General features: G+C 39.8%; 1 non-coding gene and 1 pseudogene across 1 annotated transcript; one reads left to right on the forward strand and one right to left on the reverse strand.

The window, feature by feature from the left end:
• Window positions 1-18,673: 18,673 nt before the first annotated feature.
• LOC113000950 (small nucleolar RNA R71) lies at window positions 18,674-18,780 on the forward strand. The gene has a single exon (XR_003266254.1). It is a non-coding gene; the product is annotated as a small nucleolar RNA R71 (small nucleolar RNA).
• Window positions 18,781-22,973: 4,193 nt separating this feature from the next.
• Window positions 22,974-97,226, reverse strand: LOC121174257 (uncharacterized; annotated as a pseudogene).
• Between the last annotated feature and the right edge of the window lie 46,953 nt (window positions 97,227-144,179).

Here is a 144,179-nt window from a genome sequence, read left to right on the forward strand (position 1 = left end):
TTCCTAAAGCTAACACCTTTTCCACCTATGGAAGAAACAAAATTTGTGTATTCCAAATAATATGAGTACCATTTAATAAATATTAATATAATTATTAATGATTATACTTTTAATTAGGGAAATGATTCTTGAACACCCGAAGGGTCTATACACATTGAGAGAAACAAGAAGATAAGAGAGATAAATGATTGGTAAGATTGGTGATAAATGATTAATAAGATTAGTGTTCAAATATCACCAGTCTTTCAATTATGTACTCATGTAAGAATTAAATCAAAACAATGTATGTAATCATTAAATAATGGCAAGGAAATAATAATAATTATTAAAGTATTACACTGATAAATTAATAAAACATTAATTATATTTTTAATTTGTACATTATCTTCTTAAATAGACAGATAAAGAATAAAACAAATATTAATTTTATTATCAACATGAAATTCTCATTTCCTTTATCTCCCTCATATGGAAAGCCAATTAAAAAGTATTTTATTGTAACACAATTAAATTACCAATTTTATGCTAATACAACTCAGATAAGACAAGAAGTTCTATACACCAAATGTCTCTAACAATACTTTCCTTGAATTCAACCTAGTTTCATCTTAAAAAGAAGTTATGTATACAAAACAACATCAAGAAGGAGAAAATCACATCAAAGTAACATTTAAATATTTTATTGAAAAATCCCTCTAATTATTTATTATACATGAATTTAATTACCATTTTTATGCTAATACACCTCATATGACTAAATGTCTCTAGCAATACTTTTCCTAAACTAAGTATGGTTACATATTAAAAAGAATTATACAAACAGCACAACATCAAATGTGAGAAATACACATCAAAGTAGCATTTCAAAAATTCCTTCTTGCTCCTTTCTTAATTGTTCTTTTCTAGTCACTATCATGGTTAGAAAGAAGATTCACCTTACATACATAAACAATTCCCTGAAGAGGAAGGAAACATTCAAGAAAAGGAAAATTGGTTCTTTCTCTTCCAATTCATTTTAACTAAATACTTTATTAGCTATCTTTGTAGCATGCATATTTTTCATTTCGTAAAATTTCAATTCCTAACCATTTCTACTTTCGATCATTTATCCTTACGGATTGCTATGCTTCTCAACAAGTTTTCTCAAAAAAGTTGATGAGATCACTACCCTTTGTGACATTCAAGCATGTGCTGTCATTTATACTTTAGATGAACCCGAGCCTGAGGTTTGCCCGTCTAAGTAGGGAATGGAAAGTGTGGTTTCCATGTTTAGGAGAGTTTCTGAATTGGCACGAAGCAAGAGAGTGTTGTGTCAAGACATAATGACTAACCAACAAATTCAATAACAAGGAACTAAAATGAGAAGAACCTAAATTTTCTATTATGACTACAGAAAAATGAACCATTATCACCGCCATAGTAGACTGCAAAAGAGAGATCAATTCATATGAACCACCAACATGATTGTTTGGAACACAGAAGCAAGACCATTATTAGATTTAACAATTGTTAATTACCAACGCTTTCACAGTCAATATTATTTATTTCTTAGTGATTGAGCTCGTACCCGAATCAAATAAACATTAAAAATGCAGTATCTAGGAAGTGATCCTAGGTCGTCTCCCAACGAGCAATGATTAACCAAACGTTCATAACAGATAGTAATAAAATAGTACTGAATTAGGGGGGGTTGTTTGTTTTTGTAATTTAAACAGCAAGAAAAATCGAATTAAAGAAATCATAGAATTAAAACATGTTGTTTCCCCTTGATTCACAAGCAAGTCTCTTATCCTAGGTTACAAGGATTTATCCCTAATCAGTTCAACCACTTAATCCAACCCTAAATTGAATTACTAAGCAAAAATTAACATATGGTTGTCATTATGTGATTAAGAAACACATACACCAATTAATCATGAACAAAACTGATCATTAAGCATGAACGTAAATTAAGAGCAGAGACAATTAATCAAGCATTAAGCATGCATGGATTAATAGCAACAAATACAGATCAATTGGTGAAGAGGAAAAAACTGATCAGAATTCAATAGTAATAACAAAACCTCAAAGAGAGTTGTGCTTGATCCTTAAGAGAAAACAACGCTGGAGACTTAGCCTTCCATTAATCAGCAGAAACGAATTTGAATTCAAAGGCAAAAGCATAAAACAAAATTGCAATTGGAAGCAGAAAATGAAATTTTATTCAATGTGAATAGTGCACATGAACAGTAAAAACTAGAATTGCAAAACCGTAGAATTATCTCCTCTCCAAAAACTTTCTCTGCCTCACTAAAACCCTAGTTCTGTTATATATATGTCCTCAGCCCCAAAGCTTACAAATCTGCTTTAAAGTCCAAGCCCAAAAGCAAAATAAAATAATACTGGCCCAAATAAAATAAAATTGGATAAAATAAAATTGTCTGCTCTCTTCAAGTCCAAGCCGGTTCAGCCCAATTCCAGATCCAAGCCCAATTGCTTATAATTCTCCTGAAATTAAATTAAAAACACAAAATTAGTCAAGTAGGTCCAAATGATAAAACTGCATAATTAATTTGACAATTAAGGCTAATCAGTAATTAAAATGGTGACAAAAAGGGTTAAGAAATAGAAGAAAATAATGACACATCAAATCCCCCCACACTTAGCCTTTTGCACTCCTGGGCAAAATCAAAAAGCAAAGCAAGGAACAAATCTAGAGACATTAAAGAGAAACAAAAAAACACAAAAACATTTACATATTTCTCAATGAATCCCAAGGAATGAAAGGAATGGGCAACATCCAACACGTAAAGAGTTAAAGAATCAAGACAGTCATGAAAATCATCCAAGCACCTCAAACATGGCAAGGTAGTCAATCAGCTCAAGAATTGAATAATAAGTGATAAAGACTCACAAGATATCTCTATCTCTCAAGTGTCTAGGCTATTGTTTACTCTCAGGGCACCCATGAAAACAAATACCACATAGACTTGGCAAGACTCTAAAATTGGCAACCACACCACAAACACATGCACATGAGGATCAAAAGGTCTTTTAAGGTTGTAATGGGGCCAAGGACAAGGTAGAGGAAAGTATGGGATAAGTAGCTAAAACCCAAAGGAATAGGGGAGCAATGGGGAATAAGTGGGAACTAAGAAAAAGTTGTAAACCCCAAAACCAAAATTAAAAATTAAGAATAAAAAGTAAACCCAAAACAAAATCAACCAAGTCCTCAAACCAATCCAAGTCTTCAAACCAAGACCTCATTTATTCACTTCATTCTTTTTTCTGTTTTTTTTTTAAATGTGAACAATAGCAATTGAAAGCATTTGAAAAATAAAGCAACAATTAGGCAATATATGTATATACACCAAGCATGGCCAAAATACATCATCAAGCATGGCCAAGAAAAACATATCATCTAATGAAACATACCCCCCCACACTTATTCCCAAAACAATTCCAAAGCTCCAAAATTCCTTAAGGGTAGGGTGAGATCATGGTTTTTCACTTAAGGCTTGTAATGAGCTTCAAAACAAAGAAAGGGGAACATAGGCTCAAAGGGGCTATCAAAGGAATTAATTCAAGGTAGGCTCATTTGGCTAGAGGCTTATAAGAACAAAATGCCTAAATCATCTCCCAACATGCATGTGAAGCATGAAGTATCAACAAGAGTCAAGCCAAGCCTATTGTGCAAGCAATCAATAGGGCAAAACACACCGAATAAAATAGATGATGATGGCTCAAATTCTCACCAAGGGTAAATATATAACTTTCAATTCAAACTTTCAAAACTAACTTGACATGTAGAGAAAAACAAGGATTTCAATTCACAAAATGCCAAGAAACTCCTATTTCAAAAACAATTACCCATTACGTGTACATAACCCAAAATTCAAAGAGAAACATGCAATGTTGTACACAAAACATAAAACCAAAATAACAAATTTAACCTAGAAAACCAAAATAACAAAATTAAACTAGAAAACCCAACAAAATTAAAGAACAATCTCCCCCGCCCCACACTTAAACAACACATTGTCCTCAATGTAGCACAATCACAAGATCAAGAGCAATCAAAATAATCAATAATTTTGGACAAGTGCAATAAAAATAAAGAAAGAGACAGAAAAAGAAAACTCCTTAACTCATGGCGGAAGAGAAGTAGGGTGAAGTAAGGAGGTCTCCTCCACCACAACATCCACTAAGGAGGGATTTGTGAGCAATGGTTTCAGCCGGAGTCCGTTGACCTTGAAGCTCTTATATGTGGATTCACTTTTGATCTCAACTGTACCATAAGAAAAAACATTAGTCACCACAAAAGGACCGATCCACTTTGACCTCAACTTACCACTCATGAGCCCGAGCCTAGAGTTATACAATAAAACTTTCTGTCCAACCACAAAGTCCTTCTTAGCTATCAAGTTGTCATGGAACTTCTTGGTCTTCTCCTTGTAGAATTTGGAATTCTCATAGGCTTCTAAACGGATCTCATCAAACTCACTTAGTTGCAACTTCCTTTCCTCTCCAGCCTGATCAATAGAGAAGTTGCAGCTCTTTACAGCCTAGTAGGCTTTGTGCTCTATCTCTATAGGAAGATGACATGTCTTGCCAAAGAAACCTCGATAAGGAGACATTCCTATGGGTGCTTTGTAGGCAGTCCTATGCGCCCAAAGAGCATCATCCAGCCTGGTGCTCCAATCCTTTCTGTTCGGCTGCAGAATCTTCTCCAAGATCCTTTTTATCTCCCTGTTTGAAATCTCAGCCTGCCCATTAGTTTGGGGGTGGTAAGGTGTGGAAATTCTGTGCACGACCCCATACTTTTTGAGCAAGGCATACATGGATCTATTACAAAAATGGGTGCCTTGATCACTAACAATGGCTCTAGAGACTCCAAACTTGCAAAACAGATTAGATCTAACAAAATCCACAACAACCTTAGTATCGTTAGTTCTGGTGGGTTTGGCTTCCACTCATTTTGAAACATAATCAACAGCAAGGAGAATATAAACAAAACAAAAAGAGACAAGGAAAGGCCCTAAAAATCTATACCCCAAACATCAAACACCTCATAGAACAACATGGGTTGTTGAGGCATTTGTTGTCTCCATGAAAGTGAGCCACCTGCTCTCTGACAAGGCTCACAAGTGCTACAGATTCTCCACGCATCTTTGAAGATGGTGGGCTAATAGAAATCGCAGTCAAGCACCTTGCGAGCTGTCCTCTGTATGCCAAGATGGCCACCTAGTACAGAAGAATGACAAAATTGCAGGACTGAGTCGATCTCATGGTCTGGAATGCATCTCCTAATAACCTGGTCACTGCACAGCTTCCACAAATAGGGGTCATCCCAAATATAATGCTTAGCATCACTCTTAATTTTATCATTTTGAGCTTTAGATGGTAAGGGAGGAAAAACAGAAGCAACCAAATAATTCACAATATTAGCAAACCAAGGAATGGGGAAGGAATCAAAAATACTATACAGAATGTACAAATGGTCATTCGGAAAATCATCCCAAAATGGGTGAGTCCTCAGACGCACGCTCAATCCTACTCAGGTGGTCAGCCACGAGGTTCTGTGCACCACTCTGATCACGGATCTCCAAATCAAACTCTTGGAGCCAAAGCATCCACCTGATCAATCTAGGCTTTGATTCAGCCTTCTTCAACAAGTACTTCAGAGCTGCATGGTCAGTATAAACAATATCACGAGTACCAAGTAAATATGAACAAAATTTCTCAAGAGCAAAAACTATCTCTAACAGCTCTTTCTTTGTGGTAGTGTAATTTTCCTGAGCAGCATCCAATGTTCTGGAAGAGTAGTAGATCACCCAAGACAGCTTATCAATCTTTTGAGCAAGGACAGCTACCAATGCATAATTGGATGCATTGCACATTAGCTCAAATGGGGCTGTCCAATTAGGTGTCTGAATGATAGGGGTGGTAGTCACCGCACGCTTGAGGCAATCAAAAGCCTCTTTGCACCGGTCATCAAAATCAAACTCCACCTCCTTTTGCAGCAGATTGGATAGTGGAAGGGCCACTTTGCTAAAATCCTTGATAAAGCGCCTATAAAACCCTGCATCACCAAGAAAAGAACGAACCTCTCGCACGCAAGAGGGGTAAGGATATTGTGAAATAACAACTATTTTTGCAGGGTCTACCTCTATGCCCATACTTGAAATGATATGCCCTAAAACTATACCTTGTTCTACCATGAAGTGACATTTTTCAAAATTCAGCATAAGGTTAGTTTCAATGCATCTATTAAGAACTCTATCCAGACTATCCAAACATGTATCAAAAGAGGATCCATAAACAGTAAAATCATCCATAAACACCTCTAAGCATACACCGCTGGAAGGTACCAGGGGCGTTGCATAGGCCAAAGGGCATCCTTCTATAGGCAAAAGTGCCAAAGAACAAGTGAATATGGTCTTTTATTGATCCTCGAGAGCAATATGAATTTGTAAATAACCAGAAAAACCATTAAGAAATTAGTAATGAGACTTACCTGCCAAGCGCTCAAGCATTTGATCAATGAATGGCAGGGGAAAATGATCTTTTCTGGTTACCTAGTTCAGCCTCCTATAATCAATGCAGACTCGCCAGCTATTCTGCACTCTTGTGGGGATAAGCTCATCCCTCTCATTCTTAATCACTGTGAGGACTGTCTTCTTAGGAACCACTTGGACTAGGCTCACCCACTGGCTGTCAGAAATGGGGTAGATGATTCCAGCTTCTAAGAGCTTGGTCACTTCCTTTTTCACCACATCTAGAATGACGGGGTTGAGTCGCCGTTGTGGCTGCCTCACTGGCTTAGCTCCATCCTCTAAAAGTATCATATGCATGCAGGTAGATGGGCTAATACCAGGAATGTATGCTAAAGTCCATCCAATGGCTTTCTTGTGCTTCTTGAGCACTAGCAACAACTTCTCCCCTTGCTCAGCATCAAGGGAGGCAGAGATGATCACTAGAAATTTTTCCTTGTCCTCCAAGTAACCATACTTGAGGGTTGCTGGTAAGGGCTTCAACTCTGTTGTGGGTGGTGGCTGAACAGTGGGAGGAACCACAGTAGGAGAAGAGGAAGGTTCCTCAACCTGTACCTCATAAAGCAAGTCAGAAGTATATGTACTTCTTGCAACATGGTTAGTGCATTCTGACTCTAAAAAATCAACATCAAGAGGTACAACACCCAGAAAATCAGAACCAGACTCAAATTCAAATTCACTCTCAGCATAAAAATCTGATACATGATCAAATTCAAACTCAGATTCAAATTCAATGCATAAAGAGTGACAAGTATGCAAATCAAATAAAAATGGATGTTTACCACCATGAAGAGAATCAAAATCAAACATATAATCATCAATGATTTGATCAATTATCTCAGCATGAAAAACAGAATGATCCTTAGATGGATGTTTCATGGCATCAAGAATGTTAAAATGAACAACAATATCACCAAATTCCATAGACAATGTGGCAGCATAAACATCTATCTTGGTTCGGGCTATTTTCATAAATGGCCTGCCTAAAATAATTGGAACTGAACCATGGGAAAATCCCTCTTCCATATTAAGAACATAAAAATCAACAGGAAAAATAAGTTCACCAACCCGAACCAACACATCCTCTATTAAACCTGTGGGGTAAACAACACTTCTATTTGCCAAATAAATCACAACATTTGTAGATTACAAAGGTCCAAGAGATAAAGAATTGAAAATGGACAGAGGCGTGACACTAACTGATGCTCCTAAATCTAGCATGACATTCTCAAATTTACTGTTCCCAATAATGCAAGGTATACAGAAAGTACCTGGGTCCTTACATTTCTCAAGAATGTGAGGAACAAATTTACCTATCAATGCTGACACATTTCTGCCCATGCTAATCCTTTCATTGCCTTTGAGCTTCCTTTTGTGGGTGCACAACTCCTTTAGAAACTTGGCATATCTTGGAATCTGCTTGATGGCATCTAGCAGAGGTATGTTCACCTCTACTTTCCTGAGGGTCTCCAAGATCTCTTTTTCCACTTCTTCCATTTTTTTGTTTGGAATTGCTCTAGGTGGAAATGGAAGAGGGATGGGAGGCTGCTGCAAGTCAGAATTAGTAGAAGAAGGTCCGCCTGCATGAGAAATTTTGTTAGGAAGCTTTCTCTTTTGTGCAACTATCTCATCCTCTTTTTCAGGTGCATAATCAAGCTTGACAGGTTCAGGTGCAGGTGCTGCTACTGGTGGAGGCACTTCAATTTTGTTGCCAGACCTCAAGGTGATGGCACTCACATTTTTCGGATTCTGCATAGTCTGTGAAGGCAATTTGTCAGAATTTTGGGACTGAGCTTGGTTCAACTGAGTAGCCATCTGCCCCATCTGATTTGTCAGACTCTGAATGGAGGCTCTTGTTTCTTGCTGAAATTGCATATTCTGGATGGTCATTTGCCTCACTAACTCTTCTAAGGAAGGTTGAGGAGAAGCCTCAGTTGCTTGTTGTCTTTGATGTTGTTGTTGTTGCTGGTGCATTGGAGGAGGAACATATGGCCTGCTTGGACCAACAACATTCTGGAAAGGAGGGACAGGCTGTTAATGTTGTGGAGGACTTGTCCATCTCAGATTTGGATGATTCCTCCAACTTGGATTCTATCTATTGCTTGAAATATCATCATTATTTTGTTGTTGTTGGTTTTGCTACTAAGGGGGTCTACTATAAATGTTTGAAGCATAAGCTTCAGGTTGCTCATTGACTCCAAATTGCTGCAAAGAAGGACAAAGATATGTATGGTGATCTTCAGAAGAACATACACCATAGACTCTTGCAATAGGTGTAGATGTAGATTTTTGATTCATGGCAAGTGATGCAAGCTCCATTGGAGCTTGTAGGCCTAGGATCTTCTTCATCAATGGATTCCTTTGCTTCTTGGAAGATGAATGGCAGCGGAATGGAGAAAGGAAGAGAGAGAGGAGACGCCACTTCAAGGAGAAGATGAGTCTAGAAGAAGCTCACCACCATAGGAGGCCATGGATAAGAGCTTGGAGGAAGAAGGAGATGAATGAAGGGAGAGGGAGAGAAGAGCACAAAATTTTATGCTCTAGATGAGCTTTGAAATCTGAAGTTTAATATTCAAATGATCAAAGTTAAAAAAAATGCACACACATGACCTCTATTTATAGCCTAAGTGTCACACAAAGTTGGAGGGAAATTTGAATTTCAATTCAAATTTCACTTGAATTTGAAATTGAATTTGTGGAGCCAAACTTTGGAGCCAAAATTTCACTAATTATGATTAGTGAATTTTAGTTATGGTTCAGTCCACTAATCCAAGATCAATTCCTAGATCTCTTGGAGGAGACACTTACCTCCTTACACTCCTCCTTAACCATTAAAGGTTGTCCTTCTTCTTGGGGGTAGATCTCTTCACTAGATTCTTCCCCTTTTGCTTCTTCACTTTTACTAGAGGAAGGTGAAGTAGTAGCCTCATCTGGGCTACTATAAATGTCTTGGCCCCTCATAATCATGGTTTTCTTGGTGGGGCATTGAGAAGTAATGTGTCCTCTTCCAAGACATTTAAAGCACTTCATGGAGCTAGTCTTCTCTTGCATACTAGCCTTAAGGGGTTGCTTTTCTATTGTCTTCCCCTTATCATCTTTGGGCTTAGAAGGTCTCACCCCTTAGATTCCTTGACCTTGGTCTTTCTTTGGATAAGAGTGAGAGCCATAAGATTTTGAAGTAGACTTCCTTTTAAGTTGTTGCTCTACCCTTATTTCCCAATCTAAATTAGCCTCTACATTGTCCTTCCCATGGAAGTATGGGAGTTTAATGTTAACCTCTTGAGGCTTTCTTTCATTTTCTCTCTTATGGGAGTGAGGTCTAAGATGTGACCTATGTCTTCCTTCATAATAGTCACGAAGTTCTTCACTTAGGCTCTTGCAAGAGTTATGACTACTATAGGAGACATGTTTTTCTCTTTTCATTTCTTTCCTTATTTTTCTTCTTTCTTCCTCTCTTATTTTCTCTCTTTCATCTTGACTTATTTCTTCCACTCTTTTTTTACCTTTTTCTTTTCTCTCTTGTTTTTCTTTCCACAACTTAAGGGATCTCAACTCATCTAATATCTTATACAAGGGGTCCTTAGGAGTAGAACCCTCACCATTAACACTAGATGAAGAATGAAGACTCATGTTGGTTCCTAAGTTATGGTTCTTTCTTGTTGGGGGTTTGAAAAAAAGGTAAAAGAAACTATGGTTGAAACTAGAAAAAATAAACACTAAAAGAGGTGTGAAAGATAAGGTAAAATCTAATTGGTAAAAGGCAAGCTATCTAGGCGGTTTGACAATGGAGGGTAAAGGAAATAAGCTATGAAAGTAAGAAAGAAATTAAAGTGCAAGAAATGCAAACTAGGCGGATCCTAAGAGTGTTTGGATGACCTCATTTAAGGTTCCCAACAAAACACTCACTATCCTAAGGGAAAATTGCCTAAAATTATTACACACAAATGGAAATAGGGTGACCTATTGGAGGCTCCCAACTTACTTCCAATGAAAGGCCTTTTTGTTACAAAATTTGAAAGCAAAACAAATTGCCAATTACAAAATTACAAAAAAAAAGTCCTCAATTGTGGTGGCTATTCTCTCTTTAGTATTTCACTCAATTTGGAGTGCTTCTTAGTCCAATAGCTCTTAAGGTGGTTGGCCCCTTTCTTCTTGACTCAAATTCTTCAAGATATGGCACCAATCCTCCTTTCCAATTCCTTATATGGCAACTCACAAACAAAGAAACAAAGAGACAAACAATAACCAAAGACAAAAAAAAATGAAATGAAAGCTAAACCAATAGATTTTTAACAAGACAAATTTTCAAGGATTATTCAACAATTAAAGCAATGAAAAGCACAAAAAAGCAAGCTAGGACTCAAAGAGAAACCTAGAATGGCTCTAGTGTAGAGTAGAAAAACTAAAAAAAAAGACTCAAGAAACCTCTAGTTTTGGCACTTGTTTTCACAATAATTTTCAATTTAAATTTCAGAACTAGGATTGGTATAAAATAGGCACCAATTATAGAACAAATTTTTGAGCCAAAACAACAAGCACACTTCCCTTTCACTTTTTTTTTCCTGGACACTGATTTTTCTGCCAAATTGTGTGATTTTTATTATTTTTTCCTTTAATCCAAATCGCTTGGTTCGTTTTTTATAATTTTTGTCCAGATGTCTAGAAAATTCAGTAAAAATTTCAGCTCAAAACTCGTAGTGAACAATTCCCAGTAATTTATACAATTTTGTATGTTCAAGCTGCCAGCACCAGAGATTTCAACCTAGAAATCAAGAGTAGTGTTTATGTTGCTTAAGGCTTGGATAGTTACAATTTGTGTTTGCTTATGCTCAATTATCTTGAAACACAATTCAAGAGAGCTTAAGACTTATTTGATTCACAAATCCAGCCACAACTCAGTACCACAACTCAACTTCATCATAGGCATCATGTAAAAATCTTAGAAAACAAAAAAGAGTTCAACAAGACTACTTCTAGGAATTGATTTAGAACATGTTATGAACTAAATAACATGCATGAATTAGACTCAAAATTAAAAAGATAGGCTAAGAATGACAAGAATACATGAACAAATGTATCTATAATTCAATAAAAAAAAATAAAAATTTAACACAAACTTAGAGCATAATGTGACAATTACTATGACTAAACATGACTCTAAGACAACATGGATTAAGTGATTTACACTTAGATTTTTGTGTTTTTTTTTTCTAATCAATATTTTGGAACAAAATTTAGATCTAAAGGTTCAGTACAAGAATATTATGAATGAAAATTGATAGAACCTAAAATCAACACAAAAACAAGATTCTAGAGTAGATCTACAAAATTTGAACCATAGAAATGCAAGAACAAGTGTAGATCAAAGATTTAATCGTTTTTTTTTTTTAATCTACTCTAAACATCACCAAACCACAAGACAATGGAGGATATACATGGAGAATAAGATGAAGAACAAGGAATTAAAGAGAATTCACCGAACAAAAAGATAGAGGAAGCAAAAGAACATCACCTAGATGAAGATGCTCTGATACCACATGATGCAAGCTCCATTGGAGCTTGTAGGCCTAGGATCTTCTTCATCAATGGATTCCTTTGCTTCTTGGAAGATGAATGGCAGCGGAATGGAGAAAGGAAGAGAGAGAGGAGACGCCACTTCAAGGAGAAGATGAGTCTAGAAGAAGCTCACCACCATAGGAGGCCATGGATAAGAGCTTGGAGGAAGAAGGAGATGAATGAAGGGAGAGGGAGAGAAGAGCACGAAATTTTGTGCTTTAAATGAGCTTTGAAATCTGAAGTTTAATATTCAAATGATCAAAGTTAAAAAAAATGCACACACATGACCTCTATTTATAGCCTAAGTGTCACACAAAATTGGAGGGAAATTTGAATTTCACTTGAATTTGAAATTGAATTTGTGGAGCCAAACTTTGGAGCCAAAATTTCACTAATTATGATTAGTGAATTTTAGTTATGGTTCAGCCCACTAATCCAAGATCAATTCCTAGATTCTCCACTAAGTGTGCTTAGGTGTCATGAGGCATGAAAAGCATGAAGGACATGCACAAAGTGTGACTATATGATGTGGCAATGGGGTGTAGTAAGCAAATGCTCACCTCCCCCTCTAAAATTTAATTGGATTGGGCTTCTACCAATTCAATTAAATTTATTTCCAACCACACACATCAAATATCCACTCAGTGCATGTGAAATTACAAAACTACCCCTAATACAAAAACTAGTCTAGGTGCCCTAAAATACAATGGCTGAAAAATCCTATATTTGTAGGGTACCCTACCTACATTATGGAGCCCTAAATACAAGGCCCAAAAATAATGAAACCTTAATCTAATATTTACAAAGATAAGTGGGCTCGTACTTAGCCCATGGGCCCGAAAACTACCCTAAGGCTCATAAGAACCCTAGGGCCTTCTCTTGCATCTCTGGCCCAATCTACTTGGAGTTTTCTATCCAATGCCCTTGCGGGGTAGGATTGCATCATTCCCTCCCCCTTGAAAAGGATTTGAAAAGGATTTGACCTCAAATCCCGAGGTTCTTGAAACTCTGGGCTTTTTTCCTCAACACCTGTAAAAAGAACAAAAACATATGTATTAGTGGTGTTTAGTATGTTGAAGTAAGGTAAGGTCTGAAAACTCATTTCCTGGGCATCTTCCCATGAAGGAACATGGTTCCTCACCAACTCAATGAGTGGTGCTACAAGTATAGAAAAATATGGGGCAAACCTTTTGTAAAAGTTTGTTAAGTCTTGGAAGCCCCAAATTTTTCTTACACTTGGTGGAGCGGGCCACTCAGGAATGACCTTTATTCTCTTAGGGTTCATGGGAACCCCTTGATCACAATTTAAAAAATTAAGAAAAGTAAAGCAATAGAACATACCTTTTTTTGTATTTTCATGTTGATTATTCCTACCAAAAAGTATGACAAACCTAAGGTGTCCCATATGAGTGCCTAAGTTTGTATTGAAACTAAAAATAAGAACAAACCTACCTAATGAGTCCCTATGTACACAAATCATGAAGATGTTGGGTGCACGAGTGATTTTACAAAAGAGTGTTGCACCACCCAAAGCATTCATCACACCACCTATTTTAGGGATTTGGTGCCTAATAATACCTATTTTGGGCACCAACAAAGCACAAGGATTTAATCTCTTGCGAACTAAACCCTCATCCAACAACTCCTTTACTTTAGGAATAAACTCAAGCCTAAGAGATGTGGCAATGCTAACAAGTGTCTTTTTACAAAGGAGAAAATGTGGAGGTTGTCTAAGAAGGGAAATTTCTTTAATATTTGTCTTTATTTCAAAATGTCTTTCCTTCTTAGCTAACCTCTTGGAGGAGACACTTACCTCCTTACACTCCTCCTTAACCATTAAAGGTTGTGCTTCTTCTTGGGGGTAGATCTCTTCACTAGATTCTTCCCCTTTTGCTTCTTCACTTTTACTAGAGGAAGGTGAAGTAGTAGCCTCATCTGGGCTACTATAAATGTCTTGGCCCCTCATAATCATGGTTTTCATGGTGGGGCATTGAGAAGTAATGTGTCCTCTTCCAAGACATTTAAAGCACTTCATGGAGCTAGTCTTCTCTTGCATACTAGCCTTAAGGGGTTGCTTTCCTATTGTCTTCCCCTTATCATCTTTGGGCTTAGAAGGTCTCACCCCTAAGATTCCTTGACCTTGGTCTTTCTTTGGATAAGAGTGAGAGCCATAAGATTTTGAAGTAGACTTCCTTTTAAGTTGTTACTTGGAGTGATACCACATGATGCAAGCTCCATTGGAGCTTGTAGGCCTAGGATCTTCTTCATCAATGGATTCCTTTGCTTCTTGGAAGATGAATGGCAGCGGAATGGAGAAAGGAAGAGAGAGAGGAGATGCCACTTCAAGGAGAAGATGAGTCTAGAAGAAGCTCACCACCATAGGAGGCCATGGATAAGAGCTTGGAGGAAGAAGGAGATGAATGAAGGGAGAGGGAGAGAAGAGCACGAAATTTTGTGCTCTAGATGAGCTTTGAAATCTAAAGTTTAATATTAAAATGGTCAAAGTTAAAAAAAAATGCACACACATGACCTCTATTTATAGCCTAAGTGTCACACAAAGTTGGAGGGAAATTTGAATTTCAATTCAAATTTCACTTGAATTTGAAATTGAATTTGTGGAGCCAAACTTTGGAGCCAAAATTTCACTAATTATGATTAGTGAATTTTAGTTATGGTTCAGCCCACTAATCCAAGATCAATTCCTAGATTCTCCACTAAGTGTGCTTAGGTGTCATGAGGCATGTAAAGCATGAAGGACATGCACAAAGTGTGACTATATGATGTGGGAATGGGGTGTAGTAAGCAAATGCTCACCTCCCCCTCTAAAATTTAATTGCATTGGGTTTCTACCAATTCAATTAAATTTATTTCCAACCACACACATCAAATATCCACTTTGTGCATGTTAAATTACAAATCTACCCCTAATACAAAAGCTAGTCTAGGTGCCTTAAAATACCAGGGCTGAAAAATCCTATATTTGTAGGGTACTCTACCTACATTATGGAGCCCTAAATACAAGGCCCAAAAATAATGAAACCTTAATCTAATATTTACAAAGATAAGTGGGCTCGTACTTAGCCCATGGGCCCGAAAACTACCCTAAGGCTCATAAGAACCCTAGGGCCTTCTCTTGCATCTCTGGCCCAATCTACTTGGAGTTTTCTATCCAATGCCCTTGCGGGGTAGGATTGCATCAGCAAGCTGAGAGTTACTAGGTTGACCAAGGCATCAAGTTTTCCCTCCGGCTTTTTATTCGCAGCAGATGAAGATGAATCTGTGGGTACCTCATGGACTCCTCTAAGGACAATGGCATCATTTCTTGCATTGAATTGTTGGGAGTTGGAAGCCATCTTCTCAATCAAATTCCTAGCCTCAACAAGAGTCATATCACCAAGGGCTCCACCACTAGCAACATCAATCATACTTTTCTCCATGTTGCTAAGCCCCTCATAGAAATATTGAAGACGGAGTTGCTCAGAAATCTGGTGGTAAGGACAACTTGCACACAATTTCTTGAATCTTTCCCAATACTCATACAAGCTCTCTCCACTAAGTTGCCTGATGCCTAAAATGTCTTTTTTGATGGCAGTGGTGCTAGATGCAGGGAAGAATTTCTCCAAGAACACCCTCTTAAGGTCATCCCAGCTGAAAATGGATCTGGGAGCAAGGTAGTAGAGCCAATATTTTGCCACTCCCTCTAGAGAATGAGGAAAAGCCTTTAAAAAGATATGATCTTCTTGGACATTAGGGGGCTTCATGGTGGAACAAACAATACGGAACTCCTTAAGATGCTTATGAGGATCTTCACCTGGAAGACCATGAAACTTGGGCAGCAAATGTATTAGTCCAGTCTTGAGAACATATGGAACACCCTCATCAGGATATTGAATGCACAAGCTTTCATAAGTGAAATCAGGTGCAACCATCTCCCTGAGAGTCCTCTCACGAGGTGGAGTTTGAGCCATGTTCTCAGTATGAAAATTAACAGTCGAATGCTCAAAATCAGAATATTCAGAATCACGAGCAACAAAATGCACAGAATGATCATGATGCTCAAAATGCACAGAATGACCAGTATGCACACTATGCCTAACTAATCTATGAAAGGTTCTATCTATATCAGGATCAAAGGGTTGTAAGTCACCTGGATTTCCCCTAGTCATGCACTATATGCAGCAAATCATGTGTTTCTCAAACAAGCACCAGGGGAGGGTTAAAACTACAACTTTAGTCAAACGATATCCAAATGAGCTGAAATTTTGTGAGCAACACCCAAAAATCATGAAAAGATTGCCCAAAAGATTTCAAACAAAAATTAAAAGTATAACTATGAAAAATACCTAAGAAAAGTTTAGAAAAATAGGACAATAATACTTGAAAAATAAAAAAACTTAGTAAACAACTGATTTTTTTGAGTTTGGGAGACCCTAACCAGCTAAAGTGAGTTGTCAAAATATGGGAAATTTTTTTCTACCCCAAATGCATATATAATAATAGTCATTCTGATACCCAAAGCAAAAGTTATGGCCGTTTTATGTTTTGCTAAAAGCAAGTTCCCAAAATTTTTGTCTCTCTCAAATACTACCACACCAAGTGGTCTTGGTATTTTTCACACAAAATATGGATCAAAAGAAACTACCACACAATAAATCAACCAAAAATAACAACTCTAACTATCAAAACAAAAATCGCCAATTAAATTGCAAAATCAATCGCTAGTTCTCAGTCGCTAATCACTGTTCACAGCAAAACACAAAGCTGACACAGTCGCTAAAAATAGTCGCTAAACAGGGAGCACAACTGAAATGCAAAACAGAACGCTACACAAAACAAAATAACACACACTCACAACTTAAACGACTGAGCTACACACAAAAAACTAAACACTATTATGAACCTTTGGCCCACTGCTCCCTGACAACGACACCAAATTTGATCGAGGCCGTACCCGAATCAAATAAACATTAAAAATGCAGTATCTAGGAAGTGATCCTAGGTAATCTCCCAATGAGCAATGGTCAACCAAACGTTCATAACAAATAGTAAGAAAATAGTAACGAATTGGGGGGGTTGTTTGTTTTAGTAAATTAAACAGCAAACAAATTTGAATTAGAAAATAACATAATTAAAACATGTTGTTCCCCCTTGATTTACGAGCAAGTCTCTTATCCTAGGTTACGAGAATTTATCCTTAATCAGTTCAACCACTTAATCGAACCCTAAATTAAATTACTAAGCGAAAATTAACATAAGGTTGTGATTATGTGATTAAGCAACACATACATCAATTGATCATGAACAAAACTGATCATTAAGCATGAACGTAAATTAAGCACAAAGACAATCAATCAAGCACTAAGCATGCATGGATTAATAGCAACAAATACAGAGCAATTGGTGAAGAGGAAAAACTAATTAGAATTCAATAGTAATAACATAACCTCAAAGAGAGCTGTGCTTGATCCTCAAGAGAACACAACACTGGGGACTTAGCCTTCCATTAATCAGTAGAAAACGAAATTGTAGATTGAACAGAAACAAAATTACAGAAAATGAATTTTATTCTACGTGAACAGTGCGCATGAACAGTAAAAACTAGAATTCTAAAATCCTTGAATTATTCTCCTCTTCCAAAAAACTCTCAAAGAACCCTCTAAAACTAAAACCTTGGTACTGTTATATAAGCTTTCAGCCCCAAAGCTTACAAATCTGTTTCAAGTCCAAGCCCATAAACAAAATAAAATAAAATCTGGACAAGATAAGATAAGATTGGATGAAATAAAATCTGGACGAAATAAAATCTAGATGAAATAAAATCTGGATAAGATAAGATTTGATAAAATAAAATTATCTATTCTCTTCAAGTCCAAGCCCAATTCCGAATTCAAGCCCAATTGCTTATAATTCTCCTAAAATTAAATTAAAAACACAAAATTAGTCAAGTAGGCCCAAATGATAAAACTGCATAATTAATTTGACAAGTAAGGCTAATCAGTAATTAAAATGGTGACAAAAAGGGTTAAGAAATAGGAGAAAATAATGACACATCACTTGCCCATCTCAGATTTGGATGTTTCCTCCAACTTGTATTGAATCTGTTGCTTGAAAGATCATAATTATTCTGTTGTTGTTGGTTTTGCTGCTGATGGGGTCTATTATAAATGTTTGCAGCATAAGCTTTAGGTTGCTCATTAACTCCTGATTGCTGCAAAGAAGGACAAAGATCTGTATGGTGATTTGCAGAAGAACATAGACCACAGACTCTTGCAACAGGTGCAGATGCATATTTCTAATTCATGGCAAGCTGAGTTACTAGGTTGACCAAGGCATCAAGTTTTCCCTCAAGCTTTTTATTTTCAGCAAATGAAGATGAATCCGTGGCCACCTCATGGACTCCTCTAAGGACAATAACATAATTTCTTGCACTGAATTGTTGGGAGTTGGAAGCCATCTTCTCAATCAAATTCCTAGCCTCAACAAGAGTCATATCACCAAGGGCTCCACCACTAGCAGCATCAATCATACTCATCTCCATGTTGCTAAGTCACTCATAGAAATATTGCAGAAGGAGTTGCTCAGAAATCTGGTGGTGAAGACATCTTGCACATAATTTCTTGAATCTTTCCCAGTACTCGTACAAGCTCTCTCCACTAAGTTGAATGATGCCTGAAATTTCTTTTCTGATGGCAATGGTCCTAGATGCAGGGAAGAATTTCTCCAAGAACACCCTCTTAAGGTCATCCCATCTGGAGATGGATCTGGGAGCAAGGTAGTACAACCAATCTTTTGCCACTCCCTCCTGAAAATGAGGAAAAACCTTTAGAAAGATATGATCTTCCTAGACATCAGGGGGCCTCATGGTGAAACAAAAAATATGGAACTCCTTAATATGCTTATGAGGATCTTCATCTGCAAGACCATGAAACTTGGGCAACAAATGTATTAGTCCAGTCTTGAGAACATATGGAACACCCTCATCAGGATATTGAATGCACAAGCTTTCATAAGTGAAATCAGGTGCAACCATCTCCCTAAGAGTCCTCTCACGAGGTGGAGGTAGAGCCATGTTCTCAATATGTAAATTAGTAGTCGAATGCTCAAAATCAGAATATTCAGAATCACCAGCAACAGAATGCTCAAAATGCACAGAATGATCGGGATGCACAATATGCCTAAATAATCTATGAAAGGTTCTATCTATTTCAGTATCAAAGGGTTGTAAATCACCTGGATTGCCCCTAGTCATGCACTATATGCAACAAATCATCTGTTTCTCAAACAAGCCCTAGGGGAGGGTTAAAACTACAACTATAGTCAAATGATATCCAAATAAGCTAAAATTTTGTGAGCAAAACCCTAAAATCATTAAAAGATAGCACAAAAAATTTCAAACAAAAATACAAAGTCTAACTATATAAACTACCTAAGCAAAGTATAGAAAAATATGACAATAATACTTGAAAAAAAAAACTTAGTAAACGACTGATTTTTTGAGTTTGGCAAACCCTAAGTTGGTTGTCACAATGTGGGAATTTTTTTCTACCCCTAATGCATATATAATAATATTCATTCTGATACCCGGAGCAAAAGTTGTGGTCGTTTTAAGTTTTGCTAAAAACAAGTTCCCAAATTTTTTATCTCAAATACAGCCACACCAGGTACTCCTGGTATTTTTCACACAAAATATGGATCAAAAGAAACTACCACACAAAAAATCAGCCAAAAATAACAACTCTAACTATCAAAACAAAATTCGCCAATTAAATTGCAAAATCAGTCGCTAGTTCCCAATCGCTAATCACTGTTCACAGCAAAACACAAAGCTGAAACAGTCGCTAAACAGGGGACGCGACTGAAATGCAAAACAGAACGTTGCACAAAACAAAACAACTAAACATTATTATGAACCTTTGGGCCACTGCTCCCCGACAACGGTGCCAAATTTGATCAAGGCCGTACTCGAATCAAATAAACATTAAAAATGCAGTATCTAAGAAGTGATCTTAGGTCGTCTCCCAATAGGCAATGGTCAACCAAACATTCATAACAGATAGTAATAAAACAATAACGAATTGGGGGGTTGTTTGTTTTTGTAAATTAAACAGCAAGCAAAATCGAATTAAAGAAATAATTGAATTAAAACATGTTGTTCCCCCTTGATTCACAAGCAAGTCTCTTATCCTAGGTTACAAGGATTTATCCCTAATATGTTCAACCACTTAATCCAACCCTAAATTAAATTACTAAGAAAAAATTAACATAGGGCTATCATTATGTGATTAAGCAACAGATACACCAATTAATCATGAACGAAATTGATCATTAAGCATGAACGTAAATTAAGCGCAGAGACAATTAATCAAGCATTAAGCATGCATGGATTAATAGGAACAAATACAAATCAATTGGTGAAGAGGAAAAACTTATCAGAATTCAATAGTAATAACAAAACCTCAAAGAGAGCTATGCTTGATCCTCAAGAGAAAACAACGCTGGAGACTTAGCCTTCTATTAATCAGCAAAAACGAATTCGAATTCAAAGGCAGAAGCAGAAAAAGAAATTGCAATTGGAAGAAGAAAATGAAATTTTATTCAATGTGAACAGTGCGCATGAACAGTAAAAACTGGAATTGCAAAACCCTAGAATTATCACCTCTCCAAAAACTCTCTCCGCCTTACTAAAACCCAGGTGTTGTTATATATATGTCCTCAGCCCCAAAGCTTACAAATCTGCTTTAAAGTCCAAGCCCAAAAACGAAATAAAATAATACTAGCCCAAATAAAATAAAATTGGATAAAATAAAATTGTCTACTCTCTTCAAGTCCAAGCCGGTTCAGCCCAATTCTGGATCCAAGCCTAATTGCTTATAATTATCCTGAAATTAAATTAAAAACACAAAATTAGTCAAGTAGGCCCAAATGATAAATCTGCATAATTAATTTGACAATTAAGGCTAATCAGTAATTAAAATGGTGACAAAAAGGGTTAGGAAATAGGACAAAATAATGACACATCAAATCCCCCCACACTTAGCCTTTTGCACTCCTGGGCAAAATCAAAAAGCAAAGCAATGAACAAATCTAGAAACATTAAAGAGAAACAAACAAACACAAAAACATTTACATATTTCTCAATGAATCCTAAGGAATGGGAAACATCCAACACGTAAAGAGTTAAAGAATCAAGACAGTCATGAAAATCATCCAAGCACCTCAAACATGGCAAGGTAGTCAATCAGCTCAAGAATTGAATAATAAGTGATAAAGACTCACAAGATATGCACTCTATCGATCAAGTGTCTAGGCTACTGTTTACTCTCAGGGCACCCATGAAAACAAATACCACATAGACTTGGCAAGACTCTAAAATTGACAACCACACCACAAACACATGCACATGAGGATCAAAAGGTCTTTTAAGGTTGTAATGGGGTCAAGGACAAGGTAGAGGAAAGTATGGGATAAGTAGCTAAAACCCAAAGGAATAGGGGAGCAATGGGGAATAAGTGGGAACTAAGAAAAAGTTGTAAACCCCAAAACCAAAATTAAAAATTAAGCATAAAAAGTAAACCCAAAACAAACTCAACCAAGTCCTCAAACCAAGACCTCATTTATTCACTTCATTATTTTTTTCTGTTTTTTTTTTAAAAAATGTGAACATTAGCAATTGAAAGCATTTGAAAAATAAAGCAACAATTAGGCAATATATGTATATACATCAAGCATGGCCAAAATATATCATCAAGCATGGCCAAGAAAAACATATCATCCAATGAAACATACCCCCCACAGTTATTCCCAAAACAATTCCAAAGCTCCAAAATTCCTTAAGGGTAGGGTGAGATCATGTTTTTTCACTTAAGGCTTGTAATGAACTTCAAAACAAAGAAAGGGGAACATAGGCTCAAAGGGGCTATCAAAGGAATTAATTTAAGCTAGGCTCATTTGGCTAGAGGCTTATAAGAACAAAATTCCTAAATCATCTCCTAACATGCATGTGAAGCAAGAAGTATCAACAAGAGTCAAGCCAAGGCTATTGTGCAAGTAATCAATAGGGCATAACACACCGAATAAAATAGATGATGATGGCTCAAAAATTAAAATACCTCGTTTATTTTATATTTGAAATGAGTTTTGAGAAATTAAAATAAATGAAAGACTAAAAATGTTGATTAAAAATTAATAGAAGACTTAAAATCACTACTAAAAAACATTTTTCATGTCGGTTCTATAGCACATTCCACGATGGTTCAAAAATCGTCTTTGAAGTTATCATTGTGGAACGTGTTGATTTTTTATGACGGTTTTTAAACCGTCTTAGAATCTCAATTTCTATGTCGGTTCTCTTTGAAATTGTCTTAGAATGTGGATTTTTTTTGTTTTAAAAATGTTAAAAAAAATGTGACATTGTTAAGACGGTTCTATCAACAAACTGTCTTAGAAAGTGATCTTACTAAGAAGGTTTTCTAAAAAATCATTTTAGAAAGTCTATTTTCTAAGATGGTTTTATGAAAGAACTGTCTTAGAAAGTAGACTTTCTAAGAAGGTATTTTGAGGAACCCGCTTAGAAATTCTACTTTCTATGATGGTTTTCTGAAAGAACTGTATTAGAAAGTCTACTTTTTAAGTCAATTTTTTAAAGAACCATTTTGAAAAGTGTTATTTAAAGACTAGCAATTAGCATGCTGATTTATGCATTTATCACTAGAAATATTCTAGTTTTTAGGCCAGAATTACTGCACAAGCATTTCCAAAATTATTATGATGGATAGCCAAAAAAATCAAATAACCAGCAAGCATTTTATTTCAGTCAAATTTATCATATATTTAAATTTCATTGTCATCAATTTCCATGTATTATTGAGCAACCCACAGAATTAAAACATAAAGGCAACAAATAGAAATAAAAAGGCAATTATAGAACTTGGGAAACACTTCCTTAGATGACATGGGGTACATGTGCATCATGCCAATGCATACAACAAAATGGTAATGCTTTGGTATTTAATTTTGGACTACTCATAAATAATCCAAGAAAGTCCTAAAAAAATAAAGGCAGGACTAGGTGAAATTTTATTCCTCAAACTATATTTCACTCAATTAAGTAAAAGTTTCACCAAAAAACAAAATGAAAAAAAAAACTAAAAGAGGGAGAGGGATTTCAGTAAAACATAGAAACTCAACATATGAACAAAATAGATATCCACTATAACTAGACAATAACTTGATAGATGATGTATGTGGCTCAAAACCTTAGCACCAAACATTGCGTATTGCTTTTTGATCTCAATCATTGGCTTCTCACCCAATGCAACAAACTGGTCTTCATATTTCTCATACAACAATGGCAATGTGAATAGTGACACAGATTGTATCATCAAAAATGGATTCAGTGTTAGGAAAATACCATTAAAATAGCCTTTTAATCATAGAACATAAAGACACGTAACAATGGAAAGAATAGGAGTAATGATGCATGAAGTCTTACATAGGTAAAACAAGGTCATGAAGTTGAACTGACTCCCAATAACCAAGTTAACCCATAATACAACAATAACCTGGTAATAGGACTAAAACCACCTTAGCCCTACTTCAGTTGCTATTGTCTTCACAAAGTCTATGTGAAGGAAAACATAACCACTAGACTAGACTATGTAAAGCATTGTGCAAAATTGAATATCATATGAATATACATGAATTTCAGTTGAACCTCCATTTCTCACAAAATCAAAAGAAATCTGTTGGAATTTGATTGATTTCATCATAAAATTAGAGGTTCACAGAGATAAAGGAAGGAATTAATCAATTTATGCCAAGAAACTTCTTTAAATCCTTCCCGGTTTCGATTTCCTGCACAACAACGAAGGCTCGATTAATTTCAATTGTTAAAGCAGAAACGACCTGATGAACGCATTCCTCGAGAAGTGCTACATGCAGGATAGGCAGTGGAGACCTAGTTTAGAAAATGTCAAGACCAAATGAAGGTGCACATATTAAGATATACAAGATATAGCATTTTACTATTAGGAGTGAAAAATTAATGCATGAACTTTACAAGTAAATTTTTTTTCCATCCATATTTTGAAGAATGACACCAAATTAACTCAACGAAAAATATTATAAAATTTCAAATGGCTTACTTGTGGATAAAGACAGATGCATTGGACCACAAGAAAAGTGCAGACACAATAAATAAGTGACAAATAAAAGTTTTGAGGTGCACACAACATATAATAATTCAGATCCATAGCTACCCAAATAACTGCCTACATAGCAAACCAAATTCAGAGTTACTACACAATTGCTACAAGTAAAATACTTGCAAAATTGACCAACCTAAAGCTTAGTTTTAAAATATTTATAAAATCACATGGGACTAAGTTAGGTGTTTGGCCTAGTCTATGTACCCAACATCTGAATAAATTCCAAGCTTAAGACCCTTGTTGTGAACATAATATGCAAGAGCTTTGATTCCAAAAGGAACCATTGATTTTTTTGCCACTACATTACCCTATAACAATACAAAAATAATAGCCTATAAAAATGTTTGAAGAAAAAAAATAATTGAATGTGATAACTTTCAGGGAGGCACTAAGCAAATTAAAATACAATGAAGCATGTAAAAACTACAAGTACTAACTTTCAAGGAGGCAATAAGCAAATTCAAATTCAAATGCACCATGAGCAATTGCAGCCACAACTGAATTAGCAACATAATGACCATCATAGTTGCTTAAGATCTATTCGATGGCCTTTTTCACTTCAGTAGCCTGCACTAAATGTGCCTACAATCACTAAAAGGAAAAAAAAATCTTATTACATCACTCTAAAAACAACTAAGTTGCAAAACAACATATAATGAATTTTAGTAACCTATATATGCCACTATTATGCTTCTAAAGCACAATATTGATAACTATGCCCATGCATAGCATAGCTAGATTGATTTCCACCTTTTTGATCTTTGCTCAGTTTATTCATATTTCATTCAAATTTCTATTTGTTATTTGGTTCTTTCTTCACCCTTTGGTTGGGAAATCCACACAATTATTTGGGATTGATAACTATGCTTGCACTAAGTTTGATACATAATTTCACATCCAAGCCCAAATAGTACAATTGGACCACAAGACTTAAGTGGCTAGTAGAAATAGTACAATTGAAGCCCAAATTTCCAATGAGAATTTTGAAAGCATGATTAAACATAGAAATATATTACATTGCAATATATACAATTCAAGTTATATTAGAACTTCAATGGCAGTAAATGTCAAATGATAAAGAAACACTCAATTACCTATGTAGAACAAGGTCAAGAAGTTGGCCCAACTACCCAGAATAAAGAGAACCCATAATTCAACAATCACCTAAAATAATACAAAATAGAAACCACATTAATAACCACAAAGAAGTTGGAAATCAGCAAAAACAATCTACTACATTGTAGGACACATAAATTAGAAATTGGTAGGTTATTATTATTCATTGTTCATAAAGCCAATAGATTCTTAGTGGGACAGAGCAAAATATGACAAAAGGAAAGCAACATACTAATAAGAACTGCTTGAGATCCCTTCCAGATGCAATATCCCTTAACACTACAAAAGCCCAATTGATCTCAATTCTAAGATAAGAGTGAAATTTTAAAGCAGGTTCCTCTGGAATGTGCACTTATGGGATCTTTAGTGGACTCCTAATCAAAATAAAAAACGCAATTTAATCAACAAACAAAATAGACCAAATATCTGAGAACCAAAACAAATTACATTATTAACACTTTACTTGTTGATGAAAGTGCATGCATTGGAGCACAAGAACAACGCCACCAAAACATGGATCAAGAAGTGGCAAACAAAAATGATGGTTGAGAAGGAAATGGACCCGAATTAAAAGACTCAAAAAATGGTCGAGTTTGGAGGAGAAAGAGGAATTAGGGTTTGAATTAAAGAGTGTGAAAAGGAAGAGTTTCATTCTAGCAGGTTTTAGGTTAGGGCGATAAAGTTTGTCATATTTGTCCACCATGTGTTCGAGGTTGTTGTCATTGGTGACAAAGATGAGGGCGTCGAGGTCTTCGTCGGAGAGCTGGTACTTGAAGGTGAGGTCCTGTGATAGGGAGTTGTAGAGGGCGGTGAGCTTAGAGAGGAAGTCAGGGAACTTAATAGAGTGGTCGACAATGAGGATCTTGGTCTCAACAACGTAGGAGAGCTGATTGTCATGTTTTGCTTCTGCTTAATAAAGCGGGTTCTCGAAGTCGATCTCGCATGAGCTTGGTGAGGACTCGCTTGAGTCAAGGTACCATGAGAGCAAGAGAGGTTTAAGAATTTAGGGATTTTGGCACATGATCAAGCACAAGTTTCAGAAATGTTAGAGCTGGGGGAGTGCTTCACTCAATGTTTTAAATCTTCACATGCATAACAATGACAGTTTTAGGTAAAACCATCTTTAAAGTTGTTCCAACTAAGACGATTTTCACCAAAAACCATCTTAAATATAAGTTTCTTTATGAAGGTTTTACCTAAAACCATCATTAACACGTCTACTTATTTATGAAAATACCACCGGTAATTTTTTAAAGATGGTTTTGATAAAATCGTTGGTGTTCTAGCATCGTAAAAGGCTATTTTTGTAGTAGTGAATTGTAAAAAAAATTAAGTGACAAAAAATTAGATTCTAAAAAGGTTGAGAGACTAAAAACTTAATTTACTCTTTCTTTTTAAGGAAAAAAACTTAATTAACTCTTGATTTTTTACTGTTTAGATACATCTTAAAATTGACAAGGAGTGGAAATTTATGATGCACTGAATAATTTACTTACTTTCATATTCTTTAGTAAAAAAGACAAGATGGAATAGATATTCAGTTTGAGTCCTTGGAATTTTGACAAGAAACTAATTGTGTGGGTAGAACTTGATGCAAAGCTAATCCATTGAAAAAATTAATTTAGAATGTTGATGAGATATAATTTTGATCCTTACCAGCTTTGCCAACTTATTGGCATAATGTTCAGTTCTATAATGTTATTGGTGTTTTTCTTCCTACAAAATTAAATTTTGAAATTTTGGTGTTTTTGGTCTATTAAAATTAGGTCACTTTTTGCTTTTGGTCCTTCAAATTTCAATTTAATTTTCTTAGTGTCTTTGATTTTGAAAAAGTTTTTTTAGTCCTTCTTGACTGATTTTGGTGGTTTGGATGCATAATTTGTGGTGGTATTTTATCGTAAGATGGATTAAGAAAGCACATCTCTCAAAATTTAGGACTAAAAACATAATTTTTAACTTGAGGGACTAAAAATAACATACCCAAATTTAAGGGACTAAAAACATATGTAAGGATTTTGATTTTTGTCTCAAACTTTTAAAACTAATAATTTTTCATCTATGTACTTTTGAAAGAAAAAAGTAGTTCCTTAACTAACACCTTTTCTAACTAGGGAAGAAACAAAATTTATGGTTACTATTTCATAAATATTAACACAATTTTTAATTATTAAACTTTCAATTATGAAAATGGTTCTTGAAAACATACCCAAAGTATGTATATACTTTGAGAGAAATAGGAACAGACTAGAGATACATGATTGATAAGATTGGTGATATGATTTGACAATAAGAGAGGCATACAAAGAAATGAGAGATGATGGTAGTGTTTGTAATGGGTGTTCAAATGTCACCACACTTTCAATTATGTACTTATGTAATAATTAATTCAAAATAACAATGATATTTGAATACCCCATATTTTTAAATACCCTATATGCATCTCTCATTTCTATCTATCTATCTATCTTTCTATCTTTTTTCCTATCACCTATAATACCTATCATCATTTTCTCTTTTTTCACTCTCTTACTAAGTGTTGATTGGCATGTTGGGTGTTCAAATATATTTTTCCAATTCAAAAGAATGTAATAATTATCTGACATTAATGAGAAAGATATACCAGTAATAGTTAATTAATATATTACATGGATAGATAAAATAATAAAATCAATATTAATTATATTTTTAATTTTTTGTTATATAATTTTAATATCAACATGGAAATCTCATTTCCTGATTGTAATACAAATACCTTTTAAACAATATGTTATGGTAAAGCCATTTAATTACCAATTTTGGTGCTAATACAACCTAGTTGGCAATAGGGTTTAGGATTCCAAAAGTTAACACCTTTTCCACCTTTGGAAGGAACAAAAAATTGAGTGTTCCGAAAAAGTAAGGGTATTATTTCATTATTATTAGTTGTCATACTTTCAATTAGGAAAATGATTCTTAAACATCCAAAGGGTGTATATACTTTGAGAGAAATGAGAAGACAAGAGATATAAGTGATTGAAAAATTGGTGATATAATATGACAGGAAGAGGAGAATAGAGAGAAATGAGAGGTATTGATAGAGTGTTTGTTAATAATATGTCCAAATATCACCACTCTTTCAATTATCGCTTGTTATCATTCTTGTTGCATGGAAATGAATGTGTTTTACTACAAAATTTACTTTCACATCGTTAGAATAGCCTCGATTCTATAGAAAACTGATGTAAACCAAAACACGGTAGCATAATCATAAATTACATGATTTTGTCAACATCGATTCTCCGAAAAATTGATGTTAACCAACTCACATTAACATCGGTTTTTTTTTCGGTTTTTGGAAAAAATTGATGTTGTATTGTCCTATTTATAATTCTTTTTGCGCTTCTGGTAGTTCACTCGTCTTTCCCTCACGACTCGTCTCTTTCACGATCCCTCCACTCATGGTGTCACTCTCACTCTCAATCTCACTGCACTAAAATCACCCTTCGCTCAAGATGAAACTACTGTCGTGTTTCTCATGGTGTCGTCACTATCGCTCTCACTCTTGCTCATGGTTTCATTCTTACTCATGGTGTAGGTGTCACTATCACTCTTGCTCTTACAGTATGTTCTTCTCTTGAAGTTTTTTTGGATAGTTAAATCATGGTTCTGGTTATTTTGGTTGTTATGGTTGTTTTGGTTGTTTTTTATAGTGTTTGGGATGGATTCGATAGTGTTTTCTACATTGTGTTGGTTGTTCATGGTTCTAGTTGTTTACGATAGTGTTTTGGTTGGATTCAACAGTTTTCAATATTGTGTTGGTTGTTCATGGTTCTGGTTGTTTTGGACAATGTGGGTTTTTTTTACAGTGAAATCAGTGAAATTTTACTTAGGTTAGGTTCTGTTTTGGTTGTGTCATACCCTAATTTCGTCTGGGGACTGTCATTCATTGATCTTTTGATCTTTGCTAGTCGACTTATGGTGTTGAATGCCAGTTACAGTGTGAAACAGATGATCATTCAATGTTTTGATCAAGAATGCGAAAAATATCAAAAAAAAGGGGCAAAAGGGTCTTTTTGTTGAGTTCCCTGGACCCTAGCTCACCTAGGTTGGCCTCTAGCTCTCTTGGGCCCCCAAATTACTTTAGCCTGAAGGAATCAGCATGAAGGGGAGCTGAGGAAGGCATGAAGTGGAGGGAATTGAGAGAACTAAGAAAGAAGAAGAAGAAAGAAGAGGAAACGAAGCTGAGGCGTTGCCGAATCGTGACTGTGATCAATCTCTATGTTGAATGTGATCTATGCACCCTTACGGGTCCCCCTTGTTGTTTTCTGCATATTCATTTACTCCATCTATCATCGGTGATCTCATTTTCTTTGTAAAGTTCAATCTTAACCAATCACTAGTATTGTAAAGTCGCCTTTAAACAGGTTGAAAGTTAATAAACAAAACCAAGATAAAACCTGTTGGATCAAGTGGCCTCAGAATAATTAAGAAGGGGGGCTTGAATTAATTATTCCTAAACCTTTACTAATTAAAATTTACTCTTCTAAGGCTTTTACTATGTTGTTAAGTAAATGAAGAATAGAAAAGAAACTTAACCAAAAGTAAAAGCGGGAATTAAAATTCACAGCGGAAATTAAAAGAGTAGGGAAGAAGGAGACAAACACACAAGTGTTTTTATACTGGTTTGGCAACAACCCGTGCCTACATCCAGTCCCCAAGCGACCTGCGATCCTTGAGATTTCTTTTCAACCTTGTAAAAATCCCTTTACAAGCAAAGATCCACAAGGGATGTACCTTCCCTTGTTCTGTTTGAACAACCTAGTGGATGTACCCTCCACTAGAACTGATCCACAAGAGATGTACCCTCTCTTGTTCTCAGTCAACAACCCAAGTAGATGTACCCTCTACTTGTACCACAAATGATGTACCCTCCAATGTGTTAAGACAAAGTTCTCAGGTGGTTAAACCTTTGAAACTTTGTGAATGGGGATACAAAAGAATTCTCAGGCGGTTAGTCCTTTGAAATCTTTTGTATATGGGAAAGGGAAGAATCAAAAGAATTCTCAAATTGTGTCATTTTGAATTCTTTGACAAGGGAGAAGGGAGACACAAAAGAATTCAGGCGGTTAGTCCTTCGTTCTTTTGGAAAAGGGAGAAGAGAGACACAAAAAGAATTCAGGCGGTTAGTCCTTTGCGAATTTCTTTTGGCAAAGAGAGAAGGGGATGAAAAAGATGAATAGCACAAGTTTTGTTTTCAAGGTTTGGAAAACCAGAAAACTTTAGAAAGCTTTTAGCAAAGGAAGAAGAAGGAGTTCAAAGAGATTCAGAAATCAATTGGCAAAAGTTTGTTGTCTAAAGAATGAATTAAATAAGATGCAAATCAAAGCCTTGCTTTTATAGACTCTTCAAGTCTAGTCAAGAGACCTTTAAAAGAGTTATAACCTTTTGAAAAACTTGAAAACTATTGGAAGAGTTACATCTTTTGATTTTGTTCAAAAACTATCACTGGTAATCGATTACCAAATCAGTGTAATCGATTACACAAAGCTTTTTTGTGAAAGGATGTGACTCTTCACAATTAAATTTGAATTCCAACGTTCAAACATACTGGTAATCGATTACCAAATCATTGTAATCGATTACAACAATTTGAAATCAATTGGAACGTTGTAAATTCAGTTGAAAGCTTTTTGAAAAACATTTTGCTACTGGTAATTGATTATAATAATCTGGTAATCGATTAACAGAGAGTAAAAACTCTTTGGTAAAAGGTTTTTGAGAAAAATTCATGTGCTACTCAGTTTTTGAAAAAACTTTTTAATACTTATCTTGATTGAGTCTTCTCTTGATTCTTGAATCTTTAGAATCTTGATCTTGATTCTTGGAACTTGAATCTTGAAACTTGATTCTTGATTCTTGAAATCAAATTTCCTCTTGAACCTTGAAGTGTTCTTGATTCAATCTTGAACTCATTCTTTGATTCTTGAGATCATCATCTTTGTTATCATGAAGTGTTCTTGACTTTTGAGCTTTGCTTTTTGTCATAATCTTTGTTATCATCAAAACTCTTTGAATCAATCTTGATTTATCATGAAGCTTTCTTCTACAATCTCCCCCTTTTTGATGATGACAACTTCTAAAATCAAGAAACACACACATAATTTTTCCTAGTCGATCACTCACATAAATTTACATTCTCCCCCTTTGTTTTTGAATTTATGCTTCACTTAAAATTAAGTTAATTACTCATGTGAGTTCTTGATTTAATCCCTATTTCTCTCCCCCTTTGGCATCAACAAAAAGCCAAAGTACGTAACAAGTATGAAACATACAAGTACTACTAATCATTCACAAGACATACATTGAAGAATATAAACCAATCATGAAGCAAGAAACATGAATAGATCAAATATATATATAAAAAAAACATAGTAATATAACATAATTCATAATTGTTCAAACACACCATGCAAATAAAGAATTACTAAATTGTTCAAATGTGACAATAATATAGATTATTTGGATAAGTCACTGACATCTATCAGTCCTAATTCTCTTATAATGTTGTAGAAGGTATCTTTACTTAGTGGTTTTGTAAAAATATCTGCAAGTTGATTTTTAGTATCTACAAATTCTAAAACAACATCATCTTTTAGAACATGATCTCTAATAAAATGATGCCTAATTTCTATATGCTTGGTTCTAGAGTGAAGAACTTGATTTTTAGATATGTTTATGGCACTTGTGTTATCACATTTTATGGGAATGTGATCTAATACTATTCCATAATCAGATAGTTGTTGCTTCATCCACAGAATCTGTGCACAACAACTACCAGCAGAAATATATTCTACTTCTGCTATGGATAATGCTACACTATTTTGTTTCTTGCTATTCCAAGAAACAAGAGCAGACCCTATGAATTGACATGTGCCACTAGTACTTTTCCTATCTGTCATACCCTAATTTCGTCTGGGGATTATTACTTGATGACATGCAACCTTTGGTTAAGCTGCTTTGAGATACTTGGCGTCCTTTGTTGCACAATAAATGAAGTCCCGAGACGTCTCAGAAATCTAAAGGAAGCAGGCTTGCGCGATCCGTGAAATTCCATAATTTGGCAGAAGTCGAAAAGAGGTGTTTTTGCGCAATCCGTAAGTTTCCGTAACTTCTTCGAAAGCTAAAAAAGAGTAAATACATAATCCGTAAGGATTCATAACCTTGCAGAAGGAAAATAAGTATCGTTACGAAATTCGTAAAGTTTCGTAACGTTACGGAAAAAGAATCACCAAAAAAAGGCAGGGGTGTATTTAGTAAAAATGGGGGTGCAAATAGCAACCAGGCCCACTTGGGCCCTCCAGAAGATTCCTCCAGAAGGCTGTTGCTTCTGGAGGAAGCAACCTTGCTCGCCTGGGCGAGCTGGACGGCAAGCTTCTCCCCTATTTTGCTATAAATAGGGGGAGAAGTGAAGAAGAAAAGAGTTCAGCCCCTTAGGCACTTCTCTCTCTCTCGAAATTTCTGAGGAAAATTAGTTCCGTGAAGAAAATCCAAGCCGAGGCACTTCCGTAACGTTTCCGTGAGTAATTACGCGAAGATTCTCGACCATTCTTCAAGATTCATCGTTCGTTCTTCATTTTCTTCAGTCTTCAACGGGTAAGTACCTCAAACCAAGCTTTTCAATTCATTCTATGTACTCGTGGTGGTCCACATTTTGTTTCATGTATTTTTATTCTCGTTTTCATTTGCTTTTTATACCCCCTTTTGACGTGCTTAAGCCATTTATTTAAGTCACTTCTCGCGTAATCTAAAAATAAAATAAATTTCCACCGATCGTTTGAATTGCATCATCCGTTAATTTTGGTTAAAATGAATTCCGACCGTTCGGTCGTGCCGTAACCACGTTGGAAATAAAAAAAGAGGTAAAATAATAATATAATAATCAAAAAATACCTTTTAGTAAAATAAAAGCGAAAGATCAATCGGACGTTTTCTCTTTGGGATTTCTCATTCTTAATTGAATTGACTAATAACTAAAGTGAAACTAAGGCTAAAATCAACTCGCCTAGTCAAGCTCGTCCACAAAAATAAGGTTTTGAAAGTTTATCATTTCAGTTTCTTACCAAGTAAAATGGATCATTTTTAAGGTCCAACGCCTTAAAATGATCACCTTTCAAGTAAAAAAGAATCGCTTGATTTATGCTTAAGAAAGAACTACGTAGGTCTGATTTCCTTTCCAAAGGAGGGTACGTAGGAGCAAAAAGCCTCGCTTTTGTCGACCTCAAAAAATAAAAAGAGATAAAAGTTAAGGTAACACAATTTCCACAATTCTAAAAAATAGGCTGTTCTCCTTTGAGATAAATGTGAGAGGTGCTAATACCTTCCTCAAGCGTAAATACAACTCCCGAACTTAGAATTTTCATTTTGACCGGTTTCCTTCGGTTTTCCCGACGTTTTCCACAAATAAACGTTGGTGGCGACTCCGCGCATCTTTCCTCCTTTGGAAAGCGCACCTGTGAGCCTCGCCCTCGCTCGCCCGCGAAGGGCACGTTGCGATAGTTGGCGACTCCACTGGGGACTTTTGTGAGTTAGGCCTATCTTAGGAATTGTGGAATTGTGAAACTTTATGTGTGCTTTCATTGAACTGTGTAAAATGTAAATAAACTGTTGTCTATTTTGCATTCTTTACACTGCATTCTAAGCACCCACGGGTTTTGAGTAAAAAAGAGGCCCTACACCCGGGTTCATGGGAATTTAAGGAGTGGAGGTGAATCTATCATCATGCTAGGTCTCTGACTTGCTTGATAATAGTGAAACCTCGTCTAGAGCTATCTCTCTTTATAATATGTTGTCACTGGTATTCCATACCGCCACAATATTATTATCTTGAGTGATGATACCTCTAGAAAACAGCCGTGGGAGTTATGAATTGTTGGGGAGTAGTTATTAGAGACCCCTAGATATTGACCTATAGGTTTCCAAATAGGGGCAAAGAGCAAACATGCTCCGTGCCATTTGTTCTCATGCATCTTTTGATAAATAGCATTAGTTTATAGTTTTTGCTAGTGGTGTTTGGTTTCTTTAGAGTAATACATAACCTTTTTAATGCAACGTTGAGGCGCCATCATGCCCAAACGTAGCATTAAAATTAGATCTCTGCGGTCTCGTGTGTGTGAATTCCCCCTTTGTGTTGTTTTCCTCCTCTTTCATGCATACGCATTGCATCATTCATGTCGGAGTCTTGATCCACCCCTTTTTTAGGTAAATGATGGGGACAAATCAAAACGGCAAAAGGTTTTATCAAGTCAAGGTTAAAAGTCTAGATGTCACTAGCCTCAAGGAATTAGAACGATTGATGGGACCTCTCCTAAGGCAAGCCTTCCGCAAAGTGTACGGAAAGATTCTAGATTTGGCCACAACGGAGGTATTTACGGAAGCTGTCGTATCCCTCGCCCAATACTATGACCAGCCGTTGAGGTGTTTCACGTTTGGGGACTTCCAAATGGTCTCAACTATTGAAGAGTTTGAGGAAATATTAGGATGCCCTCTAGGGGGGAGGAAACCGTATCTCTTCTCCGGTTTTCTTCCTTCCTTGAGCAAGATTGCGGCTGTGGTTGGGGATTCAGCAAAGGAGTTGGATCGCACGAAGCAAACTCGGAACGGCGTAGTGGGCTTGCCTCGGAAGTACTTGGAAGGAAAGGCAAGGGATATGGCGAGCCAAGAGAAGTGGGGCCCGTTTGCAGATATTTTAGCCTTGCTGATTTTTGGGGTTGTCCTCTTCCCAAACGTCGACGGTTTGGTAGACTTAGCCGCCATTGATGCTTTCCTCGCATATCACCATAGCAAGGAAAGTCCAGTGGTGGCTATCTTGGCAGATTTGTTTGACACCTTTGACCGGAGGTGTGAGAAAAACAGCGCGCGGATTGTCTGTTGTTTACCCGCTCTCTGTGTATGGTTGATTTCACACCTATTCCAACAAGACACGAGACACCCGTGTCTGCTTCAAAGCTATCGCTCATGCGCCGAAAAAGGAAGAGTCGATTGGGACCAACATTTGGCTGGGATAGGGGGCAGCGCGATCAATTGGTTTCCTCGTTGGAAGGAAGGCAAGGAAGGAGTTCTTTTCTCGTGTGGGGACTACCCTAATGTTCCACTGATAGGGACTAGGGGTTGTATTAATTATAATCCCAAACTCGCCATAAGACAGCTAGGGTACCCCATGAGGGGAGCACCGACCGAAGAAAGTCTCTCACCTTGCCTTGTGAGGGATCTAGGCGCGCAAGGTCTCAAGGTTATACAAAGAATCCACAGGGCGTGGAGGAATCCATTGAAGAAAGACAAGGAGCTTAGAGGTATCCGAAATGGCGTCATTGGAGGTTATCATGGATGGCTAAGAATTCATGCGCGAGGGTTAGATTGGCTCTCCAAATTGAAAGTTATCGATGAGAAGAATTTCGAAGCTCCGGAGGAAGATGAAGAAGTCCGAGCTCTAAAGTTAGAGTTAGGGAAGGCAAGACTCGCCAAGGAGAAGTTCAAATCAGCTGCTACACACATCCGGGAGGAGTGCACCGAGTTACAAGAGGAAAATGCGGCCACTGCAAAAGCCCTTGAACAAGAAACCAAAAGGGCCCGCAAGGAGGAATATGGCCGAGAGAAATTCCGAGGAGCATTGCGGGGTAGTAACAATGAGCTCAAGCTCCGAAGAGAGGAGAGAGATCGGTCACGGGTGCATGGCATGATATTAAAAGAAGAGTTAGTTGCTTGCGCGAGGTCCAAAAGGAGTTTGGCTCAACACTTGGAAGCCACGGAGCAAAGCATGCTAGCTATCATAGGGCAATACAAGGAAGAATTGAACCAGTCCATGGCCCATGAACAAAAGCTAGTGGAGGATTTTGCACAAGTGTATGCCGAAAAAGAAGCAAGAGGGAGGGTGATTGATGCGTTGCATCAAGAAGCGACTATGTGGATGGATAGGTTCGCCTTGACCTTAAATGGAAGTCAATACCTCCCGCGTCTGTTAGCCAAAGCAAAAGCCATGGCCGAAGTGTGTACTGCCCCCGAGGAGATCCATGGGCTAATCAATTACTGTCAGCACATGATAGATTTGATGGCCCATATAATTAGGAATCGTTAGGTTCTTTTGTAACACCTTTGTATAATCTTGGCTAGATGAAAGCTTTGTTCTTTTTATAAAATGAGAAGTTCTGGACTCATGTTAAAACTTCAGATAACCATAGAGGATAAAGCCACCGCAACCGCTTCCAGTACAGTTAGGGAAGCGGAGCCGGTGCTGCAGCCCGCCTTGAATCCGGGCCTAGATAGAAACACGGCCGTGTTCGGTCGAAGGTATAGTCTGCAAGCTTATCCTTATGGCCTACCTCCGAACTTCACCCCCCGTGCCACCCCGGAAGAGTTAAGCCAAGCCCCTACTTTTGAGGGGCAACTCCCACCTTATGAAGACTATCCCGGGCAAGACGATGGGGAAGGAGATACCCATCTTGGCCCCCTGCTCCACCTCAAAGATCCGTCCCCGCATGAACTACCCCAACCGAACATAGTCCGTCATACCCCGGCCTCACCCACACCCGTAAAAGAATCTGTTCCCTATGCAGACGATAAGGGAAAGATTGAGGCGCTTGAAGAGAGGTTGAGAGCAGTCGAGGGCCTCGGCAATTACCCATTCTCGGATTTAGTGGATTTATGTCTCGTGCCCAACATCGTCATCCCTCCCAAGTTCAAAGTACTGGACTTTGATAAGTACAAAGGTACAACATGTCCGAAGGGGCATCTTCGGATGTATTGCCGAAAGATGGGGGCGTATTCTGCGGACAAGAAGTTGTTGGTTCATTTCTTTCAAGACAGCTTGGCCGGAGCAGCTGTAGCATGGTATACCAATCTGGAAGCTTCCCAAATCCGATCATGGAAGGACTTGGCAACTGCCTTCATTAGGCAGTACCAGTACAATACGGACATGGCTCCCGATCGGAACCAGCTTCAGGGTATGACTAAACGAGAGCATGAGTCCATTAAGGAATATGCCCAGAGATGGAGAGATATCGCAGCCCAAGTCATACCGCCCATGACGGGGAGAGAGATGATCACAATTATGGTAGATACGTTACCCACGTTCTACTATGAAAAGCTGATAGGCTACATGCCAGCTAACTTTGCGGATCTCGTCTTCGTCGGAGAAAGGATTGAATCCGGGCTACGAAAAGGCAAGTTTGAATATGCTGCCAATACGGCCCCCAACAACAACAGAAGAGCCCCAGTAGTGGGCGCGAGGAAAAAGGAAGGAGATGCCCACGCAGTCACCACCGCCCCGACATGGATGAAAGCACCCCAAAATATCCAAAGCTTATACCAGCCCAATCCCCCAAATTTTTTTATCCGAGCCGGGAACTCCCTCTCGACTCAAGTAAAAGGACCACCCGCAGCAGAAAGAGTGCCGGCCCAACGCACAGCCCCACCCGCACCCCGGCCAGTTAATAATATAGCCCCTGGCGCGACCTATAAATATGCACAGCACCCAAAAGACAACTTCCCTCCTATTCCGATGGCATACTCCGAGCTATGGCCTTCATTATTGGAGAATCATTTGGTGGTGGCCATACCTGGGAAGGTTCTCCAGCCACCCTACCCCAAGTGCTATGACTCGGGTGCCAAGTGTGTGTACCATAGTGGAGTTCCCGGACACAATATTGACTCCTACATCCCGTTCAAGTATAAGGTGCAGCACCTGATTAGTGCCGGCTGGCTATCGTTTCAGGAGGAAGGCCCAAATGTTAAAACCAACCCGCTAGCTAGTCATGGAGGGGCTAGCGTGAACGTCGTCGAAGAGGACGGGCCATCACGGACAAGGAGGTTAGGAGACGTGGCTACTTCTAGACGCTTCATCTATCAATCACTGCAAGCGGCATGCATGGTCTCCCGTGGTGGAGGCAAAAGGGACGAATGTTTATTTCACCTCGGGGAGTCGCACGACATGGAAACATGTCCCGCGGTAGAAGAATTGCTTCAGCGGCTCATGGATTGCAGGCAGCTTGAAGTGTCCATAGGAGGGAGGGAAGAACCACAAATTTGCATGCAGTCGGAAGAGAAGAAGGTTCCTCTAACCCCCAAGGCCCTAGTGATATGTTTTACTAGAAAAGGGACCGGCTCCACACCCATATACCCTCGAGCGGCGCCCAAGCCAACGCCATTTGCATATCAAAGTAATAAGGCCGTTCTGTGGAAGTATACCCCTCCCGCGTCCAGCGAAAGAGTGGCAACCGAAGGTGACTCCCTATCAGCTAAGGTAACCAACATCACCGGCCTCAATGGCGTAACCCGCAGTGGTCGGGTGTTCGCTTCCCCTCACCTGGCGGAATTGCCCTCTAAAGGGAAAGCGCCCATGGTCCAAGAGCCCACAGACATAGCCACCCCCTCGAAAGAAGTAGATCCTCCAGTGGGAAGAGGGGCCGAAAAGAAAGAAGGCCTTCAAGGAAAAACAGTGACTTTGGAAGAGGCCCATGAGTTCCTCCGCCTCATCCAACAAAGCGAGTTTAAGGTAGTCGAGCAACTAAATAAAACTCCGGCAAGGATCTCCTTGCTTGAACTACTCATAAACTCCGAGCCTCATCGTGCGCTGTTGATGAAGGTCCTTAACGATGCCCATGTAGCACATGATATCTCAGTGGAGGGCTTCGAAGGCATCGTTAATCATATAACCACCAACAAATACATCGCGTTTGCGGAAGAGGAGATTCCCATTGAGGGGAGAGGACACAACAAGGCTCTACATGTGTCAGTGAGATGTATGGACCACGTTGTCGTAAAGGTACTTATCGACAATGGATCGAGTTTAAATGTAATGCCAAAGACCACTTTGGAAAAGCTTCCTTTTAGTGCGTCACGTTTAAAACCGAGCTCGATGGTGGTGCGAGCCTTTGATGGTACTCGGCGGGAAGTAATAGGGAAAATCGACATTCCCATTCAGATAGGCCCCCACACTTGCAATGTGGTGTTTCAAGTAATGGATATAAACCCCGCCTATAGCTGCCTCTTGGGAAGACCATGGATTCATGCCCTGGGAGTGGTCCCTTCAACGCTTCACCAGAAATTGAAGTTCGCAGTGGGTGGACTTTTAGTAATAGTGTCGGGTGAAGAGGACATGTTAGTGAGCTGTCCCTCCTCCGCACCATACGTAGAAGCGGCGGAAGAATCATTGGAAACGGCTTTCCAATCCTTTGAGGTGGTGAGCTGCTGTCATACCCTAATTTCGTCCGGGGACCTTTGCTTGATGACATGTGACCATTCTTTGGTCCTTGTGAGGTGCTTGGCACCCATCATTAGGCGATTTGTGAAATTCCAGGACATGCCGAAAAACCAAAAAAATATTGATGCACAATCCGTAAGTTTCCGTGACACACCGGAAATCAAAAGGAAGCATCGTTGCATAATTAAGTGAGGTTCCGTAACATTCCGTAAGTCAAAAAGGGGATGATTATGTAATCCGCAAGGTTCCGTAACATTACGGAAAGAAAACAAGCATCGTTACGAAATTCGTAAGTTTCCGTAACTTTACGAAAAAAGAATCACCAAAAAACAGCAGAGGGGGGTGTACTTAGTAAAAATGGGGGTGCAAATAGCACCCAGGCCCATTTGGGCCCTCCAGAAGATTCCTCCAGAAGGCGGTTGCTTCTGGAGGAAGCAACCCTGCTCGCCTGGGCGAGCTGAGCTCGCCTGGGCGAGCTGGGCGGCAAGCATCTCCCCTATTTTGCTATAAATAGGGGAGGAAGTGAAGTGGAAAAGGATCCCAGCCCCTTAGGCACTTCTCTCTCTTTCGAATTTGCTTGGAAAAATCGTTTCCGTGAAGAAAATCTAAGCCGAAGCGCTTCCGAAACGTTTCCGTAACGTTTTCCGTGAGGAATCTCGCAAAGGTTTGAACCGTTCTTCGACGTTCTTCATTCGTTCTTCATCGTTCTTCGATCTTCAACGGGTAAGTACCTCGAACCAAGCTTTTCGATTCATTCTATGTACCCGTAGTGGTCCACATTGTGTTTCGTGCATTTTTATTCTCGTTCTGTTTACTTTTTATACCCCCTGTTGACATGCTTAAGCCATTTTGCTTAAGTCATTTCTCGCTTAACTTAAAAATAAAATCAATTTCCACCGAACGTTTGAATTGTATTATCCGTTAGCTTCGGTTAAAATGAATTCCGACCGTTCGGTCGTACCGTAACCACGTTGGAAATCAAAAAGAGGTAAAAAAATAATATAATAATCAAAAGACATCTTTTAGTAAAATAAAGCGGAAAATCAATCGGACGTTTTCTCTTTGGGATTTCTCATTCTTAACCGAATTGATTAATAACTAAAGTGAAACTAAGGCTAAAATCAACTCGCCCAGTCAAGCTCGTCCACAAAAATAGGCTTTTGAAGTTTGTCATTTCAATTTCTCACTAAGTAAAATGGATCATTTTTAAGGTCCAACGCCTTAAAATGATCACCACTTAAGTAAAAAAGAATCATTTGATAAGAAAGAACTACGTAGGTCTGATTTTCTCATCCCAAATTGAGGAATACGTAGGAGCAAAGGGAAACACCCTTGTCGACCACAAAAAGGAAAAAAAATATAAAAAGGGTATAAAGGATATAAGAACATAAAAGGGAACAAAAAAATCAAAGTCATGTTTGCACATTCGATTAAAGGCTGCCGTCCCTTGGGACGGACGTGTGGGGTGCTAATACCTTCCCCGTGCGTAAATACGACTCCCGAACCTTTCACTAAAAAGTTCGTAGATCGCGTCTTTTCCGGTTTTTCCGACGTTTTCCTCAAATAAACGTTGGTGGCGACTCCGCGCGTATTCCTTTCGTGGAACACGCATCCCGCGAGTCACGCGTCGCCCTCCCGCCGAAGGGCAGGTTGCGACAGTTGGCGACTCCGCTGGGGACTGTTTTTTAGAGAGTTAGGCCATTTAATCTTGTGCAATGTTTTATCATGACTTTCTCCTTTGTTGGTTTCCCTTTTATTTGTCTTATGTTCTTGTGTATATAAACTATTTGTTGCTTTTAGTGTGTTTTAGAATGTATGCATGAGGTAAATATTTATTCATTTGATGCACACAAACACTAACACTATTTGCACACACTGTAAGTGAAAAAGGGCCCTATACCCGGGTTCATGGGAACATAAGGAGTGGAGGTGAATCTGTGATCACGCTAGGTCTCCGACTTGCTTGATTACAGTGAACCCTCATCTAGAGCTTTTCTCTTTGAAAACTTATTGTTGCTAGTAGTCCCTACTGCTGCAATATGTTCTTCGAAGGGGATGATACCTCTAGAAACCATCAAGAGAGATATGACTACCTTGGGGATTATTGCTAAAAGCCTAGTTAGTTCTCTCCCTTATAGGTCCCTTAAATAGGGGCACGGAGCAAACACGCTGCGTGCCATTTTTCACACTACCATGCATAAGTATCATATACCCTTTTGCTTATGTTCAGTAAATATCGTCATACTGTGTACATTCCCGCATTGTGTCTTTTACATAGGCATTGCATATGGGTTCTGTCTTGATCCCTACTGTAAACAAACCAACGGAGGGTCCGTATCGCCTTCTTAAAAACGTGCGTTGGGGCATTTCGCTACCCCTAGACGTCGTATCTAAGAAGGGGACAAATTCCCCGGACCCCCGCATTCCTAGATTGCATCTGTGTCATATGCATTCCATCATGCATTCATCCATCCCACCCATGAGATATCGGAGTTTTGATTTGCACCAGCTTTTGTCTCACTTTAGTAAGCATGGGAACAAATCAAACCGGCAAGAGGTTCTACCAAGTCAAGGTCAAAAGCCCAGATACCACCAGCATCAAGGAATTAGGGCGGTTGATGGAACCCCTCCAAATGCAAGCCTTCCGCAAGACTTACGGAAAGATCTTAGAGTTGACCATAGCAGAGGTGTCCATAGAAGCCATTGCATCACTTACCCAATACTACGACCAGCCTTTGAGATGCTTCACATTCGGGGACTTCCAATTAGTACCAACCATTGAAGAATTTGAGGAGATTTTAGGATGTCCTCTCGGGGGAAGAAAACCATATCTTTCCTCCGGGTGTCTCCCCTCTTTAAGCAGAATTGCAACTATGGTCAAGGATTCCGCAAGAGGTTTGGACCGCATAAAACAGACTCGGAACGGCATAGCGGGCCTACCACAGAAGTACCTAGAAGACAAAGCGAGGGGTATGGCCAATAGAGGAGAATGGGTCCCGTTTATGGATGTGTTAGCTTTGCTAATTTTTGGGGTCGTCCTCTTTCCAAACGTGGATGGTTTGGTAGGCCTAGCAGCAATCGACGCTTTCCTTGCCTACCACCATAGCAAGGAAAGTCCGGTGGTAGCTGTCTTGGCAGATCTATTTGACACATTTGACCGAAGGTGCGAGAAGAGTAGCGCACGGATCATCTGTTGCTTACCCGCCCTCTGTGTTTGGTTGGTTTCACACTTGTTCCAACAAGACACAAGACATCCATGTCCGCTCCTGAGCCATCGCTCGTGTACTGAAAAGAGGAGAATGGATTGGGACCAGCTCTTGGCCGGGATAGGAGGTAGAACAATCAGTTGGTTCCCCCGATGGAAGGAAGGAAAAGAAGGAGTCCTTTTCTCATGTGGGAGATACCCAAACATTCCGCTGGTAGGAACGAGGGGTTGTATTAATTACAATCCCACGCTCGCTATAAGACAACTAGGGTACCCCATGAGGGGAGCATCGACGGAAGAAAGCATGTCTCCTTTCCTTGTGAGGGATCTCGGCGCACAAAATTCCAAGACTATACAAAGAATCCATAAGGCATGGGAAACCCCGTTAAGGAAAGACCAAGAGCTTAGAGGCATTCGTAATGGTACCATTGGTGGGTACCACGAATGGCTGAAAGTTCGCATACGAGGTTTAGATTGGCTCGCCAAGTTAAAAGTCGTCAACGAAGAGAATTTTGAAGCACCGGAAGAGGACGAAGAAGTCCAAGCTCTCAAAAGCGAGTTAGGAAAGGCAAAACTCGCCAAGGAGAAGTTCAAGTTGGCTGCTACACACGTTCGGAAGGAGTGCGCCGGGTTACGGGAAGAGAATGCAATTACCGCAAGAGCCCTTGAACAAGAGACCAAGAGGGCTCGCAAGGAAGAGTATGGCCGGAACAAATTTCGCGGAGCTCTATGGGGTAGCAATAGTGAACTCAAGTTGCGAAAGGAAGAAAGGGACCAGTCGCGAGCACATAGCATGGTTTTGAAAGAGGAGTTAGTTGCCTGTTCAAGGTCCAAAAGAAGCTTGTCTCAGTGTTTATGCGAGACGGAGACCAACATGTTAGCTATCATCGCCAAGTACCAAGAAGAGTTAGGTCTAGCCACGGCCCACGAGCATAGAATCGCGGATGAGTATGCCCAAGTATATGCGGAAAAAGAGGCTAGAGGAAGGGTGATCGACTCTTTACACCAAGAGGCAACCATGTGGATGGATCGGTTTGCTCTTACCTTGAACGGGAGTCAAGAACTTCCCCGATTGTTAGCCAAGGCCAAGGCGATGGCAGACACCTACTCCGCCCCCGAAGAGATTCATGGGCTTCTCGGCTATTGTCAGCATATGATAGACTTAATGGCCCACATAATTAGAAATCGTTAGGAAACTTGTATGGTCTCTCAGACTTTGACTAGATACGACTTCCTTTTTGAAATAAAATGAGTTGGTCCCATGTTTCTACTCCAAAAAGCTTGTGCAAATCAAATCACTCCTACATTTTATCTCTAGCATGCATTGTATGTTGGTCTCGTCCTTTGTCACGGGAAGCCGGAAGGTCCATATCACCTTCTTAATTGTACACATGGGGCACTGCGCCCCCCAAATGCGCAAGTAAGAAGAGATAATTTTCCGGGCTCTCGTGTCCGTAAAATGCATTCATAAGCATCTCTTCATAACATCATAATGGACATATCCTGCATTTGTCCGTTATCATATTCCAGCCTCACATTTTGCATGAGTCATGGCATCATCATGCATATGCGTTCAACAAACTTTTTGGTCTGCAAAATTGCATACCATTTGTTTTCATGTTTGCTCATCCTTGCGTTTTCCTCTACAAAACAAAAACAAAAAAAGGGGGAAGCGTGAAACTTCACACTACATTCTTAGTTTCATGTGTTAGGCACCATGAGCCAACCATGTTGGGATCATAAACCCATTTCTAAAAAAAAATGCACACAACAACAAAACAAAATAATTGAACATGGTACCTAATGCATGGTTAACTAGGAAATGGTGTTTCTTCGGGCATCTCAATTTCATAATTACATTTTCCGTGCATAAGCTTAAAGTATGCCCGAATCATTCATCCCTATGAGATGTTGTTGAAGTATTGGCGATCAGAATTGCCATTCCTTGGATTATAGGGTTGAACCGAGCTCATGCTTTTACAAAAAGGTTCATCAAGTCAAGTTGAAATATGGAAGTAACCGTCTTGCAAAATTGGGGCAAAAGATGAATCGAGTCACATCACTGCTTCGTCTACTGCCAAACATATTTAGGATTGTTGATGTCCTTGTTACTTCCAGTTTCACCTTGACAAAGATGTCATGGATCATGTTGAAAATCTAAATTGATTCAACCCCATATCCTGCGTAAAAATTCGCAATACTTCAACTGTACATCATTCGCATACATCCATGCTTTTCATTGGTTGCATTGCTCATTGCATTCTTTCCTTGAAAAATAAAATAAAATAAAATAAAATGAACTTAATCATTGTTATAAAAAAGAAAAGGACACGCTTTACGACGCCCTTACCGAACTCGTGCTAGAGCTAGAGTAATGGATGAAGCAGAGGAGGTGCAAGAGAAGATGAAGGCCGACATGGAGGCCATGAAAGAGCAAATGGCCACAATGATGAAGGCCATGATGAGCATGAAGAAGATAATGGAAGCCAATGCGGTTATAGTTGCCGCTATTAGCGTTGTTGCTAAGGTGAACCCGACGTCCCCATCTGGCCTCAAGCAAATGAATCATCCAACCTCAAATATGGTAGGCAAAGATTTGGGAAGTACGGATGACCCCATGATATGCAAATTCAAAACGAGCACGCCTTCCCATCATATGGCTTGCCTCCCAACTATACACCACCCAATGTGGCATACACTCTCAATGAAAATCTCAATAACTCCACTCCGATGCTCATTGAGAACAAATAACCTCATCAGGCACATATCTCTCAAACCATGGAGGAGACACATGAAATTCCCCACCACAATCTAGCTGACTTCGAGCCTTGGCTCGGATATGCCACTGAAGGGCAAGCAGTTGGTGGTATACCCTTTGAAAACACTTTGGAGGGCCCTCAGTTTCGCCCACAACTACAATCATTGCATTTTGCGGTGGGAAGAGCCCCTCCTGCTATGGCCGAAAAGGGAAAGTTGGATCATTTAGAGGAAAGGCTCAGGGCCATTGAAGGAGGTGAAGATTATGCCTTTGCTAACCTAGAAAAGTTGTTCCTAATACCCAAACATGGTCATTCCCAAGTTCAAGGTGCTGGACTTTGACAAGTACAAGGGGACTACTTGTCTCAAGAACCATCTAAAGATGTATTGTCAGAAGATGGGGGAATACGCAAAAGATGAGGAATTGCTGATACATTCCTTCCAAGAAAGTCTTACTGGGGTAGCTGTTACCTGGTACACTAACTTGGAACCTTCCCGAGTCCATTCTTGGAAGGACCTAATGGTTGCCTGTGTTAGGCAGTATCAGTACAATTTTGATATGGTTCTGAATAGGATGCAACTACAGAACATGGGCAAAAAGGAGGACGGATCTTTCAAAGAACACGCCCAAAAGGTGGAGGGATCTGGCGGCCCAGGTGGTACCCCCAATAATGGAAAGGGAGACGATAATCGTGATGGTAGACACATTATCGGTACTCCACTATGAAAAGATGGTGGGCTGCGCACCCTCAAAAGCTTTGCAGATTTGGTCTTCGCCAGTGAAAGGATCGATGTGAGTCTGAAAAAAGGGCAAATTTGATCATCCCACTAGGACGACTGAGAAAACTGGGGCAAATGAAGAGGGTGAGAAAGAGGGAGAAACCCATGCTGTGACTGCCATTCCTATACGGCCAAGTTTCCCACCAACCCAACAATGTCATTACTCAGCCAATAACAAAACTCCTCCTTACCCACCACCCAGTTATCCACAAAGGCCATCCCTAAATCAACCACAAAGCCTGTCTACCGCACTTCCAATGACGAAGACCACCTATAGCACAAACCAAAAAAAAAAAAAAAAAACACACACCAACAAAAAGGAATTTTGCAGCAAAAAGCTTGTAGGGTTCACCCCAAATTCCGTTGTCATATGCTAAACTTGATCCCATATCTACTTGATAATTCAATGGTAGCCATAACCCTAGCCAAGGTTCATCAACCTCCATTTCTCCGAGAATACGACTCGAACGCAACGTGTGCTTGTCACGGAGAAGCCCCGGGGCGTTCCATTGAGCATTGTAGGGCTCTGAAGTGTAGGGTGCGAGGTCTAATTGATGCTGGCTGAAATTTGAGGAGAATTTCGTGTAAATCCTGACATTGACAAGAGATGCCACACATGGGGCAATTTTGAAAGCTGTTGTTAGGTGTCCCTAATGACTCATCAGGGTTTCCAAGTTTATGCCATTATTGTAAACCACAGCTACAATGTTAAATGAAATGGATAAAGTTGATATCTTTGTCCCTCATCCTCTCACAAACGCATGTTTGCTTATTCAACCTTCACCGAAATGTGGGTGTAAGCCATTGGTCTGTTTGCTCAAGCAACCTGCGCTCCTGAGTGTTGACTTCCAAGACCGTTCAATCAGAGATTACTCATCTTGCACGTTGGTGGGGGTGCCGTAAAACAACGAGCAAAGTTCAAAACAAATAAGTTTCAAGATAAAAAATAAGTTTCAAAATAAAAAAAATAGAAAGGCATTTGATTGACTGTGTTTTCAAGTAAAAATATAGACGTTCATGTGACCTCATTTTGTCTTTTTAGAGAGAAGTGAGTTATCAAGAATAGGATGTTGGACAAATGGCCTCAGTTACCTTAAGAAAAAGGGGGGGTTGAAAGACTATTCCCCAATTGAACTATCACTCTCTCTTTTCGGATTAACAATGCACACAGGGATAACCCTTCCCTTGTGTTCAGGAATCCTCTACAACAAGAGACCCACGGTCTCTTAATCCCTTTTCAGAAATAAGAAGAAGAGAAGAAGAGGTCTCTCGTAAAAGAGGTAGATTGTAAAATGAAGATCAATCAAAAATTCCTTATTGAATAAGCAAGTGGTTGACCAAGGAATCTTTTTGAGAGGATAAGACATTTCAGTTCAGAAAAAACTCTTGATCTTTCGAGAGGATAAAACTGTTTGGGCAATGAAAACTCTCTTTAAAACATTTGAATGGCCGTTCATAAAACATTTGAATAGATATGTCTCTTGGAAATTATTTTCTGAAAATCCCCTCTGGTAATCAATTACAAGACTTATGTAATCAATTACAGGTTTTAAAAATTTGAATTAAAACATTTTCAAACTGCTGGTAATCGATTACCAGAGAGCAAATCTCAATTTGAAAGGATAGAATTCCTTGGTCAAACCTTTTGCTTCTTCAATTTGGAAACTTCTTCCTAAGATTCTAGAGATCAACTTGATCATATATCTTGATAAAACTTAGAAGCACTTGATCCTTTAGCATCATCAAGACATCAAAACATCTTGCTTCTACATAGGAGTCATTTGACTTAATCCATCAACTGAAAAATCCTTCAACTATTTCTCGTCCTTGGAAAATTCTTTTTGCAAGAATCAATTGCGTCTTTCATTCTTCCTCACTACGAGGTTGTGAAAACAAGACAACAATTGGTACCTCTAAGCCCTACACTGGGGCAATGAAAGGCCCCATGCATAAACCTCAAACGAACCTAGGGGCAGATTAGAAGTTCTCACTCAATAGGTTCCCAGCTACAAGGTCATGACGAAAGACAACGATTGGTACCTCAAAGCCTTACACTGGGGCAATGAGGGGCACCGTGCATGAGCCTCAAGTGAACATAGGGGCCGATCAAAGGTTCTCACCCATCGATGTTTTTTTTAAAAAAAAAAAAAAAAAAAAAAAAGGGGACAAACCCTAGGATTTCAATGGATTTATTAAACATCAAACGACTCCATTGTCGTCACTCAAAAATGGTCAAGTGACTAAATCAAACAGAACACACACTCTGAGGGAGTTCCCGGAGAGATTTGCAAAAAAGATAGGATGAGGTTGCATGAATTATCACCTCTTTCAAAAAGGACAGTCAATCTATGTTTTCCAAAAAAATCAAATCAAAATCAAAATCACAAAATAGGGAAAGAATGTCATGAACATCGTACAACTTTCCATTACATTGCATTGTTTCATATGAAGTCCGCATTTACCAAATTTCACGACAAAGGTTGCATGCATCTGCATCCCTAAAAATCATGTTAACTGCATAGATTTCCTACACCTAATATCCAGTCGTGTGGATTTGGGATGACCGGCCCTCTCGATGAGTCGATCTCTTGCTTTCTCATAAGGGTGGACCCTTGGGTACTTGTACCTATCACCTTTAGAGGACTACACGTCCTCGCCTTGAGAGGACTACATGTCCTCGCCATCAGAGGACTACATGTCCTCGCCATCAGAGGACTACACGTCCTCACCACCAGAGGGCTGCACGCCCTCACCTCCAGAGGACTATAAGTCCTCGCCTTGAGAGGGCTACACGCCCTCACCTTGGGTACTAGTTACCCTCACCGTTGGGAGGACTACACGTCCTCGCCTTGAAAGGACTACACGTCCTCAGCACCAGAGGGCTGCACGCCCTCACCTCCAGAGGGCTATAAGTCCTCGCCTTAAGAGGGCTACACGCCCTCACCTTGGGTACTAGTTACCCTCACCGTTGAGAGGACTACACGTCCTCAGCACCAGAGGGCTGCACGTCCTCACCTCCAGAGGGCTATAAGTCCTCGCCTTAAGAGGGCTACACGCCCTCACCTTGGGTACTAGTTACCCTCACCGTTGAGAGGACTACACGTCCTCGCCTTGAGAGGACTACACGTCCTCACCATCAGAGGGCTGCACGCCCTCACCTCCAGAGGACTACACGTCCTCGCCTTGAGAGGACTACACGTCCTCACCATCAGAGGGCTGCACGCCCTTACCTCCAGAGGACTACATGTCCTCGTCTTGAGAGGGCTACACGCCCTCACCTTGGGTACTAGTTACCCTCACCGTTGAGAGGACTACACGTCCTCGCCTTGAGAGGACTACACGTCCTCACCATCAGAGGGCTGCACGCCCTCACCTCCAGAGGACTACACGTCCTCGCCTTGAGAGGGCTACACGCCCTCACCTCGGGTACTAGTTACCCTCACTGTTGAGAGGACTACACGTCCTCGCCTTGAGAGGGCTACACGCCCTCACCTTGGGTACTAGTTACCCTCACCGTCAGAGGACTACACGTCCTCGCCTCGAGAGGACTACACGTCCTCACCATCAGAGGGCTGCACGCCCTCACCTCCAGAGGACTACATGTCCTCGCCTTGAGAGGGCTACACGCCCTCACCTTGGGTACTAGTTACCTTCACCTTCAGAGGACTACACGTCCTCGCCTTCAAAGGGTCATGTACCTTCAACTTCAGAGGACTACATGTCCTCGCCGTCAAAGGGTCATGTGCCTTCACCTTTGTAGGGCATGCCCTCACCTTCAGAGGATTGCACGTCCTTGCCATCATAGGACTACACTCCCTCGCCTTCGAAAAGGCGACACGTCCTGAACTTCAGAGGGCTACACGCCCTCGCCTTTAGAGGACTACGCGTCCTCACCTTCAGTGGGCTCCATATCCACACCTTAAGATAATTTAAGGTCCTCTGTCCTTAAATGCTTAACCGAGACTTGCACTCCCGGTTAAGGGACCAGTAGTTTCCTTTTAAACGGTTCCTGGGCCACCCCCTGATATTGGAGGAGGGCCAACTGTGCGAGCACAACTAGAAAGGGAGGCTATCACACTGCTACTATGCATACTGGGGCAAGATTTCACCCGTGCCGCTGCAAAGAGATGAGTGCGGATCATGCGCACCAACATGACCACTCTTACATAGATGACATTGCTACTTAGCAACATTCTGCCCAGCGACCACAATGCCAATCTCCCCCTGCAAAAGTATCAGTTGGTCTGTGTCGTCCCGACATGGGTAAGTATGCATATGGTTCAACTGATTTCTGATACCTTCTATTGTTTGCAGGGATCGCACCCACAAAGACACCCAGTGGACCCGAAAAAGTCAAACAGGGCCCTGGGGTTTTCAGCTCTGGTTACGGGCCTCTATCAGTCCTACAGGGTGCCCGTACCCTCCTGGCAAGGTCACGTCATCATAGGTAAGTATGCACCTCCCCCAACTGATTTCTGATGTCATCTATTGTTTGCAGGGATCGCGCCTGCAAGACACCCAGTGGACCCGAAGAAGTCCAACAGGGTCTTGGAGTTGTCAAGCTCTAATTACGGGTCTCTGTCAGTTCTACGGAGTACCTGTCACCTCCAGCAAGGGCATCAGGTCCCCCCTACCAATCGAGCTTTCATCAAGAAGTTCTGCGTCTCCAGGCAGGCGCAGGGCGAAACACCACAGCAGCCTGGCGATGGCCGGCAGCGGGCAATAGACACACCGCCACCACCTCTAGAGTTCACCTCAGCTTATCCGCAAAAAGGTTAGAGCGTTGCCTACGACACATGGCCGACCAGCAGGCTACCAAGTCCAAAGCCAAAGGTAAGCAAAGTACTAGGTCAGTGACTGACAAGTCATAACGCGTCCAGCTAAAGACGTTAAAGAAGCGCTACTAGGAGGCAACCTAGTACCTTTTGAATCTATGCTTGTTATTTGATCACTTTTTATAGTAGGACGCACCTAGTTGCTCATGATCCTGGGAATTTAAATAAAACAAGCGCAAGCTCGGAAGGTAGTCATACCTCACAAAATATATATATGTATGTTTAGGTAGAAAGATACCTTAGATATGCATGTATGTAACAAAAAAATACTTCACAAAATATATATATGTATGTTTAGGTAGAAAGATACCTTAGATATGCATGTATGTAAACAAAAACACACTTCACAAAATATATATATGTATGTTTAGGTAGCAAGATACCTTAGATATGCATGTACGTAGCAAAAAGATACCTCACAAAATATATATATGTATGTTTAGGTAGAAAGATACCTTGGATATGCATGTATATAGCAAAAATACCTCACAAAAATATACACATGTTTAGGTAGCAAAATACCTCATGAAAAAAAAAAGGAAAAAAAAAAACAAAAACAAACAAGAAAAAGAAATAACAAATAAAAAAAGGAAAAAGAGAGAAAAAAGAAAAATAAGTTGTCTAGCTGAAAAACCAACATGCTTTTGAAAAGAGACGATTTCCAACTTTTCTTTGAAAAAATTCATTGATCATAATCAATTTTTGGAAAATGTGTCTACACCTGAAGGGTGAATGCTGTGAAATTTCCCCGGACGCCCGAAATGGACTCGGATGAATGCACAAATTGATAAAAGAACATATTTTGGAAACATTGGGTTGATTTAAAATAGAGGAAATGAATCCTGAGCCCTAGCATCACATGACCATAAAAATTTGACATTTGAGTGTCCGCATAGGTGCATGCATGACCAGTTTTGCATAAAATTTCCAAATCATCATTTTTGCATTTGTGTCATGGAAATAATGTGGGGCATCCCTTTTATCCTTGAACCAAACCAAACCCTGACATGTATCATGTCTAGCCATTCTACAAACCTTGAGCCAAAATCCTGACTCACCATAAACCTTGACCTAGGGTGAGAATGGCAATCCTTACCCTCGGAAGCAAAAAAGAAAAGAAGGAAAATTTCCAATCAAAGAGAAAGTAAAAAGGAAAGAAAGGAAATTCCCAATCAAAGAGTGGGAGAAAGCAAAAAGAAAAGAAAGAAAATTCCCAACCAAAGAATGGGAGAAAGTAAAAAAGGAAGCAAAGAAAGTTCTTGATCAAAGAAACTAGAAGAAATGTGCAGAAAGGTCTTTTGACCGGACAATATCTGAACAATACAGAATTGTCACCAAATGAAACAAAAAAGAAAGGAAACCACGACCTAAAATGGTCTTCTCCCTTTAATTACCAACCAAAATCCCGTGCGCTAGCGACCTTTTTCTCGCCCCGCACTAAACAAAAACAGAAAAAGAAAAAGGCCAGAAAAATCAAAAGCCAAAAACACATAAAAGCCGAAAAACTCCCCAAAAGAACCCATTCCCAAGGGAAGTCCTAGTTGATCCATGATCACGCATGTAATTTTTGATTTGATAGGAAATAATTTGCAAAGTCAAGTCATGACATATCTATGGTTCGGAATTAGGATGAAACACTTACCTGTGCAAGATTGATACACTTTGAGTGGATTTCTTCTATTTTTGTCGAACCCAGTGTTTCCTCTAAATGATCATTTAGAAACGAAATGCTAACATCCAAAATCTCATTTATGGTTATGGGAGATTTCATCAGCAGACTCTCCTTCCCCGGTAGACGCATTGTTTTTCACTCAAAAAAGCATATGCTGCTCTAAATCAGTTGGAATATTTGTCTCCTTGCTGAAGCATGTTTGCATTTTAGTGGAGAAAACACCGAGACTTTTTCAAGTCTCACAAGTTATCCAGAACTACGTAGGTCTGAGTTCCTCATTGGAGGATACGTAGGAGCAAGAGCCTCGCTTTTGTCGACCACACCGCCTTTTGTTGCCATAACTCAAGAGCCGGTAGCCCGCGGAGACACCTTACGGTTATCCGCACCCCTTTGCTATTTAGACACAGTTGTGTCCGATGGCACGCAGAGACCAAGTTTGGTCATTCTGCACCCATGATACGCGGAGATACCTTACGGTTATCTGCACCCCTTTGCTAGGCAGACACAGTTGTGTCCGATGGCACGCAGAGACCAAGTTTGGTCATTCTGCACACATGATACGCGGAGATACCTTACGGTTATCCGCACCCCTTTGCTATTTAGACACAGTTGTGTCCGATGGCACGCAGAGACCAAGTTTGGTCATTCTGCACACATGATACGCGGAGATACCTTACGGTTATCCGCACCCCTTTGCTATTTAGACACAGTTGTGTCCGATGGCACGCAGAGACCAAGTTTGGTCATTCTGCACCCATGATACGCGGAGATACCTTACGGTTATCTGCACCCCTTTGCTAGGCAGACACAGTTGTGTCCGATGGCACGCAAAGACCAAGTTTGGTCATTCTGCACACATGATACGCGGAGATACCTTACGGTTATCCGCACCCCTTTGCTATTTAGACACAGTTGTGTCCGATGGCACGCAGAGACCAAGTTTGGTCATTCTGCACACATGATACGCGGAGATACCTTACGGTTATCCGCACCCCTTTGCTATTTAGACACAGTTGTGTCCGATGGCACGCAGAGACCAAGTTTGGTCATTCTGCACCCATGATACGCGGAGATACCTTACGGTTATCTGCACCCCTTTGCTAGGCAGACACAGTTGTGTCCGATGGCACGCAGAGACCAAGTTTGGTCATTCTGCACACATGATACGCGGAGATACCTTACGGTTATCTGCACCCCTTTGCTAGGCAGACACAGTTGTGTCCGATGGCACGCAGAGACCAAGTTTGGTCATTCTGCACCCATGATACGCGGAGATACCTTACGGTTATCTGCACCCCTTTGCTAGGCAGACACAGTTGTGTCCGATGGCACGCAGAGACCAAGTTTGGTCATTCTGCACCCATGATACGCGGAGATACCTTACGGTTATCTGCACCCCTTTGCTAGGCAGACACAGTTGTGTCCGATGGCACGCAGAGACCAAGTTTGGTCATTCTGCACCCATGATACGCGGAGATACCTTACGGTTATCTGCACCCCTTTGCTAGGCAGACACAGTTGTGTCCGATGGCACGCAGAGACCAAGTTTGGTCATTCTGCACCCATGATACGCGGAGATACCTTACGGTTATCTGCACCCCTTTGCTAGGCAGACACAGTTGTGTCCGATGGCCCGCAGAGACCAAGTTTGGTCATTCTGCACCCATGATACGCGGAGATACCTTATGGTTATTCGCACCCATTCTTTTGCTATCTGTAAGACAGAACGCTTGATAGCATGCAGAGGCTGACACAGTCTTCTGCACCTTTTGTTCCTCCGGGAACAACAAAGTCATTTACATGCGGAAGTTTTATGGTCACCCGCGACTCTCGTCAAATCGAGAGGGACGAAATTAGTGTCTTATCTTTACTTTTCTTTTATCTCCAATAAAAGACAAGTAAAGAGGGGCAACTGTCATACCCTAATTTCGTCCGGGGACCTTTGCTTGATGACATGTGACCATTCTTTGGTCCTTGTGAGGTGCTTGGCACCCATCATTAGGCGATTTGTGAAATTCCAGGACATGCCGAAAAACCAAAAAAATATTGATGCACAATCCGTAAGTTTCCGTGACACACCGGAAATCAAAAGGAAGCATCGTTGCATAATTAAGTGAGGTTCCGTAACATTCCGTAAGTCAAAAAGGGGATGATTATGTAATCCGCAAGGTTCCGTAACATTACGGAAAGAAAACAAGTATCGTTACGAGATTCGTAAGTTTCCGTAACTTTACGAAAAAAGAATCACCAAAAAACAGCAGAGGGGGGTGTACTTAGTAAAAATGGGGGTGCAAATAGCACCCAGGCCCATTTGGGCCCTCCAGAAGATTCCTCCAGAAGGCGGTTGCTTCTGGAAGAAGCAACCCTGCTCGCCTGGGCGAGCTGAGCTCGCCTGGGCGAGCTGGGCGGCAAGCATCTCCCCTATTTTGCTATAAATAGGGGAGGAAGTGAAGTGGAAAAGGATCCCAGCCCCTTAGGCACTTCTCTCTCTTTCGAATTTGCTTGGAAAAATCGTTTCCGTGAAGAAAATCTAAGCCGAAGCGCTTCCGAAACGTTTCCGTAACGTTTTCCGTGAGGAATCTCGCAAAGGTTTGAACCGTTCTTCGACGTTCTTCATTCGTTCTTCATCGTTCTTCGATCTTCAACGGGTAAGTACCTCGAACCAAGCTTTTCGATTCATTCTATGTACCCGTAGTGGTCCACATTGTGTTTCGTGCATTTTTATTCTCGTTCTGTTTACTTTTTATACCCCCTGTTGACATGCTTAAGCCATTTTGCTTAAGTCATTTCTCGCTTAACTTAAAAATAAAATCAATTTCCACCGAACGTTTGAATTGTATTATCCGTTAGCTTCGGTTAAAATGAATTCCGACCGTTCGGTCGTACCGTAACCACGTTGGAAATCAAAAAGAGGTAAAAAAATAATATAATAATCAAAAGACATCTTTTAGTAAAATAAAGCGGAAAATCAATCGGACGTTTTCTCTTTGGGATTTCTCATTCTTAACCGAATTGATTAATAACTAAAGTGAAACTAAGGCTAAAATCAACTCGCCCAGTCAAGCTCGTCCACAAAAATAGGCTTTTGAAGTTTGTCATTTCAATTTCTCACTAAGTAAAATGGATCATTTTTAAGGTCCAACGCCTTAAAATGATCACCACTTAAGTAAAAAAGAATCATTTGATAAGAAAGAACTACGTAGGTCTGATTTTCTCATCCCAAATTGAGGAATACGTAGGAGCAAAGGGAAACACCCTTGTCGACCACAAAAAGGAAAAAAAATATAAAAAGGGTATAAAGGATATAAGAACATAAAAGGGAACAAAAAAATCAAAGTCATGTTTGCACATTCGATTAAAGGTTGCCGTCCCTTGGGACGGACGTGTGGGGTGCTAATACCTTCCCCGTGCGTAAATACGACTCCCGAACCTTTCACTAAAAAGTTCGTAGATCGCGTCTTTTCCGGTTTTTCCGACGTTTTCCTCAAATAAACGTTGGTGGCGACTCCGCGCGTATTCCTTTCGTGGAACACGCATCCCGCGAGTCACGCGTCGCCCTCCCGCCGAAGGGCAGGTTGCGACAGCTGCGCATCTGTGGAACCAAGTTCGTCGCTACCTTCTCTCTCCAAAGCGGCCATAATGGTGGCGCGTGTTATGCTCAGGAACGGATTTGAGCCTGGAATGGGTCTAGGCAAGGACTGCCTCGGGAATGTCGACGTGGTCGATATCAAGGGAAATCCATACAAGTTTGGATTAGGGTACGAACCCGGGATGCCGGGGAGGAGGAACGTGCCGTCAAGGTTCCGGGCGGATAGGGTATGGCCCGGCCGTATTAGCCAGTGTTTCACCAGCGCTGGAATGGTGTCCGAGGAGGAGGTGGCTGCAATAGAAGAGGAGTTCCCTCAAGACCCACCAAGTTTTGTGCAACCATGCCACCCCGATTCCCAAGTGGGGAACTGGCGCGTAATAAGCCAGTCAGAAGTCTATACTGCTGATTCAATGTAATTAGAGCCTATAGTTTTCCTTTCTCTTTTGTTTTGTGAAACCTACCTTATTAAATAAACAAAGAGATCTTGTTTCATCTGTTCCTGCAGTTCCACCTTTTCTCATATCATTTTGCATGTTTTTGTTTCTTTTGTCTCGTTTGGTATAGATGTGAGGGTCGATTCTTTGAGGATCCTAACAACGAGGGTTTGACAATCGATTTCGATCGAGATATAAGCCAAACGGTAAACGAGGAAGAGGAAGAGGACGTCCTGTCACCAGAGTTGGAGAGGTTGGTCGCTCAGGAAGAACGTGAAATGAAGCCTCACCAAGAAGAAACCGAATTGGTAAACTTGGGGACCCCGGAGGAAAAGAAAGAGGTAAAGGTAGGAACCGGTATGACCGCGCCTATCTGCCAAGGCTTGATAACCCTTCTTAAAGAGTATCAAGATGTCTTTGCGTGGTCATATCAAGACATGCCCGGTCTGGATTCCGACATTGGGCAGCATAAGTTGCCTTTGAATCTTGGGTCTTCTCCGGTCAAGCAAAAGTTACGAAGAATGAGACCCGAGATGTCTTTAAAAATTAAAGAAGTAAGGAAGCAGTTTGATGCAGGTTTCTTAGCTGTGGCGCGGTACCCGGAGTGGGTGGCCAACATTGTCCCGGTCCCGAAAAAGGACGGCAAGGTTCGAATGTGTGTAGACTACCAGGACTTGAACCGAGCCAGTCCTAAAGACAACTTTCCCCTGCCACACATTGACATATTGGTAGATAATACAGCCAAATTCGCCCTTTTCTCATTTATGGATGGTTTCTCGGGGTATAATCAAATAAAGATGGCACCCGAAGATGTAGAGAAGACCACTTTCGTCACCCTATGGGGAACATTCTGCTATAAGGTGATGGCCTTCGGACTGAAAAATGTTGGGGAAACCTATCAGCGTGCCATGGTGGCGTTGTTCCACGACATGATGCATAAGGAAATAGAGGTCTACGTAGATGACATGATTGCCAAGTCTCGGACTGAGGACGAACACCTTGTCAATCTGCGTAAGCTGTTTGGAAGGTTGCGGAAATACCAATTAAAACTAAACCCAACCAAATGCACCTTTGGGGTGAAGTCGGGGAAGCTGCTAGGATTTATCGTGAGTCAGAAAGGGATAGAGATAGATCCCGAGAAAGTGAAGGCCATCCTTGAAATGCCGGAACCCCGCACGGAGAAGCAGGTTCGGGGGTTTTTGGGCAGGTTGAATTATATCGCGAGATTTATCTCACAACTCACCCCTACCTGTGAGCCCATTTTTAAGCTATTATGTAAGAACCAGGCGGTCCTGTGGAACAGTGACTGCCAAGAGGCTTTCGAGAAGATCAAGCAGAGTCTCGCGAATCCCCCGGTGCTCATGCCACCTGTAACAGGAAGACCTTTTTTCCTGTACATGACCGTGTTGGACGAGTCTATGGGGTGCGTGTTGGGTCAGCATGATGATTCTAGAAAAAAGGAGCAAGCCATCTACTATCTAAGCAAGAAGTTTACCGCATGTGAGATGAATTACTCAGTGTTGGAAAGGACGTGTTGTGCTCTGGTATGGGCATCACATCGGCTTAGGCAGTACATGCTCAGCCATACCACGTGGCTTATTTCCAAAATGGATCCCGTGAAATACATCTTTGAAAAACCAGCCCTCACGGGACGAATAGCTAGGTGGTAGGTACTATTGTCTGAATTCGATATCGTTTACGTCACCCAAAAGGCGGTAAAGGGAAGTGCCTTAGCAGATTATTTGGCCCAGCAACCCCTCCAGGATTATAGGTCGATGCACCCCGAGTTCCCAGATGAAGATATCATGGCCCTGTTTGAAGAGAAGCGAACGCACGAGGACATAGACAAATGGATTGTTTGTTTCGATGGGGCATCTAATGCTTTGGGCCACGGAGTAGGGGCAGTCCTTGTATCCCCAGATGATCAGTGTATTCCTTTCACGGCTAGGCTAGGTTTTGATTGTACCAACAATATGGCCGAGTACGAAGCGTGCGCCCTCGGGGTTCTGGCGGCCATGGATTTTGATGTAAAACTACTCAAGGTATATGGAGACTCAGCTTTGGTCATACGCCAGTTGAAAGGAGAATGGGAAACTAGGGATTCGAAGTTGATACCCTATAAAACTCACATCTTGAGGTTAGCCAAGTACTTTGACGACATTTCCTTCCACCACATACCTCGGGAAGAGAATCAAATGGCTGATGCATTAGCCACCCTGGCATCCATGTTTCAACTCGCCCCACATGGGGATCTGCCGTACATCGAATTCAAATCTCAAGGCAGGCCGACATATTGTTATGCAATAGAGGAAGAGCGGGATGGGAAACCATGGTATTTCGACATCAAGCAATATGTCGAGAACAAAGAATACCCACCAGGGATTTCCAACAATGACAAAAGGACGTTGAGGAGATTGGCTACTGGTTTCTTTGTAAGTGGTACTATCCTTTACAAACGAAACCACGACATGACCCTCCTACGATGCGTAGATGCCAAAGAGGTGAACTTCATGATTGAGGAGATCCACGAGGGTTCCTTTGGGACATATGCCAATGGGCATGCTATGGCCAGAAAAATCCTCAGGGCCGGCTATTATTGGCTCACCATGGAAAGCGATTGCTGCGCTCATGTCAGGAAATGTCATAAATGTCAGGCATACGCGGACAACGTCAATGTTCCGCCACATCCTCTGAATGTTATGTCCGCCCCTTGGCCTTTTTCTATGTGGGGAATAGATGTCATTGGGGCCATAGAACCCAAAGCGTCGAATGGTCACCGCTTCATTCTTGTGGCGATAGATTACTTCACCAAATGGGTCGAAGCAGCTTCTTATACTAACGTCACAAGGAATGTGGTAGTTAGATTCATAAAGAAGGAGTTGATTTGTCGATACGGACTCCCCAGGAAGATCATTATTGACAATGGCACCAATCTGAACAATAAGATGATGCAGGAGATGTGCGAAGACTTCAAGATCCAGCATCATAACTCTACCCCTTATCGGCCAAAGATGAATGAGGCTGTAGAGGCTGCGAATAAGAATATCAAGAAGATTGTTCAAAAGATGACGGTGTCATACAAAGATTGGCATGAGATGTTGTCTTTCGCCCTACATGGGTACAGAACCTCGGTGCGAACTTCTACTGGGGCAACGCCGTATTCCTTGGTTTATGGGATGGAGGCAGTACTCCCGTTTGAGGTAGAGGTTCCTTCTCAGAGGATAATGGCGGAGTCAGGCCTAGAAGAGTCAGAATGGGCTCAAGCACGCTACGACCAACTTAACCTTATTGAAGGTAAGCGTTTGGCTGCCATGAGCCATGGGCGTTTGTATCAACGAAGGATAAAGAACGCATTCGACAAGAAGGTATGCCCGCGCAAGTTCAACGAGGGGGACCTTGTGCTGAAGAAGATGTCCCACGCTGTTAAAGATAATCGAGGCAAGTGGGCCCCGAATTATGAAGGGCCTTTCGTGGTGAAAAGAGCTTTTTCTGGGGGTGCTCTAATACTCACCCACATGGATGGGGAAGAATTGCCTTCGCCCGTGAACTCTGATGTAGTTAAACGATATTACGCTTGAAGTCTGGGGCAATCGAGAGGACCATTGCATGGTCTTTTAATTCTGAGTTTTTGTTCTTCTTGGTTTCCTCCAGGGATTCCTTTCCTCTGTATTTGTCTCGTTCTTTTAAAAGAAGAAAATATGGGCGAGGTTTTTGTCCTCCCTTTGGTTTCAAACTTTGTGTTTTAGATTTGTTATAACTTGAGCCCTCTTCACTCAGTGTATGGGGTGCCCCAAACGCTTAGTTAAAATTGAATCTAACCAGCCTTCACTAAAATAAAATCATCGCATTAGAAACATTCATACATGTACATGCACATGCATATCTTGTGATAGCAAGGAGCAGAATCGTCTCAGGTCACAGTTAGAAGTCAAGACAAGTTGACTGCGGAAATCAACCAAGGTAAGACGATGAACGGACACGATTGGCCACGGATTTTGTTTCGTACTTGCAGGTACATGGGGACGGATGCAAGTGGGGATAGGGTCACGACCGACCGATCGTTGCCCTTTCCCGGCGCTAAACAAGCAGAGAACATCGCTGCAAGGCAGCCCAGTATCCTTTGCATTCGCGGTTTCTTTTACTATTGTTTGTTTTAAATAAGTAATCAACACCTAATTCTAGTTTTAGTAGGTTCAAGTAGGCAAACGCTTGCCTGTAAGGGAGGAGGGGACATGGTTAATGTTCCCCTAAAAAAAAAATGGCAGGTTAGCTCGCCTGGGCGAGCAACCCCTGCACCCAAATTATAAAAAACGAGGGAGGGGAATGTTTTGGCATCCAAGAACTCCCCCCCCCCCCCCCTCATTCAAAAGATAAAGAACACGAAGGCTTGCGGTTTCTTGCTCCCCTAAGCCACTTTTGATCGCGTTTTGCTTTCGTTTTTGGTGTTTCTATTCACTCCAACAAGTATTCCATCCTTGATGTTTTTGCTTCCCATTGATGTGTTTTCTTCATCTTTTGGTGCCTTAAATGGTGAGAACATGCTTATATTTGTGAGGCAGTTTTGGTTTGCTTTGGTGCTTGTTTTCTTGAATTGAGGATTTTAATGAAAAGGCCTTAGGCCTAGGTTGTATTCTTAAGCAATGGGGCATGCCACATTGCTCCCATTCTCTTGCAGTTCATGTCCAAACATGCGCTCACCAAGTGCTCGGTGAAATGCCCCAATGGTGTATGAATATGATTTTGTAAAAATTGGGATGGTGGGGCTGTTTTTATGTATGTAGGTACAGCATAGGAGATTCAAAATAGGTGTCCAAATGCAATTCCAAGCTTAGGAACCCAAACTTGTAGCTTCAATGCAAGGAAACATGCTTATGGCTAGGAATCCAAAATTTGGTTTTAGGATTAGAAAAGCATGAAAATAGGGATTTGTTTGTAAGAATTTGGGCTGCCCCATGATTGGTACTTCGCACCTAAGTAACGTGGGAAATGCTTTTCAATGGTGTGTAGATATATGTGTAAATATAAAGGGCATGAAATTCTTTGTAAAGGGTGAAGGAATATTGAGGTCCCTTCCTAAATGAATGTATGATACCACGGGATTCCCTTTTGAATGCAAGTATGTGCATAATGTTAAATATCTTGCCAATATGCATAAGTGTGAGTGCAACAATGAAAGTTTGTATGGTATATATATTTTGAGTGTGTGTAGGTAGTTTGTGATAGCAAGTGTTTAGGACATAGTTAAGTGTAAATTTTGACGCAATGCCTTAAGCGTGAGAATGTGTGTTCTTTTCAAAATGCATATATATGTATGACAATTAGAATGTGTTAGAGGGCCTCTATGTTGATATAAATAGTAGGATATTCTACACATACGCATGTGCATAAATGTGTTACTTTAAACGTGCGCATGATTTCATTATAAACCGGAGGGGTTAGCATGACATTTTTGCGTTAAGACAAGTGTTATCTTGTAAAACTAACTTCTAAATGTTTGTTCTCACAGGAAATGGCCCCGAGGAAACTTGCCTCAAAGAGATCCAGGAAGGATAAAGCGGCTGAAGGAACCAGTTCCGCTCCCGAATATGACAGTCACCGCTTTAGGAGCGCTGAACACCAGTAGCGCTTCGAGGCCATCAAGGGATGGTCATTTCTCCGGGAGCGACGCGTCCAGCTCAGGGACGATGAGTATACCGATTTCCAGGAAGAAATAGTTTGCCGGTGGTGGGCATCACTGGTCACCCCCATGGCCAAGTTCGATCCTGACATAGTCCTCGAATTTTACGCCAATGCTTGGCCTACAGAGGAGGGCGTGCGTGATATGAGATCCTGGGTGAGGGGTCAGTGGATCCCGTTTGATGCAGATGCTATCGGCCAGCTCCTGGGATATCCTTTAGTGCTGGAAGAGGGCCAGGAATGTGAGTATGGCCAGAGGAGGAACCGGTCCGATGGGTTCGATGAGGAGGCCATCGCCCAGTTGCTATGTATACCGGGGCAAGATTTTGCCCGGACTGCTGCCGGGAGACGGGTGCAGATCATGTGCACCAACATGACCACCCTGACTCAGATATGGATGACCTTGCTGCTCAGCAACATCCTGCCCAGCGACCATAATTCCGACCTCCCCCTGCCGAAGTGTCAGCTGGTGTACGCCATCCTGACGCGGATGAGCATTCATGTGGCTCAGTTAATCGCTGATGCCATCTATATATTTGCAGGTATGGCGCCTACCAGGCACCCTCTGGACCCGGATAAGTCCAATAGGGCCCTGGGATTTCCCTCCTTGATCACAGAACTCTGCCAGTCGTTCGGCGTCCCCGTCACACCTAGCAAGGTTATTCGGCCGCCCATCACCCGAGCTTTTGTCGAGAAGTACTGCACGCAGAGACAGGTCCAGGGTGATGCACCACAGGCCGCGGACGCGCCGCCACCTCATCAGGCTGGTCCAGCCGGATTGTTTGATACGGAGCAGTATTTGCGGCATTTGGTTCGCCAGCAGGCGGCCAACCACCGGGCACATGTACAGACCCATGATTGTCTTTATCAGATGAGTCTCAGCCTGCAGAGCCAGGGCTTTACTTCTTTTCCGTGCCCTACTCCAGACCAGTTCAGGGCAGAGGTCGCATTGCCTGGAGATTGGCCTAAGGCCCAGGCAGGAGAGGCACCAGCGGAGGCACCAGCAGAGGCTCCCGACGAGGCAGATGAGGCCCGCGAGGACGAGGAGATGACCGATTTACTAGATTTCTTAGGAGGGAGTGGGGCCACATGATTGGGATATCTCTCGATCCATATTTCTTTTTTTTTTGTTTCCATTTGTTTTTTTTGTCACATATCATCTTATTTTGTGTTTGACTAAGGGACTAACGTTTGTTTCATGTTTTGACTTTTGTTTTGTACATACATATCGTTTGAGTTGTTACGTCGGTACTTGTTTCATTGTTGTCAATAGTGTTTGTCGAAATTCCGGAACTGTGTAGAGTTTTTTATTTAGGGACGTCGTCCTAAAAATAAAATGAACCAAAAATCCTAATAAAAAGGAAAAAGGGTTGTGAATAAAAGTCATGATCATAAAGAAAAGAAAAAGGTTTTTATTTATATATGTGTGTAAAAGGAAAATGTGTGTAGAAGGTTTTTGTGTGTAAATGATGCGTGGAAAGGAATTCTTGTGTGTGTGAGCAACGAGTGTATATGAAGGAACTTTTGTGTGAACTATAAGTGTGTGTTGGGAAAAATGAAAAATCTTTGAATGTAAATAGGGTTTGTATATAGACCGTGTGACGTAAAAAGAAGAGTTCTAATGCGTGTACAGAAAAAGTTTGTCAGGTATAAAAATATAGATGTACAAAGAAAGATTTTCCTCATAAAGGACCACAGGTGTATAGTTGTAGTGAACGTATATAAAAAATAAAACAAAAAAAGTAAAGAGAAAGAAAGACCGCGAAGGTCGACATGTTATAGTTAAGAAGTATAAATCATTCATAAAGAGCAAATGCATCTTCTGGAAACAAATGACTGATGCTAAGAGTTTATTTTCCGGAATGAACCGAGATAAGGATGGATGAATTCATTGAACTGATGAAAGAACATAACTTGAAAACGTTGGGTCTGTCTGTGTAAATTCCCAACCGTAGTATCACAATGCCATAAACAGGATGCTTGAGTGCCTACCTGGCTGTAGCCATGACTAATTTTGCATGTTGTTTTCAAATCATCATTGTCACGCGTGCCTTATGGAGTGATAGGGTTTCGGCCCGAGATCAACACCTTGACCCCCAAATTTGTTTCGCCCCAGATATCAAGATTGGGGTTCCTACGATAAAAGATCCCATTGAGACATAACCTTAGCCCTCTTTGAACCTTGGCCTAGAAAGAAAAAGAGAATCCTCATCTTTTCCCCCGAAGCAAAGGACAGCGGAATCTCCTCAAAGGAGAGCAAATAGAATGCTAAAACCCGATTTCCCAAAGAAAGGGATGGGGAAGGAAAAGTGAAAAGAAAGAAAAGGAAGAAATGGAAAGAAAGAAAAAAAGAAAAATAAAAATAAAGAAAAGAACAGGAGAAAGGAAAGAAGGATTCCCGATCAAGGATCGAAAAGAAGTGAAAAGGGAAAAGAAGCAATTCTCGATCAATGAAAGAAAGAAGACAAAATTTCTTCAAAGCCAGATTGCCACTCAAAATCATTCTTGACTGGCAATATCCCACCCCACATGAACAAAGAGGAAAAGACCGAAACACCCAGCTTCCTCTCCAAAAACGCTGACCTCGAGAAAATCCTATTGGTCCGTGATCGTACGTTAGATCTTTGATTCGATAGGAAGTCGCTTGCAAAATAGAGTCATGGTGCAGTTATGGTTTGGGAATAGGATAAAACACTTGCCTTGTGAGTTTTATACACTATGAGTGATTTATTTTCAGCTTAGCCCGATGTTTCCCCTGCGTGTTCATTTGAAAGCTAGAAGTTGACATCCTACCCTTCATTCTCGGTTACAAGGAAGATTACCCTTGGCACAAGTATATTGTTTCTCTAAAATGTGGTGCTCTCGCGAATGATTTATTTTTCTTTGCAAAAAAGCGTGTTATCCTTTTAGGTGGAAAAACCCGGTGGACCGTTCGGTCCCGCCAACCCCTTTTCTGGAGCCACATGAATGTTATTGCTTAGGACTGTTCATGTGTACTACACTTTTGAGTTTGGAGCTGTGTTCCATGATTGCCTAAGAGAGGACCCTCAAGGCAATCCTCCATTCTCATCCTTTTCTGGAGCCACATGAATGAATTGCATTGTCATTCATGTGTCCTCCACTTTCGAGTTTGGAGTTGTGTTCCATGATTGCCTAAGAGAGGACCCTCAAGGCAATCCTCCATTCTCATCCTTTTCCGGAGCCACATGAATGTTATTGCTTAGGGCTGTTCACGTGTCCTCCATTTTTGAGTTTGGAGCTGTGTTTCATGATTGCCTAAGAGAGGACCCTCAAGGCAATCCTCCATTCTCAACGCGAAGATTCTCGACCGTTCTTCAAGATTCATCGTTCGTTCTTCGTTTTCTTCAGTCTTCAACGGGTAAGTACCTCAAACCAAGCTTTTCAATTCATTCTATGTACCCGTGGTGGTCCACATTTTGTTTCATGTATTTTTATTCTCGTTTTCATTTGCTTTTTATACCCCCTTTTGACGTGCTTAAGCCATTTATTTAAGTCATTTCTCGCTTAATCTAAAAATAAAATAAATTTCCACCGATCGTTTGAATTGTATCATCCGTTAATTTTGGTTAAAATGAATTTCGACCGTTCGGTCGTGCCGTAACCACGTTGGAAATAAAAAAAAGAGGTAAAATAATAATATAATAATCAAAAAATACCTTTTAGTAAAATAAAAGCGAAAGATCAATCGGACGTTTTCTCTTTGGAATTTCTCATTCTTAATTGAATTGACTAATAACTAAAGTGAAACTAAGGCTAAAATCAACTCGCCTAGTCAAGCTCGTCCACAAAAATAGGGTTTTGAAAGTTTATCATTTCAGTTTCTTACCAAGTAAAATGGATCATTTTTAAGGTCCAACGCCTTAAAATGATCACCTTTCAAGTAAAAAAGAATCACTTGATTTATGCTTCAGAAAGAACTACGTAGGTCTGATTTCCTCTCCAAAGGAGGGTACGTAGGAGCAAAAGCCTCGCTTTTGTCGACCTCAAAAAATAAAAAGAGATAAAAGTTAAGGTAACACAATTTCCACAATTCTAAAAAATAGGTTGTTGTCCTTTGAGACAAACGTGAGAGATGCTAATACCTTCCTCAAGCGTAAATACAACTCCCGAACTTAGAATTTTCATTTTGACCGGTTTCCTTCGGTTTTCCCGACGTTTTCCACAAATAAACGTTGGTGGCAACTCCGCGCATCTTTCCTCCTTTGGAAAGCGCACCCGTGAGCCTCGCCCTCGCTTGCCCGCGAAGGGCACGTTGCGACACTATCTGTATTTGATCCAGCAAAATCCGAATCTGAGTATCCTACTAGATTGCATAAAGAATTCTAAGGGTACCATAATCCTAAATTAACTATTCCTAATAGATATCTTATGATTCTTTTTATTGCCATTAAATGTGAAAACTTTGGATTTGATTGAAATCTTGCACACATGCATACACTAAACATAATATCTGGCCTACTTGCAGATAAGTAAAGTAGAGATCCAATCATACCTCTGTATTTCTTTGGATCAACAGGTTGACCGGATTCATTTTTGTCAAGATAACAGCTGGTGTTCATAGGGGTAGCCAAGTGTTTTGAATTTTCCATTCCAAATCTCTTAATGAGTTCTTTGCAATACTTTGCTTGATTGACAAAGATTCCATCATTTGTTTGTTTGATTTGTAGTCCAAGAAAGTAATTTAACTCACCCATCATGGACATCTCAAACTAACTTTGCATGTCAATAGAAAACTCCTTGCAAAAAGATTCATTAGTAGATCCAAAAATTATATCATCAACATAAATTTGTACCAACAAGATATCATTATCCTTCTTTTTTATGAATAAGGTGGTATCTACTTTCCCTCGAGTGAAATTCTTTTCTGATAGGAATTTACTTAATCTTTCATACCAAGCCCTAGGTGCTTGTTTTAAGCCATAAAGTGTCTTCTTTAATCTATAGACATGGTCTAATTTTTCTGAGTCTTCAATCCCAGGAGGTTGTTCCACATATACCTCCTCTTGAATTAGACCATTTAAGAAAGCACTTTTGACATCCATTTGATATAGTTTAAAATTAATAATAGATGCATATGCTAATAGCATCCTAATAGCTTCTAATCTAGCTACAGGTGCAAAAGTTTCTTCATAGTCTATACCTTCTTCTTGGTTATATCCTTTTGCTACAAGTCTAGCTTTATTCCTAATTACTATACCATTTTCATCCAATTTATTTCTAAATACCCACTTAGTTCCTATGATTGGATAATCTGAAGGTTTCTCTACTAATTCCCATACATCATTTCTTTCAAATTGATTTAATTCTTCTTGCATAGCAACTATCAAATGGTCATCTATAATAGCTTCCTTAAAGTTTTTAGGTTCTATTAATGAAACAAATGCCATATTATTGCATAAATCTTTAAGTGAGTGTCTAGTTGTTACCCCTTTTGAGATATCACCAATGATGTTGTCAAGAGGATGATTTCTTGAAGTTTTCCATTCTTTGGGAAGATCATCATGTTCTTGGACTTTATCATCTTGAACATCCTCATTTTCTTCATCTCTCTTCCTTTTTAGATTTCTTTCTTCATTTTGTGTATCTTCCAAAGAATCTGTAATATCATCAAGAAACTTCTTTCTTGGGGAGGTAATATTAGTTACATCAAAAGTAACATGTATTGATTCCTCAATTGTCATGGTTCTTTTGTTGTATATTCTAAATGCTTTGCTATGTAAGGAATACCCAAGGAAGATACCCGAATCTGCCTTAGCATCAAACTATCCTAGACTTTCTTTACCATTGTTTAGGACAAAACATTTACATCCAAAAACATGTAAATGATCAATGTTTGGTTTTCTATTATTAAAAAGTTCATATGGGGTTTTCTTAAGGCTCTGTTCATAATATAACATGCGGTGTTAACCGCTTCTGCCCAAAAGTATTTTGGAAGTGGTGTGTCATTTAAAAGAGTTCTAGCAATTTCTTCTAGGGCTCTATTTTTCCTTTCTACTACTTCATTTTGTTGGGGTGTTGTAGGTGCAGAAAAGTTGTGTTCTATGCCATATTCATCACAAAACATTTCAAAATCATTGTTTTCAAATTCACCTCCATGATCACTTCTAATGGAGATAATTTTGAGATTCTTTTTGTTTTGAATGACTTTGGCAAGTCTTCTAAATGCATGAAATGCATCATTTTTATGAGTAAGAAATAAAGTCCAAGTATACCTAGAATAGCCATCAACAATTACTAATGCATAGTAACTTCCACCAAAACTCATGACCCTAGATGGTCCAAACAAATCCATGGGTAATAATTGCAATGGTTGAGTGGTGGAAACAATATTTTAAGATTTAAAAGATACTTTTGTTTGTTTACCTTTTTGGCATGCATCACATAACTTAGGTTTATCAAATTTTAATTTAGGTAAACTAATAACTAGATCTTTTGAAATTAATCTATTTAGATGATCCATGTTAATATGAGCAATTCTCTTATGCCATAACCATGGATCACAATCTTTACTTAGAAAGCATCTATCATTTTCAGATTTTTTTTTAAATCAATCATGTAGACATTATTTTCTCTGAAACGTATATGTTCATTATCTTTATCATGCTCATGCTTAATAACACATTTTTCAGAATCAAAACATACTTTATATCCTTTATCACATAATTGACTAACACTTAATAGGCTATGCTTCAAACCTTCTACAAGTAAAACATTTTCAATAGGAGTAGAGGAACTCGTACCTATTATACCGACTCCAATAATTTTGCCTTTGTTGTTGTCGCCATATGTAACGGGTCCACTTTTCTTAGGAGAAATGGTTGTAAATTTGGATACATCTCCTGTCATATGTTTGGAACATCCACTGTCTATCTACCATTTCTTCCTTACAGATTCTTCTTTGTTGTTCTCATGAGACACAAGTTGACTTGGTCTTCATCATGATCCTGGAATAACCTACTCCTAAAAATGCTTTTGAAAAACAAAGAATCTAAAGAGACCATTAAACTTGAAGTGGTTAAACTTTCTACAAGAAACCTGCTTTGATACCACTTGTTGGATCAAGTGGCCTCAGAATAATTAAGAAGGGGGGGTTGAATTAATTATTCCTTGTCGCAACGTGCCCTTCGCGGGCGAGCGAGGGCGAGGCTCATGGGTGCGCTTCCCAAAGGAGGAAAGATGCGTGGAGTCGCCACCAACGTTTATTTGTGGAAAACGTCGGAAAAACCGAAGGAAATCGGTCAAAATGAAAATTCTAAGTTTGGGAGTTGTATTTACGCTTGAGGAAGGTATTAGCACCTCTTACGTTTGTCTCGAAAGACAACAGCCTATTTTTTAGAATTGTGGAATTGTGTTATCTTAACTTTTACTTCTTTTTATTTTTTTGAGGTCGACAAAAGCGGGGCTTTTGCTCCTACGTACCCTCCTTTGGAGAGGAAATCAGACCTACGTAGTTCTTCCTTATGCGTGAATCAAGTGGTTCTCTTTTACTTGAAGGGTGATCATTTTAAGGCGTTGGACCTTAAAAATGATCCTTTTTACTTAGTAAGAAACTGAAATGATAAACTTTCAAAAACCTATTTTTGTGGACGAGCTTGACTAGGCGAGTTTGATTTTAGGCTTAATTTCACTTTAGTTATTAGTCAATTCAATTAAGAATGAGAAATCCCAAAGAGAAAACGTCCGATTGATCTTTCGCTTTTATTTTACTAAAAGGTATTTTTTGATTGTTATATTATTATTTTACCTCTTTTTTGATTTCCAACGTGGTTACGGCACGACTGAACGGTCGGAATTCATTTTAACAGAAATTAACGAATACTACAATTCAAATGATCGGTGGAAATTTATTTTATTTTTAGATTAGGCGCGAAATGACTTAAATAAATGACTGAAGCACGTCAAAAGGGGGTATAGAAAGCGAATGAAAATGAGAATAAAAATACACAAAACAAATGGGGACCACCTCGGGTCATAGAATGAATTGAAAAGCTCGATTTGGAAACTTACCCGTTGAAGAACGAAGAACAGATGAAGAACGGTGAATAACGAAGGAAAACCTTCACGGATTTGCTTATGGAAACATCTCGGAAGCGTTACGGAAGCACCTCGGCTTGGATTTTCTTAACAGAAACAATTTTTTTCACCCAAAACAGCAGAAATACCTCACCAGGGGCATCCGGGATCCTTAGAACAGCCGTCTTGAGTACACCTCAGAGTATGACAAGGTTTGCCGCCCAGCTCGCCCAGGCGAGCTGGGTTGCTTCCTCCAGAAGCAATCCAGCTTCAAAAAATATTCTGGAAGGCCCAAATCAAATTTTCGAAATTGCTATTTGCACCCCCCAATTTTGATAAGTTCACCCCCTTCTTTTGTAATTTACGGAAAAGTTACGGAAGCATATAGGACTTGATTTTCTTCTTTTTTTCTCTTCCGTCTCACCCGTATTAAGTTAATTATGCTTATTTAGGGTTATGGGAATTTTACGGAAGCATTACGGGTGTCCCGGAAGCCCCGGAATCCCATTTTTCAACAAAACGGGGGTTGTGGTGGCCACCTAGCTTGCCCAAGTGAGCTAGGTTGCTTCAACCTTAAGCAAGAAATTTCCCAGAAACCTCTAGAAGGGCCCAGATTCAAAAATTACTATTTACACCCCCCATTTTACTAAATACACCCCCCTTTGCTGTTTTTTTGGTGATTCTTTTTCCGGAACGTTACGAAACTTTACGAATTTCGTAACGATACATATTTTCCTTCCGCAAGGTTACGAATCCTTACGGATTATGTATTTACTCTTTAGCTTTCGAAGAAGTTACGAAAACTCACGGATTGTGCAAAAACACCTCTTTTCGACTTCCGCCACATTACGGAATTTCACGGATCGTGCAAGCCTGCTTCCTTTTGATTTCCGAGACGTCTCGGGACTTCATTCATTGCATGTCATCAAGTAATAATCCCCGGACGAAATTAGGGTATGACAGTTGCCCCTCTTTACTTACCTCTCATCGGAGATAAGTGGAAAGCAAAGATAGGACACTGATTTCGTCCGTCCTGCCCCTTCCGTGATGACGACTCTCATCTCTACTTCTTCTTTTTTCTTCTGCACAAAACAAAATACAAACAACAACCAGAACAACGAAATTAATACACATATACATATATAAACATACTTGGCGAAGGAACCGATCTGGAAAACAACAGAATAACGTGCTTCCCAGTCACTAGATGCTTCGCACTTGATAACGGAGAACACATGAACAGCGCTAGGCAATGACATTCATGGTGCTCCGAACAAAGGTGGAGTATGGAGGATTGCCTTGAGGGTCCGCACTTAGGCAATCGTGAAACTCAGCTCCAAACTCGAAAGTGGAGGACACATGAACAGCCCTAAGCAATAACATTCATGTGGCTCCGGAACAGGATGAGAATGGAGGATTGCCTTGAGGGTCCTCTCTTAGGCAATCATGGAACACAGCTCCAAACTCGAAAGTGGAGGACACATGAACAGCCCTAAGCAATAACATTCATGTGGCTCCGGAACAGGATGAGAATGGAGGATTGCCTTGAGGGTCCTCTCTTAGGCAATCATGGAACACAACTCCAAACTCGAAAGTGGAGGACACATGAACAGCCCTAAGCAATAACATTCATGTGGCTCCGGAACAGGATGAGAATGGAGGATTCCCTTGAGGGTCCTCTCTTAGGCAATCATGGAACACAGCTCCAAACTCGAAAGTGGTGTACACATGAACAGCCCTAAGCAATAGCATTCATGTGGCTCCGGAACAGGATGAGAATGGAGGATTTCCTTGAGGGTCCTCTCTTAGGCAATCATGGAACACAGCTCCAAACTCGAAAGTGGAGGACACATGAACAGCCCTAAGCAATAACATTCATGTGGCTCCGGAACAGGATGAGAATGGAGGATTGCCTTGAGGGTCCTCGCTTAGGCAATCATGGAACACAGCTCCAAACTCGAAAGTGGAGGACACATGAACAGCCCTAAGCAATAACATTCATGTGGCTCCGGAACAGGATGAGAATGGAGGATTGCCTTGAGGGTCCTCTCTTAGGCAATCATGGAACACAGCTCCAAACTCGAAAGTGGAGGACACATAAACAGCCCTAAGCAATAACATTCATGTGGCTCCGGAACAGGGTGAGAAAGGAGGATTGCCTTGAGGGTCCTCTCTTAGGCAATCATGGAACACAACTCCAAACTCAAAAATGGAGGACACATGAATGACAACGCAATTCATTCATGTGGCTCCGGAAAAGGATGAGAATGGAGGATTTCCTTGAGGGTCCTCTCTTAGGCAATCATGAAGCACAGCTCCAAACTCTAAAGTGGAGAACACATGAACAGCCCTAAGCAATAACATTCATGTGGCTCCGGAAAAGGGTGAGAAAGGAGGATTGCCTTGAGGGTCCTCTCTTAGGCAATCATGGAACACAACTCCAAACTCAAAAATGGAGGACACATGAATGACAACGCAATTCATTCATGTGGCTCCGGAAAAGGATGAGAATGGAGGATTGCCTTGAGGGTCCTCTCTTAGGCAATCATGGAACACAGCTCCAAACTCGAAAATGGAGGACGCATGAATGACAACGCAATTCATTCATATGGCTCCGGAAAAGGATGAGAATGGAGGATTGCCTTGAGGGTCCTCTCTTAGGCAATCATGAAACACAGCTCCAAACTCTAAAGTGGAGAACTCATGAACAGCCCTAAGCAATAACATTCATGTGGCTCCGGAAAAGGGTGAGAAAGGAGGATTGCCTTGAGGGTCCTCTCTTAGGCAATCATGAAACACAGCTCCAAACTCTAAAGTGGAGAACACATGAACAGCCCTAAGCAATAACATTCATGTGGCTCCGGAAAAGGGTGAGAAAGGAGGATTGCCTTGAGGGTCCTCTCTTAGGCAATCATGGAACACAGCTCCAAACTCAAAAATGGAGGACACATGAATGACAACGCAATTCACTCATGTGGCTCCGGAAAAGGATGAGAATGGAGGATTGCCTTGAGGGTTCTCTCTTAGGCAATCATGAAACACAGCTCCAAACTCAAAAGTGGAGAACACATGAACAACCCTAAGCAATAACATTCATGTGGCTCCGAAAAAGTTTGGCAGGACCGAACGGTCCACCGGGTTTTTCCACCTAAAAGGATAACATGCTTTTTGCAAAACGAATTTAGTAACGATACATATTTTCCTTCCACAAGGTTACGAATCTTTACGGATTATGTATTTACTCTTTAGCTTTCGAAGAAGTTACGGAAACTCACGGATTGCGCAAAAACACCTCTTTTCGACTTCCGCCACATTACGGAATTTCACGGATCGCACAAGCCTGCTTCCTTTTGATTTCCGAGACGTCTCGGGACTTCATTCATTGCATGTCATCAAGTAATAATCCCCGGACGAAATTAGGGTATGACATTCCTAAACCTTTACTAATTAAAAATTTACTCTTCTAAGGCTTTTACTATGTTGTTAAGTAAATGAAGAACAAAAAAGAAATTTAAACAAAAGTAAAAGCGGGAATTAAAATGCACAACGGAAATTAAAAGAGTAGGGAAGAAGTAGATAGACACACGAGTTTTTATACTGGTTTGGCAACAACCCGTGCCTACATCTAGTCCCCAAGCGACCTGCGATCCTTGAGATTTCTTTTCAACCTTGTAAAAATCCTTTTACAAGCAAAGATCCATAAGGGATGTACCCTCCCTTGTTCTCTTTGAACAACCTAGTCGATGTACCCTTCACTAGAACTGATCCACAAGAGATGTACCCTCTCTTGTTCTCAGTCAACAACCCAAGTAGATGTACCCTCTACTTGTACCACAAAGGATGTACCCTCTAATGTGTTAAGACAATGTTCTTAGGCGGTTAAACCTTTGAAACTTTTTGAATGGGGATACAAAAGAATTCTCAGGCGGTTAGTCCTTTGAAATCTTTTGTATATGGGAAAGGAAAGAATCAAAAGGATTCTCAAACTGTGTCGTTTTGAATTCTTTGACAAGGGAGAAGGGAGACACAAAAGAATTCAGGCGGTTAGTCCTTCGTTCTTTTGGAAAAGGGAGAAGAGAGACACAAAAAGAATTCAGGCGGTTAGTCCTTGGCGAATTCTTTTTCGCAAAGAGAGAACAACCACCAAAATTCAGGCGGTTAGTCCTTTGTTCTTTTGGAATAAGAAGCACTCCAAATTGAGTGAATCACTAAAGAGAGCACAACCACCAAAATTGAGGACTGCTTTGTAATTTTATAATTGGCAATTTACTTACCTTCATTGCTTTCAAGTTTTTGTAACAAAAAGGCCTTTCACTGGAAATGTGTTGGGAGCCTCCAATAGGTTACCAAACTTCCATTTGTGTGTAATAATTTTAGGCAATTTTTCCCTTAGGATAGTGAGTGTTTTGTTGGGAACCTTAAATGTGGTCATCCAAACACTTTTAGGACCCGCCTAGTTTACATTTCTTGCACTTTAATTTCTTGCTTACTTTTATAGCTTATTTTCTTTACTAGTCACGTCTAGTTTATCTTGTTATTGCATAATACTTTCTTCTTCACGCTTATCTTGAGTTCTTTTAAACCTTAGTTTTTACCTTTTGCAAACCCCCTACAAGAAAGAACCACAACTTAGGAACCAACATGAGTCATCATTCATCTTGTGTTAATGGTGAGGGTACTAGTCATAAGGATCCTCTACCTAGAATCTTGGATGAGTTGAGTTCCCTCAAGTTATGTGTCACAACGTTCCCTTTGCGGGCGAGCGAAGGCGAGGCTCACGGGTGCGCTTTCCAAAGGAGGAAAGATGCGCGGAGTCGCCACCAACGTTTATTTGTGGAAAACGTCAGAAAAACCGAAGGAAACCGGTCAAAATGGAAATTCTAAGTTCGGGAGTTGTATTTACGTTTGAGGAAGGTATTAGCACCTCTCACGTTTGTCTCAAAGAACAACAACCTATTTTTTAGAATTGTGGAAATTGTGTTACCTTAACTTTTATTTCTTTTTATTTTTTGAGGTCGACAAAAGCGGGGCTTTTGCTCCTACGTACCCTCCACCAAAGAGGAAATCAGACCTACGTAGTTCTTTCTTATCCGTGAATCAAGTGATTCTTTTTACTTGAAAGGTGATCATTTTAAGGCGTTGGACCTTAAAAATGATCCATTTTACTTGGTAAGAAACTGAAATGATAAACTTTCAAAACCCTATTTTTTGTGGACGAGCTTGACTAGGCGAGTTGATTTTAGCCTTAGTTTCACTTTAGTTATTTAGTCAATTCAATTAAGAATGAGAAATCCCAAATAGAAAACGTCCGATTGATTTTTCGCTTTATTTTACTAAAAGGTATTTTTGATTATTATATTATTATTTTACCTCTTTTTTTATTTCCAACGTGGTTACGGCACGATGAACAGTCGAAATTCATTTTAACCGAAATTAACGGATGATACAATTCAAATGTTCGGTGGAAATTTATTTTATTTTCAGATTAGGCGCGAAATGACTTAAATAAATGATTGAAGCACGTCAAAAGGGGGTATGGAAAGTAAATGAAACGAGAATAAAAGTACACAAAACAAATGGGGACCACCACGGGTACATAGAATGAATTGAAAAGCTCGATTTGGAAACTTACCCGTTGAAGAACGAAGAACGGTGAATAACGGTGAATAACGGAGGAAAACTTTCACGAATCTGCTTCCAGAAACATCTCGGAAGCGTTACGGAAGCACCTCGGCTTGGATTTTCTTCACGGAAACATTTTTTTCACCAAAAACAGCAGAAATACCTCACCAGGGCCATCCGGGATCCTTAGAACAGCCCCCTTCAACCTATTAATAGGAAAAAGGGGGAGGAGGTTGCCGCCCAGCTCGCCCAGGCCAGCTCCTCCAGAAGCAACCCAGCTTCAAAAAACATTCTGGAAGGCCGAATTCAAAATTTCAAAATTGCTATTTGCACCCCCCAATTTTGATAAGTTCACCCCCTTCTTTCGTAATATACGGAAAAGTTATGGAAGCATATAGAACATGATTTTCTTCTTTTCTTTCTCTTCCCTCTCACCTGTATTAAGTTAAATATGCTTATTTAGGATTGTGGGAATTTTATGGAAGCATTATGGGTGTCCCGAAAGCCCCGGAATCCCATTTTTCAACAAAACAGGGGGTGTGGTGGCCACCTAGCTCGCCCAGGCGAGCTAGGTTGCTTGAACCTTAAGCAAGAAATTGCCCAGAAACTCTAGAAGGGTCCAGATTCGAAAACTACTATTTGCACCCACCATTTTACTAAATACACCCCCTTAACCTTTCTTTGGTAATTCTTTTTCCGTAACGTTATGAAACTTTACGAATTTCGTAACGATACTTATTTTCCTTCCGCAAGGTTACGAATCATCACGGATTATGTATTTACTCTTTTTTATCTTTCGAAGAAGTTACGAAAACTCACGGATTGCGAAAAACACCTCCTTTCGATTTCCGTCACATTATAGAATTTTCACGGATCGCGTAAGCCTGCTTCCTTTTGATTTTCGGCACGTCTCGGGACTTCACATATTGTGCAAGAAAGGGTGCCAAGTATCTTGAAGCGGCCAATCAAAGGTTGTATATCATCAAATAATAATCCCCGGACGAAATTAGGGTATGACAGTTGCCCCTCTTTACTTACCTCTCATTGGAGATAAGAGGAAAGCAAAGATAAGACACTGATTTCGTCTGTCCTACCCTTTTCGTGATGACGATTCTCGTCTCTACTCCTTCTTTTTTTGCTGTACAACACAAAACAAAATACAAACAACAACAAGAACAACGAATATAATATACATATACACCTATACACATACTTGGCGAAGGAACCGATCCGGAAAATAACATAAAAACATATTTCCCAGTCACCAGAGGCTCCGCGCTTGATAATGGAAGACACATGAACAGCGCTAGGCAATGACATTCATGGGTCTCTAAATAAAAAGTGGAGAATGGAGGATTGCACTAGAGGGTCCACACTTAGGCAATCATGAAGCATAGCTCCATACTCTTTGGGTGGAGGATGCATGAACAGCGCTTGGCAATGACATTCATGGGGCTCCGAAAAAAAAAGGGAGAATGGAGGATTGCACTAGAGGGTCCACACTTAGGCAATCATGAAGCATAGCTCCAAACTCGAAGGTGGAGGGTGCATGAGCAGCGCTAGGCAATGACATTCATGGGGCTCCGAAAAAAAAAAGGGAGAATGGAGGATTGCACTAGAGGGTCCACACTTAGGAAATCATGAAACATAGCTCCAAACTCTTTGGGTGGAGGATGCATGAACAGCGCTAGGCAATGACATTCATGGGGCTCCGAAAAAAAAAAGGGGAGAATGGAGGATTGCACTAGAGGGTCCAGACTTAGGCAATCATGAAGCATAGCTCCAAACTTGAAGGTGGAGGGTGCATGAACAGCGCTAGGCAATGACATTCATGGGGCTCCGAAAAAAAAAGGGGAGAATGGAGGATTACACTAGAGGGTCCACACTTAGGCAATCATGAAACGTAGCTCCAAACTCTTTGGGTGGAGGATGCATGAACAGCGCTAGGCAATGACATTCATGGAGCTCCGAAAAAAAAAGGGGAAAATGGAGGATTGCACTAGAGGGTCCACGCTTAGGCAATCATGAAGCATAGCTCCAAACTCAAAGGTGGAGGGTGCATGAACAGCGCTAGTCAATGACATTCATGGGGCTCCGAAAAAAAAAGGGGAGAATGGAGGATTGCAATAAAGGGTCCACACTTAGGCAACCATGAAGTATAGCTCCAAACTCGAAGGCTGAGGGTGCATGAACAGTGCTAGGTAATGACATTCATGGGGCTCCGAAAAAAGTGGTTGGCAGGACCGAACGGTCCAGCGGGTTTTTCCACCTGAAAGGCAAACATGCTTTTTGTAAAGAAAGATAAATCATTCGCGAGAGCACCATATCTTAGAGAAACAATATACTTGTGCCAAGGGTAATCTTCCTTGTAACCGAGAATGAAGGGCAGGATGTCAACTTTTAGCTTTTAAATGAACATGTAGGGGAAACATCGGGCTAAGCTGAAAATAAATCACTCATAGTGTATAAAACTCACACAGACAAGTGTTTTATCCTATTCCCAAACCATAACTGCACCATGACTCTATTTTGCACACGACTTCTTATCGAATCAAAGATCAAACGTACGATCACGGACCAATAGGATTTTCTCGAGGGTAGTGTTTTTGGAGAGGAAGCTGGGTGTTTCGGTCTTTTCCTCTTTGTTCAGGTGGGGTGGGATATCGCCAGTCGAGAACGACCTTGAATGGCAATCTGAAGGGAAGAGACACCAAAAATGGGTTTTCCTTTGCCGGTAGTCCCTTACCTTGCCGAAAATTTATCTGGTCTGAAGATCTTCCGTTCTCTTTCTTTCATTGATCGAGAATGGCCTCTTTTCCCTTTTTACTTCCTTTCGATCTTTGATCGGGAATCCTTCTTTCCTTTCTTTTGTTCTTTTCTTTATTTTCATCTTTTTCTTTTTCTTTCTTTCCATTTCTTCCTTTTCTTTCTTTTCACTTCTCCTTCCCCATCCCTTTCTTTGGGAAATCGGGTTTTAGCATTCTATTCGCTCTCCCTTGAGGAGATTCCGTTGTCCTTTGCTTCGGGGAAGGAATGAGGATTCTTTTTTATAGTCCAAGGTTCAAAAAGTCTAAGGTTGTGTTTCAATGGGGTCTTTTATCGTGGGAACCTAATCTTAATATCTGGGGAAAAACAAATTTGGGTGTCAAGGTGTCGATTTCGGGCCGAACTTCCATATTATTCCATAAGGCACACGTGACAATGATGATTTGAAAACAACGTGCAAAATTAGTCATGGCTACAGCTAGGTGGGCACTCAAGCATCCTGTTTATGGCATTGTGATACTGCGGTTGGGAATTTACACAAACAGACCCAACGTTTCCCAATTATGTTCTTTTATCAGTTCAATGAATTCATCCATTCTTATCTCGGTTATTCCGGAAAATAAACTCTTAGCATTAGTCCCTTGTTTCCAAAAGATACGTTTGGTCTTTACGAATGATTTATACTTCTTAACCATAACATGTCGACCTTTGCGGTTTTTCTTTCTTTTCCCTTTTTGATTCATTTTTGTATATTCACAAAATTTTTATATTTTCTTTTCTGTATACGCATTGGAACTCTCTCTCTTTACGTCACATGATCAAACCCTATTTACATTCAAAGATCTTTTTCGTTTTTCTCCAACGCACACCTATGGCTCATACAAAAGTTTCTTTATATACACTCGTTGTTCACACACACAAGAATTTCTCTACACGCATTTTTTATAAAAACCTTTCCATGCACATTTTCCTTTTTCTTTATATACGCAGACATTTTACTCACTACACTTCTCTCTTTTCTATCATGATTTTGGTTCATTTTATTTTTAGGACGACGTTCCTAAAATAAAAAATTTTACGCGATTCCAGAATTTCTACAAACACTATTGACAACAACGAAACAAGTACTAACGTAACAACTCAAACGATATGTATGTACAAAACAAAAGTCAATCAAAATGAAACAAACGTTAACAAATTGGGGATCCCACGGTCATGTGGCTCCGCATGCCACCAAACCCTTGGGTCACGGTAAACAAAAGTGGGGTGGTCGACAAAAGCAGGGCTTTTGCTCCTACGTATCCTCAATTTGTGATGAGGAACTCAGACCTACGTAGTTCTTGATAACTGTGAGACTAAAAATAGTCTCGGTGTTTTCTTTACCAAAATGCGAACATGCTTTAGTAAAGAGACAAAACTTCCAACTGATCAGAGCAACATATGCTTTTTGGATGAAAAACAATGTGTCTATCGGGGAAGAAGAGTATGCTGATGAAATTTCCTCATAACCATAAATGAGATTTTGGATGTAGCACTTCGTTTCTAAACGACCATTTAGAGGAAACACTGGATCCAACAAAGATAGGAAAAAAATCACTCAAAGTGTATCAATCTCACACAGGTAAGTGTTTTATCCTAATTCCGAACCATAGATATGTCATGACTTGATTTTGCAAATCATTTCCTATCAAATCAAAGATTACATGCGTGACCATGGATCAATAGGACTTATTTTGGGAATGGTTTTTAGGTGGGGAATTTGGCTTTGAGTGTTTTTGCCTTCTCCTTTTCTGTTTTTGTTTAGTGCGGGGTGAGAAAGTCGCTAGGGCACAGGATTTGGGTTGGCAATCAAAGGAAGAGGACCACTTTAGGTTGTGGTTTCATTTTTCTTGTTTTTTTTTAGTTTATTTGGTGACAATTCTGTATTGTTCAAATATTGTCTGGTCTAAAGACCTTTCTGCATGTTTCTTCTGTTTTCTTCCGATCCTTGATCGGGAATTTTCTTTCCCTTTTTTTGCTTTCTCCCACTCTTTGATTGGGAATTTTTCTTTTTTTTTTCTTTCTTCCGATTCTTTTGATCAAGAATTTTTTCTTTTTTTTGTTTTATCCCGAGGGCAAGGATCGACATTTTCACCCTAGGTCAAGGTTTATGGTAAGTTGGGATTCTGGCTCAAGGCTTGTAGAACGGCAGGTCATGATATATGTCAGGGTTTGGCCAGCGGTTCGGGGATAAAGGGGATGTCCTACATTATTTCCATGATACACATGCAACAATGATGATTAGGAAATTTTATGCAAAACTGGGCATGCATGCACCTATGTGGACACTCAAGCATCAAGTTTTTTATGGTCATATGACACTAGGGCTCAGGATTCATTTTCCCTATTTAAGTCAACCCAGTGTTTCCAAAATATGTTCTTTTATCAATTTGTGCATTCATTCGAGTCCATTTTGGGCGTCCGGGAAAATTTTCACAGCATTCACCCTTCAGGTGTATACACATTCTTTCAAAAACTAGTTATGATCAGCAAATTTTTTTCAAAGAAAAGTTGGAAGTCATCTCTTTTCAAAAGCATGTTGTTTTTTAGCTAGACAACTTTTTATTATTATTTTTTTTTATTATTTTTCTTTCTATTTTTTTCTTATTCTTTTCTTGCTCGCTCTCTCTCTTTTTCATGAGGTATTTTGCTACCTAAACATACGTATATTTTTGTGAGGTATTTTGCTACATACATGCGTGTCCAAGGCATCTTGCTACCTGAACATACATATATATGTTTTGTGAGATATTTTTGCTACATACATGCATATCCAAGGTATCTTTCTACCTAAACATACATATATATATTTTGTGAAGTATTTTTTGCTACATACATGCATATCCAAGGTATCTTTCTACCTAAACATACATACATAATATATATATATATATATATTTTGTGAGGTATGACTACCTTCCGAGCTTGTGCTTGTTTTATTTAAATTCCTAGGATCATGAGCAACTAGGTGTGTCCTACTATTACTTGAGAAACAAAGGTGATCAAACAAGCAGAGATTTAAAAGTTACTAGGTTGCCTCCTAGTAGCGCTTCTTTAACGTCTTGAGCTGGACGCGTGATGGCTTGTCGGTTACGGACCTAGTACTTTGCTTACCTTTGGCTTTGGACTTGGTCGCCTATTGGTCAGCCATGGATCGTAAGCATCGCTCTAACCTTTTTGTGGATGAGTTGAGGTGAACTCTAGAGGTGATGGCGGTGCGTCTATTGCCCACTGCCGGCCATCCCCAGGCTGCTGTGGTGTTTCGCCCTGCGCCTGCCTGGAGACGCAGTACTTCTTGATGAAAACTCGATTAGTAGGGGGGCTGATGCCCTTGTTGGAGGTGATAGGCACTTCGTAGAACTGACAGAGACCCGTAATTATAGCTTGACAACTCCAAGACCCTGTTGGACTTCTTCGGGTCCACTGGGTGTCTTACAGGCGCGATCCCTGCAAACAATAGATGAAATCAGAAATCAGTTGAGCGATGTGCATACTTACCTATGATGACGTGACCTTGCCGGGGGGAATGGGCACCCTGTAGGACTACAGAGGCCCGTAACCAGAGCTGGAAACCCCAGGGCCCTGTTGGACTTCACCGGGTCCAGAGGGTGCCTGGTAGGCGCGATCCCTGCAAACAATAGATGACATTAGAAATCAATTGAGCCATGTGCATACTTACCTATGTCATGACGGAACAGACCAACTGATACATCTGCAGGGGGAGATTGGCATTGTGGTCGCTGGGTAGAATGTTGCTAAATAGCAATGTCATCCACGTAAGGGTGGTCATGTTGGTGCGCATGGTCCACACTCGTCTTTTTGCAGCGGCACGGGGGAAATCTTGCCCCAGTATGCATAGTAGATGCGTGATAGCCTCCCTCTCTGGATGTGCTCGCACAGTTGGTCGCCCTCCAATATCAGGGGGTGGCCCAGGAACTGATAAAAGGAAACTACTGGCCCCTTAACCGGGAGCGCAAGTCTCGGTTAAGCATCTAAGGGCAAAGGACCTTATATTCTTCTAAGGTGTGGATATGGAGCACACTAAAAATGAGGACGCGTAGCCCTCTAAAGGCGAGGGCGTGCAGTCCTCTGATGGCGAGGACATATAGTCCTCTAAAGGTGATAGGTACTAGTACCCAAGGGTCCACCTTTATGAGAAAGCAAAAGATCGACTCATCGAGAAGGCAGGTCATCCAAAAAGATTGGACACGAGAAGTAGGAAATCTATGCAGTTAACATGATTTTTAGGGATGCAGACGCATGCAACCTTTGTTGTGAAATTTGGTAATGCTGACCGCACATGAAACAATGCAATGCAATGGAAAGTTGTACAATGTTCAGGACATTCTTTCCCTATTTTGTGATTTTGATTTTGATTTAATTTTTTTGGAAAACACAGATTGACTGTCCTTTTGAAAAAGGTGATAATTCATGCAACCTTATTCTATCTTTTGCAAATCTCTCCGGGAACTCCCTCAGAGTGTATGTTCTGTTTGATTTAGTCACTTGACCATTTTGGAGTGACGACAATGGAGCCGTTTGACGTTTAATCAATCTATTTGAAATTCCAGGGTTTGTCCCCCCCCCCCTTTTCTTTTTTCTTTTTTTATTTAAAAACATCGACGGGTGAGGACTTTTGATCTGCCCCTATATTCACTTGAGGCTCATGCACGATGCCCCTCATTGCCCCAGTGTAAGGCTTTGAGGTACCAATTGCTATCTTTCGTCATGACCTTGTAGCTGGGAACCTATTGGGTGAAAACTTCTAATATGCCCCTAGGTTCGCTTGAGGTTTTTGCATGGTGCCTTTCGTTGCCCCGGTGTAGGGCTTAGAGGTACCAATTGTTGTCTTGTTTTCACAACCTCGTAGTGAGGAAGAATGAAAGAAGCAGTTGATTCTTGCAAAAATAATTTTCCAAGGACGAGAAATAGTTGAAGGATTTTTCAGTTGATGGATTAAGTCAAATGACTCCTATGTAGAAGTAAGATGTTTTGATGTCTTGATGATGCTAAAGGATCAAGTGCTTCTAAGTTTTATTCAAGACAAGAATCCAAGAAAATCAAGATATATGATCAAGTTGATCTCTAGAATCTTTAGGAAGAAGTTTCCAAATTGAAAACAAACAAAAGGTTTGACCAAAGAATTCTATCATTTCAAATTGAGATTTGCTCTCTGGTAATCGATTACCAGCAGTTGAAAATGTTTTAATTCAAATTTTTAAAACCTATAATCGATTACACCTGTCTTGTAATTGATTACCAGAGGGGATTTTCAGAATATAATTCCCAAGAGTCACATCTATTCAAATGGTTTATGAATGGCCATCAAAGGTGACTTGGAAACACGAACTTACAGGGAGTTTTCATTGCCCAAAAAATTTATCCTCTCAAAAGATTAAGAGTTTTTCTGAACTGAAATGTTTTATCCTCTCAAAAGATTCCTTGGTCAACCACTTGCATATTCAATAAGGAATTTTGATTGATCTTCATTGTACAATGTATCTCTTTTAAGACAGATTTCTTCTTCTCTTCTTCTTATTTCTGAAAAGGGATTAAGAGACCGTGGGTCTCTTGTTGTAGGGGATTCTTGAACACAAGGGAAGGGTTGTCCCTGTGTGATTCAGACTTTGTAAAAGGAGTTTTACAAAGTGAGTGGAAAATCTCAAGTGGGTTGCTTGAGGACTGGATGTAGGCACGGGAAGTGGTCGAACCAATATAAATCAAGTTTGCATTCCTCTCTTCCCTTAAACTTCTTTTATTTATTGCTATTTATCTTTTGCTTTAAAGAAGTTTATTTTGAATTGTCTTTTGAGTAATTCATGTTTAAGGGTGCATTGTTAATCCGAAAAGAGAGAGTGAAAGTTTAATTGGGGTATAGTCTTTGTATCTTAATTCAATCCCCTTTATTTCTTAAGGTAACTATGGCCATTTATCCAACATCCTATTCTTGATAACTCACTTCTCTCTAAAAAGACAAACTTTCCGGAATGATAAAATGAGGTCACATGGACGTCTTGAAAACACAGTCAATCAAATGCTTCTTTTTTTTTTCTTTTGGAACTCTTTTTTATTTTTTATTTTGAAACTTATTGGTTTTGAACTTTACTTGTTGTTTTACGGCACCCCCACCAACGTGCAAGACGAGTAATCTCTGATTGAACGGTCTTGGAAGTCCAAACTCAAGAGCACAGGTTGCTTGAGCAAACAGACCAATGGCTTGCACCCACATTCCGGTGAAAGTTGAATAAGCAAAGATGCGTTTGTGAGAGGATGAGGGACAAAGATATCAACTTTATCCATTTCATTTAACATTGTAACTGTGGTTTACAATAATGGTACAAACTTGAAAATCCTGATGAGTCATTAGAGACATCTACAACAGCTTTCAAAATTGCCCCATGTGTGGCATCTTTTGTCAATGTCAGGATTTACACGTGATTCTCCTCAAATTTCAGCCAGCCCGCATCAATTAGACCTTGCACCTTACGCTTCAGAGCCCTACAATGCTCAATGGAATGCCCCGGGGCTTCTCCGTGACAAGCACACGTTGCGTTCAAGTCGTATTCTCGAAGAAATGGAGGTTGATGAACCTTGGTTGGGGTTATGGCTACCATTGAATTATCAAGTAGATATGGGAGCAAGTCAGCATAGGACACTGGAATTAGGGTGAATTCTACAGGCTTTCTTGCTACAAAATTCATTTCTTGGTTGGTGCTCTTGGTTTTTGCTAAAGGTGATGTTCGTCATTGGAAGTGCGGTAGACAGACTTTGTGGTTGTTTTAGGGATGGCCTTTGTGGATAACTGGGCGGTGGGTAAGGAGAAGGTTGGTTATTGGCTGAGTAATGACATTGTTGGGTTGGTGGGAAACTTGGCTGTATAGGAATGGCAGTCACAGCATGGGCTTCTACTTCATCCTCACCTTCTTCATTTGCCCTAGTTTTCTCATTCGTCCAAGCAGGATGACTAAATTTGCCTCTTTTCAGACCCACATCGATCCTTTCACTGGCAAAGACCAAATCCACAAAGCTTTGAAGGTGCATAACCCACCATTTCCATAATAGAACACTGGTAACGTGTCTACTATCATTGTGATAATCTCTTTCTCTGTTATTGGGGGCGCTACTTGAGCTACCAAGTCTCTCCATCTTTGGGCGTATCCTTTGAAAGATTCGTGCCCTCTTTTTGCACATGTTCTGTAGTTGCATCCTATCCGAAGCCATTATACTGACACTGCCTAACGAAGGCAACCACTAGGTCCTTCCAAGAATGGACTCGGGAAGGTTCCAAGTTAGTGTACCAGGTAACAGCTACCCCAGTAAGACTTTCTTGGAAGGAATGTATCAGCAATTCCTCATCTTTTGCGTATGCCCCCATCTTCCGATAATACATCTTTAGATGGTTCTTGGGGCAAGTAGTCCCCTTGTACTTGTCAAAGTCCAACACCTTGAACTTGGGAGGGGTGATGATAGTGGGTACTAGGAACAACTCTTCTAGGTTAGCAAAGGCATAATCTTCACTTCCTTCAATGGCCCTGAGCCTTTCCTCTAGATGATCCAACTTTCCCATTTCTGCCATAGCATGAGGGTTTTTACTTGTTGTGGAATGCAAGAGGTGTAGTTGTGGGTGATACTGAGGGCCTTCCGAAGTGTTTTGCAGGGGTATACCACCAACTGCTTGACCTTCAGTGGCATATCTGAGGCAAGGCTCGAAGTCGGGTAAATTGTGGTGGGGAATTTCATGTGTCTCCCCCACAGTTTAAGAGACATGTGCATGATCAGTTTAGGATTGTTGGCTCTCAATGGGTATAGGAGTGGAGTTATTGACATTCTTATTGGGAGTGTACGCCACATTGGGTGGCGTATAGTTGAGAGGCAAGCCATATGGCGGGAAGGCGTGCTCGTTTTGAATTTGCACATCATGGGGGCCGCCCATACTTCCCAAATCTTTGCCTACCATATATGAGGTTGGATGATTCATTGATGTCGGATGGGGACGTCGGGTTCACCTTAGCAACAACGCTGGTAGCGGCAATAGCAACCGCATTGGCTTCCATTATCTTCTTCACACTCATCATGGCCTCCGTCATTGTGGCCATTTTCTCTTTAATGGCCTCCATGTTGGCCTTCATCTTCTCTTGTATCTCCTCTACTTCACCCATTACTCTAGCTCTAGCACAAGTTTGGTGAGGGCACCGTAAAGCATGTTTTTTTTTTCTTTTTTATAACAATGATTAAGTTCTTTTTTTTTCAAGGAAAGAATGCAATGAGCAATGCAACCAATGAACAACATGGATGTATGCGAATGATGCACAGTTGAAGTATTGCGAATTTGTACACTGGATATGGGTTTGAATCAATTTAGATTTTCAACATGGTCCATGACATCTTCGTCAAGGCGAAACTGGAAGTAACAGGGACATCAGCAGCCCTAAATGTGTTTGGCAGTAGACGAAGGAGCGATGTAACACGATCCATCTTTTGCCCCAATTTTTTGCAAGATGGTTACTTCCATACTTCAACTTGACTCGATGAACCTTTTCGTAAAAGCGGGAGCTTGGTTCAACCCCATAACCCAAGGAATGGCAATTTTGATCGCCAATACTTCATCAACAATTCATAGGGATGCAAGACTCGGGAATATGCATGCTATGCATGGAAAATGTAATTATGAGATTGAGATGCCCGAAGAAACATCCTTTCTTAGTTAACCATGCATTAGGTACCATGTTCAATCATTTTTTTTTAAGTGAAATGGGTTTATGATCCCAACATGGTTGGCTCATGGTACCGGATATATGCAACTAAGAATGCAGCATGAATTTTCGCGCTTTCTTTTTTTGTTTTTGTCAGTTGAAAGGGAAAACGCAAGGGTCACGCATGAGCAAACATGAAAACAATTAGTATGCAATTTGTAGATAAAAAAAGTTTGTTGAACACATATGCATGATGATGCAATGACTCATGCAAAATGTGATGTGATAACGGACAAATGCAGGAACGATATGTTCATTATGATGCTGAAGAGATGTTTATGCGGTGCATGATATGAATGCATTTACGGACACGAGAGCCCGGAAAATTATCTCTCCTTATTGCGCATTTGGGGGGCGTAGTGCCCCATGTGTGCAGTTAAGAAGACGATATGGATCTTCCAGCTTCCCATGACAAAAGACGAGACCCACATACAACGCATGTGTGACGGTATGATGCAGATGCGCATGCATGAAACGGAAAGAAAACAACACAAAGGGGTAATTCACACATACGAGACTGCAGAGATCCAACTTTAATGCTACGTTTTGGGCATGATGACGCCTCAACGTAGTATTAAAAAGGTTACGTATTACTCTAAAGAAACCAAACATCACTAGCAAAACTATAAACTAGTGCTATTTACCAAAAAATGCATGAGAACGAATGGCACGGAGCGTGTTTGCTCTTTGCCCCTATTCGGGAACCTATAGGACAATATCTAGGGGACTCTAATAACTACTCCCCAACAATTCATAACTCACATGGCTGTTTTCTGGAGGTATCATCACTCAAGATAATAATATTGTGGCGGTATGGAATACCAACGACAACACATTATAAAGAGAGAAAGCTCTAGATGAGGTTTCACTATTATCAAGCAAGTCGGAGACCTAGCATGATGATAGATTCACCTTCACTCCTTAAATTCCCATGAACCCGGGTATAGGGCCCCTTTTTACTCAAACCCGTGGGTGCTTAGAATGCAGTGTAAAGAATGCAAAATATTTCACTACCACTAACAACTACACAGTTCAACAAATGCACACACAAAGTTTCACAAATCCACAATTCCTTAAAATAGGCCTAACTCACAAAAATAGTCCCTAGTGGAGTCGCCAACTGCCGCAACGTGCCCTTTGTGGGCGAGCGAAGGCGAGGCTCATGGGTGCGCTTTCCAAAGGAGGAAAGATGTGCGACATCGCCACCAACGTTTATTTGTGGAAAACGTTGGAAAAACCGAAGGAAACCGGTCAAAATGAAAATTCTAAGTTCGGGAATTGTATTTACGTTTGAGGAAGGTATTAGCACCTCTCACGTTTGTCTCAAAGGACAACAGCTTATTTTTTAGAATTGTGGAAATTGTGTTACCTTAACTTTTATTTCTTTTTATTTTTTGAGGTCGACAAAAGCGGGGCTTTTGCTCCTACGTACCCTCCATCAAAGAGGAAATCAGACCTACGTAGTTCTTTCTTATGCGTGAATCAAGTGATTCTTTTTACTTGAAAGGTGATCATTTTAAGGCGTTGGACCTTAAAAATGATCCATTTTACTTGGTAAGAAACTGAAATGATAAACTTTCAAAACCCTATTTTTTGTGGACGAGCTTGATTAGGCGAGTTGATTTTAGCCTTAGTTTCACTTTAGTTATTTAGTCAATTCAATTAAGAATGAGAAATCCCAAAGAGAAAACGTCCGATTGATTTTTCGCTTTATTTTACTAAAAGGTATTTTTTGATTATTATATTATTATTTTACCTCTTTTTTTATTTCCAACGTGGTTACGACACGACCGAATGGTCGGAATTCATTTTAATCGAAATTAACAGATGATACAATTCAAATGTTCGGTGGAAATTTATTTTATTTTTAGATTAGGCGCGAAATGACTTAAATAAATGACTGAACCACGTCAAAAGGGGGTACGAAAAGTAAATGAAACGAGAATAAAAGTACACAAAACAAATGGGGACCACCACGGGTACATAGAATGAATTGAAAAGCTCGATTTGGAAACTTACACGTTGAAGAACGAAGAACGGATGAAGAACGGTGAATAACGGAGGAAAACTTTCATGGATTTGCTTACGGAAACATATCGGAAGCGTTACGGAAGCACCTCGACTTGGATTTTCTTCACGGAAACAATTTTTTTTCACCCAAAACAGCTGAAATACATCACCAGGGGCATCCGGGATCCTTAGAACAGCACCCTTCAGCCTATTTATAGGAAAAAGGGGGAGGACGTTGCCGCCCAGCTCGCCCAGGCGAGAAGCAACCCAGCTTCAAAAAACATTCTGGAAGGCCGAATTCAAAATTTCAAAATTGCTATTTGCACCCCCCCAATTTTGATAAGTTCACCCCCTTCTTTTGTAATTTACGGAAAAGTTACGGAAGCATATAGGACTTGATTTTCTTCTTTTTTTCTCTTCCCTCTCACCCTTATTAAGTTAAATATGCTTATTTAGGATTATGGGAATTTTACGGAAGCATTAGGGTGTCCCGGAAGCCCCGGAATCCCATTTTTCAACAAAACGGGGGGTGTGGTGGCCACCTAGCTCGCCCAAGCGAGCTAGGTTGCTTCAACCTTAAGCAAGAAATTGCCCAGAAACTCTAGAAGGGCCCAGATTCGAAAACTACTATTTGCACCCCCATTTTACTAAATACACCCCTTTACCTTTTTTTGGTAATTCTTTTTCCGTAACGTTACGAAACTTTACGAATTTCGTAACGATACTTATTTTACTTCCGCAAGGTTACGAATCTTCACGGATTATGTATTTACTCTTTTTTAGCTTTCGAAGAAGTTACGAAAGCTCACGGATTGCGAAAAACACCTCCTTTCGATTTCCGTCACATTACGGAATTTTCACGGATCACATAAGCCTGCTTCCTTTTGATTTTCGGCACGTCTCAGGACTTCACATATTGTGCAACAAAGGGTGCCAAGTATCTTGAAGCGGCCAATCAAAGGTTGTATATCATCAAATAATAATCCCCGGACGAAATTAGGGTTTGACATTATGGAAAGAAAAACTAGAAAGAAAAGAAAAAGGAAAAGAAAGGGTAGAAATAAATCAAGATGAGAGAGAACAAATAAGAGAGGAAGAAAGAAAAAAATAATGAAGAACTTAGCCAGAGTTTAAGTGAAGAACTTAGTGACTGTTATAGAGGGCGCCATAGTTCACATACTAAACATCATTCCCAAAGAAGAGAAAAGGATAGAAGGCCTCAAGAGGTTAACATTAGCCTCCCATATGTCCATGGAAAAGATAATGTTGAGGCCTACTTAGATTGAGAAATAAAGGTTGAACAACTCTTTATTTTCCATCATATTAGCGAAGAGAGAAAAGTTCCATTGGCTACCCTTAGATTTCAAGGGTATGCCCTCTATTGGTGGACTTCCCTTGTTAGGGAATGAAGGATTTATGGGGATCCTCCAGTAGAGTATTGGAATGATCTTAAGAGTACCCTTAGGAAGAGACACATTCCCTCCTACTATGAAAGGGAGCTTATGGACAAGCTCCAAAGGCTTAGACAAAAGAGTATGAGTGTTGAAGAATATGGACAAAAAATGGAACTACTCCTTTTAAGAGCTAGACTTAGGGAGGAGGAAAGAACAAGCATAGCTAGGTTCCTTAGTGGGCTTAATATGGAAGTGAGGGATAAGGTTGAACTTCTTCCATACAGGGACCTAGATGAGCTAGTCCAACTTTGTATAAGAGTGGAGCAACAACTTAAAAGAAAGCTTTCTTCAAAATCTTATGGCTTTCACTCTTATCCAAGGAAGGACCAAGCCCAAGGAATTTTGGGAGCTGCACCTTCAAAACCCAAGGAAGATAAGGGTAAGACCATAGAGAAATCCACCCCTAAGACTAGTTCCCAAGAAAGGACTAGCAACATTAAATGCTTCAAATGTCTTGGGAGAGGCCACATTGCCTCTCAATGCCCCACAAAGAAAACCATGATTATGAGGGGTCAAGACATTTATAGTAGTCAAGAGGAGACTACTTCTTCCCCTTCCTTTAGTGGAAGTGAAGATGAAGTAAGGGATGAAGAGTCTAGCGAGGAAGTCTACCCCCATGAAGAAGGTGACCTCCTAATTGTTAGAAGTCTCCTTGGAGGTCAATCTGGTGATCTTTCTCAATCCCAAAGAGAGAACACCTTTCATACAAGATGCAAAATTTTAGATAAAACTTGTTCTCTCATTGTGGATAGTGCATCTTGTTGCAATTGTTGAAGCACAAGATTAGTTTCCAAGTTGAACCTCACTATCATTCCCCACCCAAAACCTTATAAACTTCAATGGCTCAATGAGCAAGGGGAAATGATAATTAGCCAACAAGTAAAGGTACCTTTCTCCATTGGGACATAAAAGGGTGAAGTTAATTGTGATATAGTTCCCATGGAGGCAATGCATATTCTTTTAGGAAGGCCATGGAAATTTGATAGGAAGATCATTTAAAATGGCCTAACTAATGAGATTACCCTCACCCATCTTGGCACTAAATTTGTGTTGCATCCTCAAACACCTTCACAGGTGGCCAAAGATCAACTAACTATGAAAGATAATAGGGATGAGGAAGAAAAACTAGAAAAACAAAAGAAAAAGAAGGATAGTAAGGCCTTCTCTTCAAAGGCCAAGGGGAAGGAAAAAGAGGAAAAGGATTCCTCCAAGAAGATTTTTAAGAAGGAAAATCATTTTATAACAAAAGGTGATATCAAAAGAGCACTCCTTCTAAAACAATCTCTCTACCTTCTCCTATCTAGGGAAACATCCCTTAGCACTGTCATAGGTAGAAGCAAGCTTCATGATGTTGAATCAAGATTGATTCAAGGAGTTTTGATGATAACAAAGATGATGACAAAAAGCCCAAGAGAATGAGTTCAAGATTGAGTCAAGAACACTTCAAGAATCAAGAGGAAATTTGATTTCAAGATTCAAGAATCAAGTTTCAAGATTTAAGTTTCAAGAATCAAGAATCAAGAATAATCAAGTTGAAGATTCAAGAATCAAGAAAAGACTCAATCAAGATAAGTACTAATTTTTTTTTCAAAACATTGAGTAGCACAAGAATTTTTCACAAAACCTTTTACCAAAGAGTATTTACTCTCTGGTAATCGATTATCAGCTTATTGTAATCGATTACTAGTAGCAAAGATTGTTTTCAAAAAGATTTCAACTAAATTTACAATGTTCCAATTGATTTCAAAATGGTGTAATCGATTACAATGATTTGGTAATCGATTACCAGTGTGTTTGAACATTGAAATTCAAATTCAATTGTGAAGAGTCACATCCTTTCACAAAAAAGCTTTGTGTAATCGATTACAATGATTTAGTAATCGATTACCAGTGATAAGTTCTGAACAAAAATCAAAAGATGTAACTTTTCCAATGGTTTTCAAGTTTTTCTAAAGGTTATAACTCTTCTAATGGTTCTCTTGACCAGACATGAAGATTCTATAAAAGCAAAACCTTACCTTGCATTTTAAGAACAATCATTACAATCCTTTACAATCCTTGAATCTCTCTGAACTTCTTCTTCTTCTTCCTTTGCCAAAAGTTTTCCAAAGTTTTCTGGTTTTCCAAACCTTGAACACAAAACTGTGTTATTCATCTTTTACATTCCCTTCTCCCTTTGCCAAAAAGAATTCACCAAGGACTAACCGCCTGAATTCTTTTTGTGCCTCTCTTCTCCCTTTTCCAAAAGAACAAAGGACTAATCACCTGAATTCTTTTGTGTCTCCCTTCTCCCTTGTCAAAGAATTCAAAATGACACAGTCTGAGAATTCTTTTGATTCTTCCCTTTCCCATATACAAAAGATTTCAAAGGACTAACCGCCTGAGAATTCTTTTGTATCCCCATTCACAAAGTTTCAAAGGTTTAACCACCTGAGAACTTTGTCTTAACACATTGGAGGGTACATACTTTGTGGTACAAGTAGATGGTACATCTACTTGGGTTGTTGTAACTGAGAACAAGAGAGGGTACATCTCTTGTGGATCAGTTCTAGTGGAGGGTACATCCACTAGGTTGTTCAAAGAGAACAAGGGAGGGTACATCCCTTGTGGATCTTTGCTTGTAAAGGATTTTACAAGGTTGAAAAGAAATCTCAAGGACCGCAAGTCGCTAGGGGACTGGATGTAGGCACGGGTTGTTGCCAAACCAATATAAAACTCTTGTGTGTTTGTCTTTTCTTCCATACTCTTTTAATTTCCGCTGTGCACTTTAATTACCACTTTTACTTTTGGTTAAGTTTATATTTCTGTTCTTTACTTTCTTAACAACATAGTAAAAGCCTAAGAAGGGTAAATTTTAATTAGTAAAGGTTCATCAATAGTTAATTCAACCCCCCCCCCCCCCCCTTCTTAATTATTCTGAGGCCACTTGATCCAACACCATACCTCTTGAGCTTGAGGTTATTCCTCAGGTAACAGAGTTGTTGGATGAGAGTTTGGTTCATAAGAGCATAACTCCTTGTGCTTTGTTGGTGCCCAAAATAGATATTATGAGGCACCGAATCCCTATGATAGGTGGTATGATGAATGTGTTGAGTGGTACAACCCTCTTTTTTAAAATCGTCCATGCATCCAACATCTTCATGATTCACATACATAGGGACTCATTAGGTAGGTTTATTCTTATTTTTAGTTTCAATACAAACTTAGGTGCTCATATGAGACACCTTAGGTTTGTCGTACTTTTGGGTAGGAATAATCAACATGAAAATATAGAAAAATGTATGTTTTATTGAATTAATTTCCTTAATTTTTTAAATAATGATCAGGGTTCTCACGGACCCTATGAGAATAACGGTTATTTCTGAGTGGCCCACCCCACCAAGTATAAGGAAAATTTGGGGCTTCCATGACTTAACAAACTTTTACAAAAGGTTTGACCCATATTTTTCTATACTTGTACCACCACTCATTGACTTGGTGAGGAACCATGTTCCCTCATAGGAAGATGCCCAAGAAAGGGGTTTTCATACCATACCCTACTCCAACATGCCAAACACCACAAATATATATGTTATTATTCTTTTTACAGGTGTTGAAAGAAGAAACTCTGAGTTTGAAGAACCTCTGGATTTGAGGTCAAATCCTTTTCAAGGGGGGGGGGGGGGAGGGGATGATGTAATCCTACCCCCCAAGCGCATTGGACAAAAGACTCCAAGAAGATTGGGCCAATGATGCAGGAGAACGCCCTAGGGTTCCCATGGAGCTTGGTAGATTTTTGGCCCATGGGCTCAATATGAGCCCACTTATCTTTGTACATATTAGATTAGGTTTTCATTATTTTTGGGCCTTGTATATAGGGCTCCATAATATAGCTAGGGTACCCTAAAAATGTAAGATTTTTCAGCCCTTATATTATAGGGCACCTAGACTAGTTTTTGTATTAGGGGTAGTTTTGTAATTTTACATGCATTAAGTGAATATTTAATGTGTGTGTTGGGAAATAAATTTAATTGAATTAGGAGAAGAACGATCCAATTTAATTTTAGAGGGGGAGGTGAGCATTTTCTTGCTACACCCCATTGTCACATCATATAGCCACACTTTGTGCATGTCCTTAATGCTTTACATGCGTCATGACATCTAAGCACACTTAGTGTGGAGAATCTTGGACTTGATCTTGGATTAGTGGGCTGAACCATAACTAAAATTCACTAATCATAATTAGTGAAATTTTGGCTCCAAAATTTGGCTCCACAAACTCAATTTCAAATTTAAGTGAAATTTGAATAGAAATTCAAATTTCTCTCCAATTTCGTGTGACACTTAGGTTATAAACAGAGGCCATGTGTGTGTATTTTTTCAACTTTGATCATTTGAGAATTAGACTTCAAAGTTGAGACCTCATTTAAGGCATAAAATTTTGTGCTCCTTCTCTCCCTCTCCCTCCACTCATCTTCTTCTACCTTCAAGCTCTTATCCATGGCTTCCTATGGTGGTGAGCTTCTTCTTAACTCATATTCTCCTTGGAGTGGCATCTCCAATCATCTTTCTTCCATCTCCATTCCACTACCATTGATCTTCAAGAAGCAAAAGACTTCATTGATGAAGAAGATCCAAGGCCTACAAGCTCCACATGGAGCTACATCATGATGATTAGTGAAATTTTAGCTATGGGTTAGCCCACTAATCCAAAATCCAGTCAAACATTCTCCATTAAGTGTGCTTAGGTGTCATGAGGCATGTAAATCATGAAGGACATGCACAAAGTGTGACTATATGATGTGGCAATGGGGTGCAGCAAGAAAATGCTCACCTCCCCCTCTAAAATTTAATTGGATTGGGCTTCTCCCAATTCAATTAAATTTATCTCCAAACACACACATCAAATAGTGCACTTAATGCATGTGAAATTACAAAACTACCCTTAATCTAATATGTACAAAGATAAGTGGGCTCGTACTGAGCCCATGAGTCTAAAATCTACCCTAAGACCCGAGAGAACCCTAGGGCCTTCTCCTGCATCTCTGACCTAATCTTCTTGGAGTCATCTATCCAATGCCCTTGCGGGGTAGGATAGCATCATTTTGATCTTATCAAGAATTGCTAAATTCTTGTGGAGATCCTCAAGGCTTATCAAACATCATTGTTTGTGGCGCCTATCTTATTCTTCCTTTCATATTTTTGTTTCCTTGTTTAATTTCCTCAATGCTAATTCTATAATTTTTTCTAAATTTCTTATTTTCATATCCTCGTTTTACTTAACATTTTTTGATGTTTTTTGTGCTTAAATTGCTTTTCAAAACATCCTCTCGGGTAATGAATAAAAGATAACAATACTTTTCTAGCTTAATTGGTGTGCGAATTCCATTGTAGAATTGATCTGAATTGAAGCAAGGCAAGGGGGATTCACATCACTAGGTAAGAAGATCTGGATCATTTTAATTCAAAGATTTTCACCATAATATCTTTTAGAATGTTTCATTGTCAGAATGTTTTCAACATTTTATCTCTCTCATTCTTTCTTTTTCTTTCTCTTGCATACATGTGGACAGTGGCAATCAAATCACCAAACTCCGATCCCATGAAACAACCGACATCAAAATAGAGGGAGACTGCTGGACCTCCATCCCAGAGCGTGAGTCCTTCACTACCACTCGCAACGAGGAGTAGAGGGAGACGCGCTTGTAGAGCTCCTCTGTGCTCGACCTTTGTCAGACACCAACCTCTCCGCCATGCTCAAATCCATGTCGAGGAAGATGGATGTAGTGGTGCTGCCACGGTTCCTAGTGTCAAAGAGGAACGAGTCGGCGCCGTTACGGGTAGAGATAGTGGTGGTGATGGAGGAGGCGGTGGACCCAGCATGACTGGTGGTAGAGGCAGTGGAGGAGTTTGTGAAGATTAAGGTGGTGGAGTTTCTACAAATGTTGGTGGTTGCAATTATTGTGCAAAACGACATCGTTAATACTTTTTAAAAATTAAAAAAAATCAAACAAATATTACACGTGGCACCACACATGGCATGCCTATGTGATCTTGTTAACAGCCACATAAGCAAATAATGGATTTCGACTAACAGTAGGGACCTTGGAAAAAAGTTTTCAAATATTAGGGACCCATCACGAAGCAAAAATTTATTATGGATCATATGCCAAAAGTGGGTATATATCAGGGACCAAAAACATATATCAGCCTTAATTATTTATTGTACATGAATTTAATTACCATTTTTATGCTAATACACCTTAGATAAGAAAAGCATCTCTAACAAATGTCTCTAGCACTACTTTTCCTAAACTAAGTCTAGTTACATCTTAAAAAAGAATTACATAAACAACACAACATTAACATGATAAAGACACAACAAAGAAGCTATTATTCAAGCGTGTGCAATCATTTATACTCCAGATGAACCTGAGCTTGAGGCTTGGCCATCTGACAAGGGAGTAGAAAGTGTGATTGCCAAGTTTAGGGAAGTTTCTGAATTGACACGGTCAAAGAGAATGATGTGTCAAGAGGCCCTTTTGAGGCGAAACATAATCAAAGCCTAGGGGCAGCTAAAGAAGCTAAGGAATGAAAAAGAAAGAAGGAGATTGACCTTTTCATGTGTCAATACTTTGCTGGTCGGAACAACCTTGAGAATGCCAACATTATTAATCCGAATGAGATCACATTCTTGGCTGATAAAAAATTGGAGGAGATAACAAAGAATATCAAAATGCTGTATGTCTTAGAGGTGGCACCAACTATTAAAAATGGAGGAAAAAATGACTGAAGGAGAGCAAGCACTTGTGACCAATTGTGGATGTCATGCCAAATTACTACGAATTGTTCTAGTGGCAACATCAATGCTGGTAATGGGGATGGGATGTTAACATTGGAATTTATTAATCTTGAGATTAAGTGGATGGCTTAACCATTACATCCATTGCAAAAGGTAATGTTCCTGTAGGGAAGGTTTCATGGGTCTTTCTTGTGTTTAATTGTTGTATGTTTGTTTGTCATGTTTTTTGTCTTTAAATGTGTCACTTAGACACCAGGATAATACCAAATAAAATTTAAACTTGGTCATCCTATTTTAAGGATTCTACTATTTTTCAAATATGCAAAATTTCAGTAGTATGCATTATCATACTTTGGATGAATCAACCGACACATCTAAAGACTAAATGTTTGGAAAGAAATCATTGGTTCATTTAATTAGTTATTCCAATAAAGATAGTTCTCCCCACACAATTAGCTAGTTAAAACATGTTTATTTCTAGACAATTTTAATCTAGCCATTTTATCTCTTAAATTTTCAATGTATTTTGAATAAATATAGATAGACACCCATGTGTTATGTGATACCTTGAGAGAGTAAAAGAGACAAGAGATAGAAGTGTATGTATGATAGGTGATATGGTATGATAGGAAGAGATATAAAGAGAAAATAAACGTGTCAACTAGGTGTTTGAAATTGATGGATGTCTAGATATAAGCACTAATGTATTCCATACCCATCATACGAGTAACACTTATAAGCACCACTTGTCATTTATATGCGTTTTCCACTCCTATGTCGGTGATCCATGTACACAAATATTAACCATGTGGGTCCAATTTTCTACATGGTCATTGTTTTGTTATTTCCCTCTCCTGTTGCTTGAAACCTACATCTCTTTGCACACCTTCTTACAATATTTACCTACCCCATCAAAAATTATTTTACGCCTATTTAGCAAAGGATAGGGCAAAGATTTTGTGGCCCCATTGTGATAGAGCAGACCAAACATCATTCCATCAAGAGTATCTTAATACTTGTTTGTTTTCATGTTAAATACTTCATAATTAATCACGTTAAATACCGATTATTGTGATTTCAGGTAAATTTAACATATTTGAGTTAAAGTAATTTTAAATAGTTTTTGCATTGGATAAAAAATTTGTACTGAGTTTTATTAAGAACTTAGTTTATATGAAATATAATAAAAACATCCAAACCGAAACCATACGACCTCAAGATCAATTTTAACTAAAATCATTTTATCAGCTTCTAAGCATGCACTTAACATTATTATTGTCAACCATCAAATTGACCACCATCTAATTTGCAATCAATTGACCAAAGTAAGAAAAAATTATACCATTGAAAATTTTGATGTCATTCCCCACACAAACCAAGATGTCATTCCACCATCCCGACATGTACTAATATGCATGCACCAATAAAAGTTATTGCCTAGTTGAGCCATATATAACATAAGTTTACAAAACTGGTGTGGCCAACTAACCAGTGTGTAATCACTAAAAGCAGTTTGTAGTCCAAACTTAATATATGATAGAAAAATTACTTCTCCTTCAAGAGTCCTATAAAGTTTTTAAACATTCCAAAAGACAAAATGGATGAGTCATTAAAAGAGAATTCAAAACCACATGCATTTGTTCCTTTGCAACTTAGCCATAAGAAATAACAATTCATATTATTAACTATTAAAACCTATGCCAATACTACTAGAAATTGCAAAAAAAAAAGGATGGCAAAATGTTGTCACCAACAAGAAATACGGTAACTGATGTAGCTTCACGTGGAGCTTGCAAGCATTGGATCTTCTTCATCAATGGAGTCCTTTGCTTCTAGAAGATCAATGGAAGTGGAATGGAGAAGGAAGAAAGATGATTGGAGATGCCACTTCAAGGAGAAGATGAGTCAAGAACAAGCTCACCACCATAGGAAGCCATGGATAAGAGCTTGAAGGTAGGAGAAGATGAGTGGAGGGAGAAGAAGAGAAGGAGCATGAAATTTTGTGCCTCAATTGAGGTATGAACTTTGAATTCTAATTCTCAAATGATCAAAGTTCAAAAAATGCACACACAAGGCCTCTATTTATAGCCTAAGTGTCACACAAAATTGGAGGGAAATTTGAATTTCTATTCAAACTTCACTTGAATTTGAATTTGAATTGGTGGAGCCAAAATTTCATTAATTATGATTAGTCAATTTTAGCTATGGTTGAGCCCACTAATCCAAGATCAAGTCCAAGATTCACCACTAAGTGTGCTTAGCTGTCATGAGGTATGTAAAACATGAAGGACATGCACAAAGTGTGACTATATGATGTGGCAATGGGGTGTAGCAAGCAAATGCTCGTCTCCCCCTTAGGATGGCCCAAAATTTAATTGGATTGGGCTTCTCCCAATTCAATTAAATTTCTATCCCAACACGCACACATCAAATAGTGCACTTAATGCATGTGAAATTACAAACTACCCCTAATATAAAAACTAGTCTTGGTGCCCTAAAATACAAGGGCTGAAAAATCCTACATTATTGGGGTAACCTCCCTACACTATGTAACCCTAAATACAAGGCCCAAAAATAATGAAAAATTAATCTAATATGTACAAAGATAAGTGGGCTCATACTTAGCCATGGGTCTAAAATCTACCCTAAGGCTCACGAGAACCCTAGGGCCTTCTCTTGCATCTTTGGCCCAATCTTCTTGGAGTCTTATATCCAATGCCCTTGAGGGGTAGGATTGCATCATTCCCTCCTCCTTGAAATGGATTTGACCTCAAATCCAAAGTTTCTTGAAGCTTTGGGCTTCTTCCCTAAACATTTGTAAAAGAAATAAAAACATATATACTCGTGGTGTTTGGTATGTTAGAGTAGGATAAGGTCTGTAAACCCCTTTCCCTGGCATCTTCCCATCAGGGAACATGGTTCCTCACCAACTCAATGAGTTGATGTAGCTCCATGTGGAGCTTGTAGGCCTTGGATCTTCTTCATCAACGAAGTCCTTTGCTTCTTAAAGATCAATGGCAGCAGAATAGAGAAGGAAGAAAGATGATTGGACATGCATCTTCAAGGAGAAGATGAGTTAAGAACAAGCTCACCACCATAGGAAGCCATGGATAAGATCTTGAAGGTAGGAGAAGATGAGTGGAGGGAGAAGGACAAAAGGAGCACAAAATTTTATGTGTCAAATGAGGTATGAACCTTGAAGTGTAATTCTCAAATGATCAAAGTTGAAAAAATGCACACACAAGGGCTCTATTTATATGAGGCCATAATTATTCTTGAAGTTTTTAAACTTTAGACAAGAATCCTGCTTTGATGCCACTTGTTGGACAAGTGGCCTCAAAAACTTAAGAGGGGGGGGGGGGGTGAATTAAGTTTCAAAATTCTCCCTAACAAACTTTTAACTCCCTTTTAAAAGATAGGCTCAAAATAAAAAAGAAGAAACAACAATCAATTTAATTGATGTTCTTTAAACTTGCAAGAGAAAATTGATTGCAATAAAATAAAAGAGATAAGGAAGAGAGAAATGCAAAATTGATTATACTGGTTTGGCCACTTCCCGTGCCTACGTCCAATCCTCAAGCAACCCACTTGAGATTTTTCACTATCTCTGTATATCCTTTACAGACTTTGAACACACCTTAGGATCACTCACCCTTGTGTTCAAAGATTCTCCAAGAGACAACCCGTCTCTTGATTACAATTTTCACAATCCAAGAGACAACCAGTCTCTTGATTACAACTGATTTTCTGAAATGAACAGAAAGATTTTTCTCCCTTAGAGTGGATAATACAAATTGAAGTTCCTAGAGGAATTTCTCTCTTTTAGATATGATAATATAATTTGAAGTTCTTGGATGAATTCTTAGTAGATTTGCAAGTGTTTTCCCAAGAGTTGTTGAGAGAGCATTTGGAAATTAAGTTCTCTTAGAATATCTCTCTCTTGCTTTTTGAAGTCAAACACACATATATTTAGGCCCATCGTTCCTTTTCAAAATGGTTTGAAGAGATGTGTCTTTTCAAAAAGCCTTTTCTAAAATTCTTCACGGGTAATCGATTATAGGTTTCTAGTAATCAATTACACAGTTATATTTTGAAGGGTCATGACTTTTCAAAGTGTTTTCTGAAGTGTCTTTGCTGGTAATTGTCGCAACCTACCCTTCGACGGGAGGGCGACGTGAGGGCTCATGGGTGTGTCTTCCATGGGAGGAAGATGTGCGGAGTTGCCACCAACGTTTATTTGAGGAAAACGTCAGAAAAACTAGAAAGGTGTGGTCTACGAACTTTAAGTGTGAAAGGTTCGGGAGTTGTATTTAGGCATGGGGAAGGTATTAGCACCCCACGCATCCGTCACAAAGGACGACAGTCTTTAATCGAGTGTGCAAAGATGTCTTCAAATTATTTTATTTTCGCTCTTTTACGTTTTTATGTCTTTTATGCCTTTTTGTATTTTTTATCTTTTTGTGGTCGACAAGGGTGTTTCCCTTGCTCCTACGTATTCCTCAATTGTGATAAGGAAATCAGACCTACATAGTTCTTTCAAAAGCGGTAAAGTTACATGTTGATTTTATGGTTTTGAACGGTCCATGTTAACCGATAAAAGCAAAGAGGATCGTTTAAGGCATTGGACCTTAAAACGGTTTTTAGTGATTTTTTGGGGACAAAGCTTGATTTGTGGGTTGATTTTAGCCTTAGTTTCACTTTGGTTATTAGTCAATTGATCCAAGGAAACTTCCAAAGAAAAACGTCCGATTGATTTTTTTGATTATTTTATTCACAGATATTTTGATTATTTTATTATTATTTTTCAAGATATTTTGATTTTTATTACTATTTTGCTTTTTTGGTTTAACCGAGATTACAACGTGAATGATCAGTTAGATTTTGTTTTAATAGTGATTAAACGAGATTACAATGCAAATGATCGGTCGAAATCCATTTTATCATTTATTTGGTGAGAAAACGGCTTAAATAAACGGTTAAAGCACGTTAAAAACGGAAGAAAAGAAATATGAAAGTGAACGAAATAAAGATGAAAGCCAAAAAAACAAGAAATGAATTGAAAGTCTCAGATTCGGAAACTTACCCGTTGAAGAACGAAGAACGGATGAAGAACGGTGAAGAACGATGAAGAATTTCCACAGAATCGCTTACGAAAGCGTTACGGAAGCACTTCGACTCGATTTTTCTTCACGAAAACGTGTTTTTTTGCCCAAAATAGCCGAAATGCATAGCTAACAGGTGATGAGTATTTTTTGAAACAGCCCCCTCCCCTATTTATAGGGGAAAAGAGAGGTGCTTGCCGCCGAGAGACTTAATGAAGAAGATTTCTAAGCGCACCCGAATTACTAAGTTCACCCCCCTTTTCGTATTTTACGGAAAAGTTACGGAAGCCTTACGGAAGTGTTTCAGATTTGATTTTCGTCTTTTTTTCTCTTCCCTTTCATCAATGTTAAGTGAAATATGCTTACCCAAGGTTTTCAGAAATTTTACGGAAGCCAAGGAAACCATTTTTCAAAAATGTGGAGGAGCTTGCCGCCCAGTTTGGAAGGGCCTAGGGTTGAATTGCTATTTACACCCCTATCTTGATAAGTTCACCCCCCATTTTTGCATTTTTGGCTGTTTTCTTTCCGAAATGTTGCAAAACTTTACGGATTACGCAATAATACTCTTTTTGACTGTCGGAATGTTGCTGAACTTTACGGATTACCTAACGATGGGGGTTATGTACCTCGAGGCGGTCAAGCGAAGGTTGCATGCTACCAAGCAATGGTCCCCAGATGAAATTAGGGTATGCCAGTTGCCCCTCTTTACTTACCTTTTATCGAAGATAGGAGGAAAGTAAAGATAAGACACTGATTTCATCAATTTCAGCCTTTTCCGTAATTAATCTATGATGGTTCTCGAAGGCCATCCTTTGCCCATCATGGGGATTTAACTTATCTTAATTACAATAGTTCCAACCAAAACGATTTGAAATAATTGACTCCCGTCTCTCCTTCTTTTTCTCTAAACAACACAAAACAAAATATAATAAACACGTATACACATTTTTTGGTGAAGGAACCGATTAGGAAAATAACAAAAACTGTATTGTCCACTCACCGGGGGCTCTGTACTTGATAATGGAGGATGCATGAACAGCGCTAGACAATCAATTCATGAGACTCCAGACTCAATGATGGAGGATGCACGAACAGCGCTAGGCAATCAATTCGTGGGGCTCTGGACTTGATGGTGCAGGATGCATGAACAGCGCTAGGCAATCAATTCATGGGGCTCCGGACTTGATGGTGGAGGATGCATGAACAGCGCTAGGCAATCAATTCATGTGGCTCCGGACTTGATGGTGGAGGATGCATGGACAGCGCTACGCAATCAATTCATGGGGCTTCGGACTTGATGGTGGAGGATGCATGAACAACGCTAGACAATCAATTCGTGGGGCTCCGGACTTGATGGTGGAGGATGCAAGAACAGCGCTAGGCAATCAATTCATGGGGCTTTGGACTTGATGATGGAGGATGCACGAACAGTGCTAGGCAATCAATTTGTGGGGCTCCAGACTTGATGTTGGAGGATGCATGAACAGCGCTAGGCAATCAATTCATGGGACTCCGGACTCAATGATGGAGGATGCATGAACAGCGCTAGGCAATCAATTCATGGGGCTCCAGACTAGATGATGGAGGATGCACGAACAACGCTAGGCAATCAATTTGTGGGGCTCCAGAATTGATGGTGGAGGATGCATGAACAGCGCTAGGCAATCAATTCATAGGGCTCCAGACTCAGTGATGGAGGATGCATGAACAGCGCTAGTAAATCAATTCATGGGGCTCCTGACTTGATGGTGGAGGATGCATGAACGACGCTAGGCAATCAGTTCGTGGGGCTCCGGACTTGATGGTGGAGGATGCAGGAACAACGTTAGGCAATCAATTCATGGGGCTCCAGACTCAATGGTGGAGGATGCATGAACAGTGCTAGGCAATCAATTCATGGGGCTCCGGACTTGATGGTGGAGGATGCATGAAAAGCTCTAGGGAATCAATTCATGGGGCTCCAGACTCAATGATGGAGGATGCATGAACAGCGCTAGGCAATCAATTCATGGGGCTCCGGACTTGATGGTGGAGGATGCATGAACAGCGCTAGGCAATCAATTCGTGGGGCTCCGGACTTGATGGTGGAGGATGCAAGAACATCGCTAGGCAATCATTTCATGGGGCTTCGGACTTGATGATGGAGGATGCACGAACAACGCTAGGCAATCAATTTGTGGGGCTCTAGACTTGATGGTGGAGGATGCATGAACAGCGCTGGGCAATCAATTCATGGGGCTCCGGACTTAATTGTCTCTAGATAGTGAAAAAAAGAAGATGCGGGACCAAATGGTTCCACCGCATGTCATCGGGCCCGCCGCCTCTGGATGACAAAATGTGAAAAAGGTGCGGGACCAAATGGTTCCTCGCATGTCATCGGGCCCACTTCCTCTGGATGATAAAGGTGCAGATGACCATAATTTGTCTCTGCGTGTCAATGGACTCGCTTGCCTCTGGTTGACAAAAGGTGCGGGACCATAAGGTTCCCCCACATGTCACCTGATTTCACGGGTCAGGACGACAAAAGGTGCAGGAGACGATGTTAGTCTCTGCATGCTATCATGCTCTCGGTTTGATGGATAGCAAAAGAATGCTTATACGAATAACCACTTGGGTATTTTCGCCTGCCCCCTAACTTCACGGGTTAGTGCTTGACAGAGGTTGTTTGCGCGGAAGATGAAGTAAATCTCCGCGTGTCAACGGGCTTGTTGGCCGCTATTGACAAAGGGTGCAGAAGACGACGTTAGTCTCTGCATGCTATCATGCGTTGAGTCTTAGAAATAGTAAAAGAATGTTTATATGAATAACCACTTGGGTATTTCCACCTACCCCCTAACTTCACAGGTTAGGGTAACAAAGGTGGGGTGGTCGACAAAAGAAGGACTTTTGCTCCTACGTATCCTCAATTTGTGATGAGGAACTCTGACCTACGTAGTTCTTGATATTTGTGAGACTAAAATAGTCTCGGTGTTTTTTCACTAAAATGCGAACATGCTTTAGTAAAGAAACAAAACCTTCAACTGATCACAGCAACATATGATTTTTTTTTTATGAAAAACAATGCATTTATTGGGAAGGAGATTATGCTGATGAAATTTTCTCATAACCATAAATGAGATTTTGGATGTTAGCATTTCATTTCTAAACGACCATTTAGAGGAAACATTGGGTCCAACAAAAATAGAAGAAAATCACTCAAAGTGTATCAATCTCACACAGTTAAGTGTTTCATCCTAATTCCAAACCATAGATATGTCATGGATTACATGCGTGATCATGGATCAATAGGACTTTTTCTTGGGAATGGTTTATTTTTTTTTGTGTGGGAAATTTGGCTTTGAGTGTTCTTGGCCTTTTCCTTTTCTGTTTTTGTTTAGTGTGAGGTGAACAAGTCACCGACGCACTGGATTTTGGTTGGCAATCAAAGGGAGAGGACCACTTTAGGTCATGGTTTCCTTTCTTTTCTTGTTTACTTGGTGACAATTATGTATTGTTCAGATATTGTCTAGTCCAAAGACCTTTCGGCATATTTCTTCTATTTTCTTCCGATCTTTGATCGGGAATTTTCTTTCTTTTTGCTTTCTCTTAATCTTTGATTGGCAATTTTCTCTTTTTGCTTTCTTCCGATTCTTTTGATCAGGAATTTTCTCCTTGTCTCTTTTTTTTTTGTTTTCTTCCGAGGGCAAGGATTGACATTCTCACCCTGGGTCAAGGTTTATGGTAAGTTGGGATTTTGGCTCAAGGCTTGTAGAATGGCTGGACATGATATATGTCAGGGTTTGGCCAGCGGTTCGGGGATAAAGCGGATGTCCCACATTATTTCCATGATACACATGCAATAATGATGATTAGGAAATTTCATGCAAAACTGGTCATGCATGCACCCATGTGGACACTCAAGCATCAAGATTTTATGGTCCCGTGATACTAGGGTTCAGGATTCATTTTTCCTATTTAAGTCAACCCAGTATTTCCAAAACATGTTCTTTTATCAATTCATGCATTCATCCAACTTTGTTTTGGGCGTTCGGGAAAATTTTCACAGCATTCACCCTTTAGGTACATACACATTTTTTTTCAAAAACTGGTCATGATCAGTGAATCCCTTTCAAAGAAAAGCTGGAAGTTAATTCTTTTCAAAAGCATGCTGGCTTTTCAGCCGAAAGATATATTTTGTGTTATTGGGAATTTGCTTTTGTTTTTGTTGTTTTTTTTTTAGGTATTTTGCTACCTAAACATGTGTATATTTTTGTGAGGTATTTTTGCTATATGCATGCATATCCAAGGTATCTTGCTACCTAAATATACATATATAAGTTTTGTGAGGTATTTTTCTATATACATGCATATCCAAGGTATCTTGCTACCTAAACATATATATATATATATATATATATATATATATATATATATATATATATATATATATATATATATATATATATATATATTGTGACGTATAACTACCTTCCGAGCTTGTGCTTGTTTTATTTAAATTCCTAGGATCATGAGAAACTAGGTGTGTCCTACTATGACTTGAGAAACAAAGGTGATAAAAAATAACAAGCATAAATTTAAAAGTTACTAGGTTGCCTCCTAGTAGCGCTTCTTTAACGTCTTGAGCTGGACGCGTGATGACTTGTCGGTCACGGACCTAGGACTTTTGCTTACCTTTGGCTTTGGACTTGGTCGCCTATTGGTCGACCATGTGTCGTAGGCAATGCTCTAACCTTTTTGGGGATGAGCTGAGGGGCTTTGGAGGTGGCGGCGGTGCATCTGTTGCCCGCTGCCGTCCATCTCCAGGCTGCTGTGGTATCTCGCCTTGCGCCTGCCAGGGGGCGCAGTACTTCTTGATGAAAGCTTGGTTAGTAGGGGGCCTGATGACCTTGCTGGGGGTGACGGGCACTCCGTAAAATTGACAAAGGCCCGTAATTAGAGCTGGAAACCTCAAGACCCTGTTGGACTTCTCCGGGTCCACTAGGTGTCTTGCGGGCGCAATCCCTGCAAACAATAGATGACATCAGAAATCAGTTGAGAGAAGTGCATACTTACCTATGTCACGATGGGATGACCTTGCTGGGGGGACGGGCACCCTGTAGGACTGACAGAGGCCCGTAACCAGAGTTGGAAACCCCAGGGCCCTATTGGGCTCCTTCGGGTCCACTGGGAGTCTTGTGGGCGCGATCCCTGCAAATAGTAGATGGCATCAGAAATTAGTTGAACCATATGCATACTTACCTATGTTGGGACGGCACAGACCAACTGATACTTCCGCAAGGGGAGATCGGCGTTGTGGCCGCTGGGCAGAATGTTGCTAAGTGGCAACATCATCTATATCTGTGTAGGAGTGGTCATGTTGGTGCGCATGATCCGCACTCGTCTTTTTGTAACGACACGGATGAAATCTTGCCCCAGTATGCATAGTGGCTGTACAATAGCCTCCTCCTCTAGTTGTGCTCGCACAGTTGGCCCTCCTCAAGGATCAGGGGGTGGCCTAGGAACTGAACTGATAAAAGGAAACTATTCGCCCCCGTAACCCGAAGCGCAAGTCTCGGTTAAGCATTAAGGGTAGAGGACCTTTCATTCTCTTAAGGTGCAAATGTGGAGCCCACTGAAAGTGAGGACACGTAGCCCTCTAAAGTCGGGGACGTGTCACCCTTTGAAGGCGAGGGCGTCCAGCCCTCTGAAAGCAAGGGCATGCAGCCCACTAAAGGAGAGGGCGTGCAACCCTCTGAAGGTGAGGACGTGCAACCCTCTAAAGGTGAGGATGTGTAGTTCTCTGAAGGTGAGGGCGTGTAGCCCTCTGAAGGTGAGGACGTGTAGTCCTCTGATGGTGAGGACGTGTAGTCCTCTGAAAGCGAGGGCGTGCAGCCCTCTAAAGGAGAGGGTGTGCAGCCCTCTGAAGGCGATGACGTGCATCCCTCTAAAGGTGAGGACGTGTAGTCCTCTAAAGGTGAGGGCGTGTAATCCTCTGAAGGAGAGGGCATGTAGCCCCCTGAAGGTGAGGACGCGTAGTCCTCTGAGGGCATGCATATAACACTTTGAAGGTGAGGACGCGTAGCCCTCTGAAGGCAAGGGCGTGCAGCCCTCTGATGGCGAGGACGTGTAGTCCTCTGAAGGCGAGGACGTGTAGTCCTCGGAAGGTGAGGGCGTGCAGCACTTTGATGGCGAGGACGTGCAGTCCTCTGAAGGCATGTAGTCCTCTGATGGCAAGGAAGTGTAGTCCTCTGATGGCGAGGAGGTGCAGTCCTCTGAGAGCGTGCAGCCCTCTAAAGACATGTAGTCTTCTGATGGTGAGGACGTGTAGTCCTCTGATGGCGAGGACGTGTAGTCCTCTGATGGCGAGGACGTGTAGTCCTCTGAAGGCGAGGGCGTGTAGCCCTCTGAAGGCGAGGACATGTTGTCCTCTGATGGCTAGGACGTGTAGTCCTCTGAAGGTGAGGGCGTGTAGCCCTCTGAAGGTGAGGGCGTGCAGCCCTCTGAAGGTGAGGGCGTGCAGCCCTCTGAAGGTGAGGGCGTGCAGCCCTCTGAAGGTGAGGGCGTGTAGCCCTCTGAAGGTGAGGACGTGCAGTCTTCTGAAGGCGAGGATGTGTAGTCCTCTAAAGGCGAGGGGGTGCAGCCCTCTAAAGGTGATGGCGTGTAGCCCTCTAAAGGTGAAGATGTGTAGTCCTCGGAAGGTGAGGGTACTAGTACCCAAGGGTCCACCCTTTTGAGAAAGCAAGAGATTGACTCATTGAGAGGGTCGGTCATCCCAAATTCCAAAAGATGGGACACTAGGTATAGGAAATCTATGCAGTTAACATGAGTTTTAGGGATGCAGATGTAGGCAACCTTTGAACTTTGGTAAATGTGGACTTCATATGAAACAATGCAATGTAACAGAAAGTTGTACAATGTTCATGAAATTCTTTCCCTATTTTGTGATTTTGATTTTGATTTAATTTTTTTTGGAAAACACAGATTGACTGTCCTTTTGAAAGAGGTGATAATTCATGCAACCTTACCCTATCTTTTGCAAATCTCTCCGGGAACTCCCTCAGAGTGTATGTTTTGTTTGATTTAGTCACTTGACCATTTTGGAGTGACGACAATGGAGCCTTTTGATGTTTAATCAATCCATTGAAATGCCAAGGTTTGTCCCCCCCTTTTTTTTGTTTAAAAACATCGACAGGTGAGAACTTTTGATCTGCCCCTAGGTTCGCTTGAGGCTCATGCACGGTGCCCCTCATTGCCCCAGTGTAGGACTTTGAGGTACCAATTGTTATCTTTCGTCATGACCTTGTAGCTGGGAACCCATTGGGTGAGAACTTATAATCTGCCCTTAGGTTCGCTTGAGGTTTATGCATGGTGTCTTTCATTGCCCCAGTGTAGGGCTCTAAGGTATCCATCATTGTTTTGTTTTCACAACCTTGTAGCAAGGGAGAATGAAAGAAGTGGTTGATTCTTGCAAAAAGAATTTTCCAAGGACGAGAAATAGTTGAAGGATTTTTTTCAGTTCATGGATTAAGTCAAATGACTCCTATTCTTGATAACTCACTTCTCTCCAAAAAAAGACAAACTTTCCAGAATGATAAAATGAGGTCACATGAACGTCTATATTTTTACTTGAAAACACAATCAATCAAATGCTTTTTTATTTTTATTTTGAAACTTATTTTTGCTTTACTTGTCGTTTTACAACAACCTCACCAAATGTGTAGCACAAGTAATTTTTGATTGAACGGTCTTGGAAGTCCAAACTCAGGAGTGCAGGTCGCTTGAGCAAACAGACCAATGGCTTGCACCCACATTCCGGTGAAAGTTGAATAAGCAAAGATGTGTTTGAGAGAGGATGAGGGACAAAGATATCAAATTTATCCATTTTATTTAGCATTGTAACTGTGGTTTACAATAATGGTATAAACTTGAAAATCCTGATGAGTCATTAGAGACATCTAACAACACCTTTCAAAATTGCCCCATGTGTGGCATCTCTTGTTAATGTCAGGACTTACACGCGATTCTCCTCAAATTCCAGGCAGCCCGCATCAATTAGACCTTGCACCTTACGCTTCAAGGCACTACAATGCTCAATGGAACACCCCGGGGCTTCTCCATGACAAGCACACCTTGTGTTTGAGTCGTATTCTCGGAGAAATGGAGGTTGATGAACCTTGGCTGGGGTTATGGCTACCATTGAATTATCAAGTAGATATGGGAGTAAGTCAGCATAGGACACCGAAATTGGGGTGAATTCTACAGGATTTTTCGCTGCTAAATTCATTTCTTGGTTGGTGTTTTGGTTTGTGCTAAAGGTGGTGTTCGTCATTGGAAGTGCGGTAGACAGGCTTTATGGTTGATTTAGGGATGGCCTTTGTGGATAACTGGGTGGTGGGTAAGGAGAAGGTTTGTTATTGGCTGAGTAATGACATTGTTGGGTTGGTGGGAAACTTGGTTGTATAGGAATGGAAGTCACAGCATGGGTTTCTCCCTCATTCTCACCCTCTTCATTTGCCCCAGTTTTTTTGCATTTATCAAAGCATGATGATCAGATTTGCCTCTTTTTAGACCCAGTTCGATCATTTCGCTAGCAAAGACCAAATCCGCAAAGCTTGAAGGTGTGTAACCCACCATTTTCCATAATAGAACACTAGTAATATGTCTACTATCATTGTTATTATTTCTTTCTTCGTCATTGAGGGAAACACTTGGGCTGCCAGATCCCTCCACCTTTGGGCGTATTCTTTGAAAGATCTGTGCCCCTTTTTTGCACATGTTCTGTAGTTACATCCTATCCGAAGCCATTATACTGACACTGCATAACGAAGGCAACCATTTGGTCCTTCCAAGAATGGACTCGGGAAGGTTCCAAGTTAGTATACCAGGTAACAGCTACCCCAGTAAGACTTTCTTGGAAGGAATGTATCAGCAATTCCTCATCTTTTGCGTATGCCCCCATCTTCCGACAATACATCTTTAGATGGTTCTTGGGGCAAGTAGTCCCCTTGTACTTGTCAAAGTCCAGCACCTTGAACTTGGGAGGGGTGATGATATTGGGTACTAGGAACAAATCTTCTAGGTTAGCAAAGGCATAATCTTCACCTCCTTCAATGGCCCTGAGCCTTTCCTCTAGATGATCCAACTTTCCCATTTCTGCCATAGCATGAGGGTTTTTACTTGTTGTGGAATGCAAGAGGTGTAGTTGTGGGTGATACTGAGGGCCCTCCAAAGTGTTTTGCAGGGGTATACCACCAACTGCTTGACCTTCAGTGGCGTATCCGAGGCAAGGCTCGAAGTCGGCTAGATTGTGGTGCGGAATTTCATGTGTCTCCCCCACGGTTTAAGAGACATGTGCATGATCAGTTTGGGGTTGTTGGCTCTCAATGGGTATAGGAGTGGAGTTATTGACATTCTCATTGGGAGTGTACGCCACATTGGGTGGCGTATAGTTGGGAGGCAAACCATATGGCGGGAAGGCGTGCTCTCTTTGAATTTGCACATCATGGGGTCGTCCGTACTTCCCAAATCTTTGCCCACCATGTCTGAGGTTGGATGATTCATTTGGTTGAGATCAGATGGGGGCATCGGGTTCACCTTAGCAATAACCCTGGTAGCGGCAACTGCAACCGCATTGGCTTCCATTATCTTCTTCATGCTCATCATGGCCTGCATCATTGTGGCCATTTGCTCTTTCATGGTCTCTGATCGAGGACGTACCCGAATCAAATAAACATTAAAATGTAGTAACTAGGAAGTGATCCTAGGTCGTTTCCCAACGAGCAGTGACAAGCCAAATGTTCATAATATACTTGCAGTAACAGTAACAGTAACGATGGGGAGGGGGGGGGGCTTGTTTGCTTTTGTAAATTAAACAGCGAATATATGTGAATTAGAAAATATCAGAATTAAAACACATTGCTTCCCCTTGATTCACAAGCAAGTCTCTTATCCTAGGTTACGAGAGTTTATCCTTTATCAGTTTAACCACTTAATCCAACCCTAAATTAAATTACTAAGCGAAATTCAACATAAGGCATTCATTATGTGATTAAGCATCACATACACCAATTACTCATAAACGATCATTAAGCATGAACGTAAATTAAGCGCAGAGACAATTAATCAAGCACTAAGCATGCATGAATTAAAAGCAACAAATTCAAAGTAATTAGTGAAGAGGAAAAACTAAACAGAATTTAACAGTAATAATAGAACCTCAAAGAGAACTGTGCTTGATCCTCAAGGGAAAACAACGCTGCGGACTTAGCCTTCCATTAATCAAATAGAGAATGAAATTTTATTGATAAAACTAAAAGTCTGAACTGGAATTGAAAAAAAACGAAAATAAAAGAGAAAGAGAAGAGAGACTAAAACTAAAAACGAAAAATAGAAGAGAGAGAGGAGAGAGAGAGAGAGTCTCCCGCGAGGGAGAGAGGGGGGGCCCTAAACTAGAACCTTGGTGCTGTTATATAGTTTTTTTTTTCAGCCCCAAAGCTTACAAATATGTTTTAAATCCAAGCCCATAAGTAAAATCAAATCAAATCTAGATAAGATAAGATCTAGATGAAATAATATCTAGATGAGGTCAAATCTAAATAATATCTAGATAAGATAAGATCTAATTTTATAGAATAAATTAGTCTGCCCTCTTCAAGTCCAAGCCCAATTCTAGATTCAAGCCCAATGCTAGATTCAAGCCCAATGCTTCATTAATTCCTGAAATTAGATTAAAAACATCAAATTAGCTGAATGAGCCCAAATAATAAAACTGCCTAATTAATTGACAATTAAGACCAATCAATAATTAAAAATGGTGCAAAAAGGGTTTAGAAAATAGAAGAAAATGATGGCACATCAAAACCCCCCATACTTAGCCTTTTGCACTCCTGGGCAAAATGAAACAAAGAACAAAATCCAAGGATATCAGAGGGAGACAAACAAAAACATTCACATATTTCTCAATGAACATCAAGGAATAAAAGGAATGGGTAACATCTAACATAAGGAGATCCAAAAAGTCAAGACATTCATGAAAATCATCCAAGCAACCCAATCATGGCAAAATAGTTAATCAGCTCAAGAATGAAAAGTGATAAAGCCTCACAAGATATACACTCTATCTCTCAAGTGTCTAGGCTACTATTTACCCTCAAAGCACCCATGAAAGCAAACACCACATAAACTTGGCAAGATTCTAAAATTGACAATCAACCCATAAACACAAGCACATAAGGATCAAAAGGTCTTTTAAGGTTGTAATGGGGCCAAGGACAAGGTATGGAGAAATATGGAATAAGTGGCTAAATCCCAAAGGAATAGAGGAGCAAAGGGGAATAAGTGCATATTAAGAAAAAAATAAGAAAATAAAAAGAAGTAAAGATAAAAATTAAACATGAAGAGTAGAACCAAGAGTTTCATCATTCTTGTGCCATTTAAGATCTTATTCACTCAACTTTATTGCTTTTCTTTTTTTTTTTTTTTCGAATTTTTTTTTTTTTTTTTGCCTTTGAGAAACAATATTTCATTCAGCATGTCCAACATTTAACCAATATACAATGTACATCAAGTATGGCCCAAAATACATCATGAAGCATAGTCAACAAAACAAGTTGTCCAATGAAACAAAAACCCCCCACACTTATTCCCAAAACAATTCCAAAGCTCCAAAATTCCTTAAGGATATGGTAATATCATGGTTTTTCACTTAAGGCTTGTAGTGAGCTTCAAAACAAGGAAAGGGAAACAAGGCTCAAAAGGGCTATCAAAGGAATTAATTCAAGGTAAGTCCATTTGGCTAGAAGCTTATAAGAACAAAATTGCCTTAATCATTTCCAAATATGCATGTGAATTAGGACGCATCAACAAGAATCAAGCCAAGGCTATTGTGCAAGCAATCAATGGGGCAAAACACACCAAATGATTATAATGATGGATGGCTCAAATTCTCACAAAGGTAAAATCATCACTTTCAAATTGAGCTTTCAAAACTATCATGACATGTAGAGAAGAATCAAGGATTTCAAGTCACAAAATGTCAAGAACTTTTATTTTCAAAACAATTACCCATTTCTTGAACATATCCTATAATTCAAAGAAAAACATGCAAAGTCGTACATGCACACAAAATTGACCCAAAATATTAAACTGAAAATCCGACGAAACTAACAACATTAACAAATTAACACAACTAACAAATTAACAAAACCAACAAAACTAGCAAAACCAAAGAACACTCCCCCCCCCCCCCCATACTTAAACAACACATTGTCCTCAATGTAGCACAATTAAAAGATTAAAAACAATTAAATCATCAAAGAGAATCGGACAAGTGTAATAAAAGCAAAGAAGGAGATAGGAAAAGAAAAACTCCCTAAGTCATGGTGGAGGAAGAGTAGGGTGGAGTAAGGAAGTCTCTTCCACCACTACGTCCACTAAAGAAGGGTTCGTGAGGAATGGCTTAAGTCGATGTCCGTTGACCTTGAAGCTCTTGTTTGTGGAGTCGCTTTTGATCTCAACTGTACCATAAGGAAAAACATTAGTAACAACAAAAGGACCAATCCACTTAGACCTCAACTTACCACTCATGAGTCCAAGCCTAGAATTATACAATAACACTTTTTGCCCAACCACAAAGTCTTTTTTAACTATCATGCTATCATGGAACTTCTTGGTCTTTTCTTTGTAGAACTTGGCATTCTCGTAGGCGTCTAGGCGGATTTCATCTAACTCACTCAGTTGCAACTTCCTTTCCTCGCCAGCTTGATCCATAGAGAAGTTGCAAGTCTTCACTGCCCAGTATGCTTTGTGCTCAATTTCCACTGGAAGATGACATGCCTTTCCAAAGACAACCCGATAAGGAGACATTCCTATGGGTGCTTTGTAGGCAGTCCGATGTGCCCAGAGAGCATCATCAAGCCTGGTACTCCAATCTTTCCTGCTTGGTTGCACAATCTTCACAGCAAAACACCCAAGACTGAAACAGGGACTTTGTTTGTATTTAAAATAGAAGATAGAAGATAAGGTAAAGAAAAGATAAGATATTTAAAGATAAAATTAGAAGATAAAAGAAAAGATAAGATATTTAAAGATAAAATTAGAAGATAAAAGAAAAGATAAGATATTTAAAGATAAAATTCGAAGATAAAAGATTGAAAGATCAAAATAGAAGATAAAGATAATAGATAAGATAAGATAAAAAATTTAAAGATAAGATATGATAAAATATTTAAATTGCGATAAAGATAACTACTTCTAAGAAATTCAAATAAATAAGATCTAAATCTACTAAATCTAAATACTTACTCCTAAAACCCAACAGTAAAAAATAAGGAATAACTACTTCTAAGGAAGACCGACAATGAAAATAAGGACTAAAATCTATATATTAAAATCGCTAAAACCTGACAAGTCTAATTAGCCTAGATATATGGATTCTGGATTTGTCTGTTATCAATACCAGTGAACTAATCAACACTAACACACATACTAACACAATACTAACAATTAAACATAAAACACGAAAGGATTAAACACACAACAATAGCTAGCTATTATGAACCTTTGGACACTGCTCCCCGGCAACGGCGCCAAATTTGATCGAGGCCGTACCCGAATCAAATAAACATTAAAATGTAGTAACTAGGAAGTGATCCTAGGTCGTTTCCCAACGAGCAGTGACAAGCCTAATGTTCATAATATACTTGCAGTAACAGTAACAGTAACGATGGGGGGGGGGGGGGTTGTTTGCTTTTGTAAATTAAACAGCGAATATATGTGAATTAGAAAATATCAGAATTAAAACACGTTGCTTCCCCTTGATTCACAAGCAAGTCTCTTATCCTAGGTTACGAGAGTTTATCCTTTATCAGTTTAACCACTTAATCCAACCCTAAATTAAATTACTAAGTGAAATTCAACATAAGGCATTCATTATGTGATTAAGCATCACATACACCAATTACTCATAAACGATCATTAAGCATGAACGTAAATTAAGCGCAGAGACAATTAATCAAGCACTAAGCATGCATGAATTAAAAGCAACAAATTCAAAGTAATTAGTGAAGAGGAAAAACTAAACAGAATTTAACAGTAATAATAGAACCTCAAAGAGAACTGTGCTTGATCCTCAAGGGAAAACAACGCTGCGGACTTAGCCTTCCATTAATCAAATAGAGAATGAAATTTTATTGATAAAACTAAAAGTCTGAACTGGAATTGAAAAAAAACGAAAATAAAAGAGAAAGAGAAGAGAGACTAAAACTAAAAACGAAAAATAGAAGAGAGAGAGGAGGGAGAGAGAGAGTCTCCCGCGAGGGAGAGAGGGGGGGCCCTAAACTAGAACCTTGGTGCTGTTATATAGTTTTTTTTTTCAGCCCCAAAGCTTACAAATATGTTTTAAATCCAAGCCCATAAGTAAAATCAAATCAAATCTAGATAAGATAAGATCTAGATGAAATAATATCTAGATGAGGTCAAATCTAAATAATATCTAGATAAGATAAGATCTAATTTTATAGAATAAATTAGTCTGCCCTCTTCAAGTCCAAGCCCAATTCTAGATTCAAGCCCAATGCTAGATTCAAGCCCAATGCTTCATTAATTCCTGAAATTAGATTAAAAACATCAAATTAGCTGAATGAGCCCAAATAATAAAACTGCCTAATTAATTGACAATTAAGACCAATCAATAATTAAAATGGTGCAAAAAGGGTTTAGAAAATAGAAGAAAATGATGGCACATCAGTCTCCATGTTGGCCTTCATCTGCTCTTGTACCTCCTCTACTTCACCCATTACTCTAGCTCTAGCACGGGTTCGGTAAGGGCACCGTAAAGCGTGTTCTTTTCTTTTTGATAACAATGATTAAGTTTTTTTTTTCTCAAGGAAAGAATGCAACCAATGAAAAGCATAGATTTATGCGAATGATGCATAGTATTGCAAATTTTTATGCAAGACATGGAGTTGAATCAATTTAAATTTTCAACATGGTCCATGACATCTTTGTCAAGGTGAAACTGGAAGTAAGAAGGACATCAACAATCCTAAATGTATTTGGCAGTAGACGAAGCAGTGATGTAACTCGATCCATCTTTTGCCCCAATTTTTGCAAGATGGTTACTTCCATATTTCAACTTGACTTGATGAACCTTTTTGTAAAAGCATGAGCTTGGTTCAACCCTATAATCCAAGGAATGGCAATTCTGATCGCCAATACTTTAACAACATTTCATAGGGATGAATGACTCGGGCATACTTTAAGCTACGAATGGAAAATGTAATTATGAAATTGAGATGCCCGAAGAAAGATCATTTCCTAGTTAACCATGCATTAGGTACCATGTTCAATCATTTTGTTTTTAAGTGAAACGGGTTTATGATCCCAGCATGGTTGGCTCATGGTACCGAATATATGCAACTAAGAATGCATCACGAATTTTCATGCTTCCCTTTTTGTTTTTGTTTTGCAGAGGAAAATGCAAGGATCATGCATAAGCGAACATGAAAAAAAAAGGTATGCAGTTTGTAGAACAAAAAGTATGTTGAATGCATATGCATGATGATGCAATGACTCATGCAAAATGTGATGCTGGAATATGATAACGGACAAATGCAGGAACAATATGTTCATTATGATGCCATGAAGAGATGCTTATGAGATGCATGATATGAATGCATTTACGGACACGAGGGCCTGGAAAATTATCTCTTCTTACTTGCACATTTGGGGGTGCAGTGCCCCATGTGTGCAGTTTAAGAAGGCGATATGGATCTTCCGGCTTCCCATGACAAAAGACGAGATCAACATACAACGCGTGCGTGACGACATGATGTAGACGGGCAAAAGCATAACACGAGGATGCACGTAGTGCGACAATATCCATAAATAATTACAAGGAAAGGCGTACTTGACATTTAGGACTACATGCATGGCAGTGTTTAAAACGGCACGCAGCGTGTTTGCTCTGTGCCCCTATTTTAGGGACCTACACGGGAGGAACCAAAAGGCCTTTTAATGATAATTCCCAAGGTGGTCATATCTCTCTTGATGGTCTCTAGAGGTATCATCCCCTTCGAAGAACATATTGCGGCAGTAGGGACTACTAGCAACAATATGTTATCAAAGAGAAAAACTCTAGATGAGGGTTCACTGTAATCAAGCAAGTCGGAGACCTAGCATGACCACAGATTCACCTCCACTCCTTATGTTCCCATGGACCCGAGTATAGGGCCCCTTTTCAACTCACCGTGTGTGCAAATAGTGTTAGTGTTTGTGTGCATCAAATGAATAAATATTTACCTCATGCATACATTTTAAAACACAGTAAAAGCATCAAAAGAGTTTATATATACAAGAACATAAGGAAAAAAAGACAAAGAAAAAGAACAAAAGGGAAGTCATAGTAAGGAAAGCACACTGATTGATTGGCCTAACTCTCTAACAATAGTCCCCAGTGGAGTCGCCAACTGTCGCAACTTACCCTTCGGCGGGAGGGCGACGCGAAGGCTCACGGGTGTGTCTTCCATGTGAGGAAGATGCGCAGAGTCGCCACCAACGTTTATTCGAGGAAAACGTCGGAAAAACCGGAAAGGTGTGGTTTACGAACTTTAAGTGTGAAAGGTTTGGGAGTTGTATTTACGCATGGGGAAGGTATTAGCACCCCACGCGTCCGTCACAAAGGACGACAACCTTTAATCGAGTGTGCAAAGATGTCTTCAAATTGTTTTATTTTCCCTTTTTTACGTTTTTATGTCTTTTTATGCCTTTTTGTATTTTTTATCTTTTTGTGGTTGACAAGGGTGTTTCCCTTGCTCCTACACATTCCTCAATTGTGATAAGGAAATCAGACCTACGTAGTTCTTTCAAAAGCGGTAAAGTTACATGTTGATTTTATGCTTTTGAACGGTCCATGTTAACCAATAAAATCAAAGAGGATCGTTTAAGGCGTTGGACCTTAAAACGGTTTTTAGTGATTTTTTGCGAACAAAGCTTGATTTGTGAGTTGATTTTAGCCTTAGTTTCACTTTGATTATTAGTCAATTGATCCAAGGAAACATCCAAAGAAAAACGTCCGATTGATTTTTTTGATAATTTTATTCAAAGATATTTTGATTATTTTATTATTATTTTTCAAGATATTTTGATTATTTTATTACTATTTTGCTTTTTTGGTTTAACCAATATTATAGCGTGAATGATCGGTTAGATTTTGTTTTAACAGTGATTAAACGAGACTACAACGCAAATGATCGGTTGAAATTCATTTTATCATTTATTAGGTGAGAAAACGGCTTAAATAAACGGTTAAAGCACGTTAAAAATGGAAGAAAAGAAAATTGAAAGTGAACAAAATAAAGATGAAAGCCAAAAAAACAAGAAATGAATTGAAAGTCTCAGATTCGGAAACTTACCCGTTGAAGAACGAAGAACGGATGAAGAACAGTGAAGAACGATGAAGAACGATGAAGAATTTCCACAGAATCGCTTACGGAAGCGTTACGGAAGCACTTCGTCTCGATTTTTCTTCACGAAAATGTGTTTTTTGCCCAAAATAGCCAAAATGCATAGCTAAGGGGTGATGAGTATTTTTTGAAACAGTCCCCTCCCCTATTTATAGGGAAAAAGAGAGGTGTTTGTCGCCCAGAGACTTAATGAAGAAGATTTCTAAGCGCACCCAAATTACTAAGTTCACCCCTCTTTTCGTATTTTATGGAAAAGTTACGGAAGCCTTACGGAAGTGTTTCGGATTTGATTTTCATCTTTTTTTTCTCTTCCCTTTCATCAATGTTAAGTGAAATATGCTTACCCAAGGTTTTCAGAAATTACGGAAGCATTACGGAAGCCCCGGAAAACATTTTTCAAAAACGTGGAGGAGCTTGCCGCCCAGTTGCTTCCTCCTTAAGCAACCCAACTTCCAAAATGTTATGGAAGGGCCTAGAGTCAAATTGCTATTTACACCCCAATCTTGATAAGTTTACCCCCTATTTTTGCATTTTTGGCTGTTTTCTTTCTGGAATGTTGCGAAACTTTACGGATTACGCAACAATGCTCTTTTTGACTTCCGGAATGTTGCGGAACTTTACAGATTACCTAACGATGGGGGTTAAGTACCTCGAGGCGGTCAAGCGTGTGAATGTATGTATACATGATTTTGATGATGTCAAAAGAAGAATTAAACAAGGCTCATTTTGCTTCAAGATTAATACAAGATTGTTTCAACAAACAAAGCCTTGATTCAAGATTTCTTCAAGATCAAGCCTTGCCTCACAATGAAAGGTTTCAAGTCATTCAAGGCACATGTAATCGATTACCAATACATGTAATCGATTACCAATGGTTTGAAAGTGTGTAATCGATTACACATTATATGCAATCGATTACCAGAGACTCTGAACGTTGGGAATTCAAATTTTAAATGAAGGGTCACACCTGTTCAAGAAAAACAACTGTGCAATCGATTACACTAATTCTGTAATCGATTACCAGAGAGGATTTTCAAGGAATATCGCCAACAGTCACATCTTTTCATTAGATTTGTGAATGGCCATCAAAGGCCTATAAATAGGTGACTTGGGCACGAATTTTATGCAGAGAGTTTTGCTTGGCAAAAATGTCTTATCCTCTCAAAAGACAATGAGAGAGATTCCAAAAGAACTTCATTGTCAAATGCTCTCTCAAGAAATCCTTGATCAAACACTTGCAAAATCTATAAGGATTCTTACATGATCTTCATTGTAATATTCTTCTCTTGAAGAGAGAATTCTTCTTCCATTCTTCTTATTCAATGAGATTGGTTAAGAGACTGTGAGTCTCTTGTTGTAAAGCATCTGAACACAAGGGATGGGTTGTCCCTGTGTGGTTCAGACTTTGTAAAGGATTTTACAAAGATAGTGGAAATCTCAAGTGGGTTGCTTGAGTACTGGACGTAGGCACGGGTTGTGGCCGAACCAGTATAAAACTGTGTTTGCATTCTCTCTTCCCTTATCTTATTTATTTTGTTGCAATCAATTGTGTCTTGCATGTTTAAAGAACATTGTTAAATTGATTGTTGTTGCTTCTTCTGTATTCTAAGCCTATCCCTCTTAAGATTATTAAGGCCACAAGGTCCAACAAAGCGAAGGTTGCATGCTACCAAACAATGGTCCCCGGACGAAATTAGGGTATGACAGTAATCAATTACATACATCTGGTAATCGATTACATGATTCAAAATTCAAATTCAAAACACTTTTTAAAAGCTGTTTTTCAATATTGTCTTCTGATAATCGACTACACTGCCTGATGTTGGATCGAGTGGCCTCAGAATAATTAAGAAGGGGGGTTGAATTAATTATTCCTAAACCTTTACTAATTAAAAATTTACTCTTCTAAGGGTTTTACTTATGTTGTTAAGAGAATAAGGAGTAGAAGAGAAACTTAACAGAAAGTAAAAGCGGAAATTAAAATGCACAACGGAAAGTAAAAGAGTAGGGAAGAAGGAGACAAACACACAAGAGTTTTTATACTGGTTCGGCAACAACCCGTGCCTACATCCAGTCCCCAAGAGACCTGCGGTCCTTGAGATTTCTTTCAACCTTGTAAAAATCCTTTTACAAGCAATGATCCACAAGGGATGTACCCTCCCTTGTTCTTTTTGAACCTAGTGGATGTACCCTCTACTAGAACTGATCCACAAGAGATGTAACCTCTCTTGTTCTCAGTCAAACCCAAGTAGATGTACCCTCTACTTGTACCACAAAGGATGTACCCTCCAATGTGTTAAGACAAAGATCTCAGGCGGTTAAACCTTTGATACTTTGTGAATAGGGGTACAAAAGAAGTCTCAGGCGGTTAGTCCTTTGAACACTTTTGTATTAGGGAAAGGGAAGAATCAAAAGAATTCTCATACTGTGTCATTTTGAATTCTTTGACAAGGGAGAAGGGAGACACAAAAGAATTCAGGCGGTTAGTCCTTTGTTCTTTTGGAAAAGGGAGAAGAGAGACACAAAAAGAATTCAGGCAGTTAGTCCTTGGCGAATTCTTTTTGGAAAAGGGAGAAGAGATGAAAAGAATGAATAGCACAAGTTTTTAAGGTTTAGAAAACCAGAAAACTTTGAAAAGCTTTTGGTACAAAGAAGAAGAAGAAGTTCAAAGAGATTCAAGGCTTGTAAAGGATTGTATGAATAAGTGTTCAAGATTCTTAAAATGCAAAACAAAGCCTTGCTTTTATAGACTCTTCATGTCTAGTCAAGACAACCATTTAGAAGAGTTATAACTTTTAGAAAAAGTTAAAACCAATTTGAAAAAGTCAAAAACCATTTGAAGAGTTACATCTTTTGATTTAATTCAGAAACAATCACTGGCAATCGATTACCAAATCAGTGTAATCGATTACACAAGGCTTTTATGTGAAAGGATGCGACTCTTCACATTTGAATTTGAATTTCAACGTTCAAAGGCATTGGTAATCGATTACCAAAACATTATAATCGATTACAACTTTTTGAAATTAATTGGAACGTTGTAAATTCAGTGTGAAAACTTTTTCAAATCCATTTTGCTACTGGTAATCGATTACAATAATTTGGTAATCGATTACCAGAGAGTAAAAACTCTTTGGTAAACATGTTTTGAGAAAAATCCATGTGCTACTCAGTTTTTGAAAAATCCATTTCATACTTATCTTGATTAAGTCTTCTCTTGATTCTTGAATCTTGAATCTTGATCTTGATTCTTGAAGCTTGATCCTTAAATCTTGATTCTTGAATTCAACTTTCCTCTTGAATCTTGAAGTGTTCTTCAACTTTTCCTCTTGAGTCTTGAATTGTTCTTGATTCCATCTTGAACATTTTGAACTCATTCTTTGATTGACCTTTGAGCTTTTTGTCATCACCTTTGTCATCATCTTTTGTTATCATCTTTGTTATCATCAAAACATCTTTGAATCACTCTTGATTCACCATGAAGCTTTGCTTCTACACCTGGTGTCGCAACCTACCCTTTTGTGGGCGAGCGAGGCGAGGCTCACGGATGCGTCTTCCAAAGGAGGAAAATGTGTGGAGTTGCCACCAACGTTTATTTGTGGAAAACGTTGGAAAAACCGAAGGAAACCAGTCATGAAGAATATTCCAGATTCGGGAGTTGTATTTATGTTTGAGGAAGGTATTAGCACCTCTCACGTTTGTCCCAAAGGACAACAACCTTAAATTTAGAATCGTGTGAAATTGTGTATTTGAACTTTTATTTCTTTTTTATTTTGAGGTCGACAAAAGCAGGGCTCTTGCTCCTACGTACCCTCCATCGAAGAGGAAATTAGACCTACGTAGTTCTTTCTAAAGGGCGAATCAAGCGATTCTTTTTACTTGGAAGGTGGTCCTTTTAAGGCGTTGGACCCTAAAATGATCCACTTTTACTTGGTGAAAAAATCCGAGGTATCGAACCTTAAAATTCTTTTTAGTGATTTTTTGCAGATGAGCTTGACTTTGCGAGTTGATTTTAGCCTTAATTTCACTTTAGTTATTAGTCAATCCAATCAAGAAAGAGAAATCCCAAAGAGAAACGTCCGATTGATTTTTTTGGTTTATTTTACTAAAAGATATTTTTTGATTATTATATTATTATTTTACCTCTTTTTGGTTTCCAACTTGGTTACGGCAGGACCGAATGATCGGATTTCATTTTAACAGAAATTAACGGATATTACAAATCAAAAGATCGGTGGAAATTTATTTTATTTTTTTGATTAGGCGAGAAAATGACTTAAGTAAATGACTGAAGCACGTCAAAAGGGGGTACAGAAAGTAAATGAAATAAAAATAAAAGCACACGAAACAAGTGGGGACCACTAAGGGTACATAGAATGAATTGAAAAGTTCGATTTCGGGAACTTACCGGTTGAAGACCGAAGAACGAACGATGAAGAACAGTTGAAAATCTTTGCGAAATCACCCACGAAAACGTTACGGAAGCGCCTTGGCTTGGATTTTCTTCATAGAAACAATTTTCCTCACTAATTTTAAGTGATTACGAAGTACCAGAAGGGCTGAACCCCTTTCTTCTTCACTCCTCCCTCTATTTATAGGAAAATAGGGGAGGAGCTTGCCACCCAGCTCGCCCAGGCGAGCCAGGTTTCTTCCTCCAGAAGCAACCGCCTTCTGGAGGAACATCCTGGAAGGCCCAAGTGGGCTTGGTTGCTATTTGCACCCCTTTTTTACTAAAGACACCCCCTTTGCTTTTTTGGTGATTCTTTTTCAGTAATGTTACAAAACTTTACGAATTTCGTAACGATACTTGTTTTCTTTCCGTAAGGTTACAGAACCTTATGGGTCATGTAATTACTCCTTTTTTAGCTTTCGGAATGTTACGGAAACTCACAGATTGCGTAACAATACTTCCTTTTGATTTCTGGCTTGTTACGAAATTTCACGGATTGAATAACAATGCTTCCTTTTGATTTTCGGCATGTGTCGGAACTTCATGTATTGTGCAACAAAGGGTGCCAAGTACCTCGAAGTGGTCAACCAAAGGTTGCATGCCATCAAACAATAGTCCCCGGACGAAAATAGGGTATGACAGTTGCCCCTCTTTACTTACGTTTTATCGGAGATAAGAGGAAAGCAAAGATAAAACACTGATTTCGTCCGTCTTCTCCCTTTCCGTGATTAGTCTATGACGACTTCCGTCTCTCCTTCTTCTTTCTCTGCACAACACAAAACAAACACAAACAACAAAAACACCAATAACATAATATACACATATACACATGTTTGGCGAAGGAACCAATCGGGAAAATAACAAAAAAACATATTCCCCAGTCACCGGAGGCTCCACGCTTGATAACGAAGGACACATGAACAGCGCTAGGCAATCAATTCATGGGGCTCCGAATAGGATGGTGGAGGATAGACGAACAGCGCTAGGCAATCAATTCGTGGGGCTCCGGACTTCATGGTGGAGGACACATGAATGGCAATCAATTCATGGGGCTCCAGATAAGATTTGAGGGTGGAGGATAGACGAACAGCGCTAGGCAATCAATTCGTGGGGCTCCAGACTCGATGGTGGAGGATGCATGAATGACAATCAATTCATGGGGCTCCGGCTAAGATTTGAGGGTGGAGGATAGACGAACAACACTAGGCAATCAATTCGTGGGGCTCCAGACTCGATGGTGGAGGATGCATGAATGACACTCAATTCACGGGGCTCCGGATAAGATTTGAGGGTGGAGGATAGACGAACAGCGCTAGGCAATCAATTCGTGGCGCTCCAGACTCGATGGTGGAGCATGCATGAATGACAATCAATTCATGGGGCTCCAGATAAGATTTGAGGGTGGAGGATAGACGAACAACACTAGGCAATCAATTTGTAGGGCTCCAGACTCGATGGTGGAGGATGCATGAATGACAAGCAATTCATGGGGCTCCGGATATGATTTGAGGGTGGAGGATAGACGAACAGCGCTAGGCAATCAATTCGTGGCGCTCCAGACTCGATGGTGGAGCATGCATGAATGACAATCAATTCATGGGGCTCCGGATAAGATTTGAGGGTGGAGGATAGACGAACAACACTAGACAATCAATTCGTGGGGCTCCAGACTCAATGGTGGAGGATGCATGAATGACAAACAATTCATAGGGCTCCGGATAAGATTTGAGGGTGAAGGATAGACGAACAACGCTAGGCAATCAATTCGAGGGGCTCCAGACTCGATGGTGGAGGATGCATGAATGACACTCAATTCATGGGGCTCCGGATAAGATTTGTTGGCGGGACCGAATGGTCCACCGGGTTCTTTCACCTAATAGGCGAACATGCTTTAGTAAGGAAAAATAAATCATTCACGAGAGCACCATATTTTAGAGAAACAATATACTCTTGCCAAAAGTAATTTTCCTTGCAACCGAAAATGAAGGGCAGGATGTCAACATTTAGCTTTTAAATGAACATTCAGGGGAAACGTCGGGTCAAACTGAAACTGGGAATAAAATCACTCATAGTGTATAAAAACTCACACAGGTAAGTATTTTACCCTAATCCCAAACCATAGCTGCACCATGACTTTATTTTGCACATGATTTCCTATCGAACCAAATGATCACACGCACGATCACGTACCAATAGGATCTTCTTGAAGGTAGTGTTTTTTTGGAGAGGAAGCTGGGTGTTTCAGTCCTTTCCTCTTTGTTTATGTGGGGTGGGATATCGCCAGTCGAGAGCGACTTTAAACGGCAATCCCAAAGAAAAACTACTCCAAAAATGGGTTTTCCTTTGCCGGCAGTCATTAACCCTGCCGAAAATTTATCTGGTCAGAAGATCTTCTGTTCTCTTTCCTGATTTCCTGTATTGATCGGGAATTATTTTGTTTTTCCTTCGATCTTTTTTCTTTTTACTTTCTTCCGATCTTCGATCTGGAATCCTTCTTTTCCTTTTCTTTTCTTTCTTTTCATTTCTTCCTTTCTGATCCTTGATTGGGAATTCGGGTTTTAGCATTCGTTATTCGCTCTCCTTTGAGGAGATTCTACTGTCCTTTTCTTTGGGGGAAAGGATGAGGATTCTTTTCATGGGCCAAGGTTCAAGGTAGCTTAAGGTTGTGTCTTAACATGGTCTTTTCATCGTGCGAGCCCGATTTTGATATCTGGGGCAAAACAAATTTGTGTGTCAAGGTGTCGGTCTCGGGTTGAATTTCCATATTATTTCCATGAGGCACGCGTAACAATGATGATTTGAAAACAACGTGCAAAATTAGTCATGGCTATAGCTAGGTGGGTACTCAAGCATCCAGTGTATGGCATCATGATACTAAGGCTTGGGATTTACACAAGTAGACCCAATATTTCCAAATTATGTTCTTTCATCGGTTCAATGAATCCATCCATTCTTATCTCGGTTATTCTGGAAAATAAACTCTTAGCGTCAGTCTCTTGTTTCCAAAAGATATGTTTGCTCTCTGCGAATGATTTATGCTTCCTATGACCATAACATGTTGACCTTCAAGGTCTTTCTTTCTTTTTCTTTTTGTTTCATTTTTTTCATTTGCAAAAACTATACATCCATCACCATCTATGAGAAAAGCTTTTCTTTGTACACCTACATTCCTATACACGACAAACTTTTTCTGTATACACACATCAACACGGTCTATATAAAAACTCTATTCCTGTTCAAAGATTTCTTTTTCGTTTTTCAACATACACTCGTGGTTTATACAAAAATTTCTTTATATACACTCGTTGCTCACACACAAGAATTTCTTTTCACGCATTATTTACACACACACAAAATGTTTCCATACATTTTTTCTTTTTTACATATAAAAAACTCTTTTCTTTTCTTTATAAATAGACACGACATTTGTTCACAATGCCTCTTTCTTCTTCTTTTTTTATGCTTGGCGTTATCATGATTTTTGTTCGTTTTATTTTTAGGACGACGCTCCTAAAGGAAAACTCTACAAGGTTACGAAATTTCAACAAACATTATCGACAATAATGAAGTAAGCACTAACGCAACAGTCCAAACAACATGTATGCACAAAAAAAAAGACAATCGAAAAAACAAAACAAACGTTAGTCCCTCAAGTTATAGAAACAAGATAACATACAAATGATAAATGATGGAACATACGAATTTGGGGATCCCACGGTCATGTGGCTCCGCATGCCACCGGACTCCTGGGTCACGGTAACAAAAGGTGGGGTGGTCGACAAAAGCAGGGCTTTTGCTCCTACGTATCCTCAATTTGTGATGAGGAACTCAGACCTACGTAGTTCTTTATAACTGTGAGACTAAAAAATAGTCTCGGTGTTTTATTCCCTAAAAAGCAAACATGCTTTAGTAAAGAGACAAAACTTCCAACTGATCAGAGCAACATATGCTTTTTGGATGAAAAACAATGTGTCTATCATGGAAGGAGAGTATGCTGATGAAATTTTCTCATAACCGTAAATGAGATTTTGGATGTTAGCATTTCGTTTCTAAACGACCATTTAGAGGAAACACTGGGTCCAAGAAAAATAGGAGAAAATCACTCAAAGTGTATCAATCTCACACAGGTAAGTGTTTCGTCCTAATTCCGAACCATAGATATACCATGGCTTGATTTTGTAAATCAATTCCTATCAAATCAAAGATTTCATGCGTGATCATGGATCAATAGGACTTTTTCTTGGGAATGGTTTGTTTCTTTGTGGGAATTTTGGCTTCGAGTGTTCTTGGCCTTTTCCTTTTCTGTTTTTGTTTAGTGTGAGGTGAACAAGCCACCGACGCATAGAATTTTGGTTGGCAATCAAAGGGAGAGGACTACTTTAGGTCGTGGTTTCCTTTCTTTTTTGTTTACTTGGTGAAAATTTTGTATTGTTCAGATATTGTCTGGTCCAAAGACCTTTCTGCACATTTCTTTTTCTTCCGATCTTTGATCGGGAACTTTCTTTTTTGCTTTCTCCCACTCTTTGATTGGGAATTTTCTTTCTATTTTGTTTTCTTCCGAGGGCAAGGATTGACATTCTCACCCTGGGTCAAGGTTTATGATAAGTTGGGATTTTGGCTTAAGGCTTGTAGAATGGCTGGTCATGATGTATGTCAGGGTTTGGCCAGCGGTTCGGGGATAAAGGGGATGCCCCACATTATTTCCATGACACACATGCAACGATGACGATTAGGAAATTTTATGCAAAACTGGTCATGCATGCACCTATGCGGACACTCATGCATCAAGTTTTTATGGCCATGTGACACTAGGGCTCAGGATTCATTTTCCCTATTTAAGTCAACCTAGTGTTTCCAAAATATGTTCTATTATCATTTCATGCATTCATCCGAGTCTATTTTGGGCATTCAGGAAAATTTTCACAGCATTCACCCTTCAGGTGTATCACACACATTTTCTTTCAAAAACTGGTTATGATCAGTGAATTTTTCAAAGAAAAGATGGAAGTTATCTCTTTTCAAAAGCATGTTGTTTTTTTTTTGTAGCTAGACAACTTATTTTTTTGTTTTCTGTTTTTTTTTTCATGAGGTATTTGCCACCTAAACATATGTATATTTTTGTGAGGTATTTTTGCTATATACATGCATATCTAAGGTATCTTGCTACCAAAACATACACATATATGTTTTGTGAAGTATTTTTTTGTTTACATACATGCATATCTAAGGTATCTTTCTACCTACACATACATATATATATTTTGTGAAGTATTTTTTTGCTTACATACTTGCATATCTAAGGTATCTTTCTACCTAAACATACATATATATATTTTGTGAAGTATTTTTTTGTTTACATACATGCATATCTATGGTATTTTCACTACCTAAACATCCATATATATATTTTGTGAGGTATGACTACCTTCCGAGCTTGTGCTTGTTTTATTTAAATTCCTAGGATCATGAGCAACTAGGTGTGTCCTACTACAAAAAGTGATCAAATAACAAGCATAGATTCAAAAGGTACTAGGTTGCCTCCTAGTAGCGCTTCTTTAACGTCTTGAGCTGGACGCATGATGACTTGTCGGTCACGGACCTAGTACTTTGCTTACCTTTGGCTTTGGACTTGGTCGCCTATTGGTCGGCCATGTGTCGTAGGCAACGCTCTAACCTTCTTGTGGATGAGCTTAGGTGAACTTTAGAGGTGGTGGTGGTGCGTCTGTTGCCCGCTGCCGGCCATCCCCAGGCTGTTGTGGTGTTTTGCCCTGCGCCTGCCTGAGGTCGCAGTACTTCTTGATGAAAGTTCAATTAGTAGAGGGCCTGATGACCTTGCTGGGGGCAACAGACACTCCGTAGAACTGACAGAGGCCCGTAATTAGAGTTGGCAACTCCAAGACCCTGCTGGACTTCTTCGGGTCCACTAGGTGTCTTGCGGGCACGATCCCTATGTCATGATGGCGTGACCTTGCTGGGGGAAACGGGCACCCTATAGGACTGACAGAGGCCCGTAACCAGAGCTGGAAACCCCAGGGCCCTATTGGGATCCTCTTGGTCCACCGGGTATCTTGTGGGCACGATCCCTGCAAATAATAGATGGCATCAGAAATCAGTTTAGACACATGCATACTTACCTATGTCATGATGGCGTGACCTTGCTGGGGGAAACGAGCACCCTGTAGGACTGACAGAGGCCCGTAACCAGAGCTGGAAACCCCAGGAACATTTTGGGCTCCTCCGAGTCCATTGGGCGTCTTGTGGGCACGATCCCTACAAATAGTGGATGGCATCAGAAATCAGTTTAGCCACATGCATACTTACCTATGTCGGAACGAGACAGACCAACTGATACATCCATAGGGGGAGATCAGCATTGCGGTCGTTGGGCAGAATGTAGCAACGTTATCTATATCTATGTAAGAGTGGTCATGTTGGCGCGCATGATCCGCACTCATCTCTTTACAGCGGCACAGGTGAAATCTTGCCCCAGTATGCATAGTAGTTGATGCAATCCTCCCTAAGAAAGGACCAGTTACCAGAGCCATGAGCAAGAGGCTCCAAGAGGATTGGGCTAGAGTTGATAAAGAAGGCCTTAGGGTTCTCATGAACCTTAGGGTAGATTTTTGAGCCCATGGGCCAAGGTTGGGTCCACTCTTCTTTGTAAATAGTAGAATATGTTGTTTTCTTATTTTGGGCCTTGTATTTTGGCCATTCTAGTAGTATAGGGTTTTAGCCTTGTATTTCAGGGCATTTTGAGTAGTCTTTGTAGTAGGATTTTTTTTGTATTTTCATGTTTTTTTGTCATGGGGGTGAGCTTAGCTATTATAGGGGTGTGTAGCTAAGCTCTAGCTTCTCAAGAAAGCTTCTCAAGGAGGTGAGCTTAGTTTTTAGATGGGTGTGTGTAGCTAAGCTCTAGCTTCTCAAGGAAGCTTCTCAAGGAGGTGAGCTTAGTTTTTAGATGGGTGTGTGTAGCTAAACTCTAGCTTGTCAAGGAAGTTTTCTCAAAGAAACTTCTCAAGGAAGTTTTCTTAAGAAAGCTTCTCAAGGAAGTTTTCTTAAGAAAGCTTCTCAAGGAAGCTACCTAGTCTATAAATAGAAGCATGTGTAACACTTGTTGTAACTTTGATGAATGAGAGTCTTGTGAGACATACTTCAAAGTTCCACTTCTATACCTCTTTTATTCCTTCAATTTCGTGCTCCCCCCTCTCTCTTTCTCTCCCTCTTTCTTTTCCTCCATTGAAGCATCCTTCCAAGCTTCTTATCCAAGGCTCATCTTGGTGGTGAAGCTCCTTCTTCCATGGCTTATTCCCTAGTGGATGGCGCCTCCTCTCCCCTCTTCTCCTTTGTCTTCCGCTGCATCTCCATGGTGGAAAACCACCATTAAAGGACCTCATTGAAGCTCAAAGATCCAGCCTCCATAGAAGCTCCACAAGCAAGCTTCCATCAATAGTTGCGTGATAGCCTCCCTCTCGGTTGTTCTCGCACAGTTGGTCACCCTTCAATATCAGGGGGTGGCCCAGGAACTGATAAAAGGAAACGGTGGCCCCATAACCAGGAGCGCAAGTCTTGGTTAAGCATTTAAGGGCAAAGGACCTTAAATTCTCTTAAGGTGCAGATGTGGAGCCCTCTGAAAGCGAGGATGCGTAGCCCTCTAAAGGTGAGGACGTGCGACCCTCTGAAGGTGAGGGCATGCAGCTCTCTGAAGGCGAGAACATGTAGTCTTCTGAAGGCGAGGGCGTGCAGCCCTCTGAAGGCAAGGGCGTGCATCCCTCTGAAGGTGAGGACGTGTAGTCCTCTGAAGGTGAGGACGTGTAGTCCTCTAAAGACGAGGGCATGCAGCCCTTTGATGGCGAGGACGTGTAGTCCTCTAAAGGTGAGGGTGTGCAGCCCTCTGAAGGTGAAGGCGTGTACCCAACGATCCACCCTTATGAGAATGCAAGAGATTGACTCATCGAGAAGGCCGATCATCCCAAATTCAAAAGATTGGACATTAGATGTAGGAAATCTATGCAGTTAACATGATTTTTAGGGATGCAGATGTATGCAACCTTTGAAATTTAGTAAATGTGGACTTCATATGAAACAATGCAATGCAACGGAAAGTTGTACAATGTTCATGACATTCTTTCCCTATTTTGTGATTTTGATTTTGATTTAAATTTTTTGGAAAACACGGATTGACTGTCCTTTTCAAAGAGGCGATAATTCATGCAACCTTATCCTATCTTTGCAAATCTCTCCGGGAACTCCCTCAGAGTGTTTGTTCTGTTTGATTTAGTCACTTGACCATTTTGGAGTGACGACAATGGAGCTTTTTGATGTTTAATCAATCCATTGAAATTCCAGGGTTTGTCCCCCCCTTTTTTTGTTTAAAAACATCGACGGGTGAGAACTTTTGATCGGCCCCTAGGTTCGCTTGAGGCTCATGCATGATGCCCCTCATTGCCCCAGTGTAGGGCTTTGAGGTACCAATCGTTTTCTTTCATCATGACCTTGTAGCAGGGAACCTATGGGGTGAGAACTTCTAATCTGCCCCTAGGTTCGCTTGAGGTTCATGCACGGTGCCCCTCATTGCCCCAGTGTAAGGCTTTGAGGTACCAATTGTTGTCTTGTTTTCACAATCTCATAGTGAGGAAGAATGAAAGAAGCAGTTGATTCTTGAAAAAAGAATTTTCCAAGGACGAGAAATAGTTGAAGGATTTTTTCAGTTGATGGATTAATTCAAATGACTCCTATGTAGAAGCAAGATATTTTGATGTATTGATGATGCCAAAGGATCAAGTGCTTCTAAGTTTTATTCAAGACAAGAATCCAAGAATCCAAGAAAATCAAGATATATGATCAAGTTGATCTCTAGAATCATAGGAAGAAGTTTCCAAATTGAAAAAGCAAAAGGTTTGGCCATATCATTTTAAATTGAGATTTACCCTCTGGTAATCGATTACCAGCAACTGAAAATATTTATAACAGTCACTAGAAATTTGAATTCAAAATTTATAATGTGTAATTGATTACACATGGATGGTAATTGATTACCAGTAGTTTATTGAACATTTTAATTCAAATTTTAAAGCCTGTAATCGATTACACAAGTCTTGTAATCGATTAACAGAGGGGATTTTCAGAAAATAATTTCCAAGAGTCACATCTATTCAAATGGTTTATGAATGGCTATCAAAGGTGACTTGGAAACACGAATTTAAAGAGAGTTTTCATTGCCCAAAAAGTTTTATCCTCTCAAAAGATTAAGATTTTTTCTGAACTGAAATGTCTTATCCTCTCAAAAAGATTCCTTGGTCAACCACTTGCATATTCAATAAGGAATTTTGATTGATCTTCATTGTACAATCTATCTCTTTTAAGAGAGATTTCTTCTTCTCTTCTTCTTATTTCTGAAAAGGGATTAAGAGACCGTGGGTCTCTTGTTGTAGAGGATTCCTGAACACAAGGGAAGGGTTGTCCCTGTGTGGTTCAGACTTTGTAAAAGGAATTTTACAAAGAGAGTGGAAAATCTCAAGTGGGTTGCTTGAGGACTGGACGTAGGCACGGGAAGTGGCCGAACCAGTATAAATCAAGTTTGCATTCCTCTCTTCCCTTAAACTTCTTTTATTTATTGCTATTTATCTTTTGCTTTAAAGAAGTTTATTTTGAATTGTCTTTTGAGTAATTCATGTTAAGGGTGCATTGTTAATCCAAAAAGTCTTTGTATCTTAATTCAACCCCCCCCCCTTCTTAAGATAACTGAGGCCATTTGTCCAATATCCTATTCTTAATAACTCACTTCACTCTAAAAAGAAAAACTTTCTGGGATGATAAAATGAGGTCACATGAACGTCTTGAAAACACAGTCAATCAAATGCTTTTTTTTTCTTTTTCTTTTTGAACCTTTTTTTTTTTATTTTGAAACTTATTTTTTTTGAACTTTACTCGTTGTTTTATGGCACCCCCACCAACGTGCAAGATGAGTAATTTCTGATTGAATGGTCTTGGAAGTCAACACTCAGGAGCGCATGTCGCTCGAGCAAACAGACCAATGGCTTGCACCCACATCTCAGTGGAAGCAAAGATGTAATTACGAGAGGATGGGGGACAAAGATGTCTGATTTATCCATTTTATTTAGCATTGTAACTATGGTTTACAATAATGGCATAAACTTGAAGATCCTGAAGAGTCATTAGAGACATCTAACAACAGCTTTCAAAATTGCCCCATGTGTGGTGTCGCTTGTCAGTGTTAGGATTCAATAAGCGATTCTCCTCAAATTTCAGCCAGCCCACATCAATTAGACTTTGCACCTTATGCTTCAGGGTCATACAGTGCTCAATGGAATGCCCCAAGGCTCCTCCATGATATGCACATGTTGCGTTCAAGTTGTATTCTCAGAAAAATGGGGGTTGAGGAAACCTAGCAGGGGTTATGGCTACCATTGAATTATCGAGTAGATATGAGAGCAAGTTTAGCATATGACATCGGAATTTGGGGTGAATCCATGCAGGCTTTTTGCTGCAAAATTCCCTTTTGGTTGGTGCTTTGGTTCGTGCTAAAAGTGGTGTTTAGCATTGGTTGTGTGGTAGGTGGGTTTTGTGGTTTGATTTAAGGTTGGCCTTTGTGGATAACTGGGTGGTGGGTAAGGAGATGGGTTATTATTGGCTGAGTAATGACATTGTTGGGTTGGTGGGAAACTTGGCCATATAGGAATGACAGTCACAGCATGGGTTTCTCCCTCATTCTCACCCTCTTCATTTGCCCCAGTTTTTTTGCATGTATCAAAGCATGATGATCAGATTTGCCTCTTTTTAGACCCACATCGATCATTTCGCCAGCGAAGACCAAATCCGCAAAGCTTGAAGGCGTGTAACCCACCATTTTCCATAATAGAATACTAGTAATATGTCTACTATCATTGTTATTATTTCTTTCTTTGTCATTGAGGGAAACACTTGGGCTGCCAGATCCCTCCACCTTTGGGCATATTCTCTGAAAGATCTGTGCCCCCTTTTTGCACATGTTCTGTAGTTGCATCCTATCCGAAGCCATTATACTGACACTACCTAATGAAGGCAACCATTAGGTCCTTCCAAGAATGGACTCGGGGAGGTTCCAAGCTAGTGTACCAGATAACAACTACCCCACTAAGACTTTCTTGGAAGGAATGTATCAGCAATTTCTCATCCTTTGCGTATGCCCCCATCTTCTGACAATACGTCTTTAGATGGTTCTTGGGGCAAGTAGTCCCCTTGTACTTGTCAAAGTCCAACACCTTGAACTTGGGAGGGATGATGATATTGGGTACTAGGAACAACTCTCCTAGGTTAGCAAAGGCATAATCTTCAGCTCCTTCAATGGCCCTGAGCCCTTCCTCTAGATGATCCAACTTTCCCATTTCTGCCATAGCATGAGGGTTTTTACTTGTTGTGGAATGCAAGAGGTGTGGTTGTGGGTGATACTGAGGGCCCTCCAAAGTGCTTCGCAGGGGTATACCACCAACTGCTTGCCCTTCAGTGGCATATCTTAGGCAAGGCTCGAAGTCGGCTAGATTGTGGTGGGGCATTTTATGTGCCTCCCCATGGGTCAAGAGACATGTGCATGATCAGATTGAGGTTGTTGGCTCTCAATGAGTATAGGAGTGGAGTTATTGACATTCTCATTGGGAGTGTACGCCACATTGGCTGGTGTAAGTTGGGAGGCAAGCCATATGGCGGGAAGGCGTGCTCGTTTTGAATTTGCACATCATGGGGTCATCCGTACTTCCCAAATCTTTGCCTACCATATCTGAGGTTGGATGATTCATTTGCTTGAGGCGAGATGGGGGCATCGACTTCACCTTAGCGACAACACTGGTAGCGGCAATTGCAACTTCATTGGCTTCCATTATCTTCCTCATGCTCATCATGGCCTCCATCATCGTGGCCATTTGTTCTTTCATGGCCTCCATGTCGGCCTTCATCTTCTCTCTTACCTCATCCACTTTACCCATTACTCTAGCTCTAACACGGGTTCGGTAAGGGCACCGTAAAGCATGTTTTTTTTTCTTTTTTATAACAATGATTAGGTTCGTTTTTTTCTTTTTTCAAGGAAAGAATGCAATGAGCAATGCAACCAATGAAAAGCATGGATGTATGTGAATGATGCATAGTTGAAGTATTGCGAATTTTTATGCAGGATATGGGGTTGAATCAATTTAGATTTTCAACATGGCCCTTGACATCTTCGTCAAGGTGAAACTGGAAGTAACAGGGACATCGACAGTCCTAAATGTGTTTGGCAGTAGATGAAGCAACGATGTAACACGATCCATCTTTTGCCCCAATTTTTTGCAAGATGGTTACTTCCATACTTCAACTTGACTCGATGAACCTTTTCATAAAAGCACGAGCTTGGTTCAACCCCATAACCCAGGGAATGGCAATTTTGATCACCAATACTTCATCAACATTTCATAGGGATGAAAGACTCGGGAATACGCATGCTATGCATGGAAAATGAGATTGAGATGCCCGAAGAGACATCATTTCCTAGTTAACCATGCATTAGGTACCATGTTCAATCATTTTGTTTTTAAGTGAAACAGGTTTATGATCCCAACATGGTTGGCTCATGGTACCGAATATATGCAACTAAGAATGCATCATGAATTTTTATGCTTCCTTTTTTTTGTTTTTGTTTTGCAGAGGAAAACGCAAAGATCATGCATGAGCAAACATGAAAACAAAAGGTATGCAATTTGTAGATCAAAAAGGGCAGTTGAACGCATATGCATGATGATGCAATGACTCATGCAAAATGTGAGGCTGGAATATGATAACGGACAAATGTAGGAATGATATGTTCATTATGATGCCATGAAGAGACGCTTATGCGATGCATGATATGAATGCATTTACGGACACGAGAGCCCCGAAAAATTATCTCTTCTTACTTGCTCACTTGAGGGTGCAGTGCCCCATGTGTGTAGTTAAGAAGGTGATATGGATCTTCCGGCTTCCCATGACAAAAGATGAGACCAACATACAACGCGTGCGTGACGACATGATGTAGACGCGCAAAAGCATAACACGGGGATGCATAGAGTACGACAATATCCACAAATAATTACAAGCAAAGGCGTACATGACATTTAGGACTACATGCATGGCAGTGTTTAAGACGCCACGCAACGTGTTTGCTCCATGCCCCTATTTTAGGGACCTATAGGATAATATCTAGGGGTCTCTAATAACTACTCCCAACGATCCATATCTCACATGGCTGTTTTCTAGAGGTATCATCACTCAAGATAATAATATTGCGGCGGTATGGAATACCAGCGACAACACATTATGAAGAGAGAAAGCTCTAGACGAGGTTTCACTATTATCAAGCAAGTCGGAGACCTAGCATGACCATAGATTCACCTCCACTCCTTAGATTCCCATGGACTCGGGTATAGGGCCCCTTTTTACTCAAACCCCGAATGTAGTGTAAAAATGTGGAAAAGAAAACATTTATTATATTTACACAGTTCATAAAAATGCACACACAAAGTTTCACAATTCCACACTTTCCTAAAATAGGCCTAACTCACAAAAACATTCCCCAGTGGAGTCGCCAACTATCGCAACCTACCCTTTGGCGGGCGAGCGAGGCAAGGCTCATGGGTGCGTCTTCAAAAGGAGGAAAATGCGCAGAGTCGCCACCAACGTTTATTTGTGGAAAACGTCGGAAAAACCGAAGGAAACCGGTCATGAAGAATATTCCAGATTCGGGAGTTGTATTTACGTTTGAGGAAGGTATTAGCACCTCTCACGTTTGTCCCAAAGGACAACAGCCTTAGATTAGAATTGTGTGAAATTGTGTATCTAAACTTTTATTTCTTTTTAATTTTTGAGGTCGACAAAAGCGGGGCTCTTGCTCCTACGTACCCTCCATCGAAGAGGAAATCAGACCTACGTAGTTCTTTCTAAAGGGCGAATCAAGCGATTCTTTTTACTTGGAAGGTGGTCCTTTTAAGGCGTTGGACCTTAAAATGATCCACTTTTACTTGGTGAAAAAATCCGAGGTATCGAACCTTAAAATTCTTTTTAGTGATTTTTTGCAGATGAGCTTGACTTTGCGAGTTGATTTTAGCCTTAATTTCACTTTAGTTATTAGTCAATCCAATCAAGAAAGAGAAATCCCAAAGAGAAACGTCCGATTGATTTTTTTGGTTTATTTTACTAAAAGATATTTTTTGATTATTATATTATTATTTTACCTCTTTTTGGTTTCCAACTTGGTTACGGCAGGACCGAATGATCGGATTTCATTTTAACAGAAATTAACGGATATTACAAATCAAATGATCGGTGGAAATTTATTTTATTTTTTGATTAGGCGAGAAAATGACTTAAGTAAATGGCTAAAGCACGTCAAAAAGGGGTACGGAAAGTAAATGAAACGAAAATAAAAGTACGCGAAACAAATGGGGACCACTAAGGGTACATAGAATGAATTGATAAGTTCAATTTCGGGAACTTACGGGTTGAAGACCGAAGAACGACGAAGAACGATTGAAAATCTTCGCGAAATCACCCACTGAAACGTTACGGAAGCACCTCAGCTTGGATTTTCTTCACGGAAACAATTTTTCTCACTAATTTTAAGTGATCCCGAAGTACCAGGAGGGTTGAACATTTTTGTTCTTCACTCCTCCCTCTATTTATAGGAAAATAGGAGAGGAGCTTGCCACCCAGCTCGCCCAAGCGAGCCAGGTTGCTTCCTCTAGAAGCAACTACCTTCTGGAGGAACATCCTTGTAGGCCCAAGTGGGCCTGGTTTCTATTTGCACCCCCTTTTTACTAAGTACACCCCCTTACTTTTTTTGGTGATTCTTTTTCCGTAACGTTACGAAACTTTACAAATTCTGTAACGATACTTGTTTTCTTTCTGTAAGGTTACGAAACCTTACGGGTCACGTAATTACCCCTTTTTTGGCTTTCGGAATGTTACGGAACCTCACAGATTGTGTAATAATGCTTCCTTTTGATTTCCGGCATGTTACGGAATCTCACGAATTATGTAACAATGCTTCCTTTTGATCTCTAGCATGTCACAGAACTTCACGTATTGTGCAACAAAGGGTGCCAAGTACCTCAAAGCGGTTAAACAAAGGTTGCATGCCCTCAAACAATGGTACCCGAACGAAATTAGGGTATGACATCATGGCAAGAAAGAAGGGTGACCTTACATTCATAAGCAATCTCTTGAAGAGGAAGGCAGTGTTGAAGAAAAGGAAAAATGGTTCAAGGATTCTTTCTCTTTATCTCATTTTAACTATGCTTTGTTAGCCTTGTAGCATGCATATTTATCTTTTAATAAAATTTTAATTTCTAACCATTTTTCACATTCTCTAATTTATCCTTATGGACAACTATATTTGTCAATAGGTTTTGTAGAAGCAAGCTTCATGATGATGAATCAAGATTGATTCAAGGTGTTTTGATGATAACAAAGATGATGACAAAAGGCCCAAGAGAATGATTTCAAGATTGAGTCAAGAACAATTCAAGAATCAAGAGAAATTTGATTTCAAGATTCAAGAATCAAGTTTCAAGAATCAAGAATCAAGAATAATCAAGATCAAGATTCAAGACTCAAGATTCAAGAATCTAGAAAAGACTCAATCAAGATAAGTACTAAAAAGTTTTTCAAAACATTGAGTAGCACATGAAGTTTTCACAAAATCCTTTACCAAGGAGTTTTTACTCTCTGATAATCGATTACCAGTAGCAAAGTTTGTTTTCAAAAGCTTTCAACTGAATTTACGACGTTCCAATTAATTTCAAAATGGTGTAATCGATTACAAGATATTGGTAATCGATTACCAGTGTGTTTGAACGTTGAAATTCAAATTCAATTGTGAAGAGTCACATCCTTTCACAAAAATGCTTTGTGTAATCGATTACAATGATTTGGTAATCGATTACCAGTGATAAGTTTTGAATAAAAATCAAAAGATGTAACTCTTCCAATGGTTTTCAAGTTTTTCTAAAGGTTATAACTCTTCTAATGGTTTTCTTGACCACACATGAAGAGTCTATAAAAGCAAGACCTTAACTTGCATTTTAAAAACAATCATTACAATCTTTTACAACCTTTGAATCTCTTTAAACATCTTCTTGAATTTCTTCTTCTTCTTCCTTTGTCAAAAGCTTTCTAAAGTTTTCTGGTTTTCCAAACCTTGAAAACAAAAATGTGCTATTCATCTTTTTCATTCCCTTCTCCCTTTGCCAAAAAGAATTCGCCAAGGACTAACTGCCTGAATTCTTTTGTGTCTCCCTTCTCCCTTGTCAAAGAATTCAAAACAACACAGTCTAAGAATTCTTTTGATTCTTCCCTTTCCCTAATACAAAAGTGTTCAAAGGACTAACCGCCTGAGAATTCTTTTGTTTCCCCATTCACAAAGTTTCAAAGGACTAATCGCCTGAGAACTTTGTCTTAACACATTGGAGGGTACATCCTTTGTGGTACAAGTAGAAGGTACATCTACTTGGGTTGTTGTAATTGAGAACAAGAGAGGATACATCTCTTGTGGATCAGTTCTAGTGAAGGGTACATCCACTAGGTTGTTCAAAGAGAACAAGGGAGGGTACATCCCTTGTGGATCTTTGCTTGTAAAGGAATTTACAAGGTTGAAAAGAAATCTCAAGGACTACAAGTCGCTTGGGGACTAGATGTAGGCACGGGTTGTTACCGAACCAGTATAAAACTCTTGTGTTTGTTTTCTTCTTCCCTACACTCTTTATTTTCCCCTATGCACTTTAATTACCGCTTTTACTTTTGGTTAAGTTTATATTTCTGTTCTTTACTTTCTTAACAACATAGTAAAAGCCTAAGAAGGGTAAATTTTAATTAGTAAAGGTCCAGTAATAATTAATTCAACCCCCCCCCCTTCTTAATTATTCTGAGGCCACTTGATCCAACAAGTGGTATTAGAGCAGGTATCTTGTAGAAAGTTTAATCACTTCAAGATTCATGACCTCTTTATACTCTGTGTTTCAAAAGTATTTTCAGGAACAAGTCAAATCTGAAATCATTTCATGATTATGATGAAGACTAAGCCAACTTGTGTCTCATGACAAAATCTCATGATAACAACAAAAAAGAGTCTGTAAGGAAGAAGTGGTACATCGACAGTGGATGTTCAAAACATATGACAGGAGATGTATCCAAATTTACAACCATTTCCCCTAAGAAAAGTGGACACATTACATATGGCGACAACAACAAAGGCAAAATTATTGGAGTCGATAAAATAGGTATGATTTCCTCTACTCCTATTGAAAATGTGTTACTTGTAGAAGGTTTAAAGCATAGCCTATTAAGTGTTAGTCAATTATGTGATAGAGGATATAAAGTATCTTTTGATTCTGAAAAATGTGTTATCAAGCATGAGCATGACAAAGATATTAAACATATAGGTTTCAGAGAAAATAATGTTTACATGATTGATTTAAAACAAAAATCTGAAAATAATAGATGCTTTTTAAGTAAAGATTGTGATCCATGGTTATGGCATAAGAGAATTGCTCATATTAACATGGATCATCTACATAGATTAATTTCAAAATATCTAGTTATTGGTTTACCGAAATTAAAATTTGAAAAAAATAAGTAATGTGATGCATGCCAAAAAGGTAAACAAACAAAAGTATCTTTTAAATCTAAAAATGTTGTTTCCACCACTCAACCATTACAATTATTGCACATGGATTTGTTTGGACCATCTAGGGTCATGAGTTTTGGTGGAAAATACTATGCATTAGGAATTGTTGATGACTATTCTAGATATACTTGGACTTTATTTCTTACTCATAAAAATGATGCATTTCATGCATTTAGAAGACTTGCCAAAGTCATCCAAAACAAAAAGAATCTCAAAATTATCTCCATCAGAAATGATCATGGAGGTGAATTTGAAAACAATGATTTTGAAATGTTTTGTGATGAATATCGCATAGAACACAACTTTTATGCACCTAGGACACCCCAACAAAATGGAGTAGTAGAAAGGAAAAGTAGAGCCCTAGAAGAAATTGCTAGAACTCTTTTAAATGACACACAACTTCCAAAATATTTTTGGGCAGAAGCGGTTAACACCGCAAGTTATATTATGAATAGAGCCTTAATAAGACCCATTCTTAAGAAAACCCCATATGAACTTTTTAACAATAGAAAACCAAACATTTCTCATTTACATGTCTTTGGATGTAAATGTTTTGTCCTAAACAATGGTAAAGAAAGCCTAGGAAAGTTTGATGCTAAGGCAGATGAGGGTATCTTCCTTGGGTATTCCTTACATAGCAAAGCATTTAGAATATACAACAAAAGAACCATGACAATTGAGGAATCAATACATGTTACTTTTGATGAAACTAATATTACCTCCCCAAGAAAGGAGTTTCCTGATGATATTGCAGATTCTTTGGAGAGATGATGAAAACAAGGATGATCAAGTTGACATAGCACAAGAAAATGATAATCTTCCCAAAGAATGGAAAACTTCAAGAAATCATCCTCTTGACAACGTCATCGGAGATATCTCAAAAGGAGTAACAACTAGACATTCTCTCAAAGATTTATGTAATAATATGGCTTTTGTTTCGTTAATAGAACCTAAAAACTTTAAGGAAGCTATTATAGATGATCATTGGATAGTAGCTATGCAAGAAGAATTAAATCAATTTGAAAGAAATTATGTATGAGAATTAGTAGGGAAACCTTCAAATTATCAAATCATAGGAACTAAATGGGTATTTAGAAATAAATTGCATGAAAATGGTATAGTAATTAGAAATAAAGCTAGACTTGTAGCAAAAGGATATAACCAAGAAGAAGGTATAGACTATGAAGAAACCTTTGCACCTGTAGCTAGATTAGAAGCCATTAGGATGCTATTAGCATATGCATCTACTATGAATTTTAAACTATATCAAATGGTTTGTCAATGTCAAGACTCATACGCGATTCTCCTCAAATTTCAGCCAGCCCGCATCAATTAGACTTTGCACCTTACGCTTCAGGGCCCTACAATGCTCAGTGGAATGCCCTGGGGCTCCTCCATGATAAGCACACATTGCGTTCGAGTTGTATCCTCGGAAAAATGGAGGTTGAGGAA

This window comes from Glycine max, chromosome 2 (assembly GCF_000004515.6).
Source record: "Glycine max cultivar Williams 82 chromosome 2, Glycine_max_v4.0, whole genome shotgun sequence".
Taxonomy (NCBI): domain Eukaryota; kingdom Viridiplantae; phylum Streptophyta; class Magnoliopsida; order Fabales; family Fabaceae; genus Glycine; species Glycine max.